The 144179-nt window shown below is 39.9% G+C and overlaps 3 protein-coding genes and 1 long non-coding RNA gene across 18 annotated transcripts in view; 2 read left to right on the top strand and 2 right to left on the bottom strand.

The window, feature by feature from the left end:
• The window catches only part of ME1 (malic enzyme 1), a 143151-nt gene extending 140145 nt beyond the window's left edge, over nucleotides 1-3006 (bottom strand). The window contains exons 1-2 of the mRNA XM_015858973.2: nucleotides 2889-3006; nucleotides 2568-2780 (exon numbers count right to left, since the gene is read on the bottom strand). Coding sequence (XP_015714459.1) covers nucleotides 2568-2669 — 102 coding nt within the window. The 5' untranslated portion in view covers nucleotides 2670-2780; nucleotides 2889-3006. The remainder of the gene's footprint in view (nucleotides 1-2567; nucleotides 2781-2888) is intronic.
• A 38-nt stretch (nucleotides 3007-3044) lies between these two features.
• Nucleotides 3045-6650, top strand: LOC116653212. Its single transcript, XR_004306724.1, has 2 exons — nucleotides 3045-3144; nucleotides 4770-6650. It is a non-coding gene; the product is annotated as an uncharacterized LOC116653212 (long non-coding RNA).
• A 28495-nt stretch (nucleotides 6651-35145) lies between these two features.
• PRSS35 (serine protease 35) lies at nucleotides 35146-46468 on the top strand. 3 transcript variants are annotated; one of them, XM_015858999.2, is made up of 2 exons: nucleotides 35146-35456; nucleotides 40568-46468. In XM_015858999.2, the coding sequence occupies exon 2, from the start codon at nucleotides 40583-40585 to the stop codon at nucleotides 41822-41824; it is 1242 nt and encodes a 413-aa protein (XP_015714485.1). In that variant the 5' UTR covers nucleotides 35146-35456; nucleotides 40568-40582; the 3' UTR covers nucleotides 41825-46468. The 3 variants fall into 3 exon arrangements, with proteins under 3 accessions (XP_015714485.1, XP_032299460.1, XP_015714488.1); XM_032443569.1 differs by lacking the exon at nucleotides 35146-35456 and adding an exon at nucleotides 35951-36054 and having other exon boundaries at nucleotides 40568-46463; XM_015859002.2 differs by lacking the exon at nucleotides 35146-35456 and adding an exon at nucleotides 36335-36436 and having other exon boundaries at nucleotides 40568-46463.
• Nucleotides 46469-55022: 8554 nt separating this feature from the next.
• SNAP91 (synaptosome associated protein 91) lies at nucleotides 55023-122649 on the bottom strand. Of its 13 annotated transcripts, none has more exons than XM_015858987.2 (31): nucleotides 122475-122649; nucleotides 121403-121562; nucleotides 102690-102832; nucleotides 101499-101574; nucleotides 100113-100215; nucleotides 98246-98339; nucleotides 97306-97417; nucleotides 95776-95882; nucleotides 94418-94459; nucleotides 91186-91256; nucleotides 90762-90767; nucleotides 89790-89817; nucleotides 86956-87065; nucleotides 85608-85708; nucleotides 81544-81558; nucleotides 81228-81398; nucleotides 77587-77694; nucleotides 76795-77052; nucleotides 76520-76597; nucleotides 76341-76412; nucleotides 75778-75861; nucleotides 74780-74863; nucleotides 69207-69344; nucleotides 67779-67928; nucleotides 66166-66196; nucleotides 64877-64988; nucleotides 64004-64027; nucleotides 60890-60973; nucleotides 60715-60819; nucleotides 57707-57807; nucleotides 55023-56494 (listed from the first exon to the last, which is right to left on the bottom strand). In XM_015858987.2, the coding sequence occupies exons 2-30, from the start codon at nucleotides 121530-121532 to the stop codon at nucleotides 57715-57717; spliced, it is 2730 nt and encodes a 909-aa protein (XP_015714473.1). In that variant the 5' UTR covers nucleotides 121533-121562; nucleotides 122475-122649; the 3' UTR covers nucleotides 55023-56494; nucleotides 57707-57714. The 13 variants fall into 13 exon arrangements, with proteins under 13 accessions (XP_015714473.1, XP_015714474.1, XP_015714472.1 ...); XM_015858988.2 differs by lacking the exon at nucleotides 122475-122649 and adding an exon at nucleotides 121947-122290 and having other exon boundaries at nucleotides 67779-67913; XM_015858986.2 differs by lacking the exon at nucleotides 122475-122649 and adding an exon at nucleotides 121947-122287.
• Nucleotides 122650-144179: the final 21530 nt, after the last annotated feature.

Below are 144179 nucleotides of genomic sequence, written 5' to 3'. Positions count from 1 at the left end.
TGTGTCCTTACATAATTGTGCATCCTCATGTAATTGACTCAGTGTGCTAAGATCTGCTGTCCCATGCGATCTTTCATGCATCAAAAAGAAAGAAGAAATAGCTTCTTACCTAGACAAAACATTCCAAAGAAAAAAATATATATAATCAAATAATAATAGTAATTCAGCCATACCCTACTAAGACTGTAGGTTTGTGAATTATATAGAGTGAAAAATAAGAGATTTGAAAACTCAGCAGTGAAAGACTTATTTCAGTTTACTTGTGCTCTTCTGCCTCTGGAAATTTTTACAAGGTAGAAGAGAAGGGAAAGGAAGAAACCTGGATGTTTACCCTGACATTCCTACAGCCCTCCTTCTCACTTTTCCCAGCTATTGAGGTTAAGCATAAAATGTGATAAATGTGCTGAGTGTGCAGAAATCCATCTTCATTACTGGATGAGCAGAGCACTAGGTACCAGTAGATATCCAGACTCATGCTCATTATTTCCTTCTACCTCTATTTTTAAAAGAAGTTCAAGTATAAATGATTCTTCATGAAATTTTCCTTTAAATCTTCCTGATAGAATGGAGATATTTTTGAGAACTCAGGCTGTAGGTTTCTGCATATAGCATGCATACTTGAGCTTTATCTGCTTGCCAGGCCAATGGCTGTGGCTGAAGAATCCCTGAAAACAACTCTGCAGCGTTCAGATTTGATTTGCTGAAGTTTGCAATGTAAGCTGCAAAAACTAAATTTTACTTACAGAAGAGAGACAAGGAGTATCAGACAAGATTGAAGTAGTAACAAACATGCAAATTGTCTTACTTTTCTACAGCTTTTCTAGGTCACAGATAGATACCACTGCTTGGTGCTCACTGCCTACTTTTGCTGAGTGTATGTAAGTAGGACTATTGGAACTGGCACAATACCTAAAAGAAAGTGCTGATACCAAGCAACTGTAACCCTTAAACAGAGCCCATGAGATAGCAAAAAGTTCTGGCACTTCTTCAGCAAACAAGTCCCGTACTTTAGAATCATTAAAGGAGATATTTTGTCAGCTTCAGATTGACTTCTGTACAACCTGATGCTTATTTAACAGCCTTGGCACCAGAAAGTGAACATGGAGTACCAGCTCCCATGCATGCAGGCTATTACAAACCACTAGAAAGCTAACCATGTTGAACTCCCAGTTGTGGTTTGAATTCATTGCCCTTACTTATCTTGTAAGATACAATACATCCATACCCACCAAAGAGCACCTATCTCAAAACCAGCTTGCTTGTCCTTTCCTGGCCATGCACCTGACTTTCCTCACAGGCAGGCAATGCAGATGTAAGACAACGTTTCCTGCATCTTTCAGAATGCTTTATGAGCTGGGAGAAGGTGGCTGGGAGAATATATCTGCCAGCTTCTCTGTTATGCAGCATGCGTGCCATAGCACAGCTAAGAGGGGTAGAAGAGTAAAGTCTAAGACAAGAAATTAACCATGAGCCTTCACCTTCAGCATCTCATTCTGCAGCTATGCATTTCAAGGGAAAGATGCTTGAAGGGAAAACTGTAGCGATGAGGTGGTTATTCTGAATCAGTCTTCTCCATTAACACTGTAAAAGCAATCCCAAGTGAAACAGCCCTTCATTGGCTCTTCATGGGATTTTCACCTTTTGGTTAGTTTCCATTTTACCTGACCTCAAGGGACACACACAGACACCACACACCAGCTGAGGAAACTGTTTATCCAAGCACCCACACTAATAGAAGCGCCATTCATCCAACTAATATATGGAGCTTTCACTGATGAGTCAACCTCTCCGGTAAGGCTGCAGACACAGTTTTTGTCAATTCATACAACTTGGCAGTAAGCAAAATGACCGCATATATGTTTTAAACCAGAGGTACCAGTCAGAGCACAAACAGAAACTGAGCAGTAAAGCCGACACACAAGGAAAAAACTGTGGCTATGGGCTTAACTAAGGTCTCACGTGTTACACAAGGCTTATTGCCTACCTTTGACCTTCCCTATATTTCATTTTAGCAGCAAATCCAAGGCCCAGCAAACCAATGAAGTATTTGTTATCTGAACACCACAGCTGTATCAGCACTGTACAAATACATACTCACCTTTTCTCTTAGTCCAGGTCCTTTCACATGTTTACAAAGTTTATCAAGCTGAGTGTACTTAAGTGCATGAGAGATGCCATAAACAGATTTCCCTGTGCTATAGCTTCCCCCAGAAGCAGAGTGCATCCGCTGATGCAGGTCAGGGGGAACGGGCGTTGGACTTAGCAGTAGAAACACAATGACAAAAGCCCTCCGGTACCCGCCGGGGCCGCACCGTGCACGCTGCCGCAAGAAGCGGAGCAGGGCGCTGTGGATGGAGGGCCGGGAAGCACTGCAGCTGGCAACGGAGCAGCACGTGAAAGCCCACCAGCATCCTCTTCGGGTGCTGCTTCTCCGCTCTGCGAAGCGAGGAAGGGTGAGCCCGAGGAGCGGCAGAGCACAACTGCAGGCTCCATAGGAGGGGAAGCGCCCGGCTCGGCACGGCCCGCAGACGGGAGGTGGAGGGCAGAGGGCCGGCACCTGCCCCTACCTTGTTGAGGTGCGGGTCACGGAGCACCTCGTAGCCCCTCTTCATGGTGAGCTGTAAGGGCCTGCAGCCCTCCCGGCTCCCGGCTGTCTTCCCTGTTTGCATGGCGACGGGCTCGGCGCGGCGAGGCGTACTGCCGTCAGGTCTTGCGGGAGCGGAGGCGAAACGACGGCGACTCCTCCTGCTGAGGTGACCGCCCGGCGGGGTGGGATGATCCTGCGGGGAAAGAGAGAGAGTGGGGGAGGGATAAAAAGGAGGGGGCAGAGCCACGATGAAGCGCCGCCGCCAGGCGGGGGTCACCGGGTGCCGCGCTGAGTCACCTACCGGCGCAGCCCGGCCGGGGCGGCCAGCCCCCTCCGGGAGGGTAAGGCCTAGGTGCTGAGGCCGCTCCACGCCTCGCTGTGTCTAAAGCTGAGGGCTGCCGGCAACAGGCTGCTCCCTAATCCCTGCTGGGGAGGAATTGCGACAGCGCTCCTGCCTCCTCACGCTTGTTTTTGTGCGGAAGATGACGCGGTGCTGCCCCGGGAGCCGAGCTGCTCGGTGCCTGCAGGGGCTGCATGCGGTACTACCGGCGGACCAGGTGGGCCCTGAGCTTTTAGCTCTCCTCCGGCCTCAGCAATGCGCTGAGCTAGGGCTGCCCTCCTTCACACGAACCGAGTTTCGCTTTCATTATGTTATTATTAAACGCCGGTGAAATCTAACCTTCTCTAGAGGGGAGCAGCTACATAGCTCGATGATACATAGCATCATGAGCTGCTATCAGCTTCAGGGAGGGGAGGAGCAGCAGGACTATGGCTGGGAGGGATGGAGAGTAGAGGAGAGCAGTCCAGGGCAGGTGTTGGTCCAGTTTGTGCCACACATCCTAAAACTGTTTGTGTGCTAAATGGATGATGTGGCTGTAGTAGAGCACACAGCTTTAAATTAATGAGTAGAAGACTACTCAAGGACTGAGGTTTTTGCTGTTACTCTGATGTTGCAATGTCAAGCAGCAACAAAGATGAGAATGTTGAAACTATTTTGAACTTATCTCCTTGCATTCAATCTGTAGGACTTGCATCCATTCTGCTGCCTCATCTTTTATTAAAGAGGCTCTCCCAGAATCTGACCTTTTCCAAATTTCCTGTTGAGTGGCTCCAAAAAGTTCACTTGGGGTTAATTAACAAAGGGAAGTTGGAAGGGTTCCAGCTTATGCTTCTTGAAACTTGATTAGCTAGTCAGCAACAAGCTCAGTAAATAAACCTCTCCCAGCCTGCACTGCCTCAGGAAGTATTGTGAAGAGCGGTATTAATAACAGGTTTTGAACAAATTTCAGACTTGAAGCCTCTGTGACTAACAATCCAGTCTTCCTGAGGCCTGTCTGGATAGCTCAGTTCCTGCCTAATTCCTGTATTTTACCTTAAGTAGGTGTATGATAGAAATCAGGCTCATGCTGCAGGCCTCCTTTGGTCACAATACAAATAAAAAAGCAAAATGGAAACTTCTTTTTCTTCCATTTCTTCGCAGGTAGGCTGACACCATTCCTCTAGAATGGTAACAAAGGTGATACTTTTGTCCCAGAGTAAGCAAGGTGCGCTGATGTAATTGTTATCTCAGTGTTGCAATACTACCTATTTAAAAATGAAATGAAAAAAAGCTCTCTAGTTTACACCAGGAAACACTGTAACAGCTGTGACATCTGACCCCTACTAAGAACTTGTCCCAGCTCACCTTGTCCATGCTATTAAAGGCATGCAATGTAACAGCTAATTCAGGTGAAGTCAGTGTGGCTGTATTATCCCTTATATAACCAGACTTCAGAAAAAAAAATTCTGCAGTATTTGCTGTACAAATTTCCTCCTGTCTTCCCCAAATTATTATTTCTGTTCATCGTGTTCAACCACTAATACAAACAAAATCATGCCCATCTGTTGTGATATGTGTGTCACTGACTTTTAATACCAGCTATATCCAATATTTGAACCACAGAGGAAAAGTACTCAACAATTACATCTGCAGTGAGAGGTGATTATTACAGAAGAAGACTTCACTGTACAATAAAGCTAATAAAACCTTCTTAACTGGCAGATTTTCTTATTTTTGTTTATTTTTGCAGTGGCTGGGCATACAATAATGGTATTTTTGAAAGACTTAACACCCATTCAAATAAATCAGTAAGGGTTATACATTATGAAGGTATTTCTGACAGTGGATTTGCTATTCTGGCAGGCACCTCATCCTTCTTCCCAAATGGTTCATACAGCACAGTGTTCAAATTCCTGCTGAAGATATTTCTGAAATAGCTGTTCTTGAAGATCCTCCACCCTCCTCTCCTGCTCTCCTCCATTCAATTATTTAAAGTGTCTTTGTCTGTCAAATCTCTCCAGTTGTATTATGGATATATGAAAACTTCTCCATGAGAAATGGTCCTAGAAAAAGTGACTGGAAAGAGCATTAGACATCATCTCGTTTGCTTTCATGTCTCAACCTGCTGTTAGATAGCTGCAAAAAATGAGACCTCACAACCTGCTTTGGCAATCCAACAGTGAAGAGAAGATACAGGAAAGGAAAGATTTCCCAGTTGCTGAAGCAGTTATTAATGAGCTCTTGTGTTGGGCTGTAACTGATCAAAGGATTTAGAACTTGTCAAACCATTGCTTGAACTACAGCAAACTTTGGGATCTCCTGTGGTACTGCACTGGGGAAATTCCTCTTTAAAAGAAAGAGATATTTTAGAAGTTTTCTTTCCCTGAATTCCATCATGTCTCTTACCCCGACCCTCAAGCCTCACTTGTTCCTCCCAGGTCATATTTTCTGCCCTACCATCCTAATCACACTCCTGAAGTGCTGTTGAAGGCTTATTATAGGCCGCATTATGTCAGTTGAAACCTCACCTAAACCAACTAGAGAGGTTTACTTCACTTGTTTTACCAATAGTGATTCTGTTTATTCTTCTCAGTAAAATGTTTGCTTTTTTTGCAATAGTGCAACACCATCAACTCATGTTCAGCCTGTGGTCCGATGTAACCCCGTGTCCTTTCCTGCAGGGGAGCAGTCTGAATGAGCTGGCAATGTCATGTCAAATTTGGCAGAATCACAAGGTTAGCTTTAAAATGGGAATTGTTTAATGATTTAAAAATAGAACTGAAACATTTGTAACATTTCTATTATGTAAACATTTTACAACAGCAGTAGCAAGCCAGAATTGTACTTGGTAGTTTGAAAGGGAAATTCTCTTTTTAGTCATTGGGAAGTGTATTTTTATTTAGCTATGCTGAAGGAGAAGAAAAGACTAAACAGCACAAGCAGTGCAACATTATTGTTTAATTTTAAGTTGGATAACTTTTGGTAATACAAAAGTGTTGTAAGATGAAGTTGCATTTTTTTGCTGCTATTATTTGTTTTTTATTTTAGTTTAAAATAAGTAATGCACTCTTCAAGCTGAATGAGGCACCTAATGGTGGTTTTGGAATGTCTGAAGTGCCAGCACGCTGAGAGACTTTGTGTCCCTCCCTGTTTCCTCAGGGCTGTCCCCATCCAGCTCACAGCACAGTACCCCTCATCAAGCTCCCTAGTGCCATCAGTCCCTGTCTGTGTCCAGCTCTGGCACAGCTACACCTGTGCCTGGCCATGAGCACTGTTGACCTAACACGTGGCAGGTTGAAACCAACCAGCATGATTATCCCAGTATGCTTTCAGCCTGGCCTCATCACTATGTCACTCAGCAATCATGAGCTTTACCTGACCCTGCCACCCTCGCTGGGCCTGACCCTTATTCTTGCTCTCAGCTTGACCTCACCTCGTCACCACAGTGGACCTGACCAACAGACTGTCCCTGGTTGACCCCAGCCTGTCCTGCTCTTTTACTGTGGATGATAGGGCGGGCCTTCACTGGTGAGACTCTTCCATGTCAGCTCACATGGGGAGCCCCTTAGGTTCCAAGGGAAGCACTGTCCCTCACTGTGCTCTGACACTGTGGACAGTTGCCCAAGAAAAAGATCCACAATCTTCTCAGATACAGGACATGCAATGACAACAGGGAAGAGAAGCAAGTTGCACCTGGGATACCTCCAATTGGACCTAAGGACAATATTTCTCACCAGAAGAATGGTGAGTGCTGAAGCTGGCTGCATGTATGTCAAGGAATTTCCATCCATGGAGGTTTTCAACACGAGAAAAAGTCTGGAGTGATGTAGTCTCACTTTAAGGTTAGGCTTGAACTGAAGAACCTTCAGCTGTCCCTTCCAACCTGGACTTGATTTAATGTGATTTAATGAATTGCATAATACCTTGAAAGACAAATTCTCTGAACACACTGGCATATCTACAAGAGTTTCATCATGGTAGCTAAAGGCCTTTGCTCCTCATGAACTCAAGTTTCAGTGACTTTTCTCCTACATTTCTGGCTTTTTTTTTTCTTTTTTCTTTTTTTTCTGCTTTTACATATATCTGCTTGGCCAGTGAGATCTATATCCAGAATTGCTGTTTTTTGTAGCACTTCAGTCTTTTCTTGCAATGATTATATTCTGCATGTCTTTAATCTAGTTAAACAGCTTAACTTCAACAACTGGTGATGTCTCTACAATTTTGGAAGCTGATGCTATATATATGGAAATTAAAATTTGTCCAGTGTAATACAAATGTACCTAAAAATGTTTAAGTATAACATACTGTAAACATGCCTGTTGTACTTTCAATTAGTTGATATTGCATAGTCCAGGCACTGTAGGAAAAAAAAACACACTTGTCCAGAGCACATTGACAGATGTGTTGAAGCACCATGAGAGAATTTCCACTTAGTACACACAAATAGCTACTTCCATCAGCAGGCTGCAGAGGAGGGAGAAGAACACATGGGGAAATTGCGTGCCTGTAGAACCACTCATTTCTGCTGCACAGTTTTCTTATGGTAGAGTGAGAAATGAATGATGTTTTATTGCTTTGACTTGCAGGTCACATCCTTCACACATGAACAGATGTAACATGAATGAAAATGTATTTTCAGAGTTGATATGAAATGCTTCTATTTTGGTTATACAGACACTCTGGAGTAGCTTAAGTGACCTACATAAAGCAGTGGAAAATCACGTACCTTCTCTTGAAACTATTTTAAAAAGTTTGAAGAAAAACTTCTCTGAAATATCCCTTTTGAATTAATTTCCTGAATTGGCTGGTGATGAGGAATGTCAGCTATTTCTGGAATACCAAGCCTGCTTATCTGAAAGACATGAAATCTTGTTAGTAGTATCTTTTCATCACTAATGAGAACACCTTCATTGTGCACTTCACATAGTTTTACAAAGTGTGCAGACATTTCCATCTCAAATATTTAAAAGATAATATGAGGGAATATTTCAGATTACAAGAACTAAAATTTTTGACTGTTATGTTAAGTGTCTCAGAACAAATTTTTCTTGGCTTTGTTTTAGCCGTGTTAACAATGAATTTGGAACAGAGGATTATTCAATGCCAAAATAAAATCACTGTGACATTATTGTATGATTTGTATCTTAATACTGGGAGTTCACTGTCTTGCTAGGAATAATAGGATTTAGAAAAAGGCCCCAAACAGCATTTTTACTTAAATTGCTTTATCAGATGTATGTTCCAGCAATAAGAGTAGTAACTTTGTGAGTCTCCGGCTGTTGTTTATAAAAATGTGATGAATTCTTTCAGCTCTGTCAATTACAGGCATAATTCTAAATAACTTTGACACCCTTAGGATTATTTTGGAATAGTTTTAGTGAGAGCATTTCTGGTGTTTGTTTCCATTCACTTCTATTTTCACCATCGTTATGTCTGGCACAATAATTTTAATAGTATAACAACTGACAAAACATGCTTAGAAATTTCTTAACTACTTCCTCTCCTTTGCAAGGATAGATGGTCTTGTGAGCCTGTTAAAGATTTTTCTCCACACGTGCTAATTATCATAAGTATTTTGGAGATTGTCCCACAAAATCCATGTTGTTTTCCAAATCATTAGCAATGTTAAAAACAAATCTTCTCACAAAAATGTTGGCACAGGCTCAAGCATAATTCTTAGTTCATCAGCAGCCCTTCCTTATCGTGGGAAGCTGTGTGGGGTCTATTACATGCAGTTCACTTCCCAAAACACTGGAGTTTTAGTGCACAATATTCCAGCCGCTTTTAGGTTATATATATACAAATAATTTTGACATATCCGAATGAAAGATAAGAATCACCTAAATCAGGAGAGAAGAAGAAAGAGGTAAATGTTTTGAGATAAAAAACTACTGCATTCCAGTGAAAAGAGTGGCATACTGCTTTAACAAGAATCTGTAGACCAGATATAAGGAAATCATGGGGTGTTGGACCTCTAAATGTCCCTTCCAGCTCGAACAATCCTATCATTCTATGAGCATCCCTTTCAATGATGCCTGGTTTCTTAATAGTTATATAAGGCCTTGACAACTTCAGCATGAGTACAAAGCGTAAGAGAGCATTACCTACAATCTTACCAAGCTTAGCACCTAGAAGAGAACAACTGAGTAAGGGCTCAAAGGTAGTATTCAGAGATCATTATTTTGAGGCCTGTTTTCACCAGAGGATAAAGAAGAGCATTTATCTCAAACCAGTTTTGATATCATTCTCAAACTTATGGTAACTCAGGTGACAGTAGTCAGTAGTTCATGAATTTGTTCACTGCCAAACCCACTCATCTTGCCCTTTAGGAGCTATTCTATATGCATGGGCCCTCAGAAGTATGTATACTCTGGCTTTTATGCAGTGGTTATGCATATCTTGAATCTTTAATACAGACAACGGATTTCGAACGTAAATAAATCAATCTATATTTCTCCACATAAAACAGTAGCTCACCACACCAGCAATCCAAAAGGATGCAATATTTCTAAGACAATATTTTGAAGAACTACCTCAGCCATTTTGAGTATTGATTGTATTTTTCAAATAGCATTATGTTTTTCTAATATATTAGGACTGTCTCTGATGAAGCCTAACTTGTAAAAATGTTTAGCATTGTTTTCTGCCATTACAAATGCAGGAAATATTAGATAATTTGTTTAAGCAGGGGATTTTCTGATTTGAAGTAGTCCTGCAGAAGGTACTTCACCATTACCGTGGATCTTCAGTTACAGGACAATGATGACAAGATTTCAGAAATAATGTGGCGTTGTTGCCTGTGCATAGCAATTAGTTAGTGGCCTAATTCAGATGAGTGTTTCAGTGCTTTAAAAGATGTCTAAAGAATAGCTGTCCCAGTTAACATAATTAACCACAGGGAACAGCTAAAGGGCACAGTTTATTTATTTCAGGAAACATTACTGAAAAAAATTAATTTGTACTATAAATTAGCTGTGGGGAGAAATACAACTCAATGGGAAATTCTATGTAAAGAACACAGAGACAACTAATAACTACAACACTATGTAGTATCAGATATCTTACCTGTCAAATAATCAGATCTTCCCGCTTCAGTTTGCAAACTTCTCTGTTGATTTATGTCTTAAGAAGTGAGAAGATACTTCTTTATTTTTATTACTGTTTATGTAAAAATAAACAAATAAATAAACAAATAAACAAGTAAACGGTCCTAAAATGTTTTAATCAAAGCAGAATAAACAGTATGTCTAAAAGCTACATACCACCACCTGTTAAACTATCCTACCATACTGCTTATAGTGTCCTCATAACTCTTCAGGGAATGTTCACACTATGCATCTCCTGTATATAATTACTCAAAGTGTCTAAATATCCATTAAAAACAGAACAGTACTTATTTTTAGTGAATTCCACCTCCATACAGCCCATGCAACAGGCTTTAGAAGGAAAGCACTGCTAGGTAAAAGGAAACAGCAGAAGCACTGTTGAAACACAGATGACCCTTTAAGATGACCTTTGAAGCTTTCACACTGCTACATGCCAACATTAAACTCTGATATTATCCTCTATCACTCTGTTGTTACCAGAATGTGAGCACAGAAGGCATCTATTCGTGATGCGCTCCCTGGGCTTCACTCAGCTGGGGCTATAGTGTCAGGTCTACAACCACAGAATCCTGACACTACAGCATACAAAAACACTTCTGATTTCCTTTGCATAGATCTAGGGCTTGGTGTGCCATGATCACTTAGGCAGTATGAATCATACTGATCCAGTGCCAAATTATTTATGGGTAATAGAATTTTACAGTTTTTTTAATGTACAGGTATGAAAATCTGAAAACTCTCATACTTGGTCAGACTGAAGGGCCACCTATCACAATATCCTGGTTTTAAAAGCAGTAGATAGTTAATTTTAGAAAGGTTTTAAGAAATATAGCATTACTTGGCATTCTATCTCAGATCATGGTAATAAACTGCAAGGACTAGGGACTTCCCAAGCCAGAGTTTACCATCAGACTACTGCAGCTAATAGCCATGGATTTTGTCTGATTCTTTTCTGAATCCCTATGCTTTGGCTCATCCTTGAAGCACTGTGTTTCATAATTAACAACATTAGTGTTTGAAAATATTTTTATTTTTTTTTAATAATGTTGTATGTTTTCAGTTCTTGCTGGATAATATTTTGGATGACCCGTACTTCTGCAGTGTGAGAAAATATAGATGATTTTTACCTTTTACCTATGCTGAAAAACTTTGGAGTTGACATGACCACTAATGCAAATGTACTGTGTCTAACTTTATGTCACACTGATTCTTTGCCATTTATTTATACAAATGATTTCTGAAACTCTATTCACTTTTCTTACTGTCTGTAATAGTCTGTGCCAATTTTCAGAGAATGAGCTATGTTGGCTCTGTGACCACTTCCCTAAGAACTCTTAAGTAAGTTAGAGCAGTTCAATGTATGTGGGTAACACCAGGATTAAATATTTAATCTACCATTTTGTTACCTCAGTAGATACTGTGAAGTCTTTTGGAACTGTATCTCACCTGACCTCCGTCCTGTAGCTGAACACATATGGTCAGCCTTTCTTTCACCAATCTGAGTTGCTAAAAAGTGATTTAGATGTACAACATTTAATATGTATTTATCTTAGTAATGCAGACTCCAGGGGGAGGAATTGGACTTGAGAAATTCAGAAAGGGGTACAAGTGCTATATTTTACCTATGTTAAAGAGAAAAGCTAGTATTATTCATCATATGAAACAGTGTTTCTCGAAGAGATCTTGCCCCGTAAATTAGACACCTAAAGACCTTTCTTTCCCTTTGGTCACAAGAATGAAAAAACTGATTACTTTCAGTTCAAGAGTTCCCATAGCAACTTCCCCACATTGTGTGATGTTGATTTTAAGTCCTTAAACAATTTCTCTTATAAAGAATTAAAATAGCATGAAGTGGTTGCTGTCACCAAAACTTTTTCTATGCTGAGTAATAGCCAGAAGAACATTTTGTGGTTGGGTCAAAAACATAAGCTGTCAGAAATTTAATCATGTCATAAGAATACCTCTATAATTATAAATCATAATGAAACTGACAGTACAAATTTGCAATGAGGGCACATATTTCAGCAACACAGGGCCTCTGCATAACATTTAATTCCAAAGTACTTTGTAAAAATGAAGTGAACAATCTTTATGTCACCTCTCTGGAAACATGTAGCTGCACATTTCTCCTGTCATCTTGTGAAATAATATGCCAGTAAAAGTGTGTCCATCATACAGAGTGCTGAGCATCAAGAATTTCTTCTGTTTCTGATGAGCCTATGGCCCTTCTAGGACAATGCCTTTCAATGATATAGCAGCTTTTGTAGGGAATTTTTTGATGACTGTTCAAGGTTTTTGTTGTTGTTTTTATTGGTTTGTGGCAAGACTGTGATCTGGAGTCAGAATGTAGCCCCCACCTCACAGTGTTTTCAAACTGGGGTCACAATCCTGCAAATATTTGTGTGAATATTATATTTTCATGTGTGCAAGAGGTTCCCATTTAAACTTCAGCTGGGGAGAATTTACAGAAAGACCACACCTGCCGAGCTTCAGCCTTCTGGCAAGTACTGTATAGAGCCCTAATGGGAATTAGGCAGAGAAGAAAGGTTGCCTGGATTTAAAAAGGGTGTGAACCTTCCAAGCTCTCAGGGTATGTACAAGTTTATATTTGGATAACCTAACAGCTATGCATGTGAATTGTCAGGAAAAATTAATGAATGCTGTGTGTGCAGTATATCAGACCTCTTTGTCTCTCCACCAGTATTTTCGTATATACTAAAGTGCACATTCCTTACTAAGGGTTATATGCAACAAGACATGTTTAGAGTTTAAAAACCCACACAACTTTAATGTATCTGAATGCAGAAAGCAGTTACCCAGAATAGTTTTTACATTCATTTATGGCTTTGTAATGAAATTAAATGGTTTCCTGAACTGATAATCATCAAATATTTTATTCTACAATTTAATTCTGGAGCTTAAAAGAAAGAAAATGAATGTGTTTTCACAACCATGGCTTCATTTTCTACTTTGCTTTCTCTGGCCACATTTTTTTTCATGGAATGTATTTTTAAGAAACTATATCAGGCTTTACATATAAAAAACATTGTGAATGAATTATATATCCTCTACCTGCTCCTGTGGTTTCACTCTAGGACTGAAAATATCACATTTCTATATTAAAGATGTTAACAGTTGTAGACCTCTTAACCTCTGCAGCTCATCAGCTTTGCAGTGGCTCTCAATGCCCCCAGTCCCTTTGCACCCCAAACTTCTCAATAGTGTGTGACATGTCTAGAATTTCTTATGGGGTTCAGGTGCAGCATGTCGCACAGGTGTAACTTGTGAATCTTTTCCTTTACACCTATAGGTGGCATTTGAACCTGTTTGTAGAGTGATGAGCCTCCTTTGCCATTTCTTAAAATATTTGATATCTCAAAATAATTTCTCTTACGTGGGTTGGTGATCCAGATTCCAAAGGACTGTAAATTTATTTAAATGTCTGTACATGAAGTAAAGACTTAAAATCTCTCTTTATATACAGCCTTTCTTCCTGCTTACAACTTATCTCCTGCCAGCCTTGGAAATTTCCACTCTCTTCCATCAAAGTCTTTGGATACTTTGTTGCTGGACTAAGATCTGTGTCCAGAACATTTCAGGATAAAGATCTGCTCCAAGAGAGGTCATCTATTCTTTGTTCCTGTCAGAAGATGCATCCTAGATAAAGGAATTAATCTGTTCTTCCTGATGTGTTTATCTGACAAGAGAGAGATGATTAAGCTAAACTGGGGGACCCTGAAGTCAGCTCAGTTTACAGCCCCATCTGATTTGCTAGTAATTATGCTAAGATTATTATAAGGTGCATATATCTGTGTAAAGCTTTAATAGAACAAATAAATTATTAATAAAAATAGCAGTTAAGATAATCTAACACTATATGGGCCACATTATAAATTTGTTGTCTTTCCATCAACAATAATGAATCAGGAATTTGCCCCAGTGCACAAAAGAAAACCAACATAGCTAATAAATCCTTAATTATTTTTGAATTAAGAACATAGAGGCACGTGAACTGCATGGAAAAACAATGAACAACATGGTTCACAGATAGGGTTAGTACAGTAATAACAAAGAACAAATCTTTTCTTGGAAGACAAGGACTTGCATAGCAACCTAATCAGCGAACCGAGGGAAGAATGACAATTTCAGATGTGCAAATTGGCTCTGCTTTGTTTCAGAGTGTACCAGGAGGGAATTATATACAAATATTCTACAGAAGTTTTATAATCCAAAATTTGCCTTCTAGTGTTACTTGTATTAATTGTACTGAAGTCAGTGTGTCTGTGGATGTTTCTGAGGTATTGGGTGAAATCAGCCCAGTTACTGTTTCTTCTCTGAGCTGTGCTTTGTTGTACTGGAGTGGCTGTGTCCTGTCATGTTAAAGGACAGAAGAACACCACCATGTCCCTGTAGCTTGTGTGGTACTTGAAAGGGGCAGCTTTTCAGGAAAAGAACAGATTTTTGTCACTTAACTGGCACTCGAATATTTTTCTAATGTATCTTGTTGATAAAAGAAAAAAGGAAAAAAAAAAATAAAAAGGGGGAAATAAAAAGAGGAAAATTAATTAATTTTAAATTTGACCTTTTATTTAAACAATAATATATTCCACCTCCTCCCCCACCCTCCCACACACAAACCCTTACCTAATGCATAAGGCATACCTTACTTCAGCCAGATGAAGGCAAGGGGGGAAGCCCGAACCATTCCTGACCAGCTGTAAGGAGCAAGAGCCACCTCTCCTCTTCCCTCTGTTAGCCCTGGAGTCAGGATCCAAAAGTCCTTTCCCAAGGAGGGCCAGAAAATCCCAGCACCCATTACACTACTGTTGTGGCTCTCAAGAGAATTAATTAATCCTCCACAGCCTTTTAATTGTTCCTACAGGACAAACCACTCTTGTCCTTTCTCCAGCCCTGAGAGAGGGAGTAAACACTACATCCTGCTGACAGTGTCCAGAAGAGATCTATCTCTGTAAGCAGGCACTCATACAACTGCATATACTTCAATAATAGAGATGGGCATGAATCAGCCAGCATCCCCTGCCACCATGTTTCATGGTACCATGACACAGGCCTGAACAGCTCAGCCTCCCAGCACCTCCTGTTGTCCTCTTGCTTGGGAGGCAACTGGTAAAGTGGAGCAGCAGCTGAAATAGGTTCAAATTAGGTATTTTGTGCTGAGTTTGGCTTATGAAGTTTGCACTTTGATTTGCACACAGTTGTATGCTAGCACGCATAAGGAAAGGAGAAAGCCTTGAGGGGAACAGCAGCAGTAACTTGGTAGTAGCACAAGAAAATTTGCTCTTCAGTAAGCAGTGTATATATGAGTATTAGTGGTTTGCATAAGTGCAAGGCAAATTATAAAAACGTCATTTCTAAGCAGAAAAGCTTTGCAATTAACATCCTGAAAAAAGGATTTGAACTTATTCAGCTTCTTTCTCTGAAAATCCCTGATGTACACATGCTGCAGACACACATTTCTTAATTCTGCAAAGTAATAGAGAAAGAAAAGTCAGACTTGCTTGAGAAGCTGGAATGTAAAGCTAGAGCATCCAAAAGGTACTGAAGTTATTAAGGTAAAATACAGCACTGTATCTGTGCTTATTAGGAAATGATGTGCAAAATGCAGTAAACATTCTGAGAAGGTGGCTCTTCTTGTCTCCTAACTACCCAACCCCACATTTAATTTGAATATTCCTATCACATTTTCCCTGTGCAGTGTGTTATTAGCAAGCCCTGATTTATTTGCACCCGATAACAAAGGGAAACTAACAATACTGCTCATACCAGTTGCTTCTCAGATCTGCCTAGGAGGGATGAAGCCAACTGAGCATCAGGGAGATGTTTAAATCTCTAGAACTCCCTGAAAGGAGGTTATGGTGAGGTGGGTGTTGGCCTCTTATCCTGCTGATAAGACTAGAGGGATTGGCCTCAGTTTGTGTCAGGGGAGATTCAGGTTGTATATTAAGAAAAACCTGTTATTTGAAGGTTCAGCACTGGAATACACTGCCCATGGAGATAATGGAGTCACCATCCCTGGAGGTGTTTGAGAAATATTTGAATGTTGTACTAAGGGACACTCTCTAGTGGAAAATATCAGTGGTAGGTGGATGGTTGGACTGGATGATCATTGAGACCTTTTCCAACCTTGTTGATTCTATGATTCTATGAAAAGCTCTCTCTAAGGCAGTTCTGAGAGCTGTGCCTGTGGTAGTTCTGGTAGGCAACTTCCTTTTCTGAAATTTCCGGTCCTGTAATTGTATCTTTACACTCTGATCCCTTTATACTTTCCAGTTTAAGTAGGACAGGGATGTGTGGTTTAGTTTCAGTTATCCGGCTGGAAGATAAGGTGCAGAGCCAGTAAGAAGATATTTTGTAAGTGTAATCTTTGGGCATATGAAAAAAAAAAAAAAGTCCTTGCAATGTGATCTTGATAATCTGCAGCGGTTTGAAATCCTACATGGTTTCAGTATAACTCGTTATAATATTTGATTAAAGTCCAGCAGAGCATGAAGAGTTTTGACTGATGAAGACAGATTTACAACTAGTTAAAAGAAATGTAAAGGTATTAAGGAATGTGTCAGGTTTGTTTATTTGACAAATGAGTGTAAAGCTACTTTGGAAACTACTTCAGAGCATAGCAGCACCTGGATTGTACTGTATTTTGTAGCAGCAATGATGTAAGTAGTTTTAGAACAGTAAAAAGAATACCAGGAGGTGCAGCTCAGACCTAGCTCATGGAGGGTGCACAGGCAGACTCCCACACCATGCCACAATTGTGATGGATCCCTTCTGCAATTGATCCTGGATGGCAGACAGCAGTCAAAATAACCAGCAGGCAGGAAATATGCAGCTGCATGTTATACTTAAGGGCAAGGTCATGGTTTGATGTTACTCAGCCTGGGCTTTGCACAAAGGAGGTGTTGTAATTAATTTGTATTATGGTGGCTGCTAATATCCTTGATGATGTTCTATGATTCTATATTTGATGCTTTTCTGGGGGGAAGGGGAGGGTGGGTGGGTGGGGGAAACATTATAGACACAGATCCTGCCTTAAGTTACTTAAAGAGAAAGGCCTTCATTCAGTAAAACATTTCAGAACTTCATTCATTTTTTTTCCCCCAGAAACTACAGAAAAAGGAGTAGAGTGGCAGAGGTCAGGTGGGCTGGCACAGGGACACACTGAGTTGCTGGTGAAACTGAGAAGAGAATTCAAGAAACTGTGCTCAAGAGCTTTGTATTCTCCCCATTTTTCCGAGGCTGCTTTGGAAAGGTGTAACTGTAGGCATACTCAGTGAACAGGCCATGAGATATTTTATTTCTCAGCTTTTTTATTTAAACAACTTCTCTTTGTTTTCCAATAGCCTACAATGTTTTTCCCTTAAGCCTCACCTGAAATTAATTTGTGGAATACTTAAAAAGGTAATTTTTAATTCTCAATTTTATTTATTTATTTATTTATTTATTTAATTTTGGTAGAGAGTCTTTGCAATAGAAAAAGAGATTCTGAAGTTAGCCACTAAATGAAATGCTGACTTTCTAAAGTACATGTGTGAATCCTGTACTGACTACTGCTTTGCTACATTACATAAGACTGAATTAAGGAATTAACTGTTGATTCGAAACTGATGGGTTGCAAACACCAAGCTTTTGTACTTCTAGTTTAAATGCCAACAATACCAGAGTAATTTTTACATACAGTTTTTTAAACAGTAAATTTTGTTAATTTGGATAAATTGGCAATATTTTTCATTTCCCAGCTATGGTGGAAATACCTACTGGTATTTAAGCCACTTGCTGACTGTTTTAACTTGATAATGATATTGCTTTGTCAACAGGATTCAACAGGATCAACAGCAGAATGTGCAGCATTGCAAATGTAAAGAAACTCTTTCAAAAAGTCTAATTATGTAGACTTAAGTCTGAAGTGTCAGATCAGATGAACTGTTCATATATTCCATATTTATTACACACCTCGCATATATATTTTGTTCTGTATGTGTTGGCAGCCCTAAACATTTTAGTTTAACTTCCAAACTTTGAAGAAAAGTTGTTGGTTGGCTGCCGGCCACAATGAACAGGGAAGACAAAGTGATAATAAACCTTACAGACTGAAACATTGGATCATTTCTAGCTTCCATTAAGGACAATATAGATTTATCACTGACTCCTTTAGCACAGAGGCTCTAACTGCTATATCCAGGATTTTTTCCAGTATCTTTTTAGTGGATGGGAAGGACATTCAGATTATGGTACAGGCAGCATAAGTATATCAATCAGATCTTTGGCTCATCTGGCAAGTAAACAAACCATGTTCTCTCCATAGAAATATAACCAGCAATCTCTGCAGTAGCACGTTGGTCTCATTTGGGCAACTTCCTCTTAGGCATGTATATTTATTTATCTTTATTTCCCTAATCTTTACTTCATAATTCTCGCTATTAGCAGAGAGAAAACGGTCAAGGACTTCAGCTAGTCAACACAAGCAGAGAAGAATTACAACCACTAGCACCTTAGTGATTACAACATTTGCCAAGTAACTGGGAGCCTTGGGCTTATCACTCTTCTCATCTTGGTATGGCTTGATGGCTCCATGGAGTCTTCCACATCTTCCATGTCTCAAGAGAGCACTTGGCTATCTGAACTGGATCTTGAACATTGCAATGTATTCTAAGGCCAGGGAGGACAGAGAGTACTTTTGTGTTCCTTCAAGTTTGGGTTCCTCAGAAGAGGGTTCAAGTAGGCTGGAGTCTTTCATCTGCAGCTTTACCCAAATGCACTCCAGTAATTAGGTAGCTCACAATGTTATTCTGAGTTGGAGTTGAACCACACAAGGAGCAAATATTTTAATTCAAGTTTCTGGATTTTGTCACATAGGAAAGCACTTAGACAAATGGAAGCATTAGAACAACTGAATGGGATCAGACCAAGGACCCACTTATCCCCAAACACTGTCTCCAAATGTAAATAGTGAGCACATTAAATATTTGAAGAGCAGAGACAATTTCCTGCAGCTCATGAAGGTGAACAAAAGAACACAGAAGAAATAAGCACTAATGTTGAACTGAAATGCTATTCTGTACCCCTCAAAGAACTGTACTTTTTGAGGACTGAAGGCAAAGAGCCAACAGCCTGGAGGCAATTCCCCTTGAGTTCATGATATAATACACAGTAAAGAAATACCTTCAATTTTTCACACATAAAGAAATATGACAAATATTAACTTCTGTTGGAACTGTATATTCAAGATCCATAAAACCCCATCAGATATTATGCCATCTGTAGAAGAATGATACAATCTCTTTCCAGAGTTCCCAGCACTGGTCTTGCACCATTTTTTGAGAAAACTCGCTGAGATCATGTCTCAATTATCCAGTTTCCACAAAGTGAGGTGTTTTTGTGGCTAAAATAAGTTGATACGCATCTTCCACCATAAAGAAAACCATGCTCTCTGTTCCTTTTCTGCTGTTGATAGAAGTCAACCCAGGTTAAAACAAATAAACAGTGAAACACAAGTGGTTTCTATCAAACAATGTAGTGACTTTTCCCAGTATACTCTCCTGAATTCTGGCTCAGAAGCCAGCTGAGTTAGAGGCAGTGAGGTTGATTTAGAGGTAGTTCATTTACATTAAAAGCCTGGAACAGATTTTTGCTTATATGAATTTGTCCAGACCTCTTCTAATTTATGCAAGCTTTTGGCATCTACAGTTCTATGCAGCAAGGAGATCCACAGGTTAAATTTGTATGCTTGTAAAAGTACTTACTTCTCTTAATCTTGAACCTGTTGACTGCAAGTCTGAATGTCTCCCATTTTGGGAAAGAAAAATAATTTCCTATTAGCTATTTCTTATTTCCATGTCACTCAGGATTTTATAAACCTCTATCTTGTTCTTCTAGATCAGCTGTTTTTCAGAATGAGTAGTCAATTTTCTTGTATGCAAACTTGTTCAGATTTTGCATCCTCTTTGTTGCCATTCCATTTGTTACTACGTCATTTCCTAGAGAAAGAAAAGGACTATAGAAGGTTTTCAAGACATTAGGACTTCTTTATATTATATTGTGGTGTAGTAAATTTTTCTTTTTTCTATTCTTTCCTAATAATGCCTAACCTTCCACCTGCATTACAGCTGCTCATTAAGGTGTTATGTTAATAGAAATGCCTATCTATAGGGCACGATTTCACATCAAAATGGTAATAGTCAACTTGGGATCCATCAAGGAAATTGTTTTTTTCTTGTACCTATCACCTTACAGTAATCTCTACTGAATGTTACCTGCCATTTTATTGCCTAGTCACTCAGTAAGTATCTTTCCCATCAAATTTATTATATATTTTTGCAGATCTTCAAAATGGTGCTCATCTTTAATTTACTCACTGACCACCTGCAAGTCTACTTCTTCATGAAGACTTTTGTTGGATTATGCTGTGAGAATTTTAATAGAAAGGGTTTTCTGAGAGAGGAAATCTTCAAAAACTTTTCCTGCCTATTCCTTCTTCCATGCTGAACTCTGGCTACTTTTAGAAATGGAAGACCTCACAGGAGCTCAGGGAGAGTCACTTAGGTCCCAGTGGTAACCTTTCCCATTTCTTCCCTAGGTAATCTGATCTCTTCTCTAGTCAGAGAAACCTAACACATCAGTCTTCATATATCATCTTCATGAGCTAAATTGCCAAGGAAGTTTATGATCTAACTTCAGAAAAATTTCATGAGAAAACAAATCATTTATTTTTCTAGATGCCTGGTCTTGATAATGCAGCATGCAGCATTCAAGGTAGATAAGCAAACAGCTAAAGGGAGAAGTAATTTAGTAAAATATGTTCTTGGTGTATTAAGTGGGAATATGGCTATCTTCTTTACTTCCTTACTGTCACAACCAGGCACCAGGCTGCTGGAGTGTTCTCTCAGCCTTTGAGAACAGATTCCTCTGTTTGCCCTTTGCAACAGCTGTCCAGGTCTTTCCCTTCTGGCACGACTTGCTGCTGACTGTGCACAGAGCTACATCCTCACACCTCTTCTTCACAACACATATCAAACTCTGCAGCCTCTAACCCAGAAGAATGTGACAAGGATTTTCAACACCAGCAACCCTCTTTCTTCTAGGGGAGAGGAGCCAATGGGGAATTTCCTATCTCCTCCTCCTTTATCCTCATCAGCCTTTGCTAGTCCTGTTGAAATCCTTGAGCACAGACTCTCAGACCTGTTAGTTTTCTCTGGCTCCCTTGGACCAGGCTGTGCTGAGCTCAGGCTTGATCCAGTATTTCATTTTACTAGCCAGTTTTACTTGGAAAACCCATAAAGGCTTTAAATATGATAATGAAATTTGCCCATTTGTATGTTTTTCTACTAACACTGACATCTCTGCCAGATATTAACAGAATTACAGCCAGTTAGTTCATTAACATTAAAATAAAAATTGTTAAAATACGGTATTTTGCTTCTGCCTTTCATTATAGAAGTATGTAGTTGCAAATCATATTTTATTGTGAGAAAAATAGCAAGAATGCAAATATGTTCCAAATTCAGATCAAAACCAATGCTGTTCACATTTGAAACCTAAACTTACAGTTCTACTTTTGACTGTAAATTCTTATTCACACAGACAACTGAAGGAATTGTTATTGTGCAAAGCATTTGTATGGTTAAAACAGCTGATGAAAATCCCATAGCATACTCATTAGTGTCTGGTTTTCATCTATGGTGCATCTGTATTCACTGCATGAAGATCTGGCAGTTTATCTGTGAACAAGTCAAGTCTTAGTTTGCACTGGTGAGATGGCAACAGGAAGAGACTTTTTGACTAGGTAAAACATAAAGTACAAATATCTTGCAGATTCCTGTGTTTACTTCCTCTATCATTCTTTTATGTAAGAACAAGTCAAACATGAATGACATTTATGTGGATTTTTTACATTCTCCATTATCATGAGATGGCTGGATTGGCCTATAAAATAAAGATTGCTATTTAATTTTCTTTTTTTTTTGTTAGCACCTGGATTTTAGGACATTTCTGACATCCATATGGACCTTTCAAAGCTCACAGTGTAACATCTGAAAAAGTTACAGTATCATGTGCAATTTTATTTCTGTTTTCTTTGGTGCTCATGATTATCTTGTGCTGGAATTGCAGAACAGTGTGTAACAGAAGGAAGCAAAAGAAATGCAAAAATATCAGGAGAAATACTGGTTAAAAAAAAATAAAGGAAAGAAAGAGATCCTTCCTTTTCTGTAAACTTATTGGAACTTTCAAATACATTTTTTGTTTGAGACCTTATGTATGAAAGCTCAGAACTCAGTGTTCTTGTGATAGATTTGGAAACATGACTTGGTAGGGAGTGTGACTGCACACAACACAGATATTTTGCTTTTCTCTGTAACTTTCACAGTGGAGAAAGGAAGGTGAACAATCACCTCTTAGGTACTGGAACTTATTTCCTCCTGATCAGATCCATTTTAATAGCAAGAGAAAAGTAAAACAACGGCATGTGAAATCAGGATGAAAAAATTTTAGGTGTGTTTACTGTGGGTGATTTAGTCTCCATGTTAAAACTCTGTAGCAAACACTGTAAAAGATACGTGTCTTCCCATAAAACTTGAAATAGTTTAGAGGCAGATTCTACTTTACTTTATGTAAAAATCTGGATTTAAACTTCCATTTTGAAAAATATTTAATGATTGAAATGTTCTAAAAATAATAAAGGAGAACGTACCACAAAATCTGAACTTTCAGACTTTAATCCAGAAATCTCTGGAACTGAATCCTTAATTAGGGATTCACAGCTATTTTCTTACCTTGCTGCTTGTTTTCCTTTGCAGTGATACTGATATGCTAAATTCAGTAAACTGTAAGAAAGCAGTCAACCACAGGGAAGAGGTACGTGTCATTCATTTTACAGTGAAGCCCAGTACACACCATTTATTTTCAGAGACACATTATGATAGTATTGGATTGCTTATTTAAATGTTTCATGGGAACTGTGGTTAATGATGCACTGTAGCTAAACAAATACAGGATCTTATTTTCTGATGCTAAAGCTGTCATAATAGCAATCCGTAGGTCATTTCATTTCTAAAGAATACAATGGAAAACTGACAGCTATGATAACAATGCACTGTGAAAGAAACAGCTCAAATGAGAATTTTGCCTTGGCATACACTTAGACGACTTTGTATTATACGAAGCCTAGGCTGATAAAATGTAAAAGCAGGTCTTTGCTAGTAGTTCTTTCTTATGAATTGGGTATAAACCCTACTGTGTAAAAGGCTGCGCACATTTTCCCTTAGCTGTTATGCCTGGTGCAGTGATGGGGCAACTGATGGTGGGTGTAAGACTAGTTAAATTCATTCTGTCTTTAGTTTCTATCAATGACTTGGGCTAAAATCAATGTGGATAGCTATTTCATTGCACTGTGCAAGGCATTCTGGCTGCAAATGAAAGGTGAAGGAAAATATTTAGATTAAATCAATATAATATTGAACATAGGATTATAGGTTTGTTTCTTTACCTGTCATGTTTTGATTGCCTCACTTCCAAATTTGGTGATCTGCTCAAGATGGCCTAACATCTAGTTTTAGCCCACTGAACTACTTATCCAATACCAATTTCAACCTTAAAAATATAATTTTGATTCCTACATAACCTATTGACATCTTCAGTAATTTAAGCCTTAGTGACATTGCCAGTTTTGTAATGGTTGCTTATCATCGAACAATGAAAATTGATATTTGCAAATGTTAACACTTTAAAAACATTAGTTTGGCCAAGTTTATGCATTAAAACCTTTATTTAATATTATTTCACTGTTTTATTGATTAATGACAGTGATTAATTCATTCTATTTTTTGCAATCATATATTAAAAGTCAAAACAAATATTTCATTGAAGTAAAATGGGAACATTTTGTGAAATAAGACATTTTCTTGAAGTCATATCAAAAAGACCCAATTAGGAATTACTAAACCGAGACCAATCAATTGCAATTCTATATGTTCTATTAGAAAGAGATCAGTCAATGGAACTGAATTTGGTGTTACCCATGCTTTCTGGCAAGTAAAAGAAGAATAAAATATAGCGAAGTCAGGACCATACCCTGGGAATACCATCATGTCTTTCTGATGATTCCTGTTTGTGAAAATACTAATTGAATATTTCAGAGTTAAGATAATAGCACTACTATGCAGGAATGCAATTTGCATTTCAGCTGAAAGTATGGCTGTGCTAATGTACATGAGGAAAATGCAGACACTGTATTTGCTCATTGTTATTCTTTTTTTCCTCATTCCCTTTGGACTTCATTTTCTGCAATTTTAACCTTGGACTCATATTCATAAACTATTAAATTGCTAACTATTGCTTAAAATTTTTGGCTTTCTGTAGCCCAGTGAATAATCTGGATGAGCAATCTACTACCCTGGGGGAATGTTCCTGTGCAGAAGTTGGTGTGTCCCCCACACAGTTTGCACACATAATTGCATTTTGGTGGGCTCTGCTTGTATACATCATTTGAAAAAAATGACAGAGTTGTAGTGAATTTTGTCTTGAAATTTGATCCATTATATTTGGATCTTCAGTCTCATATCATTTATGTGGAGCCCATAGTGCGCTTTTGTGTCACAGGATACTCAAACAAATGAATTAATTAACTCAACCATTAAGCAATATTGCAGAAAGGACATGCCTGCATTATTTAATCTCAGCAAATGCACGTGTACTTTATGTACATTGCTCCATTTATATGTACAGTTACGCCAGTGTGTGGACATAGGTTATTTTGGTCTAGGTCTGTGTAACCACACAGCTTGGGAAATTCTAATAAATTGCTGCACAAACTTCATCAGATATTACATTTATGATGTTACAGAGTTCATGTCCCCTCTCTAAATATTGCTAGCTGCCACATCCCCAGTCAGATTTTCAGCAAGTTCCATGGAATGAGGCAAACACATTAGCCCTGGGTCAAACGTATCCAGCTGTGGGAAAAATTTGGCATCAGGCAGTCTTTGATCAAGTCAAGCCAACCAGACTGTGACTTTGCTTTCTATCTCCTGCCCCATGATTTGACAGATATGGCAGGAAAGGTGCAAAAGGGTTGCCTGGGTCCCTAAAGGCCTCTGTAAGTTCAGTCCACCATTGCAAGAGTCATACAGCCCAGCAAAGGCAAGAGTAAAACTTACAGATTGTAAGGCCCTCCCACAAGGGAGAATAAAGGAAATAAACTGAAGGAGGAATTACAAACAAACATGGAAACCTCACTCTCTGGAAGAGTTTTACAATGTCAGGGAGAACTCCCTTTTGTTTATTCTGTTGTTAGTGACTGGGAAGCCTTTTTCCTGGCTAGGCGCTTATTTAACTTGGAAAGCAAAAGCCATTTTCTTCTGAAGTGAGCGTGTAAATTAGGCATATAGTCTTCAGCATGTAGCTGCCAAAGTAAGTCAAAGAACTGGGCATTTCCATAACGTATTTGACATTCTGTATTTCTTCCTCCAATCCATCGGACTGCAGCCAGTGTGTTCCTGCTGCTACTCAGCACTAACTATCAAAGGACAAGGAAGTACAGAGCTGATAACAGTGAATGGATTCTATTTCTAAAAGTTCATATTTTAGATAATTGAAATACAGAGCAATGTCATCAAAGTCAGTTCTGAACATGATAAAATGAAAGAATGTTTTCTGGAACAGAAATTGTATCTTTTGTGTTCTTAGATAACATTCCTGAACTAAATAGGAACTGCTCATAGGCTGTAGCCTTAGTGCCAATTTTTAACAGAGGATATTTTTTACATGCAGTTCATGAACTGCTAATATTGAGATATTCAAGTGGAAATGCAGAGCTGTTGCTGCAGCAGTGTGCTTTAATGATTATGAACAGATACTGGCACAAAGTAGCTATATGTATTTAAATCTTGCCAATACCCAAATTGTGGCAACTACAGTAAAGTATGTACACATCTGTATTTCATCTCCTGCTGCAAAAATTAATTTTACTTGTGCTGTTATTGCTCAAAGTGTCTCCATCCTAAACTGGGATCGTACAGTCATCTGCTGATATGTATCTTTAAGGGAATATGGGCAGAAAGGGAACTAGAGATAACAAAATGATACCAGTCAGTATGCTTGGTTGCAACCCATCAATAGCCTAAATGTGGGGAGTATCCTGTAAGCATCACAGAAAGGGTGAGCTCTATGAAAGGATTTGAAAGGGTATCATGATGTAACAAAAATGCCCAGAGAGGTGGTAGAGTCACCGACTCTGGGGGTGTTCAAGGAATGATTGGATATTGTGTTGAGGGACATGCTTTAGTGGGAGCTATTGGTAATAGGTGAACAGTTGGACTGGATGATCTTTTAGGTCTTTTCAGACCTTGTTGATTCTATGATTCTATGCTTCTTCCAAAGTGGAATGAGGAGGTGAGAGCCAACACCAGAGAAGATGAGGGAGGATGGGTTCTTGCTTAGACATTTAATGACTGGAAGACACTGGATGATCTTGAGAGAGGGGAGTCAGCACCATAACAGTACTCAGCATCCTCATGAAAGTGAAATGGGGAAGCACAAGTAACAGCTGAAGGCTCATAACTTATTCTTGCCACAGTAGAGAATTAGCCAGTGAGAAGTTTTTCAGTTTCTGTTAATAACATATAACACTGCTGGCTTCTGCTAAAAATGAGGTGAGGTCCATGCAAACACAAGAGACAGACAAACCCCATCTCAGCAAGTTTTGGCTGTGCACCCTGCCAGTGGGGATTTGGTAACTGAGTTGTGTGAAGTTATTAGTTTCATAATCTTGGCCAAGGCGAAGTATGTGGATGAGTTATAATTCTTCAGATGAGTATCAGTTTTCCATTACAAGCTGGGGCTATAATTTTCCATTTATTTTAACTTGCTTTAAATTCATTCTAAAGTCAGTCTTCTTGCATCTATTTTGCTATATTACAGTTAAAGGATTCAGGGAGTCAATGGGCTGGAGAGATAATCAGAAACAAAAATTTTAATGAGTAGAGGAAGAGAATCTATATGGATATTAATTCTTCACCAGCATTTTTCTCTCTTGACACCAGATACAAAGGCTTGTAAAGTGAAAAAAGGACGTTCCACTATCTCATTTGGGCTTTTGGTTTGTCTCTCATACCTTACCAGCTGAGCTAGCAAGCAGACCAAAGAAGAATATCGCATTGATGTGAAATAATCTGTAGGACCATGGAAGATGCCACCAATGATGGATTCTGTAGTATGATAGATTCACAAAGTCATTTGAAATGAAAATTGCAGTACTGATGGGATGAAAAGGAAATCAAAGTGCTACTGTTGATCTGGTGTGGCATAGACAACATCTCTGAAAGCATTGGTCTGATATAAACAACTTGCAGCTATCATTAGCAATCCACTCTGCTTTGCTTTCACTGCATGTTTTGCTACGAGCATTATAACTTGACAACATGCTAGAGAGTTTTAAGGCAGAAAGCAACAGAAGCAGAATATTCTAAGAAATTCAGCTTGTACCATAGTTAACAGATCCTGTTTTTCTAAGACTTACCTGCTTCTTTATGTTTTCTCAAACAACTTCAGAAAAAGGCATTAATAACACATTTTCTAATTACTATTTTCTTTTCAGGTCCATTAACAAATTTTGTGAGTTCTTAACCTACTACAGGGAAAAAAATGCATGCTGTTGCTTGCCCCTTCTGACTTTCCTCAGTCATGATGCTACTGCTCTGAGAGAGGCACCAGTCAGTCCCAATGACTGCATAAGGACGCACCTTGTCTGAGCATGGAAGGGCAACAACTGACAGTTAAAGTGGATGAGCTGCAGGACAGTCTGAAAACACCTCTTGACTAAGAAAAATGTGAACTTTAGGTCAGGCTTAAAAAAACAAAAGACAAAAAGCACTTAGAATATATGCTAAGCCATCCCTCAATATCTATTCATATTTACCATGGGTTGTCTTTGAAGACACTTCTGCCTGTAACATCTCGGGAATGACACTGGACCTTTGGAAATCCTTAGAGAAATAGCAAGGTCACAGTGACTGACAGGAAGTGGGATTCTGTGCAAATACTGCTGCAGAAGTTGACACTGAGAAAGTGCAAAGGGGACTCTGCTCAGGGCAAAGCCTTTCTGCCTTCCTTCCCCTTTTTTCACTGGGTTGTTGGCATGTGGAAATGATTCCAGCTGCAAGCTGAAAGCCTACAGACAGCATTAACTCTATTAGAAATATGCAGAGATTTTAGAGCCATGAAGGATATTAATGAGCACTTAGGTATTTTGTAACACCCCCAGAAATGATGCCCTATTAAGGTTAGATGCAGCTGTGCTTCCCCTCAGATAATAGCCTGTCTCCTAACCAGCTCAGCAGAGGTGAATGAGAATATATGAACAGATGACACAAGAGAGATCTATGTGGGACGTGAAGCAGAAGATGTAAGCATTAAAAATATGTCCTGCATGTTGTTTGGCCCCCATTTTCTCCTGCCAGCTGCTGAGACCCAAAGATAATGTTCGCTTAACACGCACTGTACAGCAACAAGGCATTCCTGACAAACATGATGCTGTGTTCACCATGGATTTTGGCAATTACTCCAGCATTGTTTTCCTAGGCAGCAGATAGTAATTATGGCTCTGGGAGGTATAAAATGACTAGGCTCATTTCAGTTGAATATTTAGCTTAAAGTCTAAAATGAAACCCTATAAAATTCAACATTAAGAGCTACTAGGCTGTTAACAATTTTAGCAGAAACATCCAGCTATTTTAGGGTTGTGAATGGAATTTGAAAATGGCATCACCAGGTTTTCTTCAACTCTTTCTTCATACACACAGCTTACTAAGAATAAACAGTCAGATTTGCCTTTTGATTCAACGCTGTTCTGGAATGCGGTTAAACAAATCATTCTTTAAAGCTTTTAAATTTATTTATTTCTTTCTTCTCATGTTTTTATTCGGTGCATAAATTGTGTGATGGTAGCTGAAAAGTTAATTTTGTTCTCTTCTGGGCATCTTTGTGATAGCAGAAATTGGTTTGTGGTCACCTTCAGTGGCTTCAAGTAAATGAAGACTGTATTTCTTATTACCAATGGATTATGGTGAACGTCCATTTTTTTATTTATTTGTTTTGTTTGTTTTCTCTTTTTGAGCTCTCCAAAACATAATTTCTATTAATGCTACTTTTTCTAATTTGACTGGGCTTCCGGAAGAAGAGTGCTTTACTACCATGAGCATTCAGTTTTATGCCAAATGTCAAATTTTCTCAGGTAACCTGTTTCTGTTTATACTTATGAGTCCTCAAACTTTTAAGACACGTGTCTCATTTCCAATTACCTTCTTCCAGTTTAAATACTGATACTATGTACAGTGTCCCTCAATAGTTTTAATTTCCTTAAAATCCCTTTCTAATCAGTTGTGTCAACCATGCTGATGGTAGATAGAAATCTTACTTTATCTAACATGTCAACGTCACTCTATTAATTTTCCTCTGCAGTATGCTGTTTTCATTATAGTAATCTAGAGACCTAGGGAGGGAATGAATATCCAGCTGTAGCCAGGCAAAGTCAGGTGTTTTTCCAAAGCTTCTCAAACTCTGGACATTCACTTCTTTTCTCCTCACATCAAAATGTCATTTATGGGTATCACGGTACTCTGTTTACTATCCACCATTCACTGTATTTTTCCAGTGCAGTGGGAATATCAATTGGAGGAAAGCATTTGCTTCAAAGCAGTATGCTCACAAAAATACTAGTTTCTTTTTGCTTTGGTTTGTTTCTAGATTTTTTCACCCCCTAATAATACCTACCGGCAACTTGCCATCATATTGGGTGAATATAATATTTGCCATCTGACAGTTCTCCAGAAAAATCTCTCCTTGTAGAAATTTTCAGCAAGGAAAGCGATCACTTTCTATATGTATTTAATCTCCATGATTCTTATCAGGTAAGAATTTTAAGCATTGCTCTTTTACCATTGATGTCTGAACAGCCAACTGTGCTCTTCTACTAACCATACAAATCTCAGAGCAAGTCTGTATTGCTTCCTCTTCAGCTGCAGATGTGGGGGGAGTGAAAACCAGGGAAGGCAGGACTTAGCCCTTGGGGGCTGGGCTTTTAACTCACAGTCTCCTTCCTGTGGGTCACATGCTTTTACATTTCCACATTTATTTCTTCTTTCTGCTTCTCTGAAGAAAGCACCCTCTTGATTTGACCACGAGGCTGACATAGTTTTACCTCAGAAATGGAATGTTTTTTTTTTCTGTTTGTACTACCTCAAAATGGCACAGTTATTTTTTCTCATTCTTTTTTTCCTCCTAATCTCTTGTATAATAGACTCACATAGTGAAAATGAAGTCTCAGGCAGATGCCCTGTGTCCCACATTCCTCCTGTTTCTTTTTTCATCTGTAAGTTCTTCTGTTGATGACGTTTCACTCATTGTTAATGTCCTTGTTCTGGCACCATAATTCCTTGTACACCTATCCCCAATTTAAATTTAATAACTACCTCACAACCTGCGCTGTGATAGTCCATCAGTCTATGCAGAATCCTCCTGAGCCAGTGATGCTTCTTTATCCTCACGGTGTGTAGTCTTAAAAAATGATGTTATTTATTGCAGTTCTTGCGCATTTTCCAAGCCCTCAGTGCCAGGGTCTCTAACAGAGGTCTGTTTCATTTAACGTCTTAGTCTAACCGGTCAGCACTGTGTCACAGGAACCTCTGAGTAGCACAATAACCAAGCCCAACTGGTCCACATAACAAAAGGGCTTCTGTGGCAACAAGCTGCCACAGAAGAGGCACTGCCATGGAGACCATTCTTGATCCAGTAAGAAAGATCTATTGTATTTCACATCCCTTTGTTCTGAAAGCAGTAGGAATTATCTCACAACCATTCATCATGAGCCAATAGGATATCGTGAGTGTAATGTTTGGGGACCGGAAAAGTGTTAAAGCTCATAAAAATTAGTCTTCTTTGGACAGGGAAAGTAAAAAGGAATTGAAATATACAGTATCTGCTGAACTGGAAGAGTACTGAGATGAGCTTGAGATTTAAAGGGAGATGGAAATGGGCTTACCTGCACTACCCAAGTAATTGCTTGTTTTAGAATGAGGTATACATCTACACATAAGCACTGGGGTGACAGAATGAAAGGTAGAGAGCAAAACTGACTTAATCTCTGCACACTGAATATGGCAAGGGACTGTGCATTGAACTTTTAATTTGGTTACAGACATCTGTATTCTTTTTTGACATATATCAACTTTTTGTTTTGTTTTCCAGAGGTGCATCTCTGTTTTCTCTCCCCACAGCTCTTATGCAGAAGAGCTACTTTGAAGGTAGGTTTATCTTTCTGTTTGGGCATAATGCGCTTTACATGGAGTAAAATCCTGAGATTCTGGATAAGACATTTTCTTGCTATGATCCAAAACTATTCATACATGTGCAAAACCTGCCTGGGAGCAGAATGCATCCGTCCAGCCTTGTAAGGCCAGACTGCATTCCGGGAGCGTCTATGCAGCTGGTGCGTCCACACCCTGTGTGTGCTGCCCACATGGAAAGCTGAGGCTCCTATCTCAGATTTCTACATGCAAAAAAATAAAAATAAAATTTAAAAATCCAAAAGAATCTTATTTGGGAACATTTCGTAGCTCATTTTGTGAATTATCTACTTTCAGCTAATTACAGTTCTTTGAGTGAATTAAAATCTGATGGTAAAAACTTGCTTTATTTTCTCCACAGGTCCGTAGGGACAAACTTCAATAGAAAACAGTAGATTGTTGTTGTTAATACTTATTTGCTTTTCATTTTCCCTTTCTCTTTTCTCTTAGGCATCAGTCTTTCAAAGCTCAGTTCCAAGTGAATGTCTTTCAGTTGGTGTATGATGTCAAACTTATTTTTGGGACATGTAGAAATACCAAAAGGGCTCACTAATCTTCTAATGAGGTAAAATTACTTCTGAAGGATAAAATTAGCATGCTGGAACTTTCCCAACAATTATATTTGTACAGCCCTACTATGTATATTATGCAGCACGCTTCTAAAAAATCATTACTATAAAATACGTATTCTTGATGTCTTTTAATAATCTTTAGTTATTTTGAGGTGCATTTTGAATGCAATAATTACTTTTTCTCTCCCTCCAACATCTTTAAATTTACACTGACTTATCCACAATGTATAGTCTTACTATTGCAAGAAATGGATTATTTGTAATGAAAGAGTATTCAAGAACCTGGTTAAATAATGAAAAAGAAAAAAAGAAAACAGATATATATGTTATGCTTATTAAAATTCTTGTTAGCTAATTTTTCAAGTTAAAAAGGAAAACAAGAAAGAACAAACTAACCTATAGCAGATTGAGAAAGGAGGTGAGAAAGGGGGTGACACCACATGAGCACACTGGTCCCATTACCCTGAGTTCATTTAATGAAACAAACCTCATGTCTCTTCTGAAAAATAAGAGATTGAATAGAGTATTAAGTAACTAATTTTTGTAGGGGTGACAGTTTAGCAACAACCTGTTGTACCCTGCACTATTCTGAATGTTCATAATTGATCTGGAAAAGGGATGAATGGTTGGGCCACACAGTCTGGTGAGGCTTCCAAATCATATAGGTTAATTAATAAAGACAAAGCAAAGAACTGCAGGAAAGTTTGTGAAAGGGAATAACTGAGCAATAGAGTGGGGGATGGAGTTCCATGTAGACAAATGTGAAGTGGTTCACATGGGGAAAAAGTGGTCCTTACTTCACAAATGAATATGCAGGTCATCTGGGGAGTGCTTCATGGGAGAGTACTGGAGTTTTGGAAGCAGTTCCATGGGAACATCAGCATAGTGCTCAACATCTGTCAAAAAAAAGCAATGCAAATCCAGGAGGTGCTGGGAAATCAACAGTAGACAGGGCAGAGAACACCTTTGTGCTGCCACAGAAATCCTACTTTGCCTGCATTTCGAGGTAAAAAATGATAGAAATATTGGTTGAGAGGGACCTCTGCAGGTCACCCTGACCAGGCTGCCACTTGACAGAGGACTACTGCCAGCTCTGGATCAGGGCTGTGGCTCTGTCTAGCTGAGGGCTGAAAACCACAAAGGACAGTGACTCCACAACACCTCTGTGCACCTTGTGCCAGTGCTGCGTGACTCTGGGCTGCCCAGAGGTGTGGTTGATGCCCCATCCCTGGAGACTTTAAAGGTAAGACTGTATTAGGCCCTGGGCAACCTGATCTAGCTGTGCCTGTTCACTGTTGAGTTGCAGGGGAGTTGGACTAAATGAACTTTAAAGATCCCTTCCAACTCTAAGGATTCTATGATCCTTTGACTCTTCTGGTATTTGGTTCTGATGGTCAAGCTGAAGCTCCCAGGCTGCAGCTATGAACACAGCTTACCAGTGCATGTGGCCACTGCTCCTCATTTCTACTTGCCACTACCAAGAAGCGTTTGCCCCCATCATCCTTCAGATGACATTCTTGTCCATGTGCATCAGAAGTAGGATGGGAAAAAACGAGTTACTTTCACATACAACACGGCTAACTTAGCTAGAATCCTTCAGGGTGAGAGAGTGGCTACAGTGTCTTTGTGATGAAGACTCATACATTTAGATGTGGCATGTGAAGGGTGTCTCTAAGTGAGTGTAAGCAAGCTAGTAGTAGCAAGGTTGACAATACACAGAGATGGGTTTTGACCTGTGGAACTTGCCACCAGAGCTGCCTGTGGACACTAAAGATCTACATAGATTTAAGGGAAAGTAGTAGTGCGTAGAAATGGCATATTCCTCATAAAACCTCTGAGCCTGAAATATTGGTGGTAGGGAAAGCTCTCAAGAGGAATACCACATGATCTTGCCCTGCACTAATACATTTTAATAGGCTTTTGGTCTAAAAAAGGTTTGGCCTGATCCAGTGTGAAAGTACAAGAAATTGCTTGCAAAACAAAACTGCCTCATAATGTGGATTTCTATCTCTCCTCACCAAGTAAAATGGGAATTCTTCAGCTCATTTTCTCAGGTGCATAAATAATTACCCTTACACTTTGGTTTGAAGTCATACAGGCAAACAGCAATACAAGCAAAACTGCAAGAAAATGAACGTTATGAAGAATGGCCAATAGTTTATTCCCATCCCATTCATATAATATTTCCACTAGATTTCAAAAGTAAAGTCTTTGAAAGGAAAGATATTCTTATCCTTGAGACATGAAATAGCATTCTGGAGATCTCAATTTGATCTCTAGCAATGCCACATGTTTCCTGCTGGTTTTGGCAAACCAAGCAGGACATCTTCTAGCGGGAGCTGTTTTCAGCATATGAGCTCATTGAAATGGTTCAAGTCAAGCACTTGCAAAAGTCCTTAATAAATGAGTTTCTTCATGTGGCACCAGAGTGCTTCAGAAGCACTTGTAGGGCAGAGGACTGTGGGCATCAGGTGGGTCTTCTGGTCCCTTCAGAAGGCCCACACTGTCCCCACGCTGGAACAGGACATATGGAGCAGAAAACACCAGTCCAAGGTCGCAAAGGGAGTGGTGAGGTAAGGGGCATCAAAGTTCCAGTGCCCCATCTCCACACAAGGCTACAACCAACAGGGGCCTGGGAGCTTGCTGCTCTGGGGCAGGGGAAGACAGAAAAAGGGGTTAGAAAGAAGGATCTGGGTCTGTTCAGCCTGGGGAAAAGAAGACTGAGGGGGGGATCTGATTAATGTTTACAAATACATGAAGGGAGGTGGGAGGCAAATGGATGAGGCCAGGTTCTCTTGGTGGTGCATAGTGACAGGACAAGGAGTAATGGCCTAAAATTCCTATATAGGAAGTCCCATATAGAAGAACTTGTAAGGGTGACAGTGCCCTGGAACAGGTTGCCCAGTGAGGTTGCGGAGTCTCCTTCCACGGAGATGTTCAAAACACGTCTGGATGCCTACGTGTGTGAACTATTGCAGGGTATCTGACTAGCAGGGGGATTGAACTTGGTGTTCTCTTGAAGTCCCTTCCAGCCCCTGCGATTCTGTGATTCTGAGAAGGGAGAAAGGGGGACGTTTCTCCCCGGCCTCCGAGCCCCTGAGGAGCGCGGTCCGGGCGGAGCGAGGCGCCCCAGGGGAGGGCACCCTCCCGGCTCGGGGCCCCGCCACCCCCCCTTCCCGACCCCGCCTTCCCCTACTCTCCCAGCAGCCGCTCCCGCCCCAGCTCTGCTCGGGTCACCCCGGCTCCCCACGGCGATGCACTCCCCGCCCCGCAGGCAGAGCCCCGTCCCTTCATCCCATCCCATATCCCGTCCCATCCGAGGGGCTCTGCCTCGGTTCCCCTCGGCCCTCCCCCTCCCTCCTCCCTTCTTTTTTCCATCCCCTCCCCCACCTGGGAAGACCCGGCGGCTCCCCCCCGCCCCGTGCTCAGTAGCGGCGGGTGCTCGGCGGTGGCGGAGCGGGGACACCGGCGCTGCGTGGATGTGGCCGCTGCCCCCCGGCCGGGGCTCGGCGCTGCCAGGTACGCGCAGGAACGGGGTCGGGGGGCTCTGCTGGGCAGCGCGGCGCACAGGTGGCCTCGGGCCCGCTGTGAAGCGAAGCGGAGGGGTCGGTGCCTCGGGTTTTGAGTAACCCTGCCGTCCTGGTGGGTTTCTTTTTGATAGGACCAAAAAGTGACGCAGATCTCTGATCCCCTTTCTAAGCAAAGACGGCTCCGCGGACAACGGAGGGGGACACGTTCATTGCTTTATGCTTTCAAGGGTTTTGTCTCCGCGCAGCTCCGGAGCCTCTCTCTGTTTTTCAAAACAACCTCTCCTTGAGTTCTGATTCACCCCCGCCGTGTTTGTGCTACCATTCCTGCCCTCCTTTTGGAGCTGACACTAATTTTATCCAGATTCGTCACTGCTAGAAACAGCTTTATCTCGGAATCGCGGAAAGCCGTGCCAAGTATGTAGCTTGAGGACTAGGAGAGAGGGAGCTCCTTCGGGTCGGGCACAGAAAGCAGGGCGCCCCGTAGTCACACCCGAAAGCGGGACAGAGGGTGGCCGAAGGGCTTTAGAGCCTTCCTCCCACTCCTCCAAGAAAGCACCACGCTTCTGCGCGATTAGTGCATCGGAACGGTGAGCAGAAGGGGAGTGGGCAATGAAAAGCAAAGACACGAACGCAGTCGCCGTCCTCCCTCCCCGCTGCGGATGCCCCCCTCACCCCGGCAGCCACAGAGGGGCTGAGGATCCCTTCCACAACCCCCCTCCCCATGTCCCGGCGGGGAGGAGAGCGGGGCTGCCAGCTGGGAGAGCTTCCCGGCGAGGGGCAACCGACACGGCTGAAGCTGTGAAGCGTTCGTCCTCCTCGCTTGCCCTCGAGCTGAGCCGTGCGGAGCCGAGCCCCTCTCATCCGATCCGGGCCGTGCCGTGCCTATGCGCTCCGAGCCGTGCCGCTGTCCGGGCGCGCCACCCAGCGGTTCTCCTGCCCCGCCCGGGAGACAGAAAATCTGAACCCGAGGTGAAACCAGTTCCGTCATCACCTATTTTACTTTTCTCTTTCATTTTTTTCCTGTGTTTCTCTCTCTCTCTCTCTCTCTCTCTTGTTTTTATTTTTCCCCCTTTTTCCCTGTTATTTTTCGGTGTGATCTCATAAGTCCACATGAGCTTTCCAAACTCCTTCCAATTTCATTCTTGTTGATGCTGAGGCAGCTTAAATCTTGTGGAAGCAAACAAACAAACAAAAACAGGAGTCACTCTGTGGTTGTTGTGTGAGTTGTTTGTTTTTCCATAAGTCAGAGCGGAGGATGAAATCAGTGCAGCGCTCTATAGGGCGAGCACCTCCATAGGAGTGGAGAGGGCAGTGGTGGTCAGGGTTAGGGTGGTGCTTCCATCCAGGATTTCCATAATCTGCTTTCTCTTTTGCTGTGTCAAAGGAGAACTGTCAGTTCCAAGACTGCTTCGAGAGTAAGGCCAGAAGCACTTAAGGAGCTGGTTAGTGTTACAGCTTCTTCTATTTTATGGTCTGAAATCTGAATGTAAATCTAGGCAAGTGCTGACTTTCATACAATAAGATGGCTCAGGCTCCTCAGGCTGCTGTGAACAGACCATAATACAGCATTGGAAGGCAGCTGGGCACAACTTTTCTTGTGTCTGAGCTACACTAAAAGGCAAATTCTGTTTCTGCAAGCCTGAAGAGAAGCATTTTGGAGTAGATTCTGCTGGAGGTCATGCTGACAAGATGTTTAAAGGATATCCTAAAAAGGTAGGGTATGGATATGCTTTGTGATTGCAGAAAAGGTTCGACATTGGAGGAGAGCTGAAAATGCTTTTACATGTACATATGGGTGTTGGAATGCCACTGAACAGAGTCCTTCCTGGGCTATCAGCTGGGATTGGAAATCAGAGGGAGAATTCCAATATATTCATAAGATCAGAACACTTCTTTACTTCCCAGTTTCTGTTTTCTTTCTTCTCTGAAGCAGTTCATCCTGCCATAAAGGCAGAGCTGACTGAAGGCTTCTAATTATTGTAAGCCATCCCAAAATGTGTATGGGAAAGGAGCAAAGAAAAGGAGGGGGCAGAGCTCTGTGTTTGGAAGAAGAGCAGAGAACACTGTGGTGCAAAGATTTTGAGAATCTTTTTTTCCCTTCTGTCGTGTGGCCTTCTCTGAGCCCATCCTCCTCATTTTGGAGCCTGTGCTCTCTCTCCCTTTCTCTCACTCTACAGTACTGTCTTTGCGACCATCAATTTGTTTCCATCCCCTCTATCTGGCAAGATAATTCCCTGTGTTCCCTCATGCCAGCAGCCTGTACTGGGCCATATAACTGCTCACTTTGCCTGTGCTTGATGCTGGCCTTCTTAAACAGCAGAGTTCTGATTAGTAAACAGAACCTGAGTGCTTGGCTGTAAATGGCAATGACGAGAATTACCATTTTCATCAAACTCCTTGGCTTGGACTTCATCCAGTTCTACTGAAATGTAGTTGTCCAGTCAGTTCATCACAAACAACAAGCGCTTCACTATAATTGATGGAAACCTTGGCTTTCAAGACTCCTTGTAACTAGTGAGTACTTGAGTGTAGTGTTTCAAACAGGAGGCTCAGGGTTGTGTGTTTGTTGTTTTTTTCCTCCTTTTTAAAGAGTGGCTAAAGAGAGCCATAGCACTCTGCCCATTTGCTTGCAGAATGCCTCCATGCAAAGCAAAGTTCCTTGCAGGTCCAGTATAATGTGATTTATCATAAAATCATGCTAGTCTATGGTCAGCTTAAGATGAAGAAAAGGAGATGCTTTCTCATACAACATGTAGTTGAGCAGTGGAACGCCCTGATACAGAACTCTGTGGGTCAAAGATTTTGTGGGATTCAAGGAAAGACTGGACATCTTTATGGAAGAGAAATCCACAGAGCTTTACTCGCACTACAGAAACTGCCCCTGGCTTAAAGTCCACGAGATGCAAGTGGCTACAAGCTGAGAGTGTGAGAGAGGAGGGCTTGAAAGTAAAACTGTAGATAAATAATAATGTTTAAATATGCTCATTTCTGTTATACCAGTGACCTACATTGGTATGGCCAAGTGGTGTCTTCCCTGCTACTGGAATGACTCTGCTGGGCTTTCAAAATCTTCAAATATTTTTCAGTATGACTACATACACCCCAGAGCTTAGGCCTGTGAATCACTCTAATCTCCAGATGTCTTGGAAGAGTCCATATATCTCCAAAACCTTAGTAAGCTGCTTTAAAGCCAGGGTAAGCATATATAGGGTATTGTAAAATATGTTTTAAGTATATCCAGGTAAATAAACCCCAGCTCAAAGTCAGCATTCCATGCAGGCTGAGGTAAAAAGCATTAGAAATTATTCTAACGCTGCTCTATGAATTTGGCATCAGAATCAACAAGCAGTGTTTGAGCCATAGTGTTTAGTCAGATAAAAAGTGATGGCTGTTGCCTCTTACAGCCAAGTGCTGTGTCAGTATGGTGTAGATGCATCACATTTTAAGAGCTGTTGATCTGTTGCATTGCTCTTAAAGTGAGACTAACACTTTGTTTTTCCCCCCATGTTGCGCATATGCTCCTTTCTTTTTCACGCTATATATTTAGCTAGCCTGTAACCAGGTTATTTCACTGTATGGTTTTACTTGTGTTATTCTAAACAAAGCTCGGGAAAATGAAAGCGGTTGTCTTTGCCCTGATTTACACTGCCCTCATAATGTAAACCAGAAAGCTTAACCACATACATACCCTTGAATTGCTTGGTTTTTAAGGTTTAATCATAGGCTCTTCATGCACTGCTGAGGTTTCCCTGTAATTGGAATAAAGGATATGAGAATGGAGTGCCAATGGCACTGGTCAGTAATTGGCTAATGCCACTGACATCACTGCTGCCAAGGGAGAAAAATGGTCTTTTCAGTAATGTTTTGAGCTCAGAATCAAGATTTCTGCATTCAGTTTCTGGCTCTGCCACAAACTTCTAACAATTTTATATTCTTTCTGCATGTTTCCCAGCTACTGATGAGAATAATACAGTTTCTTGTCCTTCAGAATTGAGGTATTAGCTCTTTGTGTGGTGCATCACCCCAGCTAGGTGGGGTTTTCCACATGTGACCATATGACACAGACTGAACAGTTTGTGCAGCCTTTGTGGGATCCTCCAAGTGAAAGGCATTTCATGAGTCAGCCGACTTGTCTCTCTTAATTGGCTGGGCATTCCTGTGCGCATATAACCAGGAGTCTCCTTTAGACCAACCACCTCCTTCTTCTCTCAGCTTTCTGCCCTTCTAACCATGGATTTTGAAATTCTGTGACTGAGATGCCTATACAAAAGAAATGAAGGAGGTATTGGTGGTCCTAGCATGCAGGAGATACAACTCAGGAGATGCTGGAGACCCCTGCTTCTCAGAGCAGCAGCAATGGAAGGTGTCTAAAATGGTACTGGCTGCCTTCTGTAGATGCCAAAATGGTTCCTTTTGTCACTTCCAGATAATGAGAACTTCGGCAAAGAGGGCATTCTAAGTAGGTTCACTGGGAAAACAGTTAGAAAAATGCTATTTTCCATAGCATGCAGTTTCATGGATCTTAGCTGGATAAGTAGAGCAGAACCATTTTTGGCCATTACATCAAAGACTGTTATTGGTATGGTTTCCTAAGGGAATTAATCTCATGGGTGCAGTTTGTTTATTTATCTTTGTCTGCATGCCACCTTCTGGATAACTTTTAAATATGTCAATAATATTCAACCACGTTCTGCTTATCACCAGTATCTTCTAACCAGTAGAGAAGCAGAATCTTAAAAGATAATTCCATTCCTACAGTATAGATAAAACCAGGCTGCTGGCTGAGCTGAATGACTGAGACTACTATGGTTGCTGAGGGAAAAGAAGGTAAAACTCAGCTCTATTCACCAGTAGGTAGCTGTGTCTAGTGGGTAGCTCAATGTAGATGCTGGTTGACTAGTCACACCTGCCTAACTAGGGACTGCTGGGAGCATCAGAGGCAATGCAGGAAATATTTGAAGGCACTTCTATTTTGAGCAGAATGTTAAATTCTGTTCCACTGATGTCAGTTCTAATATTGCATGGTTATGCTTTTTTAGATACTAAGATATTTGTATGCATTTCAACAGGGTATTTTCAAACTTCTCTGTTTTGTTTCAGAAAAAAACAGACAAGATGGAGCACGTGTTAGTGCTGTTCGTATTTTTCATGCCTGCATTGGGTCTTGCTAATGAAATAGGAACTGAACAAGATTTTACCTGGCATTTAAAGAAGGTTCCCCAGATTGTGAGCAAAAGAACTTTCTCTCTTGACAGCCCTAAATTTGAAGCAAAACCCAACTTGGAGCTGAATAGCGTATGTGGAATTGAATGTCAAAGGAAACTGCCAGTGCCCAGCTTGTCTGACTTGAAGGATCTTTTATCCTATGAGACTATCTTTGAAAATGGCACACGAACCCTGACTGAAGTGAATGTCCTTGGGCTGACACTTGATCCAGCTGGAAACACAACGGCACATAGATCTTTGAGAAAGAAAAGGCAGATATATGGGACAGACAGTAGGTTCAGCATCTATGACAAGCGGTTTATAACCAACTTCCCTTTCAACACAGCTGTGAAAATCTCCACTGGCTGCAGTGGCATTCTCATTTCCCCAAAGCATGTGCTCACAGCTGCCCACTGTCTGCATGATGGCAAGGACTATGTTAAGGGCAGCAAAAGGCTGAGGGTGGGTCTGATGAGGACGAAGTCCAGGGGTGATGGCAGGAAACGCAAAGGTGCTAAAAGAAGTAGGAGAGAAGCCCCTGAGGCCCAAGAAGATCCTGAAATTGCCACAGGTCTAAGGCGACGGTCCCGAGGTGGTGGGAGAAAGCAGAGGAGATCTGGGAGGAAGCAGGGAAGCTCAGATGGCAAGCCCTCCTTCCAGTGGACCAGAGTGAAGAGTACCCACATCCCAAAAGGCTGGTTTAAGGGTTTCTCAGGAGATATTGCCCTAGATTATGATTATGCTGTTCTTGAGCTCAAGAGACCCCACAAAAGGAAATACATGGAGCTGGGAATCAGCCCAACCATCAAAATGATGCCTGGCAGTATGATCCACTTCTCAGGCTTTGACAATGACCGATCCGGGCAGCTGGTCTACAGGTTTTGTAGCATTTCTGATGAGTCCAATGATCTTTTTTATCAGTACTGTGATGCTGAGCCTGGCTCCACTGGGTCTGGTGTCTATCTTCGTCTAAAGGAGCCAAACAAGAGGAAGTGGAAACGCAAGATCATTGCTGTATTCTCGGGCCATCAGTGGGTGGATGTCAATGGGGAACAGCAGGATTACAATGTAGCGGTAAGAATTACTCCTCTCAAATATGCCCAGATTTGCTTCTGGATACACGGGAACGATGAGAATTGCACACAAGGCTGAAGAGAGCTGACACCAGCTTGCCAAGCACCCATAATATGATAGAGTGAAAATCTGCTGCCAGCGGCTACCTAAAGAACATCGTTCCACATCAGGATGCCTTCAAACTCAAAGCTCACAAATAATGTTATGGTGACTTGAGTGTCTCTGAATGGCTGGGGGATGGGTAGCATTGTCAAAAAACATGTTTTTAATTGTAATCAACTCCAGGTCTGCACTTGAAATCCCAAACTATATTTATATTTGTAATTTTGATAAATTCATTCACTTCAGAAAAAAAATGGCAACAATTGTTTGTCATTTTTTTCCCCCATGGGAAGTATTAGAACTTCTCAAACTGGTATTATTTAACACCATACATTTTTTTTTTTTCCAGTGGATTTGCTTTTCTCAGGGTTCTGTTTCAATTCTACAAGTGCAAGTTGCACATACATCACTTTACTGTATGCGCAGAATGTATGTGTATTGCATGAGACCAAGACTTTTTTTTTGTCATTTTCTAAAGACCACAGCTCTGTGTTCAGAAACAGCCATCTAGTCCAAGCTTGTTATTTTGGAAAGCTCTGGTTGCTGGAGGAACGCTCCTATGGAAATCCCACATTTCTCTAGATGATGACCAGACCTAAAAGACAAGTTTTGCTTCATTGCTCAGTAAAAACAACAAAGAGAAATTAATGAGCAGAAGTTTCCATGCTTGGAAGAGGAAACCTTAGAATGTAACTTAATGCCTTTAAATATTCTTTGAGAAGCTAGACAAGTCTTAAACATATGGATTTATTTTCTAGTTAGTGTTTAAAGAGCTGTAGCTTTAGTTTCTTTTCAAATGTTTAGCTTTCCCATTAGGTAAAGCGGTGGCTGTTTGACAATCATTTAGAGCTTCACCTCAAAGCCACAGGTGACGGCTTTATTGGGTGCTAACCATTTTCGCAGGCATTTAAAATTACTTTATAAGAATTCAGCTTCATAGGTAGAATGCCCGGGGTATTAGGCTGGGAGTTGGAAAGCAGTATTTCCTTGCCTTTAGTTTTACAAAGTGAGTAGTTTTAATCACATCATGTTGAGGCTCCACCTCAACTTGAGTTCTAGGGTGAAATTAAAAAAAAAACACAAAAAAACAAAAAAACTCCCAACTAAATGATACTGCTTTCTGAATGGTGGAATAACTGTCCCGTGCACTATGAAAGATATCACGCTATGTAGCAGCAGTAGTTATCAAATCATGTGGTACAATGTGTTTGCTGAACCACAGAGTTAATGAAAACACAGAGTGAGCTTGACTTCTACATGCTTCTATACATGAATTGCCTTTCTAAAGATGGGTTGCTGTTAATTGCCATGCAAGTCTTAATCATGTTGGTTTTTTTTGTATCAAGATCTTGAAGAGCACAGGGTTGTTATGGTGCTATGTTAATCTAATTAACATAAAAGTATGCTGTGTGTACTTCAGATCACATCCACTTAATTTAATTACATTCCTAATTATTCAACATTGAAATCTTCCATTTTTTGATAAGTTTGTGCTGACCAAAATCCTTTTTCTTCCCACACAGAAGGAAAAAGTATAAAAGATTTTCAAATATTATTCATTTGTTGGTATATTTGAAATATGCTTTTAACATTTTTCAGTGAAATACGATCCTTTTTAATAACTCACTTTTTCTGTAGATGATTGAAAACCTAAAACCTGACACTTTGAATGTGCAGGCAATTTTGTCATATTATTGCCAAAGCATAAAAAATTTAACACTTGTTTCCATACCTTAACTATTACAACATTCCACTAATTGGAACTATCTCACTTTAAGGGAAAATATTTCTTTCAACTTCAGCCATTTCAGGCAACATTAAACTTTTTTTTTAAAAGACTTTTGTGATTGCTTGTAAAACAAACAAACAGCAATAAAACCCCAACAACCCAATAATAATTGTTAAAGTTTAGAAATTTATGTCTAAGTAATTTAAAAGTTAATTATTGTTGTCGTTGTTGCTAATGTCTTAATTAAGATATATGCCTTCACTGACTAATTTTAAATCCCCTCAGTCCAGTTTTTAATGCTCTTGCTCTATGCATCTGGCCTGTAATATGCTTTAGGCAGTTCTGTAATATTTTTCCTAAGTGCCTTTTTCTATAGCTGTGGTAACAATTGAGGTACTGCATTGCTGATCAATAGAAGTCAGCATAGTTCCATGGATTTTGATGCAACTCCATCCTTATAGAATGGCCTGGGTTGAAAAGGACCTTAAAGATCACCTAGTTTCAACCTCCATGCCGTGGGCAGGGCTGCCAGCCACTGGACCAGGCTGTCCAGAGCCACATCCAGTCTGGCCTTGAATGCCTCCAAGGATTCATTCTTGATTTGGGTTCAAAAGTGATCACAGTAAGGTAACATTGTACATTCCTTATTTTAGGAAGCATTCCTTAGATGTGCTCATTAAGAAAAGAAATGGCATTATTTCTTCATTAGTTTGGGAACTGGGGACAAGGAAAAAATGAAAAATGTTGTTGTCAGCTTTCAGATGGTCTTTTTTTTAACAATAATCTGCCCTTGGTGCCTCACCAAGCTTCTGTGCCCATGCACAGACATGCAAATATATAGGTTTGGAAAGCATGTGCTGTTTTGTCAGGCCAAGCAAACATGAATGGACAAAATGTTAATGCCACGCAATATTTAGATCTGCCACTTACCCAAATAAAGAAGGAAATGTTTTGTGGTAGGCATTGTTACTGTTTCCTGAATAGTTCATAAATCAAGTATTTATGCACTGGCCAATGCACTGCACAGAGCTACAGTTACCCACCACTACAAGTGGCTCAAGGACTTCTGAGCTTCAGGTTTCCTTCAGATTGCATTAGTTGGCATCTTGCTATCTATGAAGAAGTGCAGGAGAGGGTGTTCCTTGTGAGCAGGGTAGTGCACAGGAGTCAAGGCTGGCTTCCCAGAATAGAAGGGAACAGTGTTTGGAATAATATTCCCTTTGGGAACAGTGTTTTCCCAAATAATTTTTCCCTCTTTGTAGTACTGGAGTGGGTATTGTTTGTTATCCTTGGTACTAATGATTTTTCATAAGAGCTGATATTTAGCTGTATTCTTGGCTTTAGGAAAAAACAAACAAAAAGCCCATAAATTCAGACAAATTTTCTTCTAAAGGGCTATTGGCAGATTGTCAAGTTAACAAACAAGCTTTCCCCAGGCCAAGGGTACATCTCATGTCTAAGCCATTAATACACCCAGTCCAGGTTCTGCAAAGCAATTGTGCACGTGTAGTCTGGGGCTATGAGAAGTGCCATGGAAGTCAAGGGGGTTATCTATGATGTGAAAAATTAAGTTTGTATTATCTTACATAAGGAAAACACAAGATTGTTTCTGTTATATGAGGAATAGAGTGTCTGATGATTTAAAAATTACTTAAAGAAACCCCTGGAGTCAGTTTATAACTTACCATCCAAATTCTGCAGATTTATGAGTCTGCGCAGAGTCTGAATCAGCCCAGAATATGGCTCCATATAATAATAATTCATGTGAGAGAGAGAGAGGCATTGTGGGGCATTCCTCCCAGTCTGCTGGTAAGGGACCAGCTTGAAGCTGGCAGCAGTGGCAACAGAAAGAGGGAGCAAAAGAAGCTGATATTTCAGGAAGGAGATGGCGTGGTATGCAAGGAGTAAAGAAAGTGTGGAGAGTAACAGATGAAATGGCTGTGAGGTAGCAGTGGGATCTGCTGGAAGCAGTAGCAGGCAGTTGGTAAAGACATAGCAGTATAGATTAAGATGTAAAAATCATAAGTCACATAGGCAGACTCCTTCCACTACCGAGCCTGAGGCTCTTCTTCCCAGCCTCAAGCCGTGAGGAAAGGGCTGAGAGGGCTAAGGCTTTGGCAGGGACCACAAGCAGGCAGCAGCTGCCAACCCACATCTACAGACCTTGCACAAAATCACAGTAAATCGGAGTCTTTGGGAAGCAACAGACCCAAAGCCCAAAGGGTCAGAATCTCCCAGAACAGTGAGTCACCAACAGAGTGGGAAGTGAATTCTTTTCCCTGGGAAGCTTTCCAAACCTGATGTTTTGGTGGGATTTCTGCAAAGGCTGTTCCTTCTTGGAAAGAGAAAGAAATCCCAAACTTGAACTGGTGGTTCCATTCTTGTTGCATATGTCTACAAAGTCTAGCCAATCATTTTTTTACAAATAGCTTTAGTTTGTTTTGTGTCTTTGTAGAGATTTAATCAGCCGATTCTAATTTTAAAGCACAGCATATTGCAGATACTTCTACTGACAAATTACTGGACTTGAGAACAAAATGAAAAAATAAATAATATTATTAGTCCGAATGCTTAAATTTGCATAGTATTCTCAAAGGATTTGGCAGCAGGTTTGAGTCCCTGTTCTTCATTTTTGCTTGCACCATCATTTGCTCTAAGTGTGATATAGCATTTAAGTTAAAAACCCCAAGAAGTGGCTTGTATGATTCTTTAATGTTCTTAACTTTATGTAGTGTGACAGCAGACTTCAAAAACCTGTCTTTTTATACAATTCTTAGCTGCACAAAATGATGGCTCACTTGGGAAAACTAATGCAAACCTTTGGTATATTAAGATGTTATTCAATGCACATACTACGTCAATAAATATTTTCTATTGTTTTTCTTTTCCTCCTTCACGATGCAGTTTGTCAGCCACATTGTCACTGAACTGAATCTGTTCTGTGAATACCTTTAAGATATTCTCATTGGATCCTCTTGGTCGTGGCCTCACAAGATACTAATGAATGTCTCTTTAAATTTGCTATGGGAAAATTTTCCCTGCCTACTCCTGTCTTCAAGATAATTACACTGTGAGCAACTTTGATGATTAAAAAAAAACATGGCTTAGCAAGGAAATGACTCACAAACTATGCCACAACTTATTAATTCTAAAATAAGCAATTAGTTCTTGTTTCTGCTGTTAGCAATTGTTCTATTTTCTACCTTGGAGAGCTTTTGAAGCAGGCCAAGTCAGAAATATGTAAAATATGACAGTGCTGGCTCTCTGCATTATCATAACTCTCTGTGCCCTTGAAGCCAGTGGCAATTTGATCACTGGCAGTAAAAGGAGAGGTTTCTGGCAAGAATGAAAGCTGTTTGGGAAAGTTGTAATGGAAAGTTTAGAAATGATTACAGCAGCAATTACCACCACATCCAATACAAGCAATATTTAACAGGGTCTGACAGGGGCTCCCACGCAACTCTGGGAGTCCATGTACAGGAGAGGAGAAATGGCCATATGGGAACAGATAGGACCAATGGGTTTTTCACTTGGATCAAGGTCCATGTGTGACTGGGAAAAGTACCTAAATCTTCCCATTGCTGAGGCTGTACCATCTGCCACTACCCCAGAGAATGGCCTTGAGAGACGTTTCTCTGCCCCTAACCATGGGTGAAGTCTGTGTCCTCTGCAGGCCCTTGGCAGGGGTTTTGTTGCTCCTATGGAGGGCACATTTTGGGACATAGTATGGGTTTCACATTTCCAAGGGACCAGTGGCATCCTACCCAATACCAACTCATCCCTAAAATGTTCTGACACAACCCAGTTCCTCATGAGAGCACTTTCCTGACATGGTTCTAATGCACAGCATCTTTATCAAGAGTTAGAATGACCTGAGCAAACACTATCAGCCATTGAAACCCCAAAGTCACTGAGGAAACTATGTCTTAGGTGGGTTACAAATAGCACCCTGATGAGCTTCCCACTCCTCTTACTTGGAGCACATCTTTGAACATTAACACAGCTGCATCTAAGAGGGAGGGTCAAATGCACTGCAAAAGCTAAACCCACATTTGATAAAGATTGTGCTTTTTGGCAGTTATGCATACACCATATTAACTGTGGTTGCTATGGCTCTGCATTTCCATGTGAAAATGCTGGAAAACATTGGATGAAACCAAATTGGGCAGTTTTTCAGAGGAATTACTCAGCTGCCCTTTAGCTACAGTTACAGCACTCTCCAGCCCTTCCCCTCCCATTAATTTCCAACTCTGGATGAATTTCCAGTGTCAACTCCACTTAATACCAGCTGGAAGGCTTGCCCTGGTGGCACCTTCATGGCTGCAGACATGGAAGAGTGCAGAAGGGAAAGGAGAAAGTTGTAATCAGCAGCAAAAACCCACAATACTTTCTGGAATTGGAGAAAAATGGACCTTTGTCTTTCTTACAGTAAAAGGCAACCCTTGTTTTTTCCATTCCTTTGCCTTCTTTTGAATGATTAACTCACTGTCTAACCAGTGCTAATGACTGCAGAACAGAGAAGAAAGCTACTGACAAATCTAATAAAAAGAAGAGAGAGAGAGAGGATGTAGAGTTACCCCAATGGGATTTATGATTAATATGATGGAAAACATATATATATATATATATTAAGAGTAATCTCTAAGAAAAGAACTGTATTTACTTTAGTTAGAACATACCAAACATTTCTCCATCCCAGCCCATCCCTACCAGGCAGGGATCCATTGCGTTTGACTCTTGCTGCTCACCACAAGTTTGGGCTCAGGCATGGTTTGCTTGAATGGCAGCATAAGCAGAGGCATCTGAGCATGAACACTGGAGTTTTTGTCTCCTCCTTGCTTGGAGAAGAAGCTCAAGCAGATCTCATCAATAAATACCTGAAGGGAGGGTGTGGTGCAAAGAGAAGAAGCCAGTTTCTTTCCAGTGGTGCCCAATTCTAGAACAAGAGAAATGGGAACATACTGGAGCACAGGAGATTCCCTGAAGCACTTCTGTGCTGTGTCAACACAGGTGGTTGAGTACTGGCACAAGCTGTCCAGAGGCTGTGGGGTTTCTTCCTTGGAGAACTTCAAAACCCACCTGGACGTGGACCTGGGCACCCTGCTCTGGGTGTCCATGCTGGAGTGGGGGTTCAACCAGACAGTCCCAGAGGTCCCTTTCCACCTCAGCCATTCTGCTCTGTTCTTTATCTTTTCTTCTTCTGTCTTCTTAAGTTCCTCCCCAGTTTTCTCATCCTTCTAGTATATTAGTGTCTCCAAAAACAGTTCACTGTATGTATCCAGGGAGGATGTGTGAAGTCATTTTTAATAATGGTGGGCTGAAACTGAACGCCTGTTTTATTAAGCTCCAGTAACCAAATAAACACTGCAGCACTTACAGTGGTGAATCTTAGAGGGAAATTTGACCCACTGCACATTATACATATTTATATGTTACTGAGTAATGCACAACAGACATTTGTGAACTGTAGGATCAGACCAAGAAAGTGAAAAGAAAACCAATACTCATCAAAAGGTGTTTTTTTAGTGTCCAATTTAGATCTCACACTTTACTGCTTGCAAATTTACCTTCTGTGATCTATGGTTTAGTACTGCAGCTGATGTGACTGAAGGGCTCCATCCTTTGCATTTTCCTGATTGACTTTCTCCTTATCAGCTGGGACTAAATAAAATCTGACCTCTAGGCATTAATCAACGTGAGGGTAAGCACTCTGTCTGCAGCCTTAAAAAACACCCCAAAGAACAGCTGCTACTAATAGCATAATACTCCTTTAAGGGGATAGAGCTGTCCTTACAGGGTCCTGCCTTTGAAAGCAGTTTTAGTGTGGTTGGTGTGCTGTACAAACCCAGCGTGCTACACAAACAAACACACACACACAGGGGCCAGCTCCAACCTCAACCTCTTCAGCTTGGAGGAACTTCAGGGACTGCATTAGTATAACAGTTGCCACCCAGAGCTGCATGTTCCTTCCCAGCTCAGGCTTGCACCCTTTCATCTCTTACATTTAATGACAGCAACTTCCCATGCTCTACCCATTCCCACAGAGACTAACAAAGCAGCTCTTCTCTGTTTTCTTTTGCACTTCTAAAAGCTTACTTATAGTCAGCTCCTGACTGTCCCAATGCAGCGTGCAGCAGGTTGGAGCATTCACAAAGCAGGGCACCAGCTGGACCCAAGCAGCAAGAGCAGAGTTCAATCACCTGACACATCTTCTTCCTCTGGGTCCCCAGTGAAGCTTTACTGAATTTCCCTCATTTCTTTGACAGAAAAAATCAGAACAATTTGATGCTCTTAGTATGATTAACCTAACTGGGCTGCAAATGGCTTGCACAGCTGCAGGAGATGCAGGTCCTAGTGGGGTGCCTGGGGCTGTTGCTTGCTGGTCTCCCACACCCAGCCACTTCCCGCACATCTGAACTGTGTGTGGGTGTGGGTGAGGCTTCTCCCAGCTGCTGTTCCAGACTGGTGCCATAACAGCAACTCACATCCTCATGCAGCTGAGCAGCTTGGCAGTGCTAATCTGGGATTAAACCAGGAAATCCCACCTGTAGGTAGTGTAGCTATGTTTTATCTGCAGTATTTCCCTGTGTTTCATTTGCAAAATGATCCCAGCTCTATTGAAGGGATAAAGCTTTCCTGTTTCAGGAGTATGTACAGTGACCTACAGGGTAACTGTCATCCCTTTATACAGCTCAGTTTGCAGCAGCAAAGCAGCATATCCACCATGGGCCCTTCACACAGACTAAACTTCAAAACAACTCCTGTGCCAGCCTGGCCACTTCATTCCAGATTTCTGGGCCAACCACCTGCAATCTGGTGCTGGTGTAAGGTGCTTTCTTTAATATCTAAGAGTGGATCTCTAAAGGAGCAAAGGCAGCACTGCAGGTTTGAGCTGGAGGATTTTCCTTGCTAGCAGAAACCATCAGTGAAGCACATCCCACCACAGGCATCACTGCAGCTCCCAAGGCTCACAGCTCTCTGTGCCTCAGCAATTTACACTTGAGAGACATACAGACCATTTCATAGAACCAGAGAATTGTTTGAGTTGGATGGGACCCTTAAAAGTCATCTAGTCTAACTGCCCCGCAGTGAACAGGGACACCTACAGCTAGATCAGGCTGCTCAAAGCCCCATTCAGTTCGACCTTGGATGTCTCCACGGACAGGGCATCCATCACCTCTCTGGGAAACCTGTTCCAGTGCCTCACTACTCTCCTTGTAAATGAATTCTTCCATATATTCAGTCTAAATCTCCCCTCTTTTAGTTCAAAAGGATTTCCCCTTGTCTTAACACAACAGACCCTACTAAACAGTCTGTCCCCTTCTTATACCCCTCCTCCTTCTCCCCCCCACACCCCCCCAGTATACTCCCCCTTCTAGTAGACCATTCTTCAGTATATACTTATCTAAAGTTTGTGATATGTTAGCAAATTCTTTGAGGTTTATAAAGAAGCTGTTAAAAGCCCAAACAACCCACATCCAGTCCTTAATGGTTGTTGGTTAAGAAAGTAAGTTCCCCCCAAAAATACCCAAACCAGACTAAATAATAGAGTAAGATTAGAATCAATCCTGATTGTCAACAATGAACATCTAAAGAAGCAAAATATTTCAGCAGATGCACAAGCTGCTTTGTAACAAAAAATTTTTGCCAGGATCCTGAAACCCTACAGAAAACATGGATGCAAAATACCATGCTGTGTGTAGACAGAGCAGTGCAGAAGTTCTCTAGAGCAGATTTCACTACACTAATGGCATAGGTGTAAGATATATACCAGAAGTGCACATGCATTATTATTGCTACTTATAATTTTAAATGTTGAAATAAAAAGTGAAGCTCTTGCCACCATTATGTAATTTATTTATATTTGGAAAGAACCATATTTTTTAATGGTATCTTTTTTCAGAAATTTAAAGCAACCCTTGCTCAAATCTTTATGGAGCACCACGGTAATAAGATTATGATTTCATCTGCATATGTTGGAGCTTAACATATAAAAGGAAATTTGAGAAAATAATAATAATTTTAAAAGCCAGTTGAATGCAGGATTAGCCAAATCACGATCTCAACTTCATTTCACATAAGTTTATGAAATATGAAAACCTCAGTGAGTCTGAGGTCACATGAGCAACAGCAGCTGGTCTGTACCAAGGTTCAGAAGGGATAAGTAAGTTCAAAGATTCTCCAGTGCCTGAACTAGCACTTATACAGTGTGACTATTTTAATTATACAGCATGGTCTCAGTATTATTAACTTCTCCATATTTTTAATCAAGATTTAGCAGCTTTGGTAGTCTGTTAAACTTGTTTTTAGCTCCTGATGAAAGTAATCTACTCTACTCTTAGATTATTATTATTATTTTTTAATAAAGCCAAATCTGGGGGTTTTGAAACTGTATTTTAAGCCAGCTGGAGGTAGCACTGTATTATTCCAGTAAGGAAGAATCGTTTAATCCTCTTGCACAGAATGATTGGGTACAATTATAGACATATTATAGATACATGAAGCTTAAATCATACAACCAACCATATAAATTATTGGTTTTTTCCTACTCCTGGGTTAAAGTGGCATTTCACAAAACCCAGTACATTTATACATGTGACAGAGAGCCTACCAGTCCCTGCAGTTGTGGTGGGCAACTCAATTGCCTCCAACTGCCAATTCAACTCTGACGGAGTATCTTCTGCTTCCCCTGGACCTGCTGTCGCTTAGCAATATGAAATGATTGTTTCCATTGGAGTAGACTATTGCTTTGGTAAGGCCTCTGAGAAAGATGCCCCCTCTACTGTGGGCATCTACAACAGTAAGGTAGCCTGACAAAGAGCTTACATCACACTAAATCAGGAGACAGCTGTATTTTCAAAAGATGGTTCACACTCAACCATGAACACCAGGAGTGGCTTTACTCTGTCATAGCAGGGTAGATTTATCAACCTTTCACAGGTTCACCTACGCAGCCAGATGAGAGGTGTACTACCCTCAGTCCTTGTAGTAGATGCTTATCCGCACCCCTCTGCACTTCTCCACTTTTTGTGTGCTGAGTTTCTCCTTCTACACTACTACCTTTGGTGACTCACATTTGGCCTTTACATCTATAACTGCATTAGAAGATGTCTGTACAAAAGAACAAGCACCAGGCTTTTGCTACCCACATGGTTCTCAGAGTTTAATTAAGAGGAAGGGAAGAGGAGTTGAAGCTTTAGGAGCCAAGATCTGGAACAGAAAAAAATAGCAGTGCTGGCTGCTTTAAAACATATATAGCTCACTCTCGCCTTCCGTAATTCCATCTCTGAAATTCTTGTTTAGCTCTTTCAGTCCTTCAGTGTCTGCCACTACCCATACTGCTCACAGCACTAGCAATACACAACATGCAGGGAAAAGGGGTTTTCTTTTAATAAAGCTCCTGAACATATTTCATATTTCAGAAGAGAGATTTGTACATCATCTTTGTGTAACCATCATTATTTCTACCAAAGGAAGTTTTGGCTGGCTTTTCTAAGCATCAAGAGTTGGTAGATCTGCACTGTTGTTACTGAAATCTTATTTTTTTTTCCCCATGAAGAATAAGTTGTCTAGGCAGGCAGCTCTCATTTTAGTGGGAAAGATGGGAAAGGAGGATCAGGAGCAAAGAGCCATACCAGAAAAGCAGAACTATGTCAGCTACAGCTAGTGGCTATATCATGCACTAGATCTGTCATCCACCAGTAACATCCCATATAACCAAAGCATCAACTGCATTTGCAAAGTAATTTCCATCTGATTGACCTTTTTAAGGCAAGTCTCTAGCTTTTTCAGTTCTTCTACTTAGAAATGTTCCGTTCTTAGGAACGGTTTTGGTAGCAGCACGATTTTGCAACCAATCTGAAATACAGTCTTAGAAGATAATAATTCAGTCCTCAACTTCCAGATTTTCAACTGTTGCTTTGGGGAACACCAGAATCACTCCAGGGAAAGTCCACAAATCAAGTTACAGCACATTGAAATACATGGCTAAAAAATAATTACAAAAATAGTTAATAGTAATGAATGATGAATGGGGATGTAGTGTGAGAGGCTGCGAACCCCAAGCATTCAAATAATGAGCCAGGTTGAGATTTGCTACACTGTCATTCAAAACTCTACAGCAAACTGAGTTCAAGGGCACCCAGGCTTGGGGAGGAGCTGTGCATTTCTCACATCACTAGTGGTTTCATCTTCAAAGGAAACCACCACACTCTCACAGAGCTCATTGGCATGAGGTCTACATAAGGCTAACAAGAATAAAGAACAAGAACTGGAGGCACTGTAGAAGCTGCTACAGAAAGACATTTACCACATAGTGATAGAGTGTACCTGGCCCCCAAACTGAGGTTTTACCCCTTGAAGCATCTGTGTCCTACAGAAATCACTAGATTTTGTTATAGCAAATATTTATTGACAACAACGTACATGCAACTACTTTTGCATCATTAATTGGAACAACTCCCAGTGAAGCAGTCTGAACACATCTCCTCACATGCAGGGCTTGGTTATGACTGTCCTTGGAATTGAAAAGGTACAGAATCATAGAACCGCAGAATTGCTCAGTTTGGAAAAGACCTTAAAGATCATCAAGTCCAACCACAATCTAACCAAACCACCCTACCTCTAACAATGCTTCATTCAAGAAAGCTTCACAGCACCATGTGTTAGACCCCCAGGCAACACAGAGCACATAGCAAGGATGAGCAAAAAACACAACTGATCAGAGCCTGGGAGCCCTATGAGACTTTATGGATGAGCTCGTTTGGGTTTCAGTGCTTAAATAGTGTGAAAACCTAGACATTTACAGGGCAGTCTGACTTCATGGGTTACATGTATTAAAAGCCTTTTAAATGTCCAACCGAGATAAATCAATAGCAGCAAATAAAAGAAAACTGAAAAATGAAAAAATCTCTTAAGCAATTACAGTACCCTGCTGGTGGAAATTTCTTTGCAATCCAGTTCTTAATTCAAACCTTGCCAAGTTGTTTCAGTGTTTTGTTGTTTGTAACAAAACAGTTTTCAGTACCACTTTATCACTTCATCTTTTACCACTTCATCATTTCATCAAAAGGTCTCTTGTTAGTTGCGTATCACCAGAAAGTCTTCAGTGTGACTAAACATTTTCCCTTCCTTTCATCCCACCACAAGATGAACCCTGGCACAAGCCATTCTTGTAGCATCATAGCTGCACTAGCTCTCAACAAGCTGTTGAATAGAACCTCATAGAAAAGGGATCGGGACCAGTACGATAAGCTCTCACAGGTGCAACTACTTCAATAACAATCTAGTATAGGAGATCATGTCTTTAATGAAAACTTCTGAGGTATTATGGGTCGAACTACAGAATTCTCCCTCTCACAACAACCTTCTCACAATATGTATTACCCCGTCAAAGCATAGTATTGTGCTCAGCATCTGAATGATCAGGAAAATAGCAACAAGGTATTTAGTTTGATCAAGGTGTTTATTGCATCTCAGAGGGCACACATGCACTGGGGTTTTCTGTTTTTCTGTTTTTTGCTATTTTCTTTCTTTTTTTTTTTTTTTTTTAAACCGAAATACAAAGAAGAGCCATTTTGAAATTAACTTTTTATAGAACTTTCCCATTACGGTGTATGTTATCCCCACAGCAAATTCTGTGATACATCCACTCTTAATGGTACCATACATTGATTACATAGTTAATTCGAAAGACTTCAGTTAAATCTTTCCAACCCAATATGCTTTTACAGAGAACTGCCAAGCCACTTGTAACACTGATCAACAGTGACCTCATTTAAGAGTCAAGATCTTAAGCCAAGCCATCAGCAGAAACAGTATGAGAACAAATAAAAATAAAAGAAACACATTATGTACAGTAAAGGGCATTGATCTCTGGATCAGAATTAAATCTAATCACCAACTGTACAAAAGCTACTCACAGCGCAGTTGGGGAAATGGAGAAAACACTAGCCTAAGGCATACACAGGTAAGCACTAAATTAAGAGATGTGCATAAGAACTAAACAGAGGTGAATAACATCACTTGTAATGTTCTGACTACAGATATACCAATGAGTGCTCTCGGATTTGAAATTCCTTAATGCCAGACAACTATGGTTGCTTTTTTCAACTATGTGGAGAGAGACTGACCCTTTACTTATTTTCAGTGCATTCAGCAAGAACTGATAGATAAATATGCCAATTTTAAATGGAAAAAAACAAAAAAAAAACAAAAAAAACCCAACAAACCTTAAATAATTAAAATATATTTTAAAATCAAATCAGCAATAAATATGGTAATCTTTCAGATATGACTTTTCAGTCTTGGAAAATCATTGGAAAAGTACTTGTTATGGAAGTTTACCTTTATATTACTTTAAATTATCTTAACATATACAGTGCCACAAAAATAAAACATTTTTTCACGACAATTGAGATTCCTGTGACTGGAAAAAAATGTATTCCACACAATTCCATAAGTATTTTCCTTACTATCTGGTATTATCACACTATATTTTGTAACAGATAAAGGAGAAACTGAGTCTTAGGGAAATTGTAGGTGTCCTCAAAAAGTTATATACATTGAAACCTTCAAAAAACACAGACATCGCTCCAAATGGCTCACCAAACAACAGCTGCATAATCTGTCCCTGTGGGATAGGTTCAGAAAAGCACTAGAAGGCATCAGAAACATACATCCATTGTTTAAATTGTAAAACACAAATAACCCAAGTACACAAATTTAGAGAGAGTAGGGATAACAGCTAAGGTAGTACACATTCCTAATGTTCACTTTCACAGCTGTGCTACACGTTTCAGGAGTAAGAGAAAGTCTGAGTAAGCGCTGGGTTTGGTACTGGTGGCTCACTTCGAAACTGAGCATCCAATTGTAGACTCCAAACTCACATTTTTATCATCTTGTCAGAAAAACCGCAGCTGTGGAAACAGAAGAGTGTTACATGAAAGCAGAAATAATGAATGAAATAAAGCGCATTCTAGAAAAATTAAGGGGAAAGTACCAAATATACTCTTTATTGTATCTCTGAGCTGTTGCCAGCATTCAACAAAGTGGCTGCCTTCCAATGGACAGCTATAGAATCATAGAATCACAAGGTTGGAAAGGACCTACAAGATCCAACCATCCTCCCATAATCATTGCTACCGCAAGCAAGCCACTAAACTGTATCTCATAGCTCCTCATCCAATGCCTCTTGAACACTGCCAGGGACAGAGACTCTACTTATGAACCTGTCTACTACAAATAAAAGCTGAAAGCTGTGAACCCAGCAATAAAAAAAATACACCTTCACTCTTAGAAGTCTCCAGAAATTCTTAGGCACCTTCAAAGCTGGAACAGAGAAATGTGGAGAAAAAGAGCCACGTGTCACCTGCTAAGATGAGCTCAATCTCATCCCCTGCTGCTAATTCCAGCACTGAGGAAGCCCAGAACAAGCCTTAAAATTAAGCTATGGGTAGAAAGAAAAGGGACTTGAAAGGCATCGGAGATATGCAAATACCATCTTCTCCACACATGGCAAATTATCCTGGACTTACAAAATGTTTACCTTACTCCAGCCATTTAAAAACTAACATGCAGAAGTGTTAAATCCAATTTAACATTTCTTTCCACCCCTATTTATTTTCCCTCTTTTCATCTCTCCATACCTGCGCTACAATATCTGTTCCTACACACATGAGATGGGATGCAAGATCAATCACAATTTACCAACAGATCTCATAAACAATGCCAGCTCCTCATAACAACGTGGAACCAGAGATTTTGGCACGGTTTTGCTCCAGTATATGTACTCTTATTATGTTTCTATTTGTTTCAGTAACAATTTCATGAAAAACAAAAATGTGAACCCTTGCACTGAGAGGAAGCAAGACAAAATGGAAACAATAGATTGAAGATAATTTTCTTGTCAGTCACTTTTGGCAAAAGGTAGTCAAACACCAGGCTTTCAGGCTGGAATTACAAAATGCAGACAGAATTCAGTTTTCTACTTTAGCCACCACATTATCAGTGCATGTTCCTACAGATCTCCACAGGTACAATTCAGCTCATCATGTTTAATCCGCAGAACTAATCACCATCTGTTTGCCAGATCTGTACTGCAGCGTAACATGCAGGCAGTCACAAAATACCTTATCGTTTACAAGAAATCCTTGATGTTAAGATCCGCTAATGGGTCCTTTGTTGGAGGTTTCTTGGGACTCTGAGTAGCAGGAGTTGGGCTTGGAGAAAGCTAACAGACGCCAGCCAGGAAGGCAGAAAAAAACAAAGCAACATGGATATACACGCATTAGGTAAGTATAGCTGGATCTCACACAAGCACACTGCAAGCATATGAAAGCTCTTACACTGCTGTTAACTTCACTGTGCTGCCATTTTGCTCAAGCATTGTTTAAATTCTGTCCTTACTACAGAGTTAACAATGCTTGGCTGACGTAATGGGCACAGGCACTGCCTATTATTGTTAGCATAGCTAATCAGTTGCACCCTGTAAGACAGAACACTGTTAGGATTGTCAAACCAGACAGAAGTTAAGCAATTGTTAGATTTTATACACCAAGGTACAGAATTAGCTGAGTGTGTGCTGCACAACATATCTGAAAATCTAGCAATTGGCATTTAAATACAAGTTGTTCTGGACTGGTAACAAAAATGAAAGCCCATTAGTGTACTGCAGATGTGACTGTATTACACCCAAATTCTTCTTGATTTTTGTTAGGCATAAAATGAATTACTCAGTAGAAAGTATCCACTTTTCAAGTTCCATGCAGCCCTTTTCCCTAATTAGCTAAATGATTCTCTCATCCTTAATCCCTACTGTCACTACCATACCTGAGGGCACTGTGGGTGTTTAATACATACCCCTGGCACATCTATGACTACCCTAATCTAAGAAAAATGTGTTTGTATCTTCACAGAATCATTGGGGTTGGAAGGGACCTCCAGAGATCAAGTCCAACCCCCTTCCATAAAATCATTCTTGATAATCTGTGTCAGGAGACAGTTTAAGATGGGAAGACTGAATAGGTATATGTGAAATTCAGAGTTCCAATAGCTACAGCTACAATTAGCTCTAAATTCTTAGAGCAGTTTCAAGTTCTTCTCATTTCTGCAGGGAAAACTCAGAGTTACTTAAGCAAGAATGTAGTTTCTCATTTAAGGAGTGCAGTTTGCTACAGGTTGACTGTTTGACTTAATGTTTGGAAAATTGAGAGGTGGAGTGGTTTCAAGTATCAAAAATCAGATTTTAGGCCCACAGCACGAACCTCTACCTTGAAACTCATTTCAAAGATAAGATGAAAAGTACTTCAGGAAAGTTGTGGCCCACCACTCCTCTGGAAAGAGTCTTTACATTATTACTATAAACTAAACTCTATTATGGAAAAATAGGCTGTAGCAGCTATCGTGGCTTATGTTGTGCCAATTAGCGGCTATCAGACAACTAAAAGCTCTGTATCAGAGTAGATACAGACTGCTGCTTTTCCAATTCTTATTAGCTTCAAGTTAGAAGGAATACTTGGGTAACTGTAAGGAGCAACTGATATTTACTTTTTCAACAGGGTAGATGGCATGTCTCCATTCACTCAACCTACTTTGTCATTAACTACTCCATTACATATTTTTGTCATGTTAAAGAAAGACCCATCCTCCTGGTAGCCAGTAAGTCATGTTAATGTTTTCTGGTTATTAGCCTTGCATTATGAGTAGGGTGATCAGTTACCACAATCTGATCCCAAAGATTAACTTGAATTACTTTTTCTCCAGATCCATTTCGAGCAACTGCCTTTAATCTGCTAGTGCACAATTCTTGCCAAGCGAAGCATTTGAGGCAGAAGTGCTCAGACACTGAAGTCTGCTAAGGCTGGACTTTCAGGTGGCAGCTGGTAGGTAGGCAGCTGCATGACGAGGAACAGACTGTAGGACAGATGGTCATCTGAATGACATAAGTAATGTGCGAGTACTACAGCAGTGCACTACTTTGTGTTGGGTGCTAGAGACCACTTTGCAGTTCTTTACTATTTTCTGCCTCCTGAATGACTACTGTCTTCTCAGACTAATTTGTTCTGCTTTGAAGCATCACTACATAGGAACCTGCAGGACAATATCCAGAAGTAATGTCTAGGTATATTGGTCAAACATAAAGAGAAGTGTCAGGACAAAAGGCAGTGGGCCCAAACTGGAGCACAAGAGGCTCCTCCTGAACACCGTGTGGGTGACTGAGCACTGGTGCCCCAGAGACTGTGGAGTCTCCTCCTTAAAGAACTCCAGAAGCCATCTGGACATGGTCCTGGGCATCTTGCTTGAGCAGAGGTTGGATGAGAAGACTTCCAGATGTTCCTTCAAGCTTCAATCATTCTGTGATTCACCCAGAGTTGCTGCTAAGCAACTATCTCCTTATTTAATGACTAAAAAGCTTCCTATATGCAGCAACTACCAGAGAATTTGTATGCGCAGAAATTTATGCTGAAGATTCTAATCTGTCTCACAATTTAGAGACCCAATCCAGAGTTTAATTGCTATGCTAGTTCTTAAAGAACATGTTTGCTTTATCTGTATGTGGCCAAGTTGTATGTGTATTTTTGGGTCTAAAGGTGATTGTCACAAAGTTGGACTAGGTAAATATACTTTAAATACACGAAAAATGAAGCAGTGCCATGTACCTCCCAGCTTAAAAAACACACAGAGTGACTGAAGCTCAAGACCTTTCATTTGCATTCCTCCACATCAGTGTAGGTTAGAAGAAAAACTCCCCTCCTCAATACTTAAATTTGCACATTACAGTAAAAAAAACTTCTTAAACTCTTTAGAGTTATATACACTACAGGAATTTATACTCAAATGCAGTAATTTTGCAGCATGCCACCAACCTAAAAACATTAAATTTTCATTTACTAAGAAACAGCTGTCATTAAAGAACTCAAGATCTCAGCTTTTCCGTAAGCAGAAGGTCAATTTCCTGAAGAATCCTCTTAGTGGGCTGAGAGGGAAGATGCAGATCATAGCTTTAGTAAATGTGGGCAAGCTCCGAACAGAACGGAAATGCCAAACAGATCTACTTCAAACTTAACCCATATCCCCCCCAAAACACATCTCGGATATAGTTAGACACAGGAGACTCTTTCTGTGAGCACTGACTCACCTGTACACCAGGGCCTGCGGCAGCTCCAAATGGTGGCCTCATCATGGGCTGCCCATACATAACTGGCTGCTGGGGCATCATAGGTACACCTGGTCCTGCTGGGGGCTGTAAATCAGGGCAGCATGAGTAGGTTTCTGGATAAAAAAGGGAAAGCTGTATAGTGAAAGAGACTCACCATCCCAAATGTGGCTCCTGGCTGTGCAACAGGTGGGGTACCTCCTGTGGGAGGAACTCCACCTGCGGGAGGCACGGCTCCTGCCTAGAAAATAGAAGAAAAATTAAAAAAGAAAAGAGAAGCATGAATTTCTGTAATACAAATTATCTGAAAACTGCATTCTCAAAGTTGTTCTATCAAGTCAGGCTGTTATGTAGTAGGTTATACTTAACCCCCTTCTGAAGAATGAGAATTGAATCAGTCCTTACAATAGTGTTCAGATTTCTTTGTCACATTAAAGCTAGGGTGACAAACTCAATTCTCTTTGCAAATGGAGTTCATTTTCTGAATAAAGCCAAAATGGGCCCAAGGAAATTCATACTTTACTCCTCTTTCAACAAAGGGTAAGAAAGCACACCTATTTTGTAACTGATAGCCAACACACCATTGCACATGCTGTAGCACTTAGTTTTAGTAAGCTATAGATTTATGCCTAGCTTAAGCAGAATGTAAAGTTAAAGGAAGGAGCTGCTATAGTAATTAATTTCCAGTAAAAAGTAGTATCATTATGCAGTGATATTAACTTAAAAACTAAGTTCACACAATTACTTAAACCACAATCAGAACTGATACATACTTTACTAAGGAAAGTTTAACTTGTTATGCAATTGATTTTCATTCAGATAACATATAAGCAAAGAAAAGAGACCTTCCACTAGGATTCAGGATGAGACAAATATTAGTTTAGAAGTCTAACTGTATAAACAGCTCAACTAAAGCAGTATCCTTGAACTAGCCAACTCAGGTATCCAGCAGAACCTAAGCACCATTCCTTTAAGTTCCCTTGCCTGTAATTTCCTGTGTACAGTCTCTTTATGGCCTGGAAAGCATGTAAGTTTCTCCTTTTCACAGAAGTATATTTAATCCAAACACTGTTTAAACTCTTAATAAGAATTTTAAAGAGACGCAGGAAGCATTCAAGAAAGAGATTAAAGACGGTGGTAGGATTTTTAGGAACATCATTACTGCAATGTTGCGGCCTAACTAAGTCTATTAGCACAATTTCCCAAGCTCTTACAGAAGTTGTGTGGTCATGCCTGAGACTCTAAATCCTGACTACCTACGTTGAGTCAGCAATAGAAACACAGAACTATGGAATCCTTAGAGTTGGAAGGGACCTTTAAAGATCACCTAGTCCAACTCCCCTGCAATGAACAGAGACATACACAGCTTGATCAGGTTGCCCAGAGACTGATCCAGCCTCTCCTTGAAAGTCTGCAAGGATTGGGCATCTAACACCTTTCTGGGCAATCTGTTCCGATGCCTCATCACCCTCACTGTAAAAGACATTTTCCTTATATCCAGACTAAATATTGATTTAAGCTTGAAACCATTTCCCTTTGTTCTACCACAACAGACTGTGCCAAAGAGTCTTTCCCTTTCCTTCCTGTAGCTCCCCTTTAGCCACTGAAATGCTGCTATCAGATCATCTCAGAGCCTTCTCTTCTCCACGCTGAGCAGCCCCAGCTCTCTCAGCCTGCCCTCATAGAAGAGGTGTTCCATCCCTTGAATCACTTTTGTGGTCCTCCTCTGGATGTGCTCCAACAGGTGCATATCCCTCCTTTACTGAGGACTCCAGATCTGAAGGCAATACTCCAGGTGAGGTCTCACCAGTGCAGAGTAGGGGGGCAGGTTCACCTCTCTTGACCTGCTGGCTACACTTCATTTGATGGAACACAAGATAGTGTTGGCTTTCTGGGCTGAGACCACATTGCTGGCTCATGTCTAGCTTGCCATCCACCAGTGCCAGCACGTCTTTTTCAGCAGGGCTGTGCTCAATCCTTTCATCCCTCAGCTTGCATTGGTATAAAAGGTTGCTTCGACCCAGGTGCAAGATCTTGCATTTGGCTTTGCTGAATCTCATGAGGTTCTCCAAGGTCCACTGTTCAAACCTGTCGAGGTCTCTTGGGATGGCATCTCATCCCTCTGGGGTGTCAACTGCAGCCCACAGCTTGGTGTCATCAGTAAACTTGCTGAGGGTGCACTCGATCTCACTGTCAATGTCATTGATGAAGGTACAAAAAAGTACCGGTCCCAGCACTGATCCACTGTGTCTGCATGCTCTCAGTTGACATCAGTCAGCAGCTCTGGAGATATGCAATTACCACGCAGCACACTTCTATGCCCTTGCCTGATCCTTGCTTCCAGGTAGAAATACACCAGTTTCTTAAGGAACCTGGGATTAGTCAGGATAACTCATTCCAGATTTATTGAACAACAAGCATCCTACTCTTTCTTAACAATTATTAAAAATCTTTTTTTCCAGTCTGAAAATTTTATTGGGAGCATTTCAACTAACATCATTATCACACTAGCAGCATATCTGTCCTCAAGCTAAGAACAGTATCTTGGATATTGGATAAGCAAGGCATATAAAGATATACACTAATGACATCAGAAGAGCACCTTAAAGCTATCTGATTGAAGACAAAGAAACACAACTTAGTTCAGAATTCAGTCCATCAGTTACCAAGTATATAGCCATACAAACTGAACCTGCTTTTGCCTGAAAGAGTAAGGGTCACTGAAAGGAACAGATTTTTGTGTAATGCTGCAGATTTTAATCTGGAAGCGAAGGAAAAAGTGACCAAAACTTCAGTGGCTCAAATTCAAGCTTCAACAGTGATGTGAAGGAATGCTTCATTTTGGTCTTCACATTTATTTTTCCCTGTGGCTTTGGTTATCAAAAAGACTTTGGTATACAGATTTGGAAGAAATGCGTGTAACACCCATGTTTCACAAAATGCTATCAAAACCACCCAGCTTTCCAAGAAAGGACAGTTAATTATCAGATGTTAAAACCATTACCAGATCAAACTGATATTACAGAAGCTAGAAAGCTCAGGTAGCGTATGTCACCAGATAGGTCACATCCACATATAGCAAAGATTGTTTGAAACAAATACTCGTTACTTCAGGATTTTCTGCTGCACAGACAACCCAGAAAGAGCCATGTTAGGTAGCTTCGAGGTAGTTTTAAGCCAGCCTTAGTAACTGCAGTGCAGGTGAGCTGCTGTTAGTATCTTCATGTTTAGTACGTGTAAAGAGATCCCCCCCCAAAAATAATTCACTTACACCGTACAGTATTGTCCAGCCTCTCTATTAAGAAAAAAAGTTAGCATTACAATTAATATACTCAATAAAGTCCCATAAGGTTAAGTAACAACCTGTAATACACTTAAGAGTTTCATTCATATTTGATTGTTGCAGCAGGGAATTGAATTGATAACGCAAGCCCTTGTGAGTTCTCTCCTTTCCCCTCCATCCCACTTTTTCCAACAGAAGCTGCTTTATGCTCTGTGAGGCTCTGATGAAGTATGACCTTTCTTCAGATTACTCTTGTAGTTTACTAACAATCAAATTGCTCTTGATCCAAGTTTAGATTCTAAGCTCAGTTCAACTCTCTTCTCCTCAAAATAGTGCTTTCTAATGTATTTCACATGGCAATTTTACCCTTCCCAATAGAGTACTTTGCTGGGCTAAACAAGCTATCTCCTACTCTAATACCAGTCATCTACTTAGTCTGAATGATGCACAGTCTTTTTGATACTTCATTCAGGAGAACTTGAACTGGGAACAAGCTTAAATTTTCTTATGTCAATAGAAATGTCAGTTTTTGATAAATATCACTGTTCTTTGAATAATTTATCTGAACCTGGTACTGGTCAAGACTTAAATGGCTAATCAAACACTTTTCTTGGAAATGTCCTCAGTCATTAAATACATATATAAAGTCTTCAATTATAGGCTACTGCATCTTCACTGACTCAGTTCAGTGATGTTGGCTGTAAATGTGGTCTTCAAAATGTGACTTGTAACAATGGTATCTTTTATACACATGCACATTCTTTAGATGAAACATAAAGAAGCGGTACATTTACGTATGCTTGAACAGTCTCAAAATACTGAGGTTTCAGTATCAGCAGTATTGATGGATGAAGCACCTACCAATGGACCACTTGGTACACCACCAGTTGACCATGTTGCAGGTGCTACTTTTGGCTGCCAGTTGGCTCCTCCTGTTAGCTTCTTCTCTCCAGCATTCCACTGAAGGTCTCCCCTAGTAGAGAGGGAGAGAAACAGAACTATTCTTTACATACACAATAAAAGCCAATTGCAGTATACATTAGAATTAAGCTTGCAGCTACATTATAGTACATACAGTTTAAGCTATTAACAGAGAGATAGACTTTTAGTACCATGCAGTTCCAAGGTCTGTTAGTAGCAGACACCACTACACTCTACACTCAGTTATGTGATTATAGCCTTTGTGGTGAGATTTAAAGAGATGTTTTAATTAGTATTGATTGAAGGCAACATATTATTGCATATACCCTTGCAAAGTAGAAAGAGGGACTGCTACTGACTATTCTACTGGGGCCAGGAGAGCTGCCTGTTAGAAGTCTTTGAAAGGTCATTTCTTTGCTAGAAATCTTGCTCAGACAGATGAAGGAGGAAAGCATTCAGTTCTGAAAAAAGTTGATAGATATAAGAGAAACAAATCAATCACAGAATAAAAGGGCTGTTTCAAAGCTAGATGTTTTTAGAAGCTGCTTTACCCAGAATAGGCTGAACTCCTTGAATCAAGTAGACTGAGGGAAGCTATATAATGGAGGATAGAGTATATGATGCATTTACTCATTTCCCTCCTATCATCTCCATAGACACACAACACATCTTGAAACTAGTCTTGGATATAGAGGTAGACTCCATACAGAAGCAAGCAATCAGTTTGTTAAAGACATTCAAAACCAAGTGTACTGTTTTAAATATCTCCTCTTGCAAAAAGAAGCTTTTCACACCTACGTGATAAGCCCATTCAGTATCTGTAAAAAGATAACAAAACTCTTATATATTAGCCTAAATAACTGATGGCAAATAATGCAATTTATCACCTGGATAAATTCATTTGTAAACCAGCTATCCAATACAAAGATATATACGTAAACATATGTATATTTTAGAGGCTCATATTTAAGCCAGTAAATTTAAAAGCTACATCAGAAACAATTAACATCATTAATTATCCAGTGAACCTTCATAAAATAGAACATTTTTCTCAAAATCTTTATGATTTGCTACTTCTTGTTTGAGAGAATATGACAAGAGGGAGGTACTGGGATGTGATCAATTCATTGTTTCCTACTAATCGCTAAAATCAATATAAGATTATAAAACAGGCTTGAAAACATTTTATTTCTCTTTCTCTCTTTCTTAAAATTAGAAGTTGAACTTACTTTTTTGAAGTGGTACCAGAAATTCCAAGATCTGAAAGTTGTAAGAAAAAAAGAGGGAAAAAAAGTCACACATCTAATAAATTGAAGTGCATCAAAGTAACAGCTCATGTTTCACTGCACATAGACTTACAAAGAATAATGAAGTTTTGGCTGTCTTCATTTATCTGATCAGCATCAGAGTGCTAGCCACACCTAAATCTGATTCAGGACTAACATCTGAGGAATCATATGGATATCATATATTTCAGGCCATTTTTGCTCTACAAGCAAGCCACAGTGACAATATATTTACTTCTACAAAACATTATTTTAACTACCACAAATGACAACACTAATATCTATTCATCACATTATATGTTGAAAGTTATTTTACTCAGACAGATAAAATTGTTAACTGGATGTTCTGCAGTTTTATCTGCTCTGTCATGCATGGGTGCTTCAAGCAGTTTCCTTAACCACTCTACGAAAGAATTTTGAATCTGAGTTTTAAAGAACTCTCTTCTCATATGATCAGTACAAGTCCTGTAAGTCAGACTGCTGAGTATGATTATTTTCTCCCACAAACTTAGATACATCAAATGACTTGCAGAAGGCGTTTCAAGCAATTAAAACTTCCACTGATTTCTAAATACGGTCATTTCTCTCCACACCTAACTGAAGAGTATGCACCTTAAGATCAGTTATATCTTTGCTGTATTTACATACAGGAATGGTATATTCTATGTATACAGTCCTTCAAGTACAACTTCCATATTGTACCTTACTCTATGTGGGTCTGTGTTAGATTTGTACAGGGGCTGGTGCTACTACCTTTAGTTACAATGACTGCCTCACTACAGGAAAGAATATTTTTTGTTTAGTGCTTCAAGAACATGTTTAGGGAAGTTCACTGTCTGAGATAAGGTCTGTTCTTTACACAACCACTACTCTGTTTTCACAAAGAGAGTAGCAACAGGTCAGTTATCACCTCCTTGAACTTTTTAACTTCTTCTGCTTAAATTCTATGGTACTACCAGATACTTTGGATAATTTTCACCATTCCATCTGTTAATACTCGAGTGCCCATCTGTTAGGAGTCTGAATGTAGTAGCTAGGAAGTTCAAATGTTACAAATCACAGTTAACAAATAGATCCTATTATTTGTCTCAGATCCTAAACACAATTACAGAATCACATAATTATAGGGGTTGAAAAGGACCCCTGGAGATCATGTAGTTCAACCCCCTGCTCAAGCAGGCTCCCTACAGTACATTACACAGGAAAGCATCTGGGTAGGTTTTGAATACCTTTGGAGGAGACTCTATAACTTCCACAGGCAAATCTTTTCCAGTGCTCTGTCACCCTCAAAGACAAGTGCTTTCTATTGTTCAAATGGAATGAGTGACAAGCTATGATCCTAGAACACCAGCTACCTGAATCAGGCTCTACTCTTGCCTATAGCTAACTTGATCTTCACAAGGAAACAGGAAGACACTAAAACAAGAAAGGTTAAATGGACAGGTGTTTGGATCCACAAACAAAAACAAGAAAGGTTAAATGGACAGGTGTTTGGATCCACAAACAAAAAGTACTGTTGTGTGCCACATCACTTAAAAAAAGCATCTGTCACTTACTGCCTACTAAGTTTGCGAGAGATGAATCAAGATCGCTTCCAAGACCTTTGCTTGCTGCTGAGGCAGGAACTGTTGTTGTGGCTGCAGGTGTTACAGATTGACCAGCAGGAACCATAGTTGGCATAAGAAGATCACCTAACCCATCAAACACTAGAAGGGAAAGGAGAATGGTTTAATAACAGCAGCTTTGGTAAGAAAAACACAACCAGCCACTTTGATGTTGGTCCAACAAATATAGCACAGACAATAACGTCACAAGACTTACCAAAACACAGTTTGACATTAAAAGTAATGCCAACAAGGGCATGCATATCATTTTACGAGAGACTGAACATCCAGTAGTAACCCTGGAAGAGTTATACCAATGAAAAATAAAATGACAGGACATGCCTAAAAGCACTTCAATTGAAGAGCTGAATTTACAGAGTTAGTACTACTTCCACACGACACTACTCTTCTTACAGTCATCCTTAGAGAGACATCAGATGCACGCACATTTGTCTGGAGATATTCATTTAAAGGCTTTTAAAATGAACATCTTGCAGCAAACACCACTCAAAATTATGGTGGCAAAGATAGTCTTATACCTTGACACAGTAACAGGATTGAAACAGTTTCAGGATTGTTACTATTCATTTGCAAGCAGCAGGGAGTTGGGAAAACCTACTAATATCTCACAAGATCAGAAGGAATGAGAACCATCCACACTGTCAGAGCTAGTTTCCTTAGTCCAGCCATCTTTCAGAAGCTCATTTTTTTAGATCCCTTGAGGTCAAACTGTTTGGTACATCCCATGCCAACAATGTCTTCTGATCTGTATTTGAGGTACATGCTAATATTAAGTCAACAGGAAGGGGTAGCATGTGCACTGGCAAGCAACCAAATAACCAAGCAGCAGTACTACTTTGACCTTTTTTTCTTGTACAGTTGCAGAACTCACCAATTTTAAGTTTGTAGCAAGGACCCAGCATGGAAAGTACAGGATGGAAGAGATACAAACAAAATGATAGCAGTGATGAAAAGTTTAAGCTTATAGTCAGGCAAAGAACATGACCTTTGTCTCAGTTTTGTGAATCTGCAGATGCCATGCGAGCTTAAAAACAGCTTCAGCAGCAACGGCGAGATGACTTGGGTGCGTACTTAATTTACAAAAGATTATTTTCACTGAGTAATTCCTGATTCATGCTATAAGGCACGTGCAAGAATGATGCTCACATTAGCTCAGTTTCCACTGACATGGTAGAATAAAAAATGGTCACAGAAAGTTCTTGGGCAAACATTTCCCTAAATACAACACTGACTTTTTCCAGTTGAGATGAAAGGGAAATGACTTCTATTGCTCACGCTCAGAGCCTAATATGGTGTCACTAACTGATCTAACACATAAAATGCATTAGAAAATTCATAGGAAGAAACCTTTTGACTCACCTGATGCATCAAACGAACTGCCAGTTGTTGGAGCTGTTGTTCCAAAAGCTGCATCAAAGTTAGGCTGTAGTAAGCTTGTTTGAGCTGGAGTGACTGGGGATGGTGATGGAGAAGGAGCAATAAAAGAACCTCCAAAGCCTTGAAAAAGTCACGTAAGAGAGGTGTGAACATTAGAGTTAGTCTTGTTGGGCTGTGTTTAACAAAAGCTCAATCTATGATAGGCAGAATGACAGAGATGATGCTTACTAGACCACTGCTAACAGTTCAGTACTACACAAGCATCCTTATGCCAAATATGATCCAAGAAATTTAAGCTTTTGAATAGTTGCTGGTAAAAACCTTAATGTTCACTATTTAGGTATCTCCAGAGGTACACTAACAGAATACACAATTCTTCCAGCACTACATGCTAGTTAAGTGAACTCACAGGCATAAGGCAACAAAAATGGATGAGTTCAGAAAAATAGTAAAACAGAATACTAGCTTGAGAAGAGCATATGATCACAGTTTAATGGACCCAACTGCTCTGGAATTCCAGCTCAGAAGACAGTGTTTTACTCATCCAGTTTGTTTTTCATCATCTTAAAACATGCTGGTCTGTCTTGTCACTGTCTTGTCTTCATGCTGCTGCCCACCTTCCCTTCCACCTTTCAGAACAGCATCAACAAAATCCACAAATATAAACAAACCCTAATCACAGAGATTCTCCAGCCTTAAAGCAATTTATTCCCACACTTAACTATTCTTAAAATCCTTCCCCTGCCCACTATATAATTTGATCTCCCTTGCAATTTAAGCTTATTTGTATTATCTACAGACTCTAGAAACTGTTTAAAAATGCAAAGACTGCCAAAAAGAGAACAGACATATGACACCTCCTCAGTTCTCACTAGTCTACAAGCCTGTCTTCTTATTCAGTCTCTTCTTGGCCGTGATGCCTGAGATCTCTATATTTCTTCAGTCTTGGCCTTGGCTTTTCCCATCTGCCCTTGCAATAGGAAGTTCTGAGCTCACCACTCCAACTGCAACCACAAATATAAAAGCAAGACAACTCTGCACATCATGTATGCTGTAATTTTCCCCTTGCTATCAGAGTGGGAAGCATATTATATTCTCTGAACATTAGATGGTTATGTGTCAGTGGTCCACCACAGCCTTTAGCTTCTTTTCAGGGACCTTCCCATCTTAGCAATCTACTGTCATTTCTTCAGTTAATCATTACTTTCCAAGACCAGAAGCTTGCATGTTTACCCACTTGAAATCTCTTCTTCAGAATACCTTCTCTAACATGCGGAGACCACTCAGTTCTTATCTACAAATACAGCTTTCTTCTTGCATGTGAAATCAGAAAAATTAAGGATGTTACTTCAACTGCCACACTGTTGAAATAAATGCATCAGTTTAGAAGGCATGAAACTTTTATCATTGCCTCGACTTCTAACTAGATAATTTGTTCCACTCCATAAGCAGCCAGCTAATTCCTTTCCTTTTCATCTTGCTTCAACTTTACTCCAGTTACCAGTTCACTGGGGAAGAAAGCTCTGAAAACTTTATAACCCCTTTTTAGTTTTTAACCAAAATTGCTTTCCATGGTGACAGGGCTTATCAATTACAGAACATTAAACAGGCATTTCCCAAATGGTGACAGTAGCATATTTCCCAGCTTTGAAAACAAGTCCTCCTCAGGCACTTAACTACAAGACAAACCAGTGCTGAATGTAAACTATTTGTGCTCAAACTGTGATCATCAATTATATCAAATGTTACTGTGAGATCTCAGATGATCTCCCCCAAAGTGATGGTTTCTCAGAATGAAATAAAACTAAACACCAAACTTAAAAAGTGTGGAAAGGATAGGAAAAAAGAGGCACTACAGGTCCAGGAGAACACAACCTGATAAGGAAGACCTCTAAGTACATCCTTCAGGTGCTTAAGTTTTCCAGATTGCAGGCACAGACACATCATAACTTAAACTAGTTCCTTTAGATGACTGATTGATTGGACTGGATGGAGGCAGGGAAGCAAGAGAAGGACAGAGAACAACCTGTTTTCAATAGCCTGAAGCAAAGAGCATTTCAAATGCCTGCATGAGCTCCCCTGGGCTTATTAGACAGACCTCAGGGTTCTGGCATCAAGAAATCTTTAATACCCAAACTCTACTCTGTAGCAAGCTACATGCTTGCAGTTGCTAAATGAGGATCTGGACAAACATACTGAATCAGAGAACTGCCCCAGCTCCCCAAGGTCTGTTTGTGAGGCAGGCTTATCACTAGATAGTTTAGAAGGTGATATCTGATCTGATTATCCAGTCCCAGCCCCTGCTAAAAGCAGGTCTCATCAAATCAGCTGGCTCAGACACAGTTGCTTTGAGCACTTCCATGATGAGAGATTTCACTACCTCTGTGAGTAGACAACTTCAGTATCTGATTTTTCTTATGGTAATAAATTAATTTTTAAAAGTTTCTGGAATTTTCACACTGTCTTTTTCCTCTTACTGCATACCTCCATAAGGAACATGGCTGATTCCTGTATCCCTCCAAGGAGGTAGATTTAGACAGCCTTAATGCATAGCTTTTGTCTTCTCAAGAGTGAACGGATCCAGCTCCTGACCTCTGCTCATATGTCACATTCACTGGTCACCATCTTGTTGGTCCTCCTCTGAATAATCTCACACTGGTATGACTTGGTCATCTACTTCAGGAGATCATCTTTAATACATTTCAGAAGTCCCCTGGATCACCTGTGCCCAGTCATACTGCCCTTCCAGCACATATTATGGTGGTTAAAGCTGCTCATGAGTGCCAAGGTCTGTGACAGCAAAGCTTTCTCTAGCTGCCTAAAGGGAGGCTTTTTCTACTGCTTCATTTTGATCAGATGGTCTATAGCAGATATCTACTACAAAATTTCCAGTGCTGGCTCATTCTTTGATTCTTACATACAAACTTCTCCTGGTTCAACATCAGTCTCAAGGCCAAGCTTTAGGCATTCAACTACATGCAGAAAATATACTTATCATTGAAGAATCACATCAGAAGCAGGGTAATAAGGCATATGGTTGATGGACTAAAGCATCTGACTCCAACAACCCCTATAGTACCAAAACCGCCTAAAGATCCTCTGCTCAGTTAGATCCATTCTATCTCCTAAGTAAGAAGGAGCTTGGCAGCAGTGCATGGCATAACACAATTTATAACATTCTGTTTAGAAAGTTATGTATGTTTTTGCAAATCCCCACAAAACACATATTTCTCTGGCTACAGAACAGAGTCCTCCCCACCTTCAGGTGAAGTTTGCATGGTAAGTTGTCTTAGTTTCAGAGCTTTCAGCCATGAAACTGCAGCACGGTTTCAAATCTGCTTTAACAGGTATAGTTCCTAGTCATCTGCAGAAACAGCAGCAGCTGAGATACGTTGTCTGGACATCTCCAACTGCCTGTTTTTGAAGCAGTTTTTACTAGCGACCCTGTAAGATTTCTTATGAGAACATACTACTAAATGCTGGGATACACATATTCATTTAATTGAACAGAAAGATCTAGAAGGGGAAAAGGGCTACACTATTGCATGTACTGGCACAAATCTTTTTGACTGCTGAGAGGCTTAGAAAAGATGAAAAAGAATTTACCGCTCTTTCTAAGAGAGTCTAGCCATTTACCTGAAAGCAGAACACCTGAGACAATGATGCATGGTAAGTATATTCATAACACTGTGAATATAAACACTCGGTACAACTAATCATAAACCATGAAGGACACGCCTTCAGCAAAATCCAGAAAATCTTAAATTTAAAACTGGATTGCACTGCAGGCTATACATCTGCCATTATCCAGGGTGAACAAATGTTTAGCAATATGCTGTGATGTTTCCCAACCCTCTGTATATGCCAAACTGAGATTCACCTCTAACTTGGTGTCATTTTGGAAGCATATAAGTAAAAGAATCTATTCACTCAAACAGCTTCAGGTCTGCTTGAGTGCTCAGATTTATGACAATCATTGTATAATTCAGGCATTGATTTAATATGAATCATCAGATTCAGAAAGTACACCGCAGAAGTTTAAGCCATCTGGAGCATAACTCTTACAGTAATTTCAGTTTGGATACAGATAAAGACTGAACGTATTTTTTATTCTAATATTCGCATAAACAGGATTAGCTTTTTCCTCACAACATCTTTGCACCCAGCCCCCAGATAATGCACATAACTGCAAAGGGCAGCACCTTTTCTTTTTGTAAACTTTTTTTCCTTATAAAATTACCAGAATCTACTCGGTAAAGTCTCATCTGCAGTTTAAAAGCTATTCATAGGCTGTTTAACCAATACAAAGATTAACAGGATTAAAACAAAAGGAAGTCTTCCAACCTAAAGTCTGAAAACTGCTTGTACATAGTATGTCCTCACAGTGTATGTCCTACTAAGTAGTCAGACTGGCAGAACTGGAACAGATTCAGAACAGATATGCATACTGTTCTCTAGAACACTTCTATTTTAGTGAAGCCGAACTAGGAGATGCCCACACAGAGAGCAGGTACTACCAAATACACTGAGATATCTCACTTGCATTACACATCTCTCATATAATGGAAGTCTGCTCGTGAGAAGACAAAAACATACATAGGATTTGATTTCTGATGTTGCGTAAGTTGACATGAAAGAACTTCAGACACACAGACAGCCAATGACATCAGGTCTCTCCATGCCTAGAATGGTTAATCATTGCATAAAGAGCAAACTTCCACTTCAGGTCTGAACTAAAGCCACAGAAGCACAACATTAAACTAACAATCATCCACATTTGCAAAGGATAACCTACTGACAAATACAACTTTTAGAAACATAAGAAAAAATGAGTGAAGTGCTCCTTCAAGCCAGAAGCATTTTAGTTTTCTTTAAGCTTGAAAAAAACATGCTGTTAACTTCAGATTGGGATGGGAAAGAGTCATGACTTGTTTAGAACAATTTTTATATCCACTAAAATACACAGTGTAGCAGGCGTTTCTGAGAAACAGAATTCAGCTGAAGTGGTTTAGCTTTTAGAATGCAGACTGAAAGTATAGTTATTCAGGCATTGCAGTCTGATGCCACACTTAGCACAAGCCAGTATAAGGAGAGGATTTCTAGCACTGCTGCGCCCTTGCACGCAAGAAGGCTCTTTCTCATCAGCCCGCTCTTTCTGGTTAAACACAAGACTGTTGCAAAACCACTGATACAATTTTCTAACATCTGAAGTGTGTAAGTTGACTGTATTAAATCAATCAGGAAATAATGATAAATTACAAGTGAGGAATAAAAAGTGCAGCCTCCTGTCTAGTCAGGTGGCAACTCCGCCCACAGCAGGGGGGTTAGAACAAGACAATCTAAGGTCCCTTCCAACACAAGCCTTTCTACGAGATAACACCTCCATTACAAATCAAAGTAGTCTTAAGAAGTTTAAAGTACCAATAAATCTTACTAAAAACTATTTTATCCCACTGCAAACATCCATATCCACCCCTGTAACATTTCACAAAATTTCACAAGACTATCTATAAGATTTTGCATGACAGTAAGTTTGTTAATAAGTTCTTTATTACCAGCCAGTAAGTCTGCAGAAGCTGATGAACTAGAAGTGGCCTGGGTTGCGGGCTGAGGTTCAGGAGCACTACTTCCAAAAGCATCTGAAGAGAATTCCAGGAAGTAAAGATTTCAAAATTAAATGCATCAATTTATCACTTATCTTAAACAAGCGACAACAATAAGATAACTTCATCCATCAGAAAAAAATGAAAGTGCTTAGCCATCCTTATTGCAGAGCAGGACCGTGGATGCAAAGCTCAGGTGGAAGAAAAGGAGATGCAACAAACCAGCATTTCAAAGATTTTTCTATAATAAAGAATAGCACTGGAGAAGATAAGAATATTAGGTCAGTGAGGCTTGCAAATCCTTATATTTGGGCCACTTATCAGAAAACTCAAACAGCAGCATTCTAGACTAGAGGGTTAAGCCATTTTATTCAGAGTTTGGTGTAATTCCAGACATAATTTACTGACTCGCATCAACTCTAATTAGATATGTATTTCACTATTGTTTGAAAATTCACTCCTTCTAAGTAACGATCATCTCTTCTACGACACTTCTAGAGCTGGTTGTGCTCATCCTAATTTCCAGCTTGTCAAATCTAACAAAGATCCTGTAATTCAGCCCTCTGGTTTGAGGCAAGTCACCCTCAAAAATTCAGCTGCTTTGCTCTGAGAAATGGAACGGAGAGAAACTAATGTGCAAGTGAAGAGGTGCAAAGAAGAAGGAAAAAAAAAAAAAAAAAAGGAAGAACACAATATACTTTCATTAGACCTCTGAGAAGAAGAATCACACATGCATTGACTGAAGACAGAATGGCAAATGTAAGGACAAGGAATGACGACAGCTCATTTGCAGTTCATTATTGTGCAATATGAAGAATTGGACATGTTATTCTTAGCTGTAATGACACAGAAAAGCTGTAAGAAGGGGGAAAGGCAGCTTTCGCAAAGTACAAAGTTAATTGAAATTAAGTGATTCATCTCTGAAGTGGTGAGGAAGGAAAAATACCCACCACCAAATAGGTCAATCACACCTGAAGAATCCACCTTTGCTGGAGAGGCAGTGGGTAGAGGAGAGGGGGCTGCAAATGCATCCACTGCAGTAAGCATAGGATAAATAATATTTAGTATCAGCAAGGCAACAATGATAGCTAAATATTTCAAAGCAACATAGGCTCCATTAGGTAGAATCATGGGGTATGTAAAGCCGGGCAACAGTCTGCAGAACTGCAAACAGAAAGTGTTACATTTCTCACACAGCAACTGAACGCTGGAGTACTTTAAAGAAAAACAAAACAAAACATTTCTTAATAACTTTCTTATGCTTATAGGAGAATACAGTCTCTTAACAACCACATCACTTACTTAACTTCAGTGTTAGCCACTTCATGATCCATATCTTCAGCAACTGCTAATTTTGTGATCAATGTATCAACAAACCTACAATTTAGTACTTCAGCTTAAAGATATAAAGTGGCAATAAGTTTTGGTTTTCACTTGTAAGGAAAAAAAAAAAAAGAATTCACAAGATCAAAACCATAAGTCTATAGTATGGCCTGTGAAAACAAGCACTTACCAGATAAGAGATCACCAGTGAGAGAACTCTCAGGCACAGGAGAAGCTCCGTGTGGTGGAGATGAAAAAGCATCTTCCAAAAACGAAAGAAAAAACAAGGAGAAGTTGAGTATTGTTCATTCAGTTTACACCACCACAAGGCATCAAAGCAGCAGAGTATTTGAAGATTTCACTCTTTACCTGTACCAAAGAGATCTATGCTAGGAGTAGCATCTGGTTTAGGTGCAGCGGGTACCTCAGGGACAGACTCAAATAAATCTAAGACCAAGAACACAACACGTCTTTAACTCATTTTTGAAACTTAGTACTGAATGTGAGCTTTCAAATTTTGCACATCATCTTTGGAATTAATAGGCTCTCTGGTTTGAAAGCCACAGCACACAGCATGCATGCAACAATTTTTAGTTCAGTACTCCTGACAGATCAATCCACCAAAGAGTTAAAAACAAAATTACCACCAAAGATATCTAGAGCAGGAGGAGCGGAGGTGGTGGCGGTAGCAGAAGTGGTGGCAGTAGTGGTAGTGGCAGTAGCTGTAGTAGCGGTAGTGGCAGCAGCAACAGCAGCAGCTGGAGAAGGAGTTGTTGCAGGAGCTGGAGTGGCTGCACTAGTTGTAGGGGTAACTACAGGAACAGCAGTCTCTGTTGGCTTCATAGCAAAGAGGTCCAGCTCAGGAGCAGCCTCTGCACTACCTTCGGATGGGGCAAAGGGGTCTTGTAAAAAGGAGAGGGGAAATATACGTGTATGCTTACTTAGGATCAGTGAGGGAGGAAGTCAAGAACAAAGCAACTAGAGGCTATGCACGTACTGCAAATACACTCACACACACATAGATGAGGTTGTTCTACATCTAGCCTACTTATCCAGACATGCTACTTATGTTTTTCCAAAATAAAGACTGTCTGAAAGGCTGAGTAGTCCAGTTACTAAAGGGCAGAACTTTCATAGGCTGTTTATCAAGTCCAGAAAGGACAGGAAGATGATGAAAGAATATCCTGTTTAACAGGTTACTACTCACAAAAGTCAGCACTGTCAGAATCATCAATTAGCACTAATGAACAAGCAAAATAGTACTGGGACTCAGAAACAGGCCATTTTGTTAAGCATGCTCTTCTGTCTAAGGTTTGTTTTGACCAATCGCAGGCACTGAGAAAATTTCAGAAAAACACACTGCCATGTAGTTTAAACAAAAGAAAACAAAACCAAAAACAGCAAAACAAGAGACCATCTAATGACATAAAACCCACCATTTCCTGAACATGCATCAAGAGCTGCTGCTACAGGGGTTGGGGTAGCTGGTGCTGCTGCCCCTTCAGTTGCTGCAGGGGCTTCCCCAGGAGAAGCTGCAAAGGCATCTTGGGTGCAGTTTTAAAACAGAAATTAAAAGGAAAAGGATAAAGAGAAGAAAAATATAGTAAAAGAAACAAGTTAAATTGCACAAGTAGATCCCCTTATACAACATGAATGTTGTTCTGATAGCAAGACAAGACATGCAGCATATATGCTTTGTCTCCCCCAACCCCACATGAGATAGTTCTAGACAGGGCTTGAAGAAAGAATTTCTCCATCTGCCCAAAGTACAGCAAGTGTAAAAGGTTTTATTCTCATTGTATAAGGGTTCAGAGCAGCATGGTCATGGTCTACCCACAATTAACTAATGAAGAGCGGAGGTATTGCAGTATGTCAGTGTTAATGCTAGTGTTAAAACTGAACTTCCAAGTTGAAGGCCCACAGTATATGTAATTATCCTTTACTTGAATTTACTTGTGTAGGGCTCTGCAAACTTCAGCACTGTTATGAACAACAATCCAATTATATTGGAAAAGATCTGTAGATATAATTTCTAGCTTTTTAGTCAACATCTAAACAACATCTGAAACATCTGAAAATCTTAATTTACTTCTTTTTAACAGTATTTCAACAGGATCTTTCTGAAGCTAGAAAAACTGAATCACAGGTTATATTTACTCAGCTTACTTCTAACAGATCCAGAATGTTCATCTTCACTATTGACCAGCCATACTTAATCTCCACAGGACTGTCTCTAAGACTAACAAGCCCAGTCAAGCAAGGGAAAAGTAGCTTTGGGGTTTTGAAATGACCTCCTTTTGAGTTTTGCTTGATTTGGGTTTTTATTTATTTGTTTGTTTGATTGGAAAAAAAGTTAACAAAGTCAGTGAGGTAAAAAAATATATCTGTTCAGGAATACTGCAATTGCACTGTTAATTCAGCACAGGAAAAAGCTTAACATGCTTTAACTTGAGTATCAATTTTAAAATGAAAACAACCATTTTAAAACCAAGTTTATGCCAGTTAATCTAAAAAGCCCAAAAAGAACATGCACTGAAACTTGAACAGAAGAAATGAAAGCAAGTTACTCTTGCAATAGAATTAAAATGAATTGTTAGCAAATAAAGGCCTGCTAATAAGCCATTTCAAATACAATTCTATTTTTCATGTATCAAGGTTCAATAACAAAACTGGATGGCAGTTGTCCAATTAAAAAATAACAATTAGTCAAAAGTCACCTTACTGTATGCATACCAGGCACTGGCATATACCCCTTAGAAGAAATTCAAGACAGAAGTGGACTGAAGACTTCTGAATTGTACTAATTCCGAATACACTGTGCAAGGTCTTGTGTGCTGCTGTTTGTTCTACTCTGATAGCCTTCATGTGGAACATCAGCTTGCGTTCTTGTGAAAGAACATATTTCTATCCACACAAGCCTGTAGACTAACAATACAATTCCCTCCTGAAATGTGCTGTAGAGTTGAAGCTTCTCAGTTCTGTTGTAGCCCTTGCACAGATGGCATCACATGTATGGTTAATGGATACTGTATATTTTATTAGTAAAAAAAAAAAAGAAATTTATCTTCCTTTTTGTTCCTTCACACTGGTGTACTAACCCTGCGTGTTTATTCCCAGCATTCCAAAAGATCTTCTTGCTTTAAAGCAGCTACCACATTTACCTAATTCCTCACATTTGTACAACTTCTGCTTCTAAAGAAAACATAGCTTGACTTCTACTGTCAAGTGATACCTGATCCTCACACGAGTTTACAGACAGCCTGGTAACTTCAAGAGAAGCCTCTGGAACTTCACACTACAAAGAACATCAATTGGGAGTCATAGATATGTACTGCATACTGCATAACTACAAATGGTTCTTGTTGAAATGATGTGGAAAGAAGGAGACCATTCAGATCTGATTTCCCCAGATAGTGCTTCAGTATGTATTGTCCACAGCAAAATAAATGTTTCTGAAAAGTGGTTTGAATTTCAAAAATTCAAGCTTTTTTATTCACATCATCTGAATGTTCAGCATTTGCACGGTGTCTGTTGTTATTTGCTATCCACACTGTTTACTCAATAGAATAAATTTAATTTAAAAGCACATCAATAATTTCTGAATAATGTCTGAATTCTGTTACTGAGATAGAAAGCATTTCAAGATACCTCTTTTCCCCAACCTTTACAATTTTCCCTCTCAGGAATGACTCCAGCTGCACTCTGAATTCAGCCTCCAGACAGGAAATTTTTAAGTGGGACCACTTAAGTGAAAGCTCGCTCAACATTCAGGCTGAATTCTTCAAAAAGCTATGGTAGATCAACCCTGCATTTCTCACCTACATTAGATGAAGACTGACTTACCTTCCAAATCCAACACATCAGAATCATGCACTGCACACTATGTAACTATGAATTCATCAGGCCTTGGCGTCTGCAACAAGCTTCCAAGAGTAACAAATGTCAGATTCTTGCTCCTAGTGTTGTCCCAAACTGCTGCCCAGGTTAAATGGCTTCTCAACTGTCTGATTCTGCAGCACTAGACTCTCTTGCATCCTTTTAAAAGGAGGAACTAGGAAGCAGTGAACCAGCTTCACTCCTTCCTCAGTTTGTCAGTAATTTTACTAGAGCTATTATCTGAAAGGTGTATCAATCCTGGAACTAGAACCAATAGACAAACACACCCAAACAGTGAACACACATTAAAGTTTGGAATACAGTTTTTTACACCAAGTAAGTTATAATTATTTCTTGACATCCACTGATCCACAGGAAGTATGCTTCACAGGAAGAGACAACTAGAAAAATGGAATGGTTGGGATTGTTATCAGCTTGTAGATCAGAAAAATTTTCCATAAACCTGGGCTGGTACCATGTTGAAAAGAAACAGTCGTTTCTGACTTGTGAGAAGCCTTCTGCTTCATTAGACAAGTAAGCTGACAACAAACTGAGTGGGGAGGGATTTTATCCTTATTCAAGGTTAGCAGCTAGGATTAGAGACTGAAGGAGCATAACAAAGCTATAGGAAAATGTTTCCTATAAATCAATTTTATCATTGGCATTTAGTACCAAGTTCATTGCCAGTTCAATTTACTGTCGTGCTACGCAAGATAAAACATAGATTCAAGAATACTGAAATGAAGTAATTTTGGCTGGCTCAGTATTATATTTACAGGAAAAGTCTAAATTAAACTATAGCTCAAGCATGACATGTAGTAGATGCAAAAAGCAGCCATGTCCATCTTCTCCAGTATAATAATTATTTTTCCAGAAACTGTAGTTACTGAGTAATGTGGAAAGAACGCCTGCTTAACCCAATGTGGACTTGAAAATTAATGTTTTTAGCTCTTTAACATAATATAACTTAGTCTTAAGTGTATGCAGTTTTCCATTTCCATTTAGTTGAATATACGCAAAGGAGTCTATAGCTAATAGCACAGCAAACAAAAGGGTAGTTTACATTTCCTGTTCCATCTAGTATCCAACACACATGCACTTCTGGTAAAGTTAAATTAGAGGTCCCATTACAAGTAGCTGATCTTGTATTGGTTCATCTACCTTTTGAGTTGGCACAGAGTACTAGCGCAACCAAACTAACCTCCAAAGAGATCCACTTCAGCAGTGGTAGCAGTAATAGTTGTAGTTGTAGGAGCAGCAGCTGAAGTAGTTGTAGCATCAGTAGTTGCAGCAGTAGTTGCACTAGGCTCTGGAGCAAATGGATCTGAAATCTGTGGCTCAGGAGTAACACCGGAAAGTGCAGCCAGATTATCTATATGCAACCACATAACGAAGATCAAACAGGAAAAGTAAGGGGAAGAGGGAGAGAGACCACAAACACTCAACTGCAAAAAGATAGAGTTCCTAATATGGACTCTTAACATTCAGAAGACTCAGAAATGAAAAATATTACTCACCCTCTCCCAAGAGGTCTAGTGAGTGTCCATTAAAATGACAGCAGTGTAAAGAAACAGACCAATTAGTAGTACTGCCAGACTGAAGATGTTCATTACTGATCATTTGTTCTCTAGGTGATACACACAGTTTAAATGTCACTTCAACACTTGATTTTCTAACATTCACAGTGTTATGGTTACATGCCAAAGCTCATTCCATTAAATATCTCTATTGATGTCACCATAAATGCATAAATTCCATTTGCTACATTCTTTCACAGTTAATCAGCAGGTTATTCATATATAGGTATCATGTATCACTGTTTCATACAGCTAGTGTTCTGTTTTTTACCCTACAACAGAAAGGATTTAGCAGCAGCCCATAGGAGCTGACACGTGTCCTACCTTTCTCTACCATATGGCAGAGACAAGAAACTTTAGAGTGCTGTTCAACACCATACCAGTTCTCCCTTCCTGGCTGGCTTTGTTTCAACTTGGGTTCCTTAATCAACTTTTCAAAAGCCAATGAGTATCTTTAGTAACAGACTTTTCTACAGTTTAACAAGTGCTAAGACCAGTCAGATTGAGCACATAGGCAGACAGAGGAAGCTTTCCCTAAACAGACATTAAGTAAATAACATAAAACCTAACACACAAAACCACAAAACAGAACATCAAAAGAAAGACTATAAGGTATAAAAATCTGAGAAAAATATGTAGTTTGGTCTTATTTAATAATCAGTAGTTTAGAATTTCTCCTTGGTTCATTGTTCATTTAACAGGGTCATGAGTTCATTTACCCACAACACACTGAAGAACCAGCACAGCATCTGGCTGTTTCACTACAGTTAAAGTGAAAATGTAGGAAGTGAGTATTTAGAGGTTAACCTTAATAAGTTAGTCTTCATTTCACATCACTTGTTAAAAAGGATCCATAAAAAATGATGTGTGTGTTTTAGTAATTGGTTCCTTAGGAGATCTCTACTTGAGACTCACTTCACAAGCCAACGTAAGTCAAAACACCATTCTGAAAAGCGTAGCAGCGTATTAAAAATGCAGTACTCTGGTATCTCATTACTGCACACCAGGTGGATGCCTCACAGCCAGACCTGAAATAAACAACTGTTGGCAAATGTCTACCTCTTATTAGTTTATTCTTCAATGCATTTTTGTTATTCAGTTATGTTGTAGGTCATAATAAAGTGAAATAGCACAGCAATCCGTATTTACTCTTCATATGGTAAGGATTAAACACAATGCCTTACTGAATAGTTGAAGTAAGAATACTGATGGAAAATCCATGCTCTAAGTCACACTGCAAGGTAGTTCAGACTAGTTCAAGTCAATTTTCTTTTACATCAGAGTTGTATCTCGCAAAGACACAGAATTTGACCTACTGTATTTTCTGCAATACTACAGCCTAGCCTGCCTGCAAAATGCTTGCCTCACAATATGCTGCAGGCAATTTATTACCCTACCTTAATCTTCTACAGTTACCACAGCAGTGTAGATTACACGTTACAGTTCATTTGCTAGGTAACTCATGTTGTACTCAGAAATACACCTAGCATAAAATAGTACTGTATCTATGCCACTAAATATGAATATATGAATGCCTAAGATTTAGAAGGATTTTTTTTTTTGTTAGCGACCACCTGAATTCCTGAGGTTTATGTGACATTTAAGGTACCAGTTCAATGCTTCCTCTTAAAGTATGTGGTACTTACATTTTCCTAGCTATTCTGAACTACCGCAATTTTCTAGCTTCCTCCCCTTGCTGGTTCTTTCTCACAAGTTCCTACATTAACTTGCTGTGAGCAGGAACTGTTTTGCAGATGAGCAAGCAGCTCAGATAGCAGAAAGGCACTATTACACATCCTCACAAGGTGGAAGGGAACTTAAGGTCATCTAGTTCAGCCTGAGCTCAGACCTATTGCAGAAACCAGATCATGGCTTTCTCTGGTTAGGTCTTTAAAAATCTTCCAGAATGGACATTCCTTTAGCACGTGCATAGAGGATCTGCCTTGGTATTGCACTATCCTCCATGTGAAATATTTTTTTTATTAATGTAATATACTTTTGAAACAACTTTGTGTTACTTCTCATTACAACAAGTTATCATTCCCCCAAAAATGCTGGTTCCACATTGCAAGTTCCCTTTCAAATAGTTGTAAGTCACTGCTAAGAGCCCCCTGTAGTCTCCTCTTTTCTAGACCATAAAGGTTCACCTCCTTCAAACTCTTCACTCCGTGAGTGCTCTGGATCTCTGGAGTCCTAGTTAGCAGCCTGCAAACTCTCTTATTTTATCAAACGTCTGCCTTGAGTACAAGAGCCCAGAACTGGATACAGTATTCCAGATGTGGCTTCATATTTAGAAAAAAGGTATGATTCCAGTGTGGTAACAGGTCTACCACACCTGAACTCCTGCAGACAAATTTGAGGCTTACTGAGTTACCAAAAAGCTATTCTGAAAGACAAGCTTGAAGTATAGTTGATAAGACTGGTGATAATCCCAGCCAAAGGACAAAAAGTTTGCTGCCCTCTTCTGCCTATGGAGCAAGAGGTCCAGACCTATTACTGACCAGTTTTTAAAAGTTGTCAGTAATTCAAAGGAATACACAAGTAAGACATCTTCTAAAACTTCTAAGCCTCAAACCCTTCATTCCTCATCCAAAATAAATAAATAGATAGATAGATAGATAGATAGATAGATAGATAGACAGATAGATAGATAAACCCACAAAACAAACACCAAATCAACAGCTTTCAATTCCATTGTGAACCAATAATTTAATGGCTATTTGTTTTGCAAAAATGAACAATTGCTTGAATTAAAAAAAAAAAAAAAGCTTATCCAAGAGGCCTGAGCTCTTTCAGAACAGCTCAGGAAAGCTCGTTTTCTAGTAGCTGGGAATGACAGAAGAGGACAACAAAGGTAATCACCAACTGCTAGGGCATAACTACAGAGAAATAAGTAGGAAGCTGGTAAAAAATGTGGAATAATTAGCCCCAGACATCCTAGGAGAGATGAGTCTTTGGTCTTATTTTCTGTGTAATATTATATTTCAGTTAATAAAACTACCACTTCTGAAGAAAATAAAAAACACCCACTGATTTAATATAAATATGCAAAGCATGGTCTACAAAGCTATACGTTCACAATGAGGCAGTTGGGTGACAAATATCTTTAACAAACTGAAGATGAGAACAGTAATAAAGAATGCAGAGGTCACTAGTATCCAGCATTAGCATTCACAGTGGAGTCAGTGTGACTCAATACAACATTCCTGATGTAAGAAGTGTAATGAGTGAAGATTTCTACAACTACACAACAGGTTTACAACTAAGTAGCCTAAATCCTTGTCCTCAGGAGGAGAGAATTGAGCATTGCCTAATATTTATTGTGGTCTTCTTCAGACCATCACTGTTATGGCTATCTGGAACAGGCTCTGTTCAGCCTGTGCTGCACCACAGAGCTCATATTCCAGAGAACTGGTTCCTATTTGAAAACAGGTAGCCCTCTATTTCTGTTTTCTTATTACTGTTCGGAACGGAAAAGCAAGTTTTTCAGCACACTATGTAAAGGAATGTCAGAGGTAGAACTCTTACAGTAGAACTAATTTACCATCATTAGAATGCTCTAGACACTTTCTGTTTTAAAAGATATTTTTGATCCTTCCCCCACTGGTCTGTGTGTTTTGCTTCTTGAACAGAAGTGCTAATATCACACAACTTGCCAGGAAGCAAATGAGCATTTGTAGTTTTACCTCCCTGGCTATTTTAAAATGTCTGCCCTACCTCTTCACCTTTAGCCATTCCCCTCATGCTCATACAGCTACACAATCCTGTCCCCCAAACACAGCTTTGCATCCAGGCCTTTATAATCAGCTTATACAATTATGCATATCCCTAGAAAAAGGAGTAGTCTTTTGCTGCAAAGGAATGCATGCCTGTCAGGTCAGCAGACCCAGAAAGTGAGCTGGGAACATCCTGTGCTAGTATGAAAAGGGATAGGTTACAGTTCAGCCAGCCAAGCAAAAAGAGGGAGATAGCAAGAAGAAATGCTGACAGTGGGTTTTCTATACCTCCCCAAGAAGTCGCTCCAGCAGGGGCTGCTGGAGCCGCTTGCCCAGTAGCAGCAAAATCTGGCTGCAGATCCAGAAGATCACTGGATGGTTTGGAAGAGCTGCCAAAGAAAGGAAGAGAATTATTAAATACTGGAATAATCTTTCTTCTTAGGTCACATCCAAAAAAAAAAGTCATGGTTGGATTGTAGGAATTAGGTTGGATAAGGCCATCCTTAGACTGAGTGACTGATGGAACTATTAAGAGAGGGAATTTTTCCAGGTCTTAGAATCAGAGCAGTGACCAGGAACGGAACTGCAGTGAGTGCCAAAGAACTTAACATCCTAGGATAGGATCTTAACTTGCTTACACTACTTGATAATGGCATTTTAATAGATGTATGAGACATCACTAAACTGTGACAATCCCTGAAAAGTTTTTAAAAAAATATAAGCCACCACCACCATCAACAAAAAAACCCCCACAACAACAAACCCAAATTCAAAAACCCGGGTGTCCCCTAAGAACAGAGGAAATAACCACTGCAACTGAAAACAGCTCTACTCCTCATGCCATATCTGAAAGCCAGAAACCTGCATTTCTAAGTAATGAATAGGTGTTAGGTAGAACGGAGTTGGTAAAATTTTGATGCCTAAATCCATCTGAATATTTGCTTAGGAAACAAGGTTGTGGGGTTTTTTTTTGTTTGTTTGTGGTTTTTTTTGGTTTTGTTTTTTGTTTTTCATTTAGAGCATTTAAATAATAAGCTGTAGAAGCTCTTTCTTCAGTGAAGTGTTCAACAATTAATCAGCCTTTTCTTTATAGTTTTGGTTCAAGCCCAGAGTCTTTATATGTTTAGAGTTCTTTCATTTCTTCTCATTACAGTGAACAACAGTAGTCTGTCCTAGTTTTAACTTGAAAGTGCCAATCAAAATTCCTCTTTGGAATTTAACATTTATTTTTTATTTCTTCCCAACATTCATTATATTTTTCTGTGCTTCATTAACTGATTTGAATAGCAAGAGAAAGGAATCTTATTTTAGTAGTTTTAGAAACTGTACAGAAGGTCAGCAAACTATTTTGGATGTGCATATTACTTCAATCTATTTGATAATAAGTTGATGTTACTATGGTGAGAATTGTACAAAATCAGTACTACACTGACAACAAATCAGAGTAGACATAAAGTTTGCATTCTTGTTTGGATGGGTTTATTGTGTGAACTAGATTGGTAGAATTCTATACCACATTCAGGACTGTTGGATACTATATGCAAAGTAAGCAAAATCTTGCAGGCTAATCTCCCATTACAAGTGTGACTAGTTCATAACATCAAGCGTAATAACTCAAATACACTTCTAAGCTTACCTGACTGGAGCAGCTGTAGATGCAGTTGCAAAAAGATCCACTGGAGGAGATGTATCAATGCTTTTTGCTGGAGTAGTATTGGGAGATGTGACAGTTGTGGCTGGAGAAGACTGCAGAAATATTTTAAACGTGTTCAGTATGCCAGCATTTATCCACAAACAACTGCTGCACAGATTCATATAAAGTCCAATTTGAACATCAAGTCTTATTGTGAACTGTTGTCACCTTGAGAGAATTTAAAGAAGATTGGGCTGCATTTTCAGAGGGCTAGTAATCCACAAAACCTGAACATTTGGTTTCCTTGCTAGAGGTCACAAGTACGATGCATGATCATGGGATAATTCTAATGCCTATACCAGCACAAAACAGCTTTCCTGTGCCTCTCTTTCTAGCCACACAGAGGTGTGCACGCCTACACGCTTGTGACATCCCTCTCCTGACAGGGGAAATCTTCCCTTGTGCCAAGGCAAGCAAAGAAATATCTCTCCAAAATGGTGGCTGAGACAAGCGACTCTATGATGATTCCACTTAGTGATGCCTGACTCAAGAGAAAATGCCTACTGTAGGTGCTCTTAGTGCATGGAGACTCCAGCAGCAAGCATCACATCAGCTTTTGTCCTCTGGGTTCAGCAGCATCTAAGCAGCTAACTCAGATCTGTGAGCTGGATTACCTGCATTTTCAAATCCCAGTCAGGATAACTAACAGATTCTACGTGTCAAAGGATTCTCAGCAAGTTTCAAGAAAACAGTTTGCTCATCAACAAATTCCCTCCTATCAGTTTTAAGACCATTCTGGGGACCAAGTATGTTTGTGGGTTTGTTTCTGCACATGTCAGATCCCTCATTTTGTCCAGTAAATCAAATACCTCCTAGTCCACAACAGCACCTTAGTATTCCAATGATGAAAACTATGGGAGAAGATAACTGTTTAAAACCCAAGTTCAAAGTGTATACACAAACCTTTGGACTTTGAAGAGAGTTTAAGAAAAAGAACTATCACTTGTGCTAACTGTTAAGTTCTCACAAATATATAACAAAAAGCTCAGCCTATGATTTTGTTTTAGTAGCTCCTCCAGTTCTGGGGCTTAAGGATTTCCTAAGTGTTGCAAGGACTGACACTCAACATAATATGCTGCAATTTTTCTGTACCCTTGAAAAACCACATTTCCTTGAGGCATGCCAATTTAACACTAAAAGATACTATGAACTTTGTTCCCTCAGCTCAGTAGAGATACTTTTCCTCACAAAAGGAAAACAAGTCACTTGTTCATTACTATTTACCATTCTGGCAGCTTTCAAACATGAAAAAAAGTATGGCAGATTTGAAGTAATTTTCTTCCCTTTGCCATACTGCCATCCCATCATCACAATGCTAACAAAAGATAGATATATGATTTTTCAACTCTTCTCAAGCATTTGAGACTAGATTGGTCTTCATATAAATAGAGAAGGTTTACTAAAGTTGTAAGAAGACTTTCTGAATCATTTGGTGGTGAACAGAGTTAAATCCAGCTGGCAACTGATCACAAGTGGTGCTCCCAAGGGTTGGTACTGGGTTCTGTCCAGTTCAATATCTTTACTAATGACCTGAATGAGGGAATTGAACATTGTAAGATTGCAGATGACACTACATTGGCAGGAAGTGCTGATCTCCTTGGGGGTAGGAAGACCCATCAGAGGGATCTGTACAGGGCTCACTGAGCTGAGGCCAATGGGATGAAGTTCAACAAGATCACGTGCCAGGTCCCGCACTTTGGCCACAACAACCCCAGGCAATGCTACAACCTTGGAGCAGAGGGAAGACTGTGTGGAAGAAATGAACCTGGGGCTGTTCATCAATTCTCAGTTGAACATGAGCCAGCAGTGTGCCCAGGTGGCCAAGAAGACCGATGGCATCCTGGCTTGTATCAGAAATAGCATTGCCAGCAGGAGCAGGGAAGTGATCATTCCTCTGTACTCAACTCTCGTGGAGTTGCACCTTTATTACTGTGTTCAGTTTTGGGCTCCTTACTACAAGAAACACACTCATTCTGTGTGTTATTTTAACTGCTACAATATTAGAAAAAAGCCCTTTTTACAAGCAACCTAAATGCTTTTGGAAATATATTTAACAGCTTTCAGTAGAATCAACTATTGAACAGAATCCTTCAGATTCAGAAATTTGCATTCAGTTCTTCCTATACAACTCTTTTTATTAAGCATGGAGCTATGACATATGGTAACCATTCAGGTACAGCAGGAACTAGTATTACTAACACTGCAAAGCTCATTAGTTTATCTGACACTCTAACCAAGCTGTTTTCACTGGCAACTCTAGCTTCACAGTGAGCAGTTGCACTAATAAAGAATTCCTAATGTGGGTATATCAGATTACAGTTTAAAACCATATACTTTTTTTTAGGAAGGAAAAGAGTCAGCATTTTCTCATAAAAAGCTGAAAACAGAGAGAAGAATCTTGAGAAGAAAGAGAACTGAGCAACTATCTCACTGATAAAGATTAAAAAAAAAAAAAAAAACAACGAAAAAACACAAAAACAAACCCACTTGGGATAAAGGTATGAATGTCTTAGGTTTTCACAAAGCATGACCATCAGCCCCTAGCAAAGCTGCTTAACATCCTGCACTGGTCTAAGCAGCATCACCGAAGTGCTTTTATGAAGCTGTTATTTACAAGCCCATTTAAAGATGCAGCTTTGTCACTTGGGTATGGTCTAGGTGACCAAGCCTAAATAAAAAACAAATTAGGAGAGAAAATCTCAACTGCTTATGCCTTTATGTTATAAAGCATATCACATGTACAGTTATTAAGGAGTACAGCAATTGGCATTATTTACCTTGCTCAGAGGAGAAGGAGCCCCAGATCTAGGGGGAATGAAAAGGGGTTTGACATAAGTACACTTCTGCAAACTTGTTTCTTGCACTTAAAACACATGCAAAAAGACCAAAAACTAAGCATCATAACTGTCACAAGATTTCCACAACTGCACGCCTTCCCAATTTCTCAGACTTCCATGTGTCAATTTAGACAAGGAATGCAAATTGTAACTTCAAAGCTTAAATGAATCTTTTTAGTTAATTGGTATCACTGGATTATTCTGCCTTTTAAACAAGCTCTCCTTAATGGAAGAAAGGCAGAAATGCATTCAAATGTCTTGCCTCAGGGCCTACAAAATTCAGTAGGAAAGAATTATTGGGGCAAGATGTATCTACATTATAAAATCCTGAAAGGGTAGCAGAATAAGACCAATGTGGAAGCAGTTATCAAAAATGAGTCTTCTGAGAATGCATCAGCCAATTTCTGAAGTCTGTTCTTTAAAGAAAGTCAGGGTCACTTTAAAATAATGTTTTAAATTATGGAAAGAGTAGAAAAGTCCCGAGCTGAAAGTTCTCTCACATGCAAGAATACTCACAGCAATCCTAATCCATAGAGCTTTAGTCACAATTCAGAATACATGTCAGTGCATTGGTTTACGTTCATCATTATTAGTATGAAAATACTGCTACACATTTTTAGAGCTGCTTTGATCTAAGAAATGAAGAATTACAATGGTGCTAACTAAAAAAAAAGAGGAGCTGAAGTCAAAAAATGTGCCAGTATTGAATTAGCATCCATCCTATGGGTTAATTGAACTGGATACAATCTAGGAGCTGTAGAATGGATTAGAAGATCTAGAGTTAAGACAGAAATGACTAAGAACAACTTAAGGTACAATTTATTGAAGGTATCTAAGCCATCTTAAAAACAAAACAAAAAAATCACCAAAACCACATTTACATGCAAGTGATACATAAACATATGTACTTACCCTTCACTAAATTGCAAGGGAAGCAACAGCAAAAGAGAAAACAAAACTTTAGCTTAATCCTTGCTAGAGTTAGCCATGACAAGCATCTAGTAAGAGGATGCAAAGTCATTAGAAAACAAATCAATTTTGACAATAAAATCCTTGGCAGCAGGGGAAAGCAGTTCCTTTCGGGTCAGCTTCACAGTTAATTTTACTTCATTATGAAAAGTGTTGAGCTGTTCATTGTCTCTCCCCCATCCCCCACCCCAGTAAGAAAAACAGCTGGCATTAAGACAGCTTTGTAAGGGAAAGGAAATGCCCAGTCTTACCACATCTTATTTTCCAGCTAAATGGCTAAAGGAGATTGGGAGGCAAACCTGAATATTAACTAGTCTCAAATTGTTAATATTCTGCTTTGAGGCAAGTTCTCAAAACATACACCTACTTGTTGCCAGGTTTTTTTCCTTCCAGTGAGTTTAGATGTTGCTCAAGAGTCTCCATAAGACTGCTAGGAGCCTTGAAAGCAAAGAGAAAGACACTCCATTAAAAAAAGGTTACTTTGACCTGACGATACTAGAAATCTAGCTCAACTTCTCTGAAGTTCACCATGTGCACACTCATGCTGTTACTATAACACTGAAAGTAGTGGATTTCCATGCTACAGGTATTCAGGTAAAGAGATTTTGAAAGACAATATTGTGTCAAAATTTGCAGAGAGAAAGCATTTCACTTTACCAAACAGAGCCTACAGCCAGAATCCAGGATGTCCTCACCATGCTTTGAGTCAGTTTTAAACATTGACAACAGCACAGGCATCCACAGGGTCAAGGATAAGAATAACAAGCTCAAGTTCTGGTTTTAGTGAGATCCCCAACACATCATTTAACACCAAAGGGTTGCATAGCATTTGTATATCTAAATAAAACAAGCTAAAAGTCTGTTCCAATGCCCCCAAAATCAGTTAACTTTGATTTAATACTGCCAGCATCCCATTATCAACTTTCACTTATGTCTTCTCAAAACCAGGCACAGGTTACTGAGCCCAGCAGGTAACTCAAAATTCAGCAAAATTACTTCTTTGGATATTGACAAAAACTAAGCATTTTTCAAGGCTCCCTTATCTTAGGTTTTATTTTAAGCAACCTCTTCATTAGCAATATCGCCAGGCAAGCACTTGCTGTTACAATGGTAGTTAAGAAAAGTAGTTATAAATACAAATGACAGGGCACTTATCTACTCCAATACAAAAATAATGTCCAAATAAGTAGAATTCTACAAGACCAACACACAAGAAGGAAATCCTCAAGAGATACAGCAGAACATAACAGTGAAGTACTTCTTCAGGGTTACCGTTTCATCACTGGTACAGTCTTTAATAGGGGAATTCTCTTTATCAGTGTCTTTCAGATCAACCAGAACTCCTGACAGCAAAACCTATGGTATTTTTCATAAATAATGTCTTTAATTCCAGGGTATATGCATGCATTTAAAAGAAAAAAACAAAAACAAAAAACAATCTGCTCTGCTTGCAAAGAGACTTTCCACTGCTTATATGCACAGTATGCTGAAAACCAGCTGTCCGGCTAAAGTGGATGCTTCAGGATGGGTAGTACCTAGTAGTTATGCAGAGCTTAAGTGTATTCATAGTGTTTTTATATTAATCTGGACATTACAATGAGTAGTAAGGTAATTTAACACATGCAAAAATTCTAAGTGCCCAAAAAATCCTTAACGGGTGGCTTGAATTTAAATACATCCATGTACATAACACAGTGCAGCACCATCTTAACCATTACTGCTATTTCATAGGCAGGACTATTCATTTTCTAAGAATGTAGGCACAATAAAGAATTTGGCTAAAAACAAATTACTTTGTTTATCTCCTTCTTGCTGCTGAAGAACACTTGTTACTAGGTCTTTCATTAACTCATGAAGAGACTCAGACTTCTGTTTATTCAATAATGTTACAGCACAAGAAACAAACTGCACCTGTAAGCCACGTAAGCAAAACGCTATGTTTCAAATAACAACACAAAACAAAAAAATCCATGACTTTTTACTCTTACAAACTGCAGCTCTACACAATTTAATTATCTTTTCAATACATTACTTACAGGTTTCAGAAAAGACAAGAAAACACAAAACTCATCTAGCAAGCAGAATTAACAGAAGCAGCTTTAGAAAAAATTCTACGTACTTCAGAAATTAAATAGTGCCCTATATCCTATTTGTGACTCTGAACATCACTTAATTCCCTCTGGATATTGCTTTAATTAGATTAATATGCTGGTCAACATCACTAAGAACTATAGCTATGGGTTACTCACTAGCTATTTGGGGGAAAACTGCCGTATTTCAATATTTGCTTATAGCTGAAAATGAGCCAAACTGCCAAGATGCCTCCTCAGCTTCCAAAACCTTGCAGCCAAACCAGAAAGTTCAAAGATGACAGCTATCAACTTCTATTTCAGTACTGTAAACACTTTCTTGGCTTAAAATATATACAGGCACATCAAATGTCAACATAGGCAGTTTCTTGTGGAATAATACTGACTACTGGTCTGATAAGGATAGGCAGAGGGTTTAAAAGCAGAAGAAAAGAGATTTATATCAGATGCTAGGAGGAAACTTTGTCTTCAAAACTGTGGTGAGCTGATGACACAGCTGCCCAGAGAAGCTGTGGGTGCCTCATCCCTGGAGGCATTCAAGGCCAGGCTGGCTGATGTCCTGGGCAGCCTGAGCTGGTGGGGGGCAGCTCTGCCCACAGAAGGGGGTGGGAACTGGATGGGCTTTAAGGTTCCTTCCAACCCAAGCTATTCTGTGATTCTACTGCTTCTTTTAGGAATTCAGGTATACAACTGATATTTCAACTTCATTAGCTAAAATTATTATATGTAATTATATGTAAAACTTATTAATTGAAAATCAGTTTAATTATCCACCTTTTACTTTCTTATTGAAATGCACTGCCTAGGTCTCTGCAGAATCTACAGAGTGTTCCAAATGAGCTTTAGCAAGCAAGTTCCAAGCAGCTTTTAGGAGAACACAGCTATGATGGATGGTTTGATATTTAGGTTTGCTATCAAATAGCCATGTGTGGCAGTCATCAATCTCAGAATAATTTATTATGCAGTTCCCCGCATAACAAATAAGTGTGCTAGGTTAGTAATCAGCTTCCTGTTCCTGTCAGAGAAGCACATTCTGGCAACTCTAGTCAGACATCAGTTTTCCCAGTCAGCCCAAAAAATGTCTGCTCTTGGTCGGAGTAGTGCATCAATCGGAGTTTTCACATTAAACACAAAGCCTATTGAAAATGTACCAGCACAACAGAATTCAAGCAGCACTGGTGAATTTTGGTGCTCAAATTTTGTTATATGCTGACAGTTCCACAATGAAATCGTGACTTCTGCAAGTCTGCTGTACCTAGACTGAGACAGTATTGTTCACCAAGGAAAGAGCAACGTGGCTCACCCTTGAGCTACAGGTTAGAAGAGATCAGAAAAGATATTAATCTGATTATATTAGTCTTCATAAACAGCTTTTGGCAGTTCTTTTCTTATTTGAAAATTTGGAGTGCTTGAAAATATTGATTTCCTCTAAGTATTTAGATTCCTCGTGTACCTATTAATTATTAAATGTTTATTACACAGACCAAAAAGATTACAAGAAAGCCTTACCTGTGTAAGATCAGGGATATCACCTTTGTCAATTCCAACTTGCTGTAGATTTAAAAAAATAGGGGATAAAAAGTAAGCACATCATTCCATGGCAGAAGGCATGTGGTACACACTTCAAACTCTAATGCACTTTGTCTTCAGAAAAAGACTACAGTGTTATCACATGCAGATGTTCCCATCTTTCCAGCAGTAATTCCATCACCTTCATCATCTTGCATCAGTCACTCTTTCACCCTGGTAAAGCTCATACTCCCTACTGCAAATCAGATAGGACTTTCTGGTCACATACTGTTGCCCAGAGGGCAGCATCAATGAACTATCAAACACACCTTATCCAGATGTCTGACTCTCCTCACACAATTTTCTCTAAAATTCACCCACTGAGCAAATTCTAGAAGACAGCAGCTAAAAAATATGTTTGCACTCCAGTCACTTTGTTTTTCCAACCTTTCTTCCTATCTTTTCAAATCAAGACAACAGTCTGCAAGCTTTTGTTAGTTGTTGCTTACCTACGCTCTTCAAAGTGCCTGTTGGTTTAGGTTTTACAGAAGAGTATGCTTTACTCCATCTAGAATAAGAGCATGCTTTACTCCATCTACATCTTGAAGTGTAGTCAGTACAACCCCCATTCTGTGAAACTGACCTATAGGTGCCTGAAGTATTGCTCAGAGGTCTGAAGTCTTCATGCTACTACTCCCTCAAGTCCAACGTTCACATCAGGCATTACATGCCATTCAAGAGACAGGCAGGTTACTTCATAAATAGTTAAATAAACCAGCAAAGAAACATTTTATTCAGCTCATTACTGCTGCCCTTTATAATGAAGCATGAAACATGGAAAACGTGCATCTTGTGCCAAGGAGCCAACTACCACAAATGAGGGCCCAGCAAAAGAGTAAATTAACCATGTAATATTTGTATTATCCACAGAAGAAGATGATAAGAAGGATCAAAATCAGGAAATTTTCACATTGCAGTTAACTTGTAGTTAGCTGCAAAGACTTAACAGTGAGACTTATGAAATCATTATGCTTTTATTCATGATCCCCACATTTTTCTCTGATGTTCAGCTCTGTCCTAGAAGCATGCCGTATGCACCTCCAAGAAATACCGCTATGACTGAATATATATTACCAGGAAATTGAGGATGGCTGCACAGCAGAGACTTGCAGAAAGCCTAAGCAGGACTTATTAGTTCAAGAAGAGCTGAATAAGCAGATCCAAGAATTTCTATGCTGCCTCACAGTTATATATAGTGAGTCAGATGCTTAACAAGCACAATTAATATTTTATATCGATGCTAAAAAGGTTCACAAAATACTTAAGTGCCAGACTCCAGAAGACTGGAAGTCACTTACCTCTGCAACTTTAAGAAACTCTGATACTCTGGTCATTCGAGTAAGAAATCGTTTGTAGATTTCAAGAGCATCTTTACATTGTCCCTTTTTCATTTCAAAAAATTTCTCTAGAGAAATAATTTGGCAAATTTCAGTTAAGATATCTTACATTAGGTCTGCATTCATCAGCAATTCTAGTTTTCAGGAAAGTGATGTTTCAAGAATACTGCACTCCATTAACATTTTCTACCTGGATACTAAGCTAGCAGTATTCCTAGTCCTTAGTAGAATTCAGAAATAGAATCTGCTGAGATGCCTAAGAACTATATAGACAATAAATCACACCCTAAGGAGCTACAGCACTGTGTGATGCAAACCTAGCATTTAAAGATGAATAATAACCAGGCAAAGTAGTTACTAACCTTAAAAATCAAAGCATTTAAGGATACTTAGATGCATATTAATATATTTCTTTTCCCAAGTTGTGTTCACTTCAAAGGACTCCAATAAACACCTTCCCACTCAAGTAACTCCTTAAAGTTGGTCTGTGTCCATTAATAAGCACACCTGCTACATATTTCAACCTGAACTTACTCTTTTAGTAGAATTAGACAGTGAAAGCTCAGCTCAACTGTTATGTATCTGCCTCATCAGTTTCCATGCCTATAGTTTCAGTCAAAATACCCGGGGCTTACTATTATAAATTATCATCAGAAAATGTTACAACATGGATACAAGACCAGCATCTGAGCTTTACAGTTCAGGAATCTCTTTATGTCAGTACAGTATTTGCAACTTCTTGGATTCTTCCTTTTCTAGTTGCAGCCACAGACTGGCCAAGTGATCTCAGTTTCTATCTTTATAGACGAGCTGAAGTGCTCAGAGGTTTCAGTAATGGAACCTTATTTTCTACAGTGTCAGCTGTATTTCCTGCAGTTTAAGGCAAATCCTAGTTTTAGCATTCATAACAAAACCACCAGCAAAACCTTAACAAAGGTTAAGGTGTGTTACACTGATGCTTACATCCTGTTTTCTAAGCATTTCTAACCGTGTCTGCAGCCTTGCACAGGACCTGTAAATTGACTTTAAGTAGGTTCCTAGAGAAGATCCAGCTTTGGCCTTTCAGACAGATCAAGAATGTTGTACAGGAGGTTATTGCTTCAGGTAATGCACAGCATATTTAAACAAAAGAATAATCTGGATTTAAAAGAAAAACAAACAACAAAAACAACAAATAGCAAGAGGTGTTTTGCTAGCTTTGTTGGACATATTATGCAGTCTCTCACAGCACTATATATTTCTTTACACATAAAAATGCTTTTAAAATAAACTGCACAATTTAAAGATCACATGAAAACCTAGCCTCAGATGAACACTAAAATCAGAGGTTACGGCTTAAAGTCATCTCTCACTTCTCACTTTAAAATAGAATGGAGAAGAACAATTATCATTCAAATGACAGTTAAGTAAAATAAAAACAAAACCTGAAGCAGATCTGAAACTCCTTTTACTTGCTCATAGTATGTAAAATGCTGATGCTGTCTTACTTACCTAGTAAGTTAATAACCCCATCATTGTAGCACGCAAAAAGTTTGATAAGATCTTTAAACAGAAGCATGAATGCAGCATTTATGACACCATTTGTCAGTTCATTTGGATGAACCTACAAATAAAATGACAGTTAGTTACAATATGTTTACTGAATGCAAACAGCAGTTTTAGCTAGTACCAGATATCTGATGCTGCTACAGGCAGAATCAAACACTGAATACAAGATTACACACAAAGAAACTAAACAGAGGTTTTTTCTGTTTCATCTGAAAGCTAGAGTGGACCTTGTCTTCCATCTGGGAACGTGTCCTTCCACTCACTAAGAACAGAACAGCTTCAAGACTGATTCCTTCAATGATCTCTTTGCAGTATTACAGTGTACCTCCAACAACTGACTCCTGGTTTTATCCTTAAAGCAGATAAATAATCCCACCAACATTAGCAATGTTATAAATGTACTGAAGGCACATTTCAATGAATAGACTAGATTAAAATTAATCAGTTCATTTACAACTGAAAACCACATGAAGGTTTTAAGGAGTGAAACAATGCACATGTGGTAACTTAATTCTTTCTTCTTTCCCCTCAAATATTAGCTGGTTAGCAGAAGAAAGAAAAAAGATTCTTCAGTCTCCTTGTTTTGCTCCATTTCTTCCCCTCACTGATTCAAGAGTTGAAAGTCCACACTCTGAGTCAAAATTCCTACAGTCCTCATTTCCCATTCTATTCTCTAAAAAAACCCAAAACCCGCATCTAAGCATATAGGAAAGTACCACATTGCAACTCGGTCTGCCTCAGTGGGACACTGAAAATTGGATATTTTCGCTCACATACTGGGAACATTAACTAAAGCATTACATACAATATGAAATGTGTTAATTACAGTGCAGCTATTTAAATCACTGCCTAGAGTTAAAGCTGGGTCAGGTTCAATACATACATCAAATTCAAGTAGTGCATCAATTTGTGCCTGTAGTATTGGCATACTCTTCAGCAACTTTTCAGGAGCCATTGTTCTCATTACACCATCAGCTCTGCAAGAGAGAATACAGATTAGAAGCTGTGGTGTTTCCTCTTCCTCCCCACAAGCCTATCTGCTGTTTAAACTTAAGCTAAAAGCTGCTTAAGAGTTTGAACAACTTGACAAGAAATAAATGCTCTGGAAGTACTCAGGGAATTGACAGTGCTTGTGCATTAACTTTGTTATGAATAACTAATGAACACTTATTGCCTAGAGTACTTTTTAATGATATATCTATAGTTACTGAAGACAAAAAAATACCTCTACAGGCTGCTGCTTTTTTTTTCCCCTCAACAATGCCACAATATATGCATATCAATAACTTAAACTAGGCAATCATTGCTAAAAGCTTCTTACATTAGTATGCTTTCCTCTTATTAATTCTATTGCTCCTTCATAACAATATTACTGATTTTGAACTGTCTTAGTGGTGCTGGCCTTTTACTCCAGTTGGATCACTTAGCAGTCATGGATGTGTAGCATTTCTTCTTTGCAGCCCGCAGTCTTAGTCTTCACATATGCTGATTTTTATTGCTAAATACCCAAACACACTCAATAATCATCATGTATTGACCCATTCTGATCTCTGATAGGTATGGTATCTCCTCTTTGGGAATGACATCACCATTCTTACTCATTTTACTTAATCTTACACTCTCAGGCATCTTGAGAACCAGAAATAAAATGTACAGAAAGGGTCTCCAGAAACACATAACAATGCAGGTTTGTTGCTGGATGCCCAGCAACCTGAACTTACGTTGATGTAACTTGAAGCATTTAAAAGTACCACATGTAAAAGGAAACCTAAGACTGCTGGATCAAAGCAGTCTGCTGGTTCAAAGCCTACCTGTAATATCAATCCCACTCACTACTATCTTTCACGTCCCAAAGTTCTTAATGATTTGTATTCCAGATGTGTTCAAGAGATTACTCTGATCCCCTTTACTGGAATGGCATGAAGCTACACAGCAAAAACGGTACAGTAGGCTTTAGACTGTCTACTAGTTCAAAGCATCAGGGGAGGAAAACCTAGCGATGATGTCTGCATTAGTAGCCCAAAGGTGAAGAATGCAGTAAGATTGCTGGAGCAATCCTGCATGTAACTCATGATTAAAATAAATATCTTTAGCATGCAGTCAACAAAACTGCACATGCAGTGGGTGTTAAGAGAGTCACAGTGTAGCAGACGTTTCAAAAAGTAACCTGAAGCTGTGGATCACCCAGTTAGAGACCAAAAAAATGTTCTGACAGATACCAACACACTACACTGAGTATGTAACTTTTTTAGGAAAAATCAGCAGTTTACAGCCTTGTTTTGTTTGGTTTATAACTGTTTGCTGTGTTGCCTACTAAAGAATTTCATGTGTTCACTTGAGTTTTCCTTTGTAATAAGTCATCTTTCATATGGAAACTATCTGGAGAGTAATGAAACATCCTAAATATAGATTCAGAGCATTTCCCTCTCCAAATCCTAAATGCAGTTTCCCTGCAGCACAATTTAATATAAGCCTGATTTAATACCTACCACTAAAAGCTCCCAGTTCCTCAGGGCATCTTATTGCAGTCTTCAATATTTGCCTTACTACTCACAGTCTTTCCTCTTCACCTTGTGTAATTTTAATCAATTAAAAATACCTAAGAAATCCAACCATTTTGGTATTTCATTGTGGCTAAACAAAAAACTGAAGAATGAAGTCATAAAGAAAATAAAATTATGCATAATGCCAGAAGCAGATTTTTATGGATCGAGCAATCCAATCAATTTATGTATCTAAATTTTGCTTACCCTTTCTTCACTCTTGCAAAGTCGAATGCCATTTGTCTGTAGGAAAACGCTTTTTCATTCAAGTATCTGCTATATCGCCTTATAAAGGCGGACATGTCGTAACCTGTGCAAAAAAAGTTACATATTTTACATTTAATTTTGCATTGTATGATATCTGGCTTCTGAAGAAAGAAACAAGCAGTGTAGAACCACATTAATCTACTACTACTCCCTACTATGAACTAATGCACCCAGTTCACAAATGGGTGGTTCCTGTGGAAACCCGCTAGTGGCTCCAATGTAGTTATGGGATGACACTAATAACAGTGAAATTACTTATCAGTCAGTATGAAAAATGTCAGCTTAACAGAAAGTTTATACTTAACAGCTACGTGTTTTCCAAGATAAAGATTGATCTCAAATCAAAATTCCTATTAATGAAGTTTTTGCACCTGAGATCTTCAAGGTACGTGATTGCACAAGAAGCCTCAAACTGCAGTGACATTCCAATCTACAAAATTTCTAAACAGCATTACAGTCCATCCTTCTTTTGTTTTTTTTCTCTTGAAGTTTCTTCTTTACGCTACTGAAATGAGTATAAAAAGTAACCCATCATCCTCTTCCGTATTGATCCTTTTTTGTTACCTTCCTTAAAATCCACATTCCTCAACTTCACAATCAAATGTATTTTTCCTTAATATTTCTCAGTACTAAGCATCTCTGCAACCTCATGTTTATTACTGCAGTTCCTAATGCCTCATAGAACCATAGAATGGCCTGGGTTGAAAAGGACCATAATGATCAATTAATTTCAACCACCCCGCAATATGCAGGGCTGCCAACCACCAGGCTGCCCAGAGCCTCATCCTGCTTGGCCTTGAATGCCTCCAGGGATGGGGCATCCACAACCTCCCTGGGCAACCTGTTCCAGTTTGCCACCACCCTCTATGTGAAAAACTTTCTCTTAATCTCTAACCTAAACTCCCCTGTTTTAGTTTAAAATCATTCCCCCAAAACAAAAGATTTATGGACAGAAGTTAAAAAACACCATGTCCCTAAACTAATTACCATTTAGAACAGAGTAAAACACAAAAAAACCCAGCCTAAATAATAAGTTGTTCATTTTTTCTTTAACTCACATAAGAGTTATGCAGATAGCTGATTTCATCCAGCATTTTTAATGTAATTTTATAGTTCCACTATTTGAATGAAGATTTTGCAGGAACTGAGAAACACTGTTTTGAAATGATCTTGCAGCTCTCATTTCACTTGAGTTCCTGAATTAAGTACTTCTAAAAATGTACTACTGAATCCTTAATATTATTTGCTTCTTATGAATGGAGAACTAAATTAACAATAGTATCTTATTTAAGATCTTATGAAGGTAACAGACAAGAATAGGCTTACCATGAGATCCACTTTTGTCCAGAAAATTGCTCAGGTTGAACAATGTGTTTCTAGATGCCAGGTACTGAATGAATCTCTGCAACACAAAGTTATTTCTTATCATAGGCTATATCTGCAGACTTTCTACCTCCTAGTAAGATTACTAAACTAGTTCCAGTATAGACACGTGAAAATGCAGATTTTTGTGGTAGCCTACTGTATTTTTCTCAGAAACTTTTTCATCAAGATTTATTATATTTAGCCTGAATCTCTATCAAATAGCTTAATACAGAGGATATGAAAAAATAGATTCCATAAGAAACATCAACCAAAAGGAGGCAGCAGTAAGGATAGCTAATTCTCAGTTTGAGATTTGAGGAAGCACAAGATTTATTTGCTTGCAAAACAGCATGTCCCAGCTTCTCAATCCACCAGCCCCCAGTTTCAGCCAAGTTGAGGGCCTAAGTACAAGTAAGCCTCACACTGAGGACCAGGGCCAACAGACTGAAACAATCATGGAAAACAAATCAGAGTGCTGGCCCAAAGTTGGAACATAAACATAGGACAGGAGAAAAAAGTTTACGGTGAAGCACCAGTTTAGTTCATTGCAAGATAATACTTCATGCACTGCCAGGAAGGAGCTGTATCATACTAATGCTTTTGGTTTTGCACAGACACATCAATCTATTCAGGTCAATAAAAAGCAACAGCAAAGACAATACAATCCAAAATGCTACTGAATTGAATTTACAGGTCTGGGAAGAGTTTAACAGTCACGCTGAAAGGGCTATTTGGATAGTGCTACACACAAGCTCAGACAACAGCTTTGATTTTCTAATGTCTTCCAGGCCATAAAAGGCCGTTAATAGCAGAGCCTGTCATTACACACATGAGATGGGCCATCAAGAATGCAAAAGCAGCATCAGAGCTTCTCCTTAGATTTTGTTCACTGTAGACAGAAGCACCAAGAAGTATCTAATTCTGCATAGCTCTATGTTCAGAGAGCACATAAATTCTATCACTACATTGAGGCAGGCTCTAACTTGCTCTAACTCCACAGTTACATAAGTGACAATGCAGATTATCTGTAATGCTAAAGGTAAGTTCAGAAGATTGGTTGTCATAAACAACAATTCCTGCTCCTTTTTCTCAGGCCCTTAGTGGTTCTGAAAGATGTCTTTCCAAAACTAACATTTTCAGTTTCCCGCTTACCTCGTTGCCATGAACCATGAGATGATGCGTGGTAACTAAGGCTTTGAATACAACCACCCAGCTACTATTTGTTGCTCGCTCAAACAGTGTATCAGCCATCTGAGGAATATTCACATTTGTTTCATTAGTTGCTTGGATCAAGTCTGTAGGAGAGATAAAAGAAAGGTGTCAGGTGTTACAAATAAGACAGGTAAGTTTGCAGTATGGCCAAGCTCTGAGACCACCAGGCTGCAGGCCATGGCAAATTGCAGATTTAGTGCTTAAACTGTAAATTAAAAATAAATAAATAAATAGTAATAATAAAGGAAAAAAATCTGTGAGGCTATAGTAGTACAAGCAGACAGTGATGCCACTCTGGCTCTCCTTTCCAACAACTGTGACCTGAGCTATGCCCCAATCCTTCCCCATCTTCAACCCAAATGATTGTGGGGTACAGAACACTACATGACTACTGCTTGTGGGTTTACAAGGTAGTTGTGGTAGTTCATTATCTCTGGGTTAGATTAGTATTACCGAATTCTTTGCTCACAGGTAGTATGTCAAGCACACTGAATCTAGCCATATCACCAAAGACTTATCACCAGAAACATATACTCTAGTCATCTCAGAGGTTAGAGTTTCATCAGCATGCTACAGCACACCTCCTAGAGTGTTTACATACCTCTAGAGCAAAAGAGTGCACTCAGATATGCATTAAGACCTTTTCAGCGTCAGGAAAGAAAGTAATGATAGATATGAGCTTCTACTAAAGCACAAGTCCTCTGCATACAACTAGTCATTATGCAGGAGAAATAAGATTCTAGTGTATTCAGAGAAAGAGAAGAAGAAGAAGCCGTGGCTTTGGATCTTGAACATTAGGAAAGTGCACACTTGCACACGGCTATACCTGAAATAAAGATAAATACTTAACCACAAGCAGAAGAGCAGCAGCTTTCCACTGGCATCTCTATCCCACATCTACTATTAGGATCTTGGATTTACTATGTTTGTTTGGATGTACTATGTTTGTTATCTACAGATACTTAGTGAATATCTGGCAATGATTATTTACAAGCTATTACCTAGTTTTGGGAACGCAATTGCAAACTGTATACCACAACTGTATGACTAAAGCCTGTGCGAAGCCAGCCACAGTCCTGGCAAGAGAAGACTTCACATAACAAAAACAGCACAAAACACAGAACTAATTGTGAGGATGAGACTTAACCTCTGAAGGCCTAAGTAAAATAAGTTAAAAATTAAAAAGTTTAACTCCTAGACTAATCAGTATCTGTTACTAATGAAAATGCTCATATTTTCCTTTCCCTGAGATGGCAGTAACCACTGTTAATGATCTCCCACATATTTCTCCCTTCCCTGCCCCCAGCAAGAAATTCTCATCTTGCTATTCAAGTCATTCAATGACAACAGATATTCTACCTTAGAAACAGACTTGCTATTGTGTCTGATCCTTGTTTGCAACAGATGCACACAGTTGAGATGTACTCTTCAGTAGCTCAGCACAGTAGCAGTTGTATTAGCAACTGTCTTCTTGAATGAAAATAGAAACTGCAGTTTGTCAGTTTCCTGACTGTGGAGTGACCTGTTTGCAGCTACGGATAAGCAAAGTTCGGTGTTAAAGTGTTTGCTCATTTTTCTGTGTATATGTTGTGTATTCGGAGCATGTCCTGAAATGTGCAGTCAACTTCTACAGCCTCAGTAATCCTGCCCTTAAAGGAAGCAGTTCTACAGTCTAAGAACTACAGTAATAAAGACACACTACTGAATGAAAGCAATCCAGGCTCACAATTCTCATTGATCTTGCTGTAATGATGGGCTAATAATCCTTTATTTTGTAATGCTGATTAGTGCATTACAGAATACTTTGGTCATTAAAGGCCTAGAAGTAAGTCACAATCTGCTTGATGTTCACTCCATTCAGAGGTTTTATTTCAGACAAGCATTTGCCTTTCTCACAAGGGAAACATGCATCACATTTGCAAGCTTTCAGTCTTAAGTTTCAGTACATAGCTCACTATGGGGAGTGGTGGTATACGCTGTGTATTCCATCTGTGGGTGTTAGGTAATGAAACCATGGGGGATTCCACCCACAGCACTGCAATGCACGATCCATATGCGCTGCTGCAGAACTGCTTCTAAACCACTCAGTCACTCCTGATCCTCTCCAGAGTGCTGGAGGGTACAGCATTACCGTCTGCAGCTCTAAATGTTTTAGGACATGAGTAATTGTAGTGCTCTGAGGAGATAGGTATGATTAAATTTGAGTGTAATTCCTTCAGCGAGCAAAAAAGAAGTAAACCACACAAAGATGCTGTGTGCCATCTGAGTCAGGAGAAAAAACAAATGGAAAAATGGGTGAGTTACCTAGTTAATTCATCCAGGGCTGGTTACCTTTCAGCCATCATAAACAGAGTTAAGGAAGCCTCCTCTTAATTAGGAATTGTCAGCATTTGGCACCACTGACAAGCACAGCTGAATATATTGAACTTAGATTTAGTTTTGTGGCTGATTGGAATTTCAAGACAAGAATCAGCAAAACTAATTAGCTTTCAGCAAGCTTCCAGCAGGTTTAAGGAAAAAGAAAACACAATTAAGAACATCTAGAAGCTACATTTTTTATAAGATACACTGATCCAGATATTTACTGGCAGGACACAAGTCACAGGTGGATTTGTTAATATGAAAGAGATAATAAAAACTACCAGATGTAGAACAGCACATCAGAAGCAATATTAAACAGTCCTGCAACATTGATTCTGTCTCCTGTACACAGAAGTGGGATGTATGAGGATTAAAGGTACCTTCACACTGAATTTTCTACTACTGCAAGCATACATATCAAATACACTGACAGCTGATCCCCACTCCCAGAAACTAAGTTCAGATGCAAGTTACATAGTAAGGAAATGGGAATTCTACAGCAATCACAGACGTTCTTTCAGTGATACATTCACAAAAGTGGAATCACTGAAGAGTAAAGACCTATATCCTTCACTTGACTAAATTAAAGGACTAAATTAAAACTGCCAAATCACAGCACATGACTTCTATTTCTTCTCTTCACATCTTTCTAGCTGATATTTTAACACTCAGTCAGTTTAGAGATCCTTTTTTGAATTATACATTTCATTAGGATTTGAATATACTTTTCCAGTTAAGTCTTCAAATTCAAATTTAATATACGAAAGAAAAAGAGAAAATCATAAGAAAGGATAGCAATTCTTCTACATCAAAACTTAAATCTGAACACCAGCCTTTAAACTCTTTGACTAGACCACTTTTTGACCCAGTCTTGAGATATCTGCAGTTTATTCAGGTAAGAGAAGCAAGGCTAGTGTATGCTCAGAAGAACGGTGGCCAACAGAGCAAGTGAGGGGATTATCCTCTTCTGCTCTGCCCTTATGAATGTGTGTACTGTACTGTGCCCAGACGTGGGGCTCCCAGTACAGGAAGGATGCGAAGCTAATGAAGAGGGTCCAGAGGAGGTCACAGTGATGATCAAAGGGCTGAAGCACCTCTCCTAAGAAGAAAGGTTCAGGAAGCTGGAGAAGAGAAGGCTCAGGGGAGATCCCATTGTGGCCTTCCAGTACTTGAAGGGTGTTTACAAGCAGGAGGGAGATTATCTTTTTACACAGTCTGACAGTGACAGTACAAAGGGAAATGGCTTTAAACTAAAAGAGAGCAGATTTCAGTAAGATTTTAGGGATAAAATTTTTACTCAAAGGCTGGTGAGGCACTGCCACAGCTGCCCAGTGAAGCTACAGATGCTTCCATCCTTGGAGGCATCCAAACTCAGGTTGAATAATGCCTTGGGCAGTCTGATCTACTGGCTAGCAACCCTGCCCACAGCAGGGGGTTGGAACTTTAAGGTTCCTTCCAACCCAAGTTCTGTGATCCCATGACAGCTGTATCTTATCCAGTGCACTTTCATACAGCCTGTACCCTTCCTTCTCCACCACAACAAGGCTTTAAGTTATATCCCTAATTAACAATATTAAATAAGTTGCATTTAATATTTCTCCTTTTCAGAGACTCAAGTGCAGCTCCCTTGGAAAGGAGAATGTAGAAACCAACTGCCAAGCAGTGTTCTACTAGGCTTGAAAAGGTGCAGCCCTAAGTTGCTTAGTTTTTCTAACTACTAGAAATGCAAAAGAGGTGTGACATACTGTCTTAAAGGAACACTTGTCACAAGCAACTTCAAGTTCCATAAACTACGTATATTTTCTACTTAAAATAAAAGTGCCCAAAATGTAATGAACCACTGACTGTGGGAGAATGTTTTGCCTTCACTGCTTACATTTGAATTCTCTCAATGAAAGTAATAAAATAGAAAGATGCCATTCATGGCCAGTGCACAAACACAAAAGATTGGTCAAGTGACTTCACAGTAGGAAAAGCCATAACGATTCAGAACAGAATCTTCTTCAAAGAAGCAAGAAGCTCACTCCTGAACCTCATTTGCATAGAATTCACTCTAATTCAAATGCTAGAGAATTTTTCTCAGGTATGGGGACAGTAAGCAAAGGGAGAGAGGAAAAATCTCTGCCCTCATGCTCACTTCCTCTCTTCTAGAATGCCAGTTTCAGCCCTTCCCTCCACATAACCCCGTCCACAGCCAGTTCAATAGATGCACACACTTTTCCACTCAAGGACAAATACTGAAGAGTTTTCCTTCTTTCAGAAGTTATTCTGGAGCTGGATACATCACTTCAGCATTCTAATGACTTACCACAAATAGCAACTGAGCAACACATTTCCTTTGTACTACATTTTTCAGGCAGCTTTTAATAGTTTAAAATATACAAAATGCCACTTGCATTTGGTGGACATCAAGTGATAAGGTTAGCTCACAAAAGCAGTTGCCTTGGAGAAATGCCATTTCACAGCCTATCTTAATATGGCATACTGGGAAAAAAAATACTGCCATTAGAAGGAGAATGCCTTCTGTTAACTATTTGACCAATAACTTTTTGCATAAACAATAACTTTTGTCAGGTATGGCAACTCTTATACCTCGTTCTACAAGCCAGCTCCTTCTTCAGTTAAAATCTGGAAGACTTAACCAAAATGCACATTCAGTTAAAGAAGGAAAACAAACTGGCATCAGCCAATCTTCTCCCAAGACTTCAAAGCATTTATTTGACTTCCTGTAAAGTATAAAATTGTTCTCCCCATCCACGCAAGCATTAAATCCATCAACCTTTTGGTGGGTTGGTATTGTACTGCACTATACGGAGTCCTAGATATTGCATGATACATAGAAAGAAATTTAGAGGGAATGTACCGTTGCAAGATAATCTCTGAGAAGGATAAAAGCTAGTAAATTTTCTGTTGTAAGGTTGCTGCTGTAACTGAATACCAGGACTCCAGCTGCGGCCTGTGATTATCCTTCCATGAGGGTGAACAACGCCTAACATTAAATGTCGGTTATATCAGTTTGTAACTCCTATCACATGGCTGTTTACTGGACTATCAATAACCACCAGCAGCAGCTTTCAGCCAGAACACCATAAATACACAATCCTTTGTTTTCCAGTGTGTTTGCCACATCAGTATGGGGTCATCTGCTGTAATTTCTGCCCTCCAGCATTTTATAATTAGTCTTTACATGTGGTGATCTTAAAATCCAATCACACCTGGCAGAAAGTGGTAATCAATAAAGGCACGGAGCACAAGCTGTTTGAGTTGCTACACTGCTGTCATTTTTATGCTGAGAAGAACAAATTCTCTTTAGTGCTCTCTACCCTTAGATGATCTGTCTTCCACAGAAAAAGCATTTGCTTTGAATTAGCCTGTAGAAGTATAACTTACACTAACACAGAAAAGCAGTTTGTAATCCACTACAAATCTGAATTAACCTTGAAATACATTGGAAGAAGCCTGATGTTTTAGCTGTATTATTTAGTTGCTATGTACTAAAAGAATAAAAAAAAAAACCAACAAACTAGAGCGGAGATTAGACAACTTCAAGCAACTTCAGGGCTATGTTTATTAGCTATTGCATGCATGTTAGAAAAGGGTCAGCTGAATAGGCAGCCCAAGTGGCTGACAGGTCTAGCTTTCAACATCCAGATAGGGGGCCTTATGTTCTCAGCTGCTTCAGTGGAATTCTTATTGGGGTCCAGCTACTTCATTAGTGGGTGTCACATGATGATATAATCTTTAGTATAGTGCCTGAAAATACAGCAAGTAAGACCAGGGTCCTCACGCTCCAATGAACAGGCAAGCCACCAGCAGCTGAAAATGGGATGAAATTCTGAACTGCAAATGAAATGCTCACAACTATGTGGACAATCTTGTTGAAGATGTGGACATACCTACAGGAAATGGATACCAAGTGTAATGCCCATGTAGCCAGTGCAAGAGCATACAACTCTTCTCGAGGCACACTGAAGCATTGTTGCATCAGCAAATAATTTTTAACACCAGTGGAATCATTTCAATCCATTTTGTCTCACATCTGTAAGGCAATAAATAAAAAGAAAGCAAGACTTCCTAAAAGCAGGAGGCTGCCTCACATGTGAGTACTGCTCCTTAAAAGAGGTTTTACAAAGCTGACCAATATCCTTTAGGATTTGAAGGAGCACCCTCTCTGTGCTAAAAGAACAAATACAACAGGATGAAACTAAATGTCCAGTTCCCTGAAGATCATTCCCTTGCATCACAGCAGTTTAACAGAATCTTCTGCTTCTGACAGACAGCCAGATGAGTTTAAGCTTCAGAAGCACTGAGAAACAATCTACCAGTAGACTTAATTCTTCAGCATGAAACTTTTCACATGCTGCATATCACTCAATGCTACAATAGATAAATAAAATAAAATAAAATAAAATAAAATTAAATTAAATAATTGCTAATCTCAATGGAATATCCACCTGAGAAGTGGAGGATGCAGTGAGGACTACTAACATTTAAACAAGCTGACAGCAGTAAGTTGCTATCTAACAGTCCAAAGCCACCACTGTATCTGAAAGATGCACTTGCCACCGGCAGTGAAAGTCTCTTATCAAGTACTGAGCAGTGGGGAAGTTGTTGGAATCTGTCATGCAGGCTTAAATCCAGACAACAAAGCTTCATGCAGAGGCAGATCTCTAGACTGAAATACCAAGAAGTGTCAATTAAACTCCTAAGCACATGGTGGAGTTAAGTTTTTGGAAGGTAACTTTTCATAATACTGCTTAAGCATTTTCCAGCTTCTGAGTAAACAACAGGAAGTTCTTTACTCTCACCTATGGTAAATATTGTAACTTCTGCCTGGTAATATTGTTGCCATTCACAATAACGGAAGAATATTTGCATAAAGCTTAGCATAAGCAGAAAGACTCGCCAAGGTTTAGAATGAAGAAACACATCAGAAAGTCACAGGCAAGGTTCACATATGAAAACAGCACTGTTTTAGAAGCTAGAAATGAACCATTCAGTCATGATAAATCGTACTTGTTTTCAAATACTGGTATATAAGATACACTGACTTCCTCTGGCTTTCTGCCCCTTAGCAGAATGTACATTCCCCTGTAAATGCATTTAGATGAAGCTATAAAACTTGGATTAAGAGCTATAGGCACTATGACTGCATTTTGGATTCCAGAGCCATGCAGTAAGATCCAAACCCAAGTCTCCATTTGAAAAGGTTGGGTTTTAAAACTCCAGGGTTGCTAAAGAATTGATGTAATGATTTCTTAAAGTTAGTGTCTATATTCAACCTCTACATAATGAGAAACAGCAGCTTTCAGAGCCAGGAAACAGGCCAGCTGGCTTCCCCCTTTCATACGAGTCCTACACTCTCTAAAATGAGAAGTGAAAGGAAGAGTCCCTTTAAAAACAGTCTGAACTCCCACTTAAGTGCATCTATATGGGCACTTTTAATTACATGTAAGGATGCACTCTCTAGCTAGTGAAGTCTTGCATCATGGCAAGATCACTGTCTTACGTTAAGGACCTCCCCACAAACTTGTTGACTTGAATAAATTTTAAGAGCGTGGGCAACAAGTCACTATGTTTTATTCATGTTTTGAGCAATCATGTCTTCCTCTCATTTCTACAGATTACCATTTTAGAACATTCTGTAAACTATCAGACTTAAGAGATACACAGAAATTATGCCAGAGGCACTAAAAGCCTGCCAGTCTCTGCAGGCTAACAGCTGACCATCTGCTATGGAAGCATCCACTGCCATTGTGTCATCCATGCCTGTGCCACGCCAAGTCAAGACCCAGTTTGAAGCAATCAAGTATAGTGTCAGCAGTCATGCCACAGTTTGTCTCACCTCTTTAACAGAGCACAAAGTTTAAGAAGCTTTCTTGAAAGGACATGTTTCTCTGGTCCTTTAAAGAAACAGTAGAACAATCCTAGCTCAGGTAGACACCAGCCTCCTGAATCTGCCCTTATTAGTGTTTCACATTTCAGCTATAACCTCATCTCCTAAATAGCTAAGGAAGGGAAAACAAACAAACAAACAAAAAACACATGCCTTCTTTTTCATTCCCATATATAAAACCACCTTGGCAAAACACAGCTGAATCATTTTGTTAGAGCTCTGTGGCCCAACTACAGCATTGGTAGCTCCTGCCAACCTGCCATCTACCTGTGGTAATTTTGCATATTGGCTTACAACCAGAAAAAAAGGGTTGATTGTAACCAGTTAGCCTCAAGCTGCAGATGCATCCTGGCAGCAACTTGTAGTTCTCGGTATATATTAGCACAAAACACCTTTTGGAGGCCTTCAAACATGACCATGACTGTGTACTCACACCATCCTCCTCCCTCCCACCCACCCCTCCTCCCCCCCGATGCAAGAAATATCACACACGTTTGATTTTTATGAATAGCTAGAAAATAGACTCTAGCAAGGGCAATCAACTGACACAATGTCTCAGCTCAAATGGCCAAATTACATGTTACAAAAATACACAACATTAGCATGACATCAGGACTTCTCAGCATATAATTCCTTTCATTAAAATGGAATGAGATATAGATAAAATCTAAATAAATAAATAAATAAATAAATGAAATCACATTACCCTGGTCAGGGAGGAGAAACAGGAGTGTATTTAAACTTGGTTAGTCTGTACGTCAGTAGTAATAAAGTATGCTGCCTCTTGCTATACTGCGCCTACTAATAAGCTGTAAGCCTCAGATGACCTGTGGATTTTACTATTTGCCAGCAGCACAGAAAACCCCATATTCCATGTATATTTACAATGATATGGTCAAGTCTTGAAGGCTGACATCCAACACCATCTGTGGAACTAGTTCGGCTGATGGTATATTGCTTCTCTGGTAGACTAAAACTGTCAAGTACTGCAGCAAAAATAAGTTTCACATTCTGAAGAGGAGAATTTTTATGATTGCAAGCAGCCTACTGACTACTATAGTCATGAACTGACTGCTAGTTACAAAGCCAGGAGGAGTAACTGCCACACCAGAAGGCTGTGCTACCATTCAGTGAGACCTGGAGAACAACTTTATGAGGTTCAGAAAGAGTAAGTCTAGAGTTCTACAGCTGAGGACAAATAACCACACGCACCAGTACAGGTTAGGAACTGATTCACTGAGAATGAGTAGAGAAGGACCTGGGTGCTCCAGTGGACAACTGGTTGGCCATGAGCCAGTAGTAGCCCTGTGGCTAAGAAGGCCAATGGTACCTCAGGGTGCACTAAAAAGAGCATGACCAGCAGGGCTAGGGAGGTGATCCTTGCCCTCTACTCTGCCCTGGTAAGACCACATTTGGAATGCTGGGACCAGTTCTGAGCTTCCCAGTTCAAGAAAGATAGTGTTTCTAGGGAGAGACCAGAGAAGGGCTGCAAAGATGACTGAGGGCCTAGAGCATCTCTCTCAAAGGAAAAGGCTGAGAACGAGACCAGGGAATGTTTGGCCTGGAGAATTAAAGACTGAGAGTGGATCTTATCAATGTTTGTAAACATCTAAAGGGTGGGAGTCAAGTGGGTGGGGCCAGGCTCTTTTCAGCACTGCTCAGCAAGCAATGGTACAAGGGGCAATGGGGGCAATGTGCAGAAACTGGAACAAAGGAAGTCCCATACAAACATGAGGAAAACCTTTATTGAGAGGATGAATGTTGGAACAGGCTGCCCAGACAGCACGTGGAATCTCCTTCTCTAGAGACATTCAAGACCAACCCACTTTCCCCTGCAACCTCCTACAGGGAACCTGCTTTAGTAGGAGGCTGGATTAGATGATCTCCACCAATCCTTTCTAACTCATAATTTTGTGATTCTATGAACCTACATTTTCAAAACGTGCTTTATACTGTTTTTTCAGAATGTCTTGTGAGTGAATTAAATACAACCAAAATAGTAAGATTAGAAGTATTAAAAACAGTTTTAGCGGTCTACCATGTGGTTTGCAAGACTCCAGAAAAAACAGACATAACCATACTCAACAAAGTGACAAGCTAGCTTGTGCCAAATATTGCCTTCTAGCAATTGACAACATCTCTCTTATTCAGGTTTTATTTAAGCCATCAAGCCCTCATCCAAGAAAAATTTTGGCCAGTAGGGAAGCTAAGCAACTATGCTGAGTCTGACGGAGTGGGATACTCTAGTGTCACTTACCAGCTTAACACTGCAATCTTGCTGATACTGCTAACAAAAAGGGAACAAAAATACTGTTGCAAACCCTCTGCTAAGGATCAGTGCCTGCAAAGCTCCTAGGAAGTCTTCTTATATCATCTGAGTTCAGGGCTAAGATTAGTGCTATATAAACCATTATTTTTCTGTACACTGGAAGCCTTGTGCTGAAACTCTGACCCTGATTTCCCAGTTTGCTTTTAGTCCTTGCTGTCCAGTTTTCATGGGAAGAATATCCTTCCTAATCTGCACGCTGCATATTGAAGTTTGGTGATTCAGGTTTCATCAGACACTCACTGGTGTGACTACTTTTATGTCTGTGGTATTTTCCCTATGCACACACCAGAACTTGTCCTTTTCCACCCTTATCAACATTCTGATCTGTGCCTGGAAAATAATCTCCAAAAAGGAACAGCACATGTTAAGTTAATGATACTGTTTGGTACGATTGACTCATCTTTAGACTATAGAAAGACTAAGGGATGCCTTCAGCAGTACCATATGTCTGCAACTGACTGCGGGAGACCTTTCATTTGTTTTTTTTTCCTTGAGGACGAGGGGGTATTATGTGGCACAGTTTTAGTGATGAAAAAGCTGCAGGGGTGGCCTGTGTGAAAAGGGTGGTCTCTTTCATGGGCTGCAGGGAATATCTGCTCCAGCAGCACCATGAACCTCCTGCTCCACCTCTGACCTTGGTGCTTCCTTTGCTGATTCTCACTTTTTCACTGCCTGTCCAACATTTCCCATTCCTTCTTAAATACGTTTTCCCAGAGGTGCATCCAGCTCAGCCCCTGGGCTCAGCCATGTCCTACAGCGGGTCTGTGGTAGCTGTATATGGCCCAGGACAGTCTTTTCTCAGCATGCAGACACTCTGCTGCCAACACCTTGCCATAGACACTCAATAGTGGAGGAAAGGTAAAGTGCAAAGAGTGTCAGTTGTCTCAAGTATCTTGAAAACAAGCAGAAAAACACCAGATGCAGGTGTACCTCTACTAAATTATCACTTCTTCAGAAGCAAAGACTAACAGTACAACAAATTCTTCTCTTCGTTTACAGTCTCCTCTCAATTCCAAGACTAGCTACTCTTCAATCTGCCAGTTGGCTTCAAGAGAGAGGACACGAAGTGGGGAAGTATCACTCACCACTGCCATTTTCTCCATCTAGCAATAAGCACTGAATAGCACCCAAAATTCTGTGTGCCCTTCAGAGTTATCCTGACTGCAATCTACTTTTAAGCACTTCAGAGGATCTTTCAAGAAACACAGACACGGGACCCCTCCAACAGAGTACTTTCTAGGACACTACACAGAAGTCTTCACTAGTGGGACAGGCTCAGGTGAGGCGCATAGAGAAGACTGACTTAAGAGCCAGGAAATCAGACACACAGATCAAGTCAAACAACAGGAAATAAAAGAGCAGATTTTTTTAAATTATTGTTTTTGTCAATCACTGCAGCCCAGGGTTGTAGCATTTCTACACTAAAAGAATGTGGTGTGATTGTCAACCATGAAATAGAAGTGATGAAAACCATGGATGGGTCACTGTATTACTGCTCTGCTCTTCCAGAAGAAGAAGAAAAAAAATTAAAACCATACACCTTTTTCATCTGTGCAGAACCAGAAAATGCTAGACTTCTTTTATATAACGGAAAAGTAGCCAGATCATACTGACCATTTCATGAGCTAGGGACCACAAAGAAAGCAGAAAAGGCACGACTGCTGCATTATAAAGGTCTGCTGACAGAAATCATTACAGCAGAAAGGCCCAGCCTGTCCCAAAATTGGTCATTTGTGACCTTGGCAAAGCATCTCTAACAGAAGGATCTTGACTGTTGAAAACAGACTGAGAATATGTCTTCAGTGGCTGAGAAGCCAAGAGGAGGAAGGGTAGGACTAATGAATCTAACTTTATCAAGTTACACTGTTTGGATAAAAGGATGTTTAATATTACACTATTTACCCACTCTTCTGTTTCCTGTCCTCCCTCTCCTTAGGCACTGCACCATAAGAAGACAGAATAGTTTAGATGTACAAGATCAAGTGATCTTGTTCAAGTTTCTGCCTCTGAATCCCAACTCAGACTTCTATCCAGATTCAAACACATTCCTTCAAATTATTACTTGGCCAAGCCTTACCTTAATTAAGAGGGGAACCTTCTCTTGGTATGAGAACAGCATTTAAATGAGGCAAACATGGGAACACAGGTAATGTCATAGGAATGCTCAAGACTAGCTAAGACTTCTTATTAGCACCCCTTACCCATTACAGCTGTTTGTACTCCTACTTAGAGATCTACATAACTCCAAGTAAAGCAAGTCTTCAAAACTGTTTTGAGACAGGACACGAGCTAAGTCCACAAAACCAGAGTGCTAATCACCACAGAGTGATGACGACAGCTTTCAGGGGAAAAAGGTGCTAATCCGTTATCCACTACTGAATGGCCTACTAAAGTAAAGAATCTCTTGCTTGGAATGTTTATTTTCTAATGAGAAAGAGAGACTCATTGGGTTGACAAGAATAAATTCACAATTCAGAATAAATCCTAGCTGTGACAACAAAAACAAGACACCGTACTAAAACTGATCTTCTTTGAAAACCATTTCTCTCATATAGAAGCTGTGACAAATTATTTTTTTATACCTCACTATCTTATACTGTAGTGGTTTCATTAGTAGAGTGTGAAGGATAAAGCCTGGCTTTTGCAGAGATTCACTTCTTGGCAATTTTTTGAGAGTAATTCCACAGCCAACCAGACAAAGCATCACCTGGACTGCAGAGCAATGCAGCACTCATATGTCTGTGCTACTCCCTTCAGTAGCACAAAGCACCTCAACAGCAAACAGCTTCTGAAATACACACTTCATTTAATGCTAGCAGGCACTGATGCAAGTAACTGAAGATAGCTCTGCTGGCCTCCACTTTTCACAAAAGCCATCCAGCTAGAGATATATAATTATGTAATTATACACAGTAATATCTTGTACCTTTTTCTTTACTGAGCCTGGGAAGAAAGCTTAGCCCATTACTTTTGGTCAGTCACCATTTCTGTTTCAGCATTAGAGACCACAGTAATTCAAACTCATTAGGTCATCCATACAGTTTGCAGGATATAGGCAAAAACCCTTCAGAGACAAGCATCCATATCAGCAAAACACTGACACCAGCCCCACATTTCAGTTACCAATATGATTTAAACTGTATCTCTTTTCAAAGCCTTTTTCAGCCACATACAAAGAGGCAGAATTAGACTTGAGATGCAAATGCTTTTCTATTTCTGCAGTATGCACACAGGTCATCTCCAGAGTCACAGAAAATTCCGTCTCAATCCTCATCTTTGCTTCTGCATTTCATGAAAACCTCCCAGCTTGTGATCAGCCCCCTGGAAGGGCTTCGATCTTACAAAAACTGTTTTGAGGAAGTTAGAAGACATTACATGGTCTTTCTAAGCCACGTAAGACACGGTATTGAACACCCCAGAGCTCCCTCCTGCTGCAAAACAATTCACTGACAACATAAGGAAAATCCCAACCATTCTGATCCTTTTCAGAAACAGGAACTTGTTACAAACAACCACAGATGTAACAGCCTCACTGCTTTCCACTTCACTTCCCTAACTGACAGATCACTGGTCTGTTTCTCAGCTAAATCCTTATAAGTAGGTCTGAGCAGAGCTCCTTTGATTTTTTTTATTTTTTTTATTTTTTTATTTTTTTGCATCTATCGTGTTTTAACATTTGATAGTCACTTGTCCTTTCTCTGAAAACTTATCCCTATTGATGCCCTCAGAGCCACCACCATTTAAGGCTGGATGTTTGCTTTCCCTCCCCACCATCAAACCCCCAGCATAGCATTAGCACAGCTTTTATAACAGCGCTGAGAATGAAGCTTCTGTGCTGTGCACGAGTGTTGTCCTCACAGCTGAATGACCACAGCTCATGTATCCTTAACATAGCCAATATATATCACATCCACAAATTCCTCAATGGCCTTTTTCACCACTTCAAAACTAAATACATAAATAAAACCACGCTGCTAATCCTCATCTCACCACGTGAATGCTTTCCTCACTTGCTATATCTAACTGCAATTTATTTAACACAACACAATTAGCAGAGGGAGATGAATCCATATCACTGTGCAGATTTTAAGGCCTCTGTTGGAATGAAAGAACTACAGCAGGGGTGATACCAATTTTTAAGTCCAAAAGGATCAGAGCTCCAATGTGCTAGCTGCAGTGCCTGGCTCCAAACCATCACTGCATCCTACATTTATGCTTCTTTTCCCCCCATAGACAATTGGAATTTATTCAATGTACAACTTCCAGCAGTATTTTGCACTGCTACGAGAGCTGGAATTCAAAAAAAAGTGGTAAATGTTACCAATGTATATAAACAGCCTATTCACGCTTGGTACTTCTTCCTTACATAACAAGTCTGTGCAGCACCCAGAGTCCATGCCAAAGGACAGCCACAATGCAGCATCCACAGCAAAGCCTGCACTTGTAAGCTGAGCAAGTGCAGAAAGCCACGCCAAGGTAAGCACGAAGCAGCTCAGCTTTTGTCCACAGAAAACACTTCATTATCCTTTTTTTCTCCCTTCCTCATACACATGGACTCACAATCAAATCATGCTTTTTCATCCCTGAGAGTGACTTCCCACTACTTAAGCACTATTTACAAAAAAATATAAAGAAAACCAAACAGCTCCCCCACACACCTTCCCATACGTTGTCTTTCTGTAACCTCCAGAGCTAACGCCTTCTGTAGAAAACATGAGGACAGGCATCGTGCCCCATCCTCACAGGACTCATGTTCAATGGTTGACCTTTCCAATTCATTTACAAAGCCCAGCTGCTAAGCGGGACGCTGGCAGGTAGCAGCCAGGTGTCATGTCACACAACCCAAGACACTAAACACAATTACAATGATCCATAAGGATGCAGAACTGCTGCGCTGATAGCAGAATTACAGCTTTTAATAATGCATTATTCTGATCCCCTCATATATTATCTCTAGTAACTAAAGCCTTCGTTGTCAAAATCCTTCACATCTCAACTCAGAACTTAAGGTAAGTTTTACCTTCTGTTCCCTTCTCCTGGCTCACCTCTGCTACTTGTCCATCAGCAATGCAGCCAGCCATGCTACTCAGAGCACAGCCCCCACCTGCAGCGCTTCCTGCATGCAGACAGGGGATGGGCATCTGCTTCTCATTACAACACCAGGCCCATCCTAACACTTGCTCGCAAGATAGACAATAGAGTTCAAGGAGCTGCTTCACAATTCACAGTGCTGAGGAGATGCCTCAGGTTTAAGAGCCCAAGAATACATTATCTTCTAAAACATGAACCTGATTTTCATTGATAGACCCCAGTTTTGAATGCATGCATCTCCCACTGACAAGATTCAGTCTTTAATGATCCCAGATAGTTAAATGCTCAACTAATACACACAGCCTAGAAAACAGAAGATAAAATGAACAAGGACTTCTTCCTAGGAAGTGATTCCTCCCCTTACTCATGGCTATCTCACATGTAGGAAATGGACAGGAACCCTACAGGATTCAGTCTCCCCCAGTCTTATTCCTGAAGTAATAACACTAGCATCAATATCCAAGCACAACTCTTTTCCAGTCCTCATTACAGCACTGGCAAATTATTTTTACCTCACTCCTCACTTCAATCCTACCTATTCCAGATAGCGCTTTTGCTTCTCTATAGTTGTGTGCATGCATATGTGTGTATAGAATATATACACATTAATATTGCATAGACACTTCATGGTTTTAATTACAAGAGCCAAGCTTTTTGCTTGTTTGTTTATTTTCTTTCCCTTTTAAAGCTAAAGCTTCTAGTAATAGACACAGTAGGACTGGCCATATACAGCCTACAGATTGAGAGGTGTCGACAGCTACCAAACATCAACACAGGCGATACCAATAACCACGAAATTTAAAGTCGGTGGATTATCTACATTCATCAGAAGATTATTTTTTTACTAACATACAAGTAAACAAGAGAGATTACATGACATTAAGACAGAAGATCTATGTTAACAACAGTTTATGCTCAAGTCAGTATTCAGTCAATGGTGCTAAATCAGAATCACAGAATGGCTTAGGTTGAAGGGGACCTTAAAGTTCATCTAGTTCCAAATCCCTGTCATGTGCAGGGCTTCTCCCCATCAGATCAGGTGGCCCAAGGCCCCACCCAATCTGGCCTTGAATGCCTCCAGGGTTGGGGCATCCACAGCTTATCTGGGCAGTTATGCCAGCACCTCACCACCCTCTTTATTCTTAACATCTAGCCTCAATCTCCCCTCATACATTTTAAAGCCATTCCCTTTTGTCCTACCACTATCAAGACTATGCAAATAGTCAGTTTTCCTCCTGCCTATAAGCTCTCTCCAAGTATGGTAAGTCCACAATGAGGTCTCCCCAAAGTCTTCTACAAGCTGAACAAGCCCAACTCCCTCAACCTTTATTGGAAGGGTATTCCAGCCCTCTGATCATCTTTGTGGCTCTCCTCTGGACCAGCTCCAACAGCTCCACATTCTTCTTGGACTGGGGGCCCCAGGCCTGGACTCAGTACTCGAGATGGGGCCTCATGAGGGCCCCCTCCCTCTCCCTGCTGGTCACCCCTCTTTTGACACAGACCAGAATATTGTTGGCCTTCTGGGCTGTAGGAGCACACTGCTATCTCATGTTCAGCTTCTCATCCGCCAGAATCCCCAAGTCCTTCTCCACAGGGCTGCTCTCAATGAATTTTCCTTCCAACCTATATGCATATCTGGGATTGCCTCAAGTGCAACACTTTGTACTTGGCCTTGTTGAACCTCATTAGATTCTCATGTGCCCACTTTTTGAGCATGTCCAGGTCCCTCTGGATGGCATCCCTTCCTTCTATTGTGTCAACTATACCATTCAGCTTGGTGTCATTAACAAACTTGCTGAATACACTCAGTATCTCTTTACCATATATACGGGAGTACTGGACATGGCTGAAGGCTGGCATGCTGTGTTCCACTTGAAGTGCTGGCCATGAAATCATTAGCACCAAAATCTGTAATTACTTTCCAGAAGCAATACTACCTTCTTTGAAGAAATACAGTGTCACCAGAACTGTGTTTACATGCACTTGCACCAACATTACTTGATAATGGACAGTAGCCAAGAGACTTCTCGATACAATACTCAGCTTATCTTCACTTCTGAGTGTTTTTCACCATGTGTTTCCAGCATTTCCAAAGAAGAAAAAAAAAAAAAAAAAAAGAGGGGAGAGGGGAGGGAAGGGAAGCACTTACTTCAGGTATCATTAAAACCCACTGTTGATATCTTGCAACCAAAGCTGGACAGTTTCTATGGTGAACAAAACCAATTATCATCATACAATTAAGTACCTTCACCATCCTAACTCCTTGGTGTCTCCAAGAAGGGCCTGACAGTTGAGTGGGTTGAAAAGAAGGAATTGTCAAGACAAAGCATTACAAGCTCATTGCCTTTTAAGAAACATTTTGACTTCAACTTTGTTTCATGCATTAACCAGCTACAGCAAGTCCAGAAAAGACAATATATCTCTGAAACAAAGCCTATAAAGATCCTCAATAAAACACGACAGAAAGCACCAGACAGACCACAAAGCTGCCATCAGATGCCTAAGGCCTCAGCACCTGCCCTTATCCTCTCCAAAGGCCGTTCCAATCCACAGCACACTGCTGACCACCACACCATCACCTAACCTCTTCATAAGACTGCTATGGAAAGGCCACAATCCTGGCACAGCATTTGTCCCTGCTGGGCCCCAGCAAGGCAGGGGGAGGCAGCAGCAGGCACGTGCCATTCTGCCATGTGCATGACCCCCTTTCCCAGGTTGGGGCTCTGCTCTGCAAGGCGCGTTTTGCATTGCCTTCCTAGATGAAAAGCAAGAGGTCAAGAGGAAAAAAATGGCTGAAAGAGTGGTATTATGCAATATGAGAAGAAATGCAATAATAACTCATCGTCTCCTGGAGATTTCTCACAGCCCATTCTACTCACAAGCTGGATTACAGTAGCAAGAACGCGCAAAGCCGCATCCGAGAGGGCCGCAAGCTCAGCCCCGGGTGTTCACTGCAGATACAAAAGGGATGCTTACAGTCCAGGTGCTTCTTCTTGGGCCCCATCACTTCATGCGTGGTGGCTTTGCAGACGGCTCTGGCTACGGCCGATCCCGTAACGCTGTACTGAGCAGCTGCGATGCGATCTGTCAGCGTCTGACCCGACATCTTCGGTTGCCGTTCGTGCTGCTGCCTGCTCTGCAGAGGCAGAAAACACGCGAGGGGAAGGGGCTCGCGGGCTGCGGGCCGTGGGGAGGCGGGGGCCACCGCACAGAGCTCCTCCGGCCCCCCCCCCCGCCCTTCTGCGCGAACGTTCGCCTCGCCAGACAATTCCAGAGCGGCTGCCTGGGGCAAAAAACAGGGCGATTTCAGGCACTGCGGGGACAGGAAAAAAATAAGGAGAATAGAGGAAGACGGCACAAACGGCGAATGAGGGCCTGGGGGGCGGGGGGGAACTGGGGAGGAAAGCTACCCCCACATCACCTGCCCCGCCGCCGCCTCCCCGGCCCGCCCGCTCCCCCCGCCCCGGGAAACGGACGCCATCAGCGCCCGGGGGGGTTGTCAGGCAGCGCCGGCACCGACCTGTCAGAGCGTCCTTCCCTCCGTCCTCCGGCCGCCGCCGCCGCCCAGGCCCCCCCCCCCGGCCCCGATAGCCCCAGGTGCGGGGCGGGCTGCCCCCTCCTCCCTCCGCCGCCGCCGCCGCCGCCGGGATGCGCTGGGCGTGCACGGCCGGGAGCCGCCGCTGCTATTTCCAGCCTAATCCTCCCGCAGCCTAATCCCCGAGCGACTGCCGCAGCAGCGCCGCCCCCAGCCCGGTGCAGAGGGCGGAACGCAGCCGGCCCGCACGCCGCCGCAGGTCGGTGGCCCGGCGCTGTCAGGTGACACGGCGCTGAGGCGGGCCGTAATGAGCCGTGCTGAGCCGTACTGAACTGTGCTGAGCCGTGCTGAGCTGAGCCGGGCCGCTCGGTGCCGCCCGGGGAGCCCCCCGCCCCGCCGCGCCCCTTAAAGGCGACGCCGAGAGCGTGCCGGGGGGCTGCGGGTATCCAGAGAAAATAATAATGATAATAAAATCAATTGAATAGCGCCGAAAGAATAAAGAACGCGCAGCACCTTGCGCAAATGGGGAAGGCAGCAGGAGCCGCCCCGCCGATGCTTCTTCCTCTGTCTGCGGTACGGTCCCGTGGTTAAGCTTCGAAATGAGACATCCTCAAACTGCGTGCAAACTGAGCTTTCATTACTGCCTAAAGCCGTCGATGGCCCCGGAAAAATTCTCAGTTGGTTACTGAAGATATCCTAAGGACCGCGGTGGTTGTGCTGGACAGAGCGCATTGCCAACAGCAGCAGCTCCTTGGAGGGGGGGGGGTGTTGTATGGTTGAAACCCAATCGAGCAATGTGCGGATCCTTCGGAAATGTGGCGTACATGGATTAGCATAAATTGTCTAACTTAGTTCTGGAGTAAAGTGATTTCGGTGGGTGGGATCTAAGCGGAATGGTGCTGGTAGCAATTGCATTGAGTTACTGTAAAAGCAAATTCAAGAAGGCGATGTATGCTGTTAATTACCCAAACACAGCAGTGCGTGCAGCCGGCACTGAAGGTCCATGCATAGGAGGCAGTGGCTGGGTCGTGTTGCATGCAGACACACTGCACCATTTCCATTCATTGCACCAGGCGCACAGTGCTGTGTGGGAACTGTGTTCCATGACAGCATGAAACAGCAGCTTCTTCACTATTGCTTTTTTTTTTTTTTTCCCTCTCTCTCTCATTTTAAATATAACTACCCAGAGGTTTTCAAGTTGCAGGTAGCCTGAAAGCTTGTTGTAGCAGGGCTCCAAAGTTCCAGTTCCTGTTTCTATGGGAAATGTCTTCTGAATAAAAAAAACCCCAAACCACTTCAGGTGGTGCTTGTGCGCCCTGAAGAAAGGTGCTCCGCCCCTCCAGCTCTCAATATGAGCCACACATCCTTCCTTTTGCAGAGCGCAAAGGTTCTTTCGAATTGCAAGACTGAAATGTTTTCTTGTGCACAGTATTCAAATCTAATTTGAAAATATCTGTCACATATGTTACTAACAACCAATAAGAAGCGTTAGGAACCTGCAAACTTCGAATGCTTTTGTATTTGAGAATCTGACCCTCATATGTGAGAACGTCAAAGTCATATAGTGGGTGTCTGTAGATAATGTCCAGCTTCACAGTAGGGAAGGTATTTCATTAGTGGTGTAACTTGTTATTAATGACCAGTATGTATATTGCACTTAACAACTTCCTGAAGGGAGGTTGTGATGAGGAGGGGTTTGGCCTCTTCTGCCAGGCAACAAACAGGACCCGAGGAAATGGCCATAAGTTGTATCAGATGAGGTTTAGACTGGACATAAGAAGGAACTTTTTCTCTCAGAGAGTTGTCAGGCAACTGGAATAGTCTGCCCATGGAGGTGGTGGAGTTGCCATCCCTGGCAGTGTTCAAGAGGCATCTGGGTAGGGAGCTAGGAGATATGGTTTAGTGGTTTTCTGTAGGTATGGTAAAGGGAGGATGGTTGGACTAGATGATTTTATAGGTCCTTTCCAACCTTGTGATTCTATAACTTCTAATCCTGAACCAAGCTTAATGTGACAGCCATGACTCTTTCTGAGCCAGCCCATATCACCATCAGCAGTTTCAGACACAGAGAAATCTTGGCTATGTCACCAAAACCATGGCTGTTTATACTCACCTCCTTTTTAGTTTCACATTGTTAAAATGTTTAAGTGAAAGATACTGTAACTTTATACTACAGACTTAAATGTATGTTTTGCAAACTGAGTTTAAAAGAAAGGAATGATGAGGTCATCCAAAATTTGTGTGATAAACTTGCAATTTTCTGGGTCAAGAACTGGAGTAAGCAAAAAGAGCAATTTGCAGGGTTTGTTAAATGCAGCAATACAGAAGCATTTTTTAAAGTGTTAAATTAATTTATCTCCCATTACATGCATATTCAGCAACAAGTAATCAGTATCATGAATACAAACCAGAGAGTGAGGCATGAAGAGATAATCAATACTGCTAAAATTCAAAGTAAAACGATGTGACCTACTGGAGCTGCACTGCCTTTGGATTTTAAAGCACCTGCCCCCAAACAAATGGAAACCAAATCAATCAGTCAACCCCTCACTCCTCAAAACAGCAACAACAGTAAAACCACACCAGTAATCAGAAAAATAGAGTTCTAGTTTGTGATGCAAACCATTTAGGAAATAGGAACCATCCTGAAAAAGGAAAGACAGTGGATGGAGCTGTCCAGGCCTGAACAGGTCTGGAATTGGAGCTACCATTTGATGAGGTTGTTTCAGGCACAGGTCTGAAGTCCCAGGGTGAGCTGGTTCTGTGGCTGATGGGGTGCACTTGGAGATCTGGCTGAGGGCCGTGGAGGCAGTGGGGAAGTGTTCTTGCTGTTGAGAATAACCCAGAATGGTTCTATTTCTTGCCTCCTTGTAGCTGCACTTTCATCCTCATACTGAAGACCCTGACAAAGAAGATATACCAATGACTACAAAGCTGAGATAAATGCTCAAAACCAATTCTTAACAGATCTTGAAATAAGAAAAACTAAAAAATTGGTGGTCCGTGTTAATCTTACCCTCAGGCTCCTAAAGGAAGAGAAGGATGCATGTCTAGAGGCTGATGCATCTCACTTGAAAACTGGATTATAAAACAGAGATACCCTTGTCTCAAGTGATGCAAAGCATGTTGAGCTCTCAGTATCTAGTACATTTTACGTTATGGTTTTCTTAACACATATCTTCAAATATTATGTTCAGTTTTGGCCCCTCACTACAAGAATATTGAGCTGTTTGAGTGTTTGCTGGGAAGAACAACTGTGCTGGAGAAAGGACTGTGAAACGAGTTATGAGGAGTCATCATGGGGACTGAGGCTGCTTGGTCTGGAGAAGAGGAGGCTGAGGGGAGATCTCACTGATCTTTACAGCTACCTGAAAGGAGGTTGCAATAAGGAGTGTCAGTCTCTTTTCTCAAGTGACAAGTGATAGGACATGAGGAAACAGCCTCAAGTTGTGCCAGAGGAGGTTTAGGTTGGATATCAGGAAGAATTTCTTCACAGAGAGGTTGGTCAAGCACTAGAATGGGCTGCCCAGGGCAATCATGGTGTCCCTGTCTATGCAGATGTGACACTAAGGGATGTGGTTTGATAAAGGGACTTAGTAGGGTCAGGTTGATGGTTGGGCTTGGTGATCTTGATAGTCTTCTCCAACCTAGCAGATTCTGTGGTTCTAGTTCTACATTATTTTTTTGTTTCCCATCTGATCGTCTATTTCCAGCTTTCTCCTCTTGGGCCATCCAGTTCTCCAGCCAGATCTGGTGCTTTTTCCTCCTGCTTTTGTAGCCAGGCAGAGGGTTAGACTAATTCAGGTTCCTACCTGGTGACATCCAAGCCAGCAGTATACCCAGTGCTATTGCTTTGCTGCTACTCTTATGGCCAGTGGTAGAAACAGAGTTCCTGGAGAGGTTGGCTGTCCCAGTGATGACAGCAGTGGGCCTATAAAATCCATGTAGCTGTGGTAAAGGGAAGAAAAGGACTTTACCAAGGAAGTGCATCCTTCTGTCCTGCTGCTTGCAGCAGGAGTTGCAAAACACCAGGACCAATAAATGCCAAAGTCATGAAATTTTCAGGAGTTCCTATGCTTTGTTTCTCAGTGCAAACTTATCTTCTGGTCTTGTGCAGTTTCTGTCCATGAAAATTCACTCAGCTTTTGTATCTCCCCTCATCAGGGCAGCTATACCAGTAATATTTTTTGTAACTATGGCAATAAATGCCAAAGACAAATTAAAGCAAGTTGCCAGTTTTACAGTCAGTACAACAGCCCAAGAAGGAGGCAGCCGGGATGTGTTCATGCAGCCAAAGTAGACAATTAATTAAATGTGAATTATTTCTCCTGTGCACGAATATCAGTTTTATTCAGTATGCTTGTTTCCACTAGGACAACCTTAAAATTTGTTTAATCTTAAATGTCCCTACTGGTCTGACGAGCTAATGGACATCATCATCTACATTGCAAGGACTGTTTCTTCTTTTTTGAGTGGCTTTTGGGTCAGACCTAGTAACAGCACACACTTCAATGGATCCGAAGTAGAAGAAACACACAGATATACCAGAAATGGGACAAAAAAGTCTAGTAATCATGAAAGTTGATGTCCATAAAACTACTCACTATTATTTCCCCCATATAATTTCACATTCTCTGTAGTTCTGAAGCTTTTTGCCTCAGTTCGCAGCACATATTTTAATATATTCATTAGAGATGATAGCTTTGTATTTATATTAGGCAGCTGTGAGAAATAGTTTAAGGAATAAGGAAGTCCGCAGGTCAGCTTAAATACAAATATTTAATATTCCATTGAAGCTGTCGATAGCGGGAAGGGGAACATCTGTCAGATAATTTAGGTAAATCATGCGAGGCTTCACAGATATTAGCGTGAGACAGATTTGCAGCAGTATATAGAAACAGATAATTTCCTACTAATTGACTTGTAAAATTTATTACTCATTGACTAATTGACAATCCTGTCTCTGAACGCAAAATAACTCAGAAGAAATTGATCAAAGCTGCATCATTTCCTCAAGGAGGGAAGCATGCTGCCTGAAATAAAGTTCAAGTTTCATTTCTGTGTATTCCATGTTTAACAAGAAGAGGTGATCCATGGAACAGAGAACAGACTTTTGAACTACCTTTGCTATAGGAGCAGTAAGTTTTCATATTCAAGCAAAAAATAGTTCTGCTCTTTGGGTAAAGGAGCATTATTTTGTTATTTGGACTAACAAAGTGTCACCATTTTTCTGCCAGTGGTGAACTATTTTTGTATTTATTTATAACTGTAATACTTGTGTATTGGTGGAATTGTTGTTGTATTCTAGCTATGGCCATTGTATACAGCAGTGGGTACACTTCACTATCACTTGTCTGGCTTCTGTCTGCCCATCCAATGCCAGCTCCAAGGTGCTATACCTTGCATGGAGCAGAAGTGGCACAAGTGGCTGAAAGCTTGGCTGAGAAGCGCTGAGGTGGCATTCAGACACATGATGCCCTTTTTGTGTCCCACCCTTTTATTTCTCTCCATCTCTTCTCCCTGTTTGCACCCTTTCTCACAGACACCATCAAAGCCAGTATTGCCCCAAATAATAAGATAAATCCCCAACGGATTTACATGAGCAAAGCTGCAGTGTATGATTCCTCTTGATCAAATTAGCAAAGACTTGCAAGGAGAAATCTTTTCTATATGCTGTCAAGAGAGCGTAATTTCATTTCTTTGCTGTGCTAAATAAAGTAAAGCATAGCTGTGGTCCTAGAAGCCAGGTCTGATCTCTCACCAACTGCCTGGTTCCTGACAGAGAATGAAAGTGGCAAATGGTCCATAGCTACAAAAGGGACAATGCTGTTCAACAGTAACTGTAATATCCAAATGCTTTTCTGTAAGCTGTGTGTATTTATAGCATGTTTTTATTTTATTTGTTGTTTAGTATATGTAGCAGCTGATGGACAGAAAGTGGTCCTTTAGTCAGGGACAACATGCCACTACTAAAGAGGTAACGGCAAGCTCTGTTGGGTAATGTGCAGTGTTTTGGGGAGCTTTTATGCACCATAGGAGCAGGCCTTAATCAATAAGAACCTGATGTACTGTAGAAAGAACTACAAGAAGAGTTTGCTGATGTTCAGCAAAATGCATTTTTGTTGCAGTCAGTGGGCATGTAGTAACATCTGAACCTCAGGACTAAGCTTTAGACCACATGCTGTGTACCCCATCTGCTGCTCTGTATACACACAGCTGTAAGTGCAACAACAGTGAAGTATTGTCAGCCTGCTGATAAATTTCTCAAGTTTTAATTTCAGTGACACATTAATTCAGCAGAGGTTCAATAGATGTCAGACTTGTCAAATAAAAGTAAGATTTTCAACCCAGAGGGTAGAATAAATTTTTAAGGGGAAAAAAAAAAAAACAAGAAAAAAAAAACAAACAGATTAAATCTGTAATACTTCTTGACCAAACTCTACCTCTGTTCACTCAGAAAATAAAAATAAAAAGTAAAGGCGAGGTAGGCAAATAGACACTTTAATGTATGATAAAATGCACATGTATAATATATATATTATAGTCAATTTTTTATGCCTTTTTAACAATACTTAATCTTTTAATATTTTTAATGCGTATGGTTTTCAGCACACATAATTTAAAGCTCAGTCTGATAATGTAAGACCAAATTCTTCATCTACTCTTCTGATATAGTAATATGTCTGGTCTTCCAAGCCTGAGGTTTCTCTTTAAACTTATCACCATAGGAGCCACCATAGGAGGGCACTTTTGATTGCATTCATCTCTGGTGGCAACCCAAGGGCCATTTTGGTGGTGGGATTTGATCAGTCAGCTCCTTCTCCAGGACTTCATGCAGTGTATATCTAATGATCTTGTGCAGTGTTGACTGCATCCCAATCATATAAAAGACTAAGCCCTTCTGATTTTGGATTGCACAGTAAACTGGGATTGTTACCACCACTTTAATACAGTCAAGTGCATATATCTAGAAGCAAATCCTGTAAGATTACTTGTTGGAAAGCTTTTACTCTGAAAGGGATTAGAGGTCATAGCAGGCAAGTAACATATTTGAACTTCCAGTATGATGCCATGTGGGTAGACCTGGTGAGAAGTATGGCGTTATAATCAGATCCACCAACAGCAGCAGGGTTTGATTTTCATCTCTTTGTATGGCATGGATGACACCAGTAATACTAGACTGCTTAAATTCTTATTTCCACTCAAGACTGGAGTGTTAGGAGGCTCTTGCTGTCCTCTTCACCTGGCTCCTCATGATTGACATGTGGACCAGGGCTACAAGCTCTCCATAAATTGAAGCTATATAAGCCATTTGTTAACAGAGGAAGTAGAAAAGAACAAAACAATTTTTTTTTTTTGTCAGGAGCATTTGTGAAAGGTAGAGGTTATTTACTGGTATTCTTTTCTGTCCCACTGTAGATGTGTGCACTCCTACCAACTGTGTATCCTACCACAGGGTTTTTCAGTCTCTAGCCCTACATCTTACTTGGAAAAACTTTATATTCCTATGCAGAATGAGAAAAGACCACTCTTGTCTGCACATATATCATGCTGGTAATTACTGGGCATGAGTGTTGCCCAGTGTAGCTCTGATTCTTTTCCTCCAGCAGCTCACACCATGGAGCCATACTTGCTTGCTTTCAAGGTATTCCCCATTTCTTTTCTGATTATGGAGTGAATTTCTCATTTCATCAAAACTGCTTGCACTTGAATAGAAATCCAGAAAACCTGTTCTTAACCTCTTGAAAATCAGGACTATAAAAACAGTTATGGATTTGATGCTGAATACACAGGTGAATTCCTTTTATTCTTACTGGTCACACACTGTCAGGCTATCACAAGAAACCATAATTGCCACAGTACATGCAAGTTCTGGTTATAGTTAGTAAAATAAAAATATTATTTAAAGAAAATACATCAAAATTAATTTTTCCTTGAGTTTAGCTCAGATGGGCAAGCGGGATTTTGACAGCTCAAAATATACAAAAATGTACAGGAGTGCTTAAATGTCATCCTTAACTAAGAAAAGAGGTGTTTATCCTGCTACTGTAGGGTACTCTAGGAGCACTTACAAAAATGCCATTAAAAAAATGATCCAAGGAATGGAACACCACCCCTAAGATGGCTGGCTGAGAGAGCTGGGGTTGCTCAGCCTGGAGAACAGAAGGCTCCAGGGTGACCTGAGAGTGGCCTAGCAGTATCTAAAGTTGGGCTGTAAGAAAGAAGGGGACAGACTCTATAGGATGGAGTACATATGGTCTGTTATGGTAGAACAAGGGGAAATGGTTTCAAACTAAAACACGTGAGATTTAGATTGAGTATAAAGAAGTTTTTTACAGTAAGGATGATGAGACACTAAAACAGATAACACAGAGAGGCTGTGGAAATCCCATCCCTGGACACATTCAAGTTCAGGCTGGATGGGGCCCAGAGCACCCTAATCTAGATGTAGGTGTCCCTGTTTTTTTTGCAGGGCAGTTGGACAAGGTGGCCTTAAGTGTTCTTTAAAGGTCCCTTCCAACTCAGAATGTTCTATGATGATTCTGTCATTCTATGAAAACAATTAACTGTTAATTACTTTATGTTCAGAAAAAAAGAGCTGAGCACTTCCTGATGCCATGTTGAGTTCTACCTATGAGAAGAAAGATGCAAACTTTACTGAGATTTTTCAATCTCTGTTTAGCTGTCTGATGAGATGGACAGATGTGTTTTAGAAGTACTGAGTGCCAACTGTCTCCTTGAAAATGATGATGGAACTCAAGTATTTTGCGTCCTTGAGAAGTGTGGGTTTTGGTTTTTTTATTACTTTCAAGGTCCAAAGTTTGACAGGAGCAAGTTATTGATGTTGCCTCATGTTGGAAATGATATATGTGAGATATTGCCTTTAAGCAAAGTTTGGAGGGCAGCAACAAATTCAAGACAAGAACCAGGAAATGTGATGCTCTTAAATGTGTATATTTAGAAATAGCATGCGTGGTTTCATCTATGAATTCTGCTTCCAATGGGTAGAATGGCAAAAATGATCCCCATGAGGAACTGTGGTAAGGGACGAGGCTTTGATAATAAGATACTCCTAGAGTGAGGCCTTGTGAAAGATGTCATTGTAGGGCCTGTAGGAGGAAGAGAGTAAAAATTGTTAGAAATATTTTCTTGAAGAAGTGCAGCAGCTTCTAGAGACAAACATGGATCAAGACCAAAGTGTGATCACATACTGCCTGAATGACCATGTTTACTGGCCAATTATTTGTATCCCTGGGTAGATACTTAATTAAGTGCCTATGTGGAAGACTTCTGTCTAAAATAATAACTGATCCAGATCTAGCCTGAGTCTCATTTTCATGTGTTGCTAATAGGAAAATTATGGCCATTATGGAACAGAATTGACTGTTGATATTTTTGCTTCACAATGTACTTTGCTTTCTCCTTAATTTCCATGGTGTCCTCCATTCAAAGAACTCTGAGTATTTTACAAATGCTAATTTAGCCTCCCAACTGCACTGCATGGAAGGTAAGCATTGTTAGCCCCAGGGACTGCCTTCTCTTTATGCTGAGGAAGTGCTTACCACACTGCTGGCACTATTAGAAACCTCGCATAATAAGATGTTTGTAAAGCTGCAGATCCAAGGAGCAAAACCAATAAAAAGTTATCTTTTTTCAGTATGAAACAATTATGCCAGCTTAAAAACAGGAAGGAAAATGCAGATCTTTATTTTTATTTATTTATTTATTTATTTAAAGTGAAAAACATAGAAAGGATGTCGTAGAGAAAACGTGTGTAATATTATACTCCTCTTTCTTTCTTTGTTCTGTGGGAGGTGTGCAAACACGGTTAATAAGCATAAGAACACCTGCGTGTGGTTTTCAGCTGTGTAAATAGCAGTTTATAAGTCTTACCGCTGTAAATAACAATAGAGAATGTGGAATTTTATCCTTTTGCATCTTTTTTCTCTTCACAGTGTCAGACTTGGCAGATCAGGGCAGAACACAGAGTATTTGTGGGTGTTTCATCTGGCTGAATTTCACTGGGAGAGCTGTAGAGGGAATATAGCCCACTGCATTGTACTAACAAATTCATATTTATGTGTCCTTTAAATAATTAATGATATGCATTTATGTCTCTTTAATAAGTATTCATAGGAATAAACAGCCCTTTCCATACAACATGCAGACCTGCAGACTTTGCTTTTTGGTTGCACTGCATTTCACTGGGATTCTGAGCCTACCTAATACTCATCAAAAGGATAGAATGTAGTAGGTGCACATACTACTTCCCAGTGACCATTCTTTGCCTCAACATGTTCAGTAAAGGGCATCTCTGACTTTCTTGGGTTTGTTGAACACAGCACACAAAAGGAAAGAAAACGGAACAAGTTAATACTAGCTGCTTTCTCACCAGGAATTAAAGGAATATGTATCAGGAGTAAGTGCACTGAGCTTGTTATCGTTATGAAGGGAGATCAACTCAACCTGTACAATAGAAACATACTTTAATATTCTTGATAAATGTTGGTCTTAATGGTGTCACTAATGATAAAGAGACCCACTCTGATTAATTTTGTCTTTTGAGCTTTTCTACTAAGTAAAAAAACCACACTTGTCAGTAAACAATAACACACCATTTTCTTAAACCTGGACTGTATGCATTTTTTAATATATTTTTTAATATATTACTAGTGTTATCATCATTAAATCAATTAGATTTTTGATAGGGGTGAAGTGTTCTTTATCTCTCAGGACTGACATTGGGGAGTGCACTGAATCCATCATGAAAGTTTGATATCCAGAATATTTGGTAGTTATTCTGATCTCTGATAATGGCTTTGGAATAGATGTAATGAAGTGGAATAACTCATTTAGGTTTCATCTTGTCAACATCATTATTAATTTAGAACACCCATTTTTGAAGATTAAAAGTAGCTGTTCATGATCTGCGTTGGCAAACAAAGAACTAAGCAGAACAGCGGGGCTGGATTTCCTGTCTGCTGCCACCCTCTCATGCCACTCCTGTCACATAAAGTATCTGGAGATATACCAAGATCAGCCCACAACTATTTCTATTGGCACAAAAAGCAATACAGGGTTGACACACTGCCTCTTGATGGCCTTTGGGTAGGAATGATGGCTGATGTCAACCATGAACGGTGCTAATGGGGACACTGCAGTGCCTCATCATGATGGTTTTTCTAATCTATATTAGGCATGAAAGATAATTTAGTGGTCATTGCAATGCATCATATAGCCCACAGCTCAACTGTATTGCTGAAGCTAGGCCTAAATTACATGGTAGGCCTCTATTTAAAATGCCAGAGCAGTCTGCAGAGTTAATTCGAACTGTTGGAGACTACCATAGCATGTAAACTGTTGTGATGATGATACAGAGCAACATAGGAATGCCCCTGCATGCTCTGGTTTTTAGTGTGTTTGTTTTTCACTGCAGTCAGACATGCTTGAAACATTATTAGACTATTTTAGAACAAACAAACAAAGAAAAAAAAACCCACAATCTCTGAAGGAAAAAAAAAAAAAAAAAGAAAGAAATTTCGTGCTATATCACTGCTTCTCAAAACCAGAACCAAAACTCTTCAAGCATAGCTTTCTATTGTGCACTGGCAACACAAGACTGTGAGGTAGTGGCTGGCTACTTATGCAAGTGAATCAGACACAGGGGGCTTTATCTGTGTACTATTTGCATACTTACAGTTCTCTACAGTAGTTACCTGGGAGGGGGTACATATCTGAGCAATCGTTTCTTATGGTTTAGCCATCTTTGGTCCAGTATTCCTGCATGGTTTTCATGGAGAGAGAAAAAATGTATAAAAGCATGGAAGGTAAACAAAATATTTGGCAGATTTTCTGTGTGTATTTGATGCAGGTTTAAAACAAGACTCTTGATCATGCAAACTTCCTTTAATAAGTCAGGGGTCTGAAATGACAGGAGTCCTAAAAACCCAGTACAAAGGCACAAAAAATGCTTGATCCTTCTGAGACCGGGTGGGGTTAGGGAGACAGAAATCTTCATGAGAATCAAGCGCATTCTCTTTATGATGCCAAATGCCATAAAAATGCAGGAATCCAAAGAACCCAGATACAAAGATGTTTTTAATTCTTTGTTATTCATTCATGTTGCTGGCTGAAGGTTTCTCTGAACAATGAAGAAATTTCTCTCTTCACAAGTCTGGAAGTCAGGACTAATTGCAGCCCTTGCTATCAAACTCAACACGTTAATAAAACGTATGACAAAATAAAAAATTCTCTTTGGACATTCCCTTGAACTGTCCTTAAGTTTTGCACTGAAGTTTTGCTGATTTAAGAGCAATTGATGAGGTGATTCCTTAGCATTGATGACCACTTGTTGTTTACATACTTGGTTTTGGCTCATGTTCAGCCACAACGTCAAGGAACTTCTTTTGGCATCTTAGGTGAAACAGCTGAGATAACAATTCAAGTGCATAGAAATCATGACTTTTTTTTTTTTTTTCCTTTTTCTTTTTCTTTTCTTTTTTTAAGCAAATATAGCTGAGCATTTCTTCTCCATGTAACACATACAGCATGTAAAAAAACAGGTAATATAATCACAATATTTTGAGTGGCTTAGGTCATTGTATTGCTCTTCTCCCTGAAGGACAGTACTAAATTACAAAAAGAGAAAATCAAACAGTGTTCATAAAACAGCAATAAAGACTTGCACCAAACCTGCTTCAAGCACCCACTCAAGGGACATATAAAAAAAACAGCTTACTTAATTATGTAGTGATCTCAAAAGGTACAGTGATTCATACCCAGCTTGAAATTAGTTAAGGATACTTTATAGAGAGTTTCCTGAGAGGAGGTTACGTCAACAAGGAAACTCTCATATTGTTTTTAACAGCGTCTAACTTGTAAATATCTCTTTAGAAAAAAATGTAACACATTCTCAGAAGAATAATCACTGGGGGAAAATGGGTAAAAGATTAAAAGAAGTTAGACACCTGTAACTAGGGAAACATATGATCACTGCAGATTCCGTCATCAAAAGAGTGATGTCCTTGCCTTGGGCTGTTTCTATATTCTATAAATTTCTTCAAAGTTTAAAGCTCTATAAATGAAATTCAGAGATCTATCTGAGCTATTTATCTGCTTATTAGCCAAGATGTGGCATTTCTGAGGCACAATTCATCTTACTGTAAAAACGTATCTTCATAAAAGATCAGGTGATCCCGCTTATTCCTCTTCCTTAATATTGGAGGAAAGCCAGTTACTGAGCTCTTGCACAGGTATCTGTGGTGAGGATGTCTAAAGTGACATAAGATGACTCTTGGTCCTGGTATAATTCATCAACATAATTAAAACCCTGTGTCTTTTACCTCTTCACTGACACCGCTTTTAGCTTGGAATGAGTGATACCCACAGAGGTAGTGGGATAGGGTCTGTGCAGCCCTGTACAAGAGCTTTTGGGGTACTTTAGTGTTACCAGCTCCAAAAAGATCATAATATATGAGAAAACTTGCAGTTTCTCTGTGAACTTCCACAAGGGATTTCAGGAGTGTAAACAGTTCCTAATAGCTCACGGTTTCAGAGGCTGCTAAAGTGCAAGATGGACACCTGGTATTCAGCAGTAACAAAGGCCTCGGGCTGTGGCAGAAGTCACGGAGCAAGGCAATGGCTCAGCTGCTGAAAATACTTCAGACCATCCTCTTCACAGTCCTCTGTTAAAAGGAAAAAGAGATTTCAGGGGTGACATAGGAATTAAAGCTCTCACAAATCCTGAGTAAATGGACTTTAATATTACAACTTGAAAGTGAGTGGGAAGAGGGGAAGGAGAAGTGAAAGGGAACTCCTCATTTTGCAGAGGCAGATGGAGGAGGATCAGGACATCTGCTCCTGCAGCGGGCTGCAGTAGAGGCCACTTCCCTGGAATAGATCATCAGGAATAGGTTTCTGACCTATTTGTGCCACGTCCTTTTATCTCCAGCTACTTGCATGACCCAGTAATAGAAGAGCAGAGGAAGAGTGATTTACTTAGCTGCCTGCATATGTATTTCAAGAACCCCTCTCACTGCTCAAGAATCCCATCCCATACTACTGCACAGGACTGATGAAATGATTTCATGTTTGTAAAACCTTCATGTTTTCTAAGGAAGGAGTCTGCAATACTACATGTTTCTCTAGAAAGGCAACACTAAGTACTACATCCAATGTAAGTCACCATGACACTATGAAGGTTTATTTTGTCCAAGGAGAAAAAGCTGCCAGTAACATTTAAACAAGTTTTGTGCTGGTATCCCAGCTCAGTGATGCTTAGCCCCAGTGGCAGCTCTGTGGAAGGAGACCCGCTGCCTATGGGAGCAAAGGAGCAATCTGTTCCTTGATGTGAAGAAAAACTTAGGATTTGAACCACGAGTCCCTGAATGTCCTTAGATTCCCTTTTCCCAGTCTCTGAACTTGCATAAAGTGGAAGACAAAGATCATTGCAATGCATGCTGCTCAAATACCTTGCAACAGATAACTGATATGTAATCTTTCAGAACTGAAGACAGACTTCATTTCATTTAATGTTTCTCTCTACAAACTCAGTGGCTTAACTTATGAAAGTAATGCTTTCACTTCTGGAAAGTAAAGTTTGATGATTATTCTAACTTCTGACTTTTTTATTTTATTTTATTTTATTTTATTTTATTTTATTTTATTTTATTTTATTTTATTTTATTTATTTATTTTATTTACCTATTGACAGATGAGTACATACTTCATTCCAGATTACTGTGTCATATTTTGGTAAGAAGGCAAACTGATGTTTGATCACCAGCTCACCAGTACTCTTGCTGCAGGATTTGAAGTCAGATTTTATACTAGTTCTACTACCAAAAAAAACAATATGGAAGAATTCACCATTGCAAACCCTGAACTCAGGCCCAGTTTGTGCATACACTGAAGATGCACACTTTTCTTTCTTTTTTTCTTTCTTTCTTTCTTTCTTTCTTTCTTTCTTCTTTCTTTCTTTTTTTCTATCATTCTTACTTCCTTTGTTTCTTCTTTTCTTCCTTTCCTTCTCTTTCTCCCTTTCTTTCTTTCTTCCTTTCTTTCTTTTTTCTTTTCTTTTTTTTTCTTCCTTCTCTCTTTATTTTTTTTTTTTTAGTTTCTTATTAGATTTTACAAACAGTACTATTTTTTTTTTTTTTGTTATTTTGTTTTTTTTTTTTTTCTTTTTTTTTTTTTTTTTTTTTTTTTTTTTTTTTTTTTTTTTCTTTTTATTTTTTTTTTTATTTTGTTGTCTTTCTTTTCCCATTTCTTTCTTTCTTTCTTTTTCTTTGTTGCTTTCTTCTTTTGTCTTTCTTCTTTCTTTCTTTCTTTCTTTCCTTTCTTTTCTTTCCTCTTATCTTTCTTTCTTTTTTTCTTTCTTTCTTTCTTTCTCCCTCCTTCCTTCCTCCCTCCTTCCTTGTTTCTTATTAAATTCTGTAAGACCAAGAAACAGAGCTACACATGATGTTGATTTTGTGTGTTTTTTTTCTGGCTCAGTTGTGATGGCGATGCTCGGAGCTTACCAAGCAATGCTTGCTTGGTATGTTTTACATGGTTGTCCTTCCCGGTTTGTTCCTCTAAAATCCAACCCATTCTGAAATATTAATAAATCAGTGCAGTTTTTGAGATAATATATACATTTAAAGATATTAAAATTAACCATAATTTAATTCAGTGGGCTAACAGTCAGTAAAGGCTAAGTCCTATTTGCCTTATTTATGCAAGCTATTACATTGCAGTGAGATTAGTCACCTAACATCAGTAGGAGTTGGTTCTGTAACAAATATGCAAACACACACACACAGAAAATGGAGTTAATACTGAAATAACATTTTTAGCTTGCTCCCATGCCTTTTTAACATTACAGAGGTTTCCTAATAGTGACAGTTTTGACCTTTCCTCTCTCGCTGTATGAGAGATGAAGACAGATGGAATGTTTTTTTCAGAGCTTAATATTCTCATCAGTTTTACTTGAAGTGAGGCTAAAAAAAAAAAAAAAAAAAAAAAAAAAAAGATAAAAGAACAATAAATTTGAGAAGAGCTAGTAAAAGAAAGCACTGCATTGAATCTGGATGGCTCCCAGCTGTCTTAATTGAACAAAGGGAAAGTTTCCAAATACACCTTCTGTATTGGCTGCCTGCCTCCAAAGTTCTCTCAAGCTGGAAAAAAAAGTCCTTCCTCTCAAAATTAAAACACGTACTTAAAACAACAACAAATATTAAAATCTGTTGTATGATGTTAGACCAGAAATGTTATAAAACACATTATTCCACTCCAAGCCAACATCATAGTTAAGCTATACTGTGTGCCTGTTTTGGAGCTGGAATAGATTGTAGTGTTCCAGTTTTCATTATTGTATAATTTCTCATAGGGATAAGAGGCTGATTTTTTAAAGCAAAAAATCCTGTTCTTGTCAACTAAATCAGCAAAAGAACTGGAGCTATTCCTGGTGACGTGGAAGTCAGTCTGCAAAGTCTGGCCCCGAGCGAGAAGTGAGGCTGTGGGAACCTGGAAGCAATCACAGAGAGCCAACTGACGGCGTCAGAAAGATCGACTGCAGCTCACATTGCTTTACCATCCAGAGTGAAGGTCAAATGGAAATACAACACTCCATCAAGACACACCATTGCTTCGAAACGTGGCACTGTGGTCTGTCGCAGCCTCAGCTCTGCTCTGCTTCCTTTCCCAGCAGCAGTGTGAAAAAGATGTTAGTAATACAATTCCCACATTGGCATTGCCAGCTGCTGTCATCTCTGGGAGTGGGATGGGGTTTCTGCATCCCTATACTTCTGGGAAATTGCTCCTGGTGACGGGGAGAACCCTCCAGACAGCTAAACAGTAGAATTCAGGATTCAGTAGGCAGAAGTCAGTAGCAAAAGAATGCTAATGCTTTTAGAAAGCAGTTCAATGTCTTAGAGGTGAGGGAGTGACAGAATTAGCAGAGTAATGTGCAAGCGACTCAGCTGGGAGTACAGTTGGTGATGCCATGCCCGATGGCACAGCCACGCCTTTACAGCACTCCTACCCATTTTGCCTGGAGGACAGGCAGGCCTCACCCCACAGCAAGCTCATCACATATTCCATTTTCAGTACTCTCAAGCCTTACTTACACATTATTAGCGCAGTTATTCAAATCCTCTATTGAATTATTAATCTCCTTGTGAGATTTACCATGATGATCTCTTTGCTATATTGTCACTGCTTACCAACATCAATTAATGTATCCCTACAGGTCTTTTTTGAGGTTAGTATTTCATCAGTTTTATACACAGGGACCTGAGACAGACAGAACTGAAGAAGAAATGTTAAAGCCAGAATTATTAAGTATTGCCTGAATAGGGTGCCCAATTTTAGATGCTTAGAGCCTGATCTTTTTCTTATATGTTCAAATTGCGTCTAGCAATTTTAAGAGCAGCTGTGAATGCTCAACCCTTATGTTCTAATTTAGACCCATATGTCTCCCGCTGGGCCACAAGAAAATGAAAAATGACAGAGGCAGGGACAGACTCAACCTCTCCAGGGCAGCATTCAATTGCCTGCAGTCCCCTGCCTCATTCACTACATGTTTTATAAATTCTGGAGTGAAGCTGGAGTCACACTGACAATAGCTCCACTGGCCACATGACATTGAAACACTCCAATTACATGACCACATATGATTTTTTCCACAGTTAGTTATTTCCACCTGTTCAGTGTGCAAAAAGAGTTGTCTTCATAAAAATATCATATTACATGGAAACATTCATTGTAGCGTTTCCTTCTATCTTCTTCAATCTGTCTCCTACTGCATGCTGCCTGAGCCCCCTCTAGTGCATTCATGCCCTATGACCCTGGGATCAACTCCATGCACAATATTGAATATTTCTTAATAAAGTCTGTGATCTTAATTTTTTTCCAAAGTTATGCTCTAGAGAAGAACAGTGTTCTGGTGAGAGCCCAAGGCAAAGAAATAGGAATTTATTTTTCTAGAATTGGTTCTGCCATAGACCTTCTTAGTGACCTTGGGCACTCTCTACCCTTTCTGTCATTCCTTTTCATCATCTCAAGTTTGGGACTAGTACAACATCTGCTTCAGGGCATCTTTGCGGAACTTGACTCATTGAGCTCGGTAGGGCATCAGAACCTCAGGTAGAGTGCGGTATGAAAGTGTGAAGTATTGTGCAGTCCTCTGTCTCAACAAGGGAGGTATGTTCAGGGGAGGAGAAAAGGACTGCAGAAACTAAACATGAGAAACATAACCACACGTGGTATGCTTGGATGGGGCTGTAACAAGTGTGGGGAGAGAAGGCTGAAGGTGAACCCAATGACATGGATATTAAAATACCACTCATAGACCCTTGTAAAGAGTTCTAGATGACATAAGAAAAGGAAAAAATAAAAATAAAAAATAAAGCAGCATTTTAAAGACAGAAATGATAATTTATGGCAAAAGGACAAAAATTGTAGTTGTTTCTTGGGACAGATACTGGAATTTTTAAAAGAAATTTAATTGGAGTGAATCAACATCTTCCTGGAGAAATATGGTAGGTGGGATAAGTCTCTTCAATATGGGAGAAGGGAAAAATTATATGGGGAAGGAAGAATTGTAACTAAAATCGGAGCCTGGAATTTCAAACTGGGCAAGATTAATAGGACAAAATACAGGAATTATTTTTAGTGGGATGGTAACTGATCATGGGAACACATTGCTGCCAAGGATATTGGTGGATTTTGTGTCCCTTTGTATTCACAGCCATCTGGAGGAGAGGCAGTAGTCTAACACAACATCAATGTCAGCGATACACATGATGATCTAATGATCCCTTTGGGCTTGATACTCAAGAAACTGAAGTTCGGGGGTGTTTTGCCATTGATTTCAATGAAGGCAGGATTTTATTTTCCGCTCCCAAGGCTTTAATAATGGAAAAGGTATTAATTACCTATGCTCGAAGGAATGGAAGCTGAGTGATATGCAATCCATGAGGTAAAGCTGCCAACAGAAAGCAGCAATGAAGTAAATTGAAAACATTTCTCTTTTTAATATGAGTGCTCTCTGCATTTCAGCTGCACAGTCTCTTGAAGCACATCTGCGTGGTCAGTTCTAATAATAGAGCACTTCTGGGATGTAACCTCGGGTACAGCATGAACCAGGGATGCACTGCAGGCTTTGGAAAGCAGCAGATGAGAGGGGAGATCCTAATGATCCACATTTTGCTGAAATAAATGATGCAACTGTGGTAACTGAAGGTGGGTGAAGTTGTCAGAGATGGGGCAAATTGAAGGTCATCTGTGTTCCCAGTGAAGGGAAGCACGATTAGCAGCAGTGGATAATTCTGGGCTTCAGAGATGACTGCATCTCTGTCAATGAGCCAAGTGAAAAGATAGATTCTTCTGCTTCAGCGGGGTTGTCTATTGCTTCAACTTCAGAAACTGGCTTGTTTGTAAAGCTGCATTTAGATTCCTTGCCAGAAGTGAAGCTGTTGGCTGTGTGCTAGCTTCTTTTAATAAAAACATATTCAAATGTACAAATCTGCGAATGTTCCTTTCCTACTGTATGCTCTGCACACAAAAGACTGATCAGTTATTTATCTCATCTGTGGTAAAGATAAGCTAAAACATTTGCTATGATAGTGAATATTCTGGGATTAAAAGTCAAGTGCAGTAAATCCTCCGATTAAACTACAGTTACTGAAAGAATACTTCTAATTTTCCTGTTTTCATTTAAGTCGGCATTATGAGGCACCTGATCATGAAATGTGAGCAGACCAGCCAAGGCATAAAGGTGGTGGGAAAAAAAACAAACTGAAATCAGTGTGCACCCACAGGCAAAACCACAAATGTACAACAGATCAGAAAATCCATGAAGTAAAGCATTCTCCGGTGGTATTTCAACATCAAATATTTCAAATGCTTTTGATAGCAAATAAGTGCAATAACGCCATTAGAATAATAACAACAGCAATTTTATGTTTTGGTTTTATGAAAACACCAAGTCCTCCTGTAAGCATGGAGATAAAAAAAATATATATGCATGAATGGGGTCCAGATTACTCAGCTCTGTGCGGCATATGCTATTCTTAGACCCCTTATATCCCTTATATATAAATCTCTTCCATCCCCAAAGTGAGTTTTTAACACCCAGATCCCAAAACAAACATGAATACCCCTCTATCTTAACACAAAGATTTGTTCCAATGATCTTTATAGGGAGACAGAAGGCTTTAAGGGATGGTCCACATCATTTAAGTTTGGCTTCTGTTCAGGGGTCTATCTAATGCAGCTGAGCAGAGTGAGAGCTTAAGGAGACAAGACAGATATTTGAAAAGCCTTCTTTCCTCCTGTTGTAACTCTCTTATGTGAAAAAGGCCAAAATAAGTGTAGGCTTAATTAAAAGCAATACTGTGAAAATGCTGAAGTTATACCACTGTACAGCCTACTGAGTTTATACTGGGGGTACAAATCCCAATTGGACATCTTCATTCAAAATAGACACATTTTTAACTCTTTTAGACTTCTTCTGTCATGAATTCTGATCTAAAGGATTCACTTAGTCTCAGTGTCTCTTTATAACCTTATTTAGGACAAAAACAGTTTTCCATCCCATTGAAAGAACTGTACTTTTCAGTGCACACAGTTAGAGTCCTGACATCTGGAGAAGACAAAACCCATCGTCGTTTCAGGATCCAAGTGTATGAGGTTGACTGTGATGTTTACTGCCCTTCAAGTAATTGTGGTTGTGTAGCTTCAAACATTACTCCTTTGAGTATCACTGATTAGCTTGACTTTCTGAAACCAGTGCACTCTTTAACTTTTTTTATAGATCATAACAAAACCCAAGACAATGCCAGTTACATCATACCAACACAAACTCTTTAGGAAAAACATACATGCACTTCTGATGTCTTTTTCTCTTTCTTTTTTTCCCCTCTTCCCCCTCCTTTTTGTATTATTATTTTTATATTCTGTCAGGTAGGAGGAAAATAAGAGTATAATAGAGAGATCTGTCTAATGTCTGTCTAGCCCACCTTTACATCTGCCTCCAGCTTAGACTGGAAAACAAGAGGATACTTCAGTAAAAGCTCTCTTCAGAAATTGCTGTTATTATTGAGGTAATAGGGGATAGTTTTACTTCCACTGACAAAAGTCTGACAGACTTGACAGTGCCATATTCAGCCCCGTTCCCTGTACTTTCTGTATTACTAACTATACCAAAATTCTGAATTATTGTAACATTTCATCTACTCACCCTGAGAAGAAAAGTTCCCAGTAGCACAATATTTTTGCCATTTGACACCTCAATTACATTAAACTCTCTTTTTTTGTGATCTTGCCCTCGTTTTTAATATATTCACAGCCAGCTTTAATGTCCTGTTTAATATTCTTTCAAATTTTATATGCCAAGGATACAAATCTCTTTTTTTTTTTTTTTTTTTTTTTGTTACTCCTCATCTTCATACATTGCTTTCTATTATTTACGTGTCTTAAATAGCTTAGACAGTTGGCACTGATCTCTTACATTTGATTCCTACAGGTACTGGAATTCTTCGTAGCAGTATATCTTTCTAGATGTTATTCTTATTTTCTAGACTTCAACAAAGTAATTTATGGCCAACTACTTAAGTAAATATCACAAATAATGAATGGATCCTAATTCTGAGCCTTCAAATTTCTATCATTAAAATTCTGACTCTTGTATAGTCTGTGGCAATGCTATTGTCAATATGAGACATCTTATCCTAGTCAGATTATGGGAATGCACTTATGCACAGCTTCATCATTCTAGTATTGCACAAGATTCTACAACTCTAGTATTTGCTCTCTATAACTTCCTGAAGGGAGGTTGTAGTGAACTGGGGGTTGGCCTCTTCTCTCATGTCATTAGTGATAGGACTAGAGGGAATGGTTTCAAGCTACAGCAAAGGAGATTCAGGCTGGATATTAGAAAGTATTACTTTACAGAAAGGGTGGTCAGGCACTGGAATGGACTGACCAGGGAGGTGGTGGAGTCACCAACCCTGGGGGTGTTCAAGGAAAGACTGGATGTTGTGTTGAGAGACATGGTTTAGTGGGAGCTATTGGAAATAGGTGAACGGTTGGACTGGATGATCTTTTAGGTCTTTTCCAACCTTGGTTATTCTATGATTCTAAGAAATCTCACAGCATGAGTAAACACCGGATGTCTGGGACTAAAGATCTCTAGGCAATAAACAATATTTTTATTGTCACTTGACTGTTCAGATA

Source organism: Coturnix japonica, chromosome 3 (genome assembly GCF_001577835.2).
Source record: "Coturnix japonica isolate 7356 chromosome 3, Coturnix japonica 2.1, whole genome shotgun sequence".
Classification (NCBI taxonomy): domain Eukaryota; kingdom Metazoa; phylum Chordata; class Aves; order Galliformes; family Phasianidae; genus Coturnix; species Coturnix japonica.
Note: the sequence above shows the minus strand (reverse complement) of the source record. Positions and strands in the feature narration are given on the sequence as shown.

What these genes read in the sequence shown, in the direction of transcription:
- PRSS35 (XM_015858999.2), top strand. Translation starts at nt 40,583, where the DNA reads ATGGAGCACGTGTTAGTGCTGTTCGTATTTTTCATGCCTGCATTGGGT.
- SNAP91 (XM_015858987.2), bottom strand. Translation starts at nt 121,532, where the DNA reads ATGTCGGGTCAGACGCTGACAGATCGCATCGCAGCTGCTCAGTACAGC. An exon ending in ATGCACTACTTGAATTTGAT is followed by an intron (nt 97,418 to 98,245) that starts GTATGTATTGAA and finishes TTTTATTTGTAG; the next exon opens with GTTCATCCAAATGAACTGAC. An exon ending in TCTGGTACCACTTCAAAAAA is followed by an intron (nt 64,989 to 66,165) that starts GTAAGTTCAACT and finishes CCTCTCTACTAG; the next exon opens with GGGAGACCTTCAGTGGAATG.